The sequence below is a fragment of the Erpetoichthys calabaricus genome, chromosome 12 (assembly GCF_900747795.2).
Source record: "Erpetoichthys calabaricus chromosome 12, fErpCal1.3, whole genome shotgun sequence".
NCBI classification, from domain to species: Eukaryota; Metazoa; Chordata; class Cladistia; order Polypteriformes; family Polypteridae; genus Erpetoichthys; species Erpetoichthys calabaricus.
This window is the reverse complement of record NC_041405.2, coordinates 130,249,180-130,371,075: the sequence shown is the minus strand read 5'-3', so window position 1 is coordinate 130,371,075 and position 121,896 is coordinate 130,249,180. Positions and strand designations below refer to the sequence as shown.

The 121,896-nt window shown below is 39.6% G+C and overlaps 2 protein-coding genes across 4 annotated transcripts; one reads left to right on the top strand and one right to left on the bottom strand.

Moving 5' to 3' along the window:
* The first annotated feature begins 4,247 nt into the window (after nucleotides 1-4,247).
* On the top strand, nucleotides 4,248-31,180 carry acsbg2 (acyl-CoA synthetase bubblegum family member 2). 3 transcript variants are annotated; one of them, XM_028816197.2, is made up of 15 exons: nucleotides 4,248-4,367; nucleotides 7,461-7,542; nucleotides 7,644-7,750; nucleotides 9,580-9,848; nucleotides 9,951-10,039; nucleotides 10,135-10,255; nucleotides 10,357-10,437; nucleotides 10,522-10,671; nucleotides 16,314-16,490; nucleotides 20,870-21,051; nucleotides 24,966-25,199; nucleotides 25,282-25,499; nucleotides 25,758-25,897; nucleotides 30,604-30,850; nucleotides 30,948-31,180. In XM_028816197.2, exons 2-15 carry the CDS (start codon nucleotides 7,526-7,528, stop codon nucleotides 31,064-31,066), a joined length of 2,151 nt encoding a protein of 716 aa, XP_028672030.2. In that variant the 5' UTR covers nucleotides 4,248-4,367; nucleotides 7,461-7,525; the 3' UTR covers nucleotides 31,067-31,180. The 3 variants fall into 3 exon arrangements, with proteins under 3 accessions (XP_028672030.2, XP_028672029.2, XP_028672031.2); XM_028816196.2 differs by lacking the exon at nucleotides 4,248-4,367 and adding an exon at nucleotides 5,536-5,682; XM_028816198.2 differs by lacking the exon at nucleotides 4,248-4,367 and adding an exon at nucleotides 6,382-6,404.
* Nucleotides 31,181-40,809: 9,629 nt separating this feature from the next.
* On the bottom strand, nucleotides 40,810-90,494 carry mllt1a (MLLT1 super elongation complex subunit a). Its single transcript, XM_028816195.2, has 12 exons — nucleotides 90,207-90,494; nucleotides 86,915-87,095; nucleotides 85,726-85,808; nucleotides 85,451-85,594; nucleotides 74,065-74,190; nucleotides 72,155-72,832; nucleotides 71,752-71,839; nucleotides 66,466-66,577; nucleotides 60,228-60,324; nucleotides 60,066-60,134; nucleotides 54,287-54,358; nucleotides 40,810-43,531 (listed from the first exon to the last, which is right to left on the bottom strand). The coding sequence occupies exons 1-12, from the start codon at nucleotides 90,216-90,218 to the stop codon at nucleotides 43,403-43,405; spliced, it is 1,791 nt and encodes a 596-aa protein (XP_028672028.1). The 5' UTR covers nucleotides 90,219-90,494; the 3' UTR covers nucleotides 40,810-43,402.
* Between the last annotated feature and the right edge of the window lie 31,402 nt (nucleotides 90,495-121,896).

The window sequence follows — 121,896 nt, the reverse complement described above, 5'->3', positions numbered from 1 at the left end:
TCAAATTATTTATTTAAACATTTTGAATTTCAAGGATTCTGACATCACTTGCATATATGAGATATGGAAAGTTCTCTCTTTATGACATTGCAAACATAAATCATGCAGTACTCACAGACATATTCTGCTTGATTATTCAATTTAACTCATTGTACAACACTAATGAGTTGCAATGAGTTGTTCCTTAGACATATGCCATTTATATAAACTTTCCAAATCAAAATGAATCACTGGTGAGCCGTGGACACAGTGGTAGACATTTAATATTCACAACTGTTTACTACAGTTCAAGATGGCACTAAGAGTGATCCTAAACAGTTTATGAGGCATCTCTCATATCTGATAACAGCATGATTTTTATTGCTTATGTCTTATGCCTTGATGTGAAATGTAGAAACTCCCAGCATCTTGCATACTTCAAGTTGCGTGTGGGCAACTTTAAAAGTCAATATTATTTCTTGCCACAAAACAGAACATAACATTCTCAAATGTGTATAAATACAATCCAAGCTCTATAGGGACTGGTTCCTAACCCATCAACATTAGGTGCAAGATAGAAGCCAGCCCTGGACAGGATGCCAGTCTATCAGATGTCTTTGGGAATGTGGGAGACAATCCAAATAGACATGGGAAGACTGTGTAAACTCCATGTGGACAATGAATAGACATTACATGTGTGAAGAAGCAGTGCTTATCCCAGTGTCACCCTCAGATAGATAGATAGATAGATAGATAGATAGATAGATAGATAGATAGATAGATAGATAGATAGATAGATAGATAGATAGATAGATAGATAGATAGATAGATAGATAGATAGATAGATACTTTATTAATCCCCAAGGGGAAATTCAAATTCACAGGTCAGAATTGATGATTACTCCTAAATTCTTTACCTCTGCCTTAATTTTTAAACCTAAAGGATCAAGTTTATTTCTAATATCCTTGCTATATCCATGTTTGCCAATCATTAAGATTTCTGTTTCTTCCTTATTTAGTGTGAGAAAGTTACTACTCACCCATTTAGAAATAATGCTAAGACATTGGATCAGAGAGACAAGAGCATTAGGGTCATCAGGCACTATAGATAAATACAGCTGTGTGTTGCCTGCACAGCTGTGGTACTCACTGTGTGCTTTGAGATAATCTGGCCTAATTGAAATATGTAGATTTAAAAGAACAGCGGACTCAGAATAGATCCTTGTGGTACACCATATACAGTATCATGTATCTCCGAGGTACAATCACCACAACTAACAAAAAAATTTCTACCTGTTAAGTAAGACTGAAACCAATTTAAGGTGCTGTCAGAGAGGCCCACCCGTTGTCTAAAGCAATTTATAAGAATACTGTCGTCTATGATGTCAAAAGCTGCACTCAAGTCTAAGAGAACAAGAACAGATATTGTATATGGCCTCTGCCCACATTAATTTACAAATCATTTACTACTTTAGTCAGTGCAATTTCTATACTATGGTTTATTCTAAAACCTGAAATTGTCAATATTAGAATGTTTATTCAAGTAATCATTTAACTACTTAAGAACTGCCTTTTCTGGAATTATACTTAAGAAAGGCAGGTATAAATTGGTCTGCAATTGTCAAACAGTCAAGATTAATTTCTTGTGCAGAGGTTTAACAAATGCAGTCTTTAGACAGTCAGGTAAGACCCCGTATCTAATGATGAGTTTGCTATGTCAAGTACACTATCAATAAGGACATCGGAGACTTCTTTAAAAAACGCCTGTTGGTACTGGGTCAACGATACAGGTGGAAGGTTTCAACTGAGAAATTATTTTACGTAGTTCTTGTTGACCTATTTCATTGGAATAACATAATCTCTGTATTACAAAAGAAAATCTTGAGATGAGACAAGACTATTGCCAAGAGATTTTTTCAAGTCCCGCAAGACAAGACTATTGCCAAGAAATTTTCTCAAGTCCCGCCCTCCTCTTAACCATTTACGATTAACAGCCCACACCCACGGTCCACTCACCTCTCATTTGTGTGAATGCTACTGTCAGACACAGTTCCTGCTGTCTCAGCTCTTATGAATTTTTATGTTTTCCACAGTTTAAGTTCCCAATTAAAGAAAACTTATGTCCAAATCTTATTGAAGAATTTCATCCCGAAGGCTTATCAACAGAAGAAATGAGTACACGGGCAATCCTAGCACTGAGAAATGATGAAGGCAAACAAATTAACACGAAAATTGTCGACTGGTTACACGACAAATTGGTTAAATGCTCATCAAAAGACTATACTGAAACAGTTGGTGGTGATTGTGAGGAAGATGAAAACATCAACTTACAATACCCCATAGAATATCTACAACCATTAACACCAGTCTTCCAATGGCTGAATTACTGTTGAAAGAAGGATGCATCATAATGTTATTGCATTATTTATGTATGAGTAACAGGCTATACAATAGCACAAGATTAGTTGTATTCAAAATTGGTCGAACAATTCTGACATGTAAAATTTTAACAGGCGACAAGAAAGGTAATGTAGTACATCTTCCGCAGATAACATTAGACACCAAAGGAGATCTTCACATGCCATTTGTATTAAAATGTTTACAGTTTCCCATTAGAACAGCTTTTGCTATGACAACAAATCACAGGAAAAAACATTTGAAAAAGTCAGTTTATTTATTATAGAGAAAGAAATGATATTTACTCACGGCCAGTTATATGTTGCGTTTGCACGATGTAACTCCAAACACAGAATCAAAATTGAAAGTGATATTGATGAAAATTTAATTCCAAATATTGTTTTTACTGAAGTTTTACAGTAAAAGTGTAAGTTTAAAAAGTATTTGTGTGTTAATTTCAAAGCCAAACAGAACAAAAACGTATAACGCAACAAATACCTCTAATGCAACATGAAACATAATTTTCTTTCAATTTATTATGTTTTACTGTTTTTTACTATGGTTAATTACTAGCTGTAAAATATGTCTATTATGCATATGTAAGAATTCCCATGAAAATAATCTGCTTAAATTGTACATCCGTTTCCCCATACACGAGCAGCAAAGTGGCTAAAGTGTAGCACTTACAATAGGGCGGGGGGAATGGGCTTGGGGGGGGAGTTGGCGAGCGAAGCAAGCAGGGGGCAGAGCCCCCTAGTCCACTTAAAATAGCATGTTGGGATTCAATTAGATTAACTTTGGGGGGTTGTAGAATGCTATTTCTAGTATAATTTATTATTTATCATTGCATCACTATACAGTCAATGTATAACAATAACAGACACATTCTTATAATACAATTGAAGTGTGAGAATGGAGCTGTATATTTGACATAGCTGAAGCCATAAAATAGGAAGATACAGTATAACTAGTTTTGTTTAGTTTTGGGATTGGCGGTATAGGAATGTGGAGTATCGTTTTATGCTATTTCGAGGTTGATTACAAATATGAAAATATTTTTGATATCTGATTTTCCTAGCCCTTTAAACCTGCTCCTAGAAGGTTAAAAATGACAAATTTCAAACAAAAGCACGTGGGGTATCGTTTCAAGATCAGTGATTATGAATATGTTATTTTTGATTTCTGATCCTTTACTAGATTTCAAGCCCTCTATGGACCTCAATCAGGGGGTGAAAAGTGACTCATTTCTATTACAATCGAGAATATTTAGTCTTTAAACGTTTAAACTGAAGCATTCATTTTAGTATTCCAAATATTTGGTGCAACTATTCCAGTATAAGTATGTACAGTACTTCTACCTCATGAAATAAATCACTACATTTTTATGAGCACCAGGTTTTTAAAATAATAAAATGGTAAGTCAACACTAAGAGATTTGTGAGTAGTTCAGAACGCAAATGGCACCATAAACAGCAATTCAAATAAAAACCATTTCATTTTTAAAGTTATTTAAATATTAATCGTTAGATTGTGTGCAAGAAAGTCATACGGCCAAAGCAGCCCTGTGGACACATGATGTTACACTAGGCAAAATTCGATTACCTGATAATGGTAAATCGGCTACAAAACAGTTTAAATTGGGCGCCACGAATAGAACAGGCCAGTGGATAACTTAAGACAACTGATATGCCACGTTGCAGCGCAATACAATACAGTCACATATAATGTTCTCCTTTTTTTAGAGCCATAACCGTCTGACAGTGACATACTTGACAGATGCACGATGCGCATCACTGACTCCCACACACTCGGCAGAGACGTCGAGAACTTCTGCTGGCTAGAAACCAACCAGCTGCATGCCGAGCCCGTACCCCGCCCCGCGTTGGTCACGCCCCCTTCGTTTTCCTGTTCATTTCTTCCGCTTGTAAGTGGAGGTAGATTGATTGGCGCTCCGCGTGGTGCTTTGATTGCCGGGTGGTGTATTAGTTCAGGTCAGTATTTCTGTTTTTACCTATTGTCTATAAAATTTATAATAATACCAGCATGTTATAAAATTTTTTGTAGCTATGGAGCAGGAGGTCGTGTAGGGTGAGGAAGAGGAAACACACGCTGGATCAGTTAATGCCGGTTACCCCGAAGGAGAAAAAAGCGCGTGTTCTCTACTCGAAACCGGCTGGGCGTGGGCTGTATTAATGGGCCGTTTGTGTTGGGGATCGTGCGTTGCCCCAGGGCTTACAGTGGCTGCCTGTTTGGACTTTTTTTAATCTGGCACTTGGCTACTTGCCCATTGATAAGTGTATGTGTTTGTAAATTGGCCACCCCCACAAGTAAATTCATTTATTACGAAACGAAGGGGAACCTATGGATTTGTATCTGTTGGAAACAGAGACGCCCTCCCAGTGGATAGACAGTTTAAAAAATTATATGGAACTCCTCCTATTTACGACAGGGATAACCTTCGAGTCCTATGCTATATCAAGCCACTTCTCTTCTGTGGAATTGAGCCTGTCTTTTATTTACATATTCATAACAGTAGCCATACAATGGATGTCCATCCATAAAGGATGAGAGTGAACCTCGAGATAAGATTGTGGCATTCCTAATGACATTCCTTCCATAAAGAGGGTGCAAATAATAGGTTAAATATCCCTATGTATTTAATGGTATTGCTATATGAAAATGGAGATTATACACCTGTGATTTACAGGAGATGGGGATGGAGGAGCGAATGCATTCGAGTGATTTCCTTTTTACTTAACGTGAGTAAACGTGGTTAACTTAAAGTACAAATTCTGCAGCATCTCTTGGAACAGGAGACATTTTGTGTTTGTCCGATTCATACGAACAAATGTATGACACGTGTTCTTACTTGCTTTGCCGTCATTTATATTGCAATAATTTTGAACTCCTCCACATGAGTACTGTTGTACACTTGGGTGAGTCGCTATTTGAAATGTGAGGCTATCATTGGGTGTGTTTTAGTTATGGGTGCTAACCTCAGGAAAACTAAGGTCGATATACTTGGGAGTGTGTTTAAGGCAATGTAAACAGTGTTACAATACAACGCCGAAAAGAGTGCCAGTGAACGGCAGTAACCTCTTCAAGTGCACACCCCTGACTCTGTGGAGGTGGCCAGATGGGATCATACATCACATGACTTCGCAGAATCTCTGGCTGCTCTCTGATTGGTTTATATAGTCTTCCTATATTATGCCTAGTGTCTCTTGAGGGACGCATCTGCAAGTTGCTTGTGGATGGGGATAGGTCACAAATGTGCTGCTGATTAGCCAGTGGCAGGTTTGGCAGGTAAGGAGAATAGATGGGTGTGCTATGTATAGTTTCTGTGTTAAATATAGTAGTAACTGGCCTTCATGGAAATTGTTTGCGTGCTAAACCCCAGGTGTTTATATGGAAAGATGTTCAATTGCAAATCCACTAGAAGAAGCTAATACTCTTTTTTTATGATAAGATAAAACATTCTGCAGGATATTCTTTATATTGTTTAAAAACAGACAGAGGTTTGTACCTTGTATAGTGGGATTAACTTGACAGATGAGAAACATGGGGTTTGTCTCCTCAGTAGTCCTCTTTTTTCAATTTAACACATTAGCATGTATAATTCTTGTAAGCAGTAAGTAGTTGTATAACCATACTTTACGTCCTTGTTACCATCACAATTTGCAAGTATTAATATATGGCAAACACTTTGCTTACATTGAGTTTGTGCATAATGGTCAGTATTTCTTCTTCAGGGTAGGTGAGTTACAGACCTTTGTTCAATACCCGAGGCACTGTTTGAAACTTTGCCTTAGGGTGTGGAGTTTTTCTAGCCAGATGGTGACTGGGTGAGCACCTTTCTGCTTCCAGGATACATTAGTGTGTGTGTGTGTGTGTGTGTTCTGTTAATGAGCAAGATGGTCCCAGAGGGAGTGGAGCTCACTTGATGTAGGATGAATTAAAAGAAAAATATGTGGTAGAAATGGACACTTACCTTTGAGCTGACCTGTCATTTTGACAAGAAGCTTCAGGTACAGTAGGTATGTAGGATATCAAGTGAAGGCAACAGAATTAGTTTTTGTCTAGGTGTTGGAAGAACACAAACAAACAAGGTATTTGTCCAGTTAAGATGGTGGATGTTTAATATAGACAGAATGGCTTGCTCGCTAGTTTGAATTTACCTGGGAGCATTTTTTCCCTGTCCCTATATATAAAATAAGTAAACTTGTTTAATTTCTGTATTGTGCAAGTTATGGTACACATCTTGTGGTCAGTAGATATGCAACTAATTTCAGAGGGTAGTAGTACAGTCCACATGAAGAATAGAGGCCAAATCTAGAGAGGAGACCTCTCCATGGCCAGGAAATGTGCATCATGGCTGAGAAACACAGTTAAACATTCTTGATTGTAATGTTTACTTTATCTTGACAGTTGCAGTGTACAAAGTTTCTGTGTACATGTCCGTCTCTGACCTGTATTTTTCCACTGGCTGTACTTGAGTATATAGTGCCCTTCCTTATCTCCAGGAAGGGGTATTTTTTTCATATGTGTTGGTGGTCTTCATATTCTACAACTCCCATTACAGAAACTGTTTAGGCGTCTTTGTCAGACAGTGTGCTTTATAATAAGATATGATGTCAATCCTGCTTTTGAAGGCAGATGTTTCCTGAAAGCTTCAGCAAGTGTGGGAGGCGTGAGTGGTATTTTGTCCCTCCTTTATCTCTCTCTCTCTCTCAAGGGCTTTCCTGAATGATGTAACAGGATAATAACCATTTATGGGATATATTGTGTGGTGTGATTCTGCAGCCAATTGGACTGTTTGCTTATGGGAGGGGTTACTTTCAAATATGAATGATTTTATTTCTCACTGCATTAGTAATGCGTATTCATAATAGCCAGATCCTCTGAGTCGGGTTCTAAATTAGATTACTTAATTTTAACCCCTGCAAGTATTCTGTAAATGATGGACTGCAGAGATGTAATGCTGTACAACTAGAATGTTTATCACTGCAGTTTTTATTTGTTGCTTATATTTACTTGCCTTGGCTCCTCAACTTGAATTTTTTCCTTTTTTATTCAAACCCCAGCATTTCTGTTCCTGCTGTAGTAGTGCCCCCTAAGGACCAGTCCTATTATAGTGAACATCATCTCCATGGAGACTCATCCCTTGTTCGTATAGTATTTACTCTTTTTTTTTTTTTTTTTTTTTTTAGTTCTGAGTGGTAGTAGGATATCATTTTTTAAAAGCATTTTTTTGTTTTCTTCCTTAGAGATTTAACTGCATCCAATGTTCTTGAAAAAGATGCCAATAATGTGAATTTCAACTCCACAGAGATGCCTGGTACAGAACTGAAAGAGACTCCAAAATCAGCCAATGGTATGGTGGTGGGGACGGACTTGCGTGAAAATAAGTGCAAGTGAACATGTATATTCTGGACACTATTTGGAAGCCCTCTTAATTTAGTGGTCCATTTTATGCTACAAGTGAATATAGGGTACCTACTTGCTACTTTAAATTTGATTGGTCCTAATGTAAAAGTACTGCTGTGCCGATGGTGGTTGATATCATCCATCGCTGACTATCTGGAAACATTGTCAATTGGCTCCAAACATTTGCAGAGATTTCTTAAAGTGTGGAGGGTGCTGTAGTTGAAGGAAAGCATCAAATTAGTAAGTTCCCACAAATTGTAAATGAGAAAGAGTGCAGGTACTTCTATAGAGTGAGGTTTGTGTGCCGGACAAGGAAAGTGGTGGCATGGTGATGCTTGTTTGGTTTTGTGGACATTTCTTGAAGTGGGCCAGTACCAGTGAGGCTCAAAGTTTTAAGGGGACCCCATCAATATCATATCCTAACACACGCTCTGACTTCCAAGGGAGAAATTCATACCCCAACATATGAAAATAATAACAAATTGGGAAGAGAAGCAAGATGGTGACCAAAAACAGTACTGCTAATAATTTGGTCTAATCTCCAGCACAGCTTGTGGGTAAGTAGGTACAGTATGTAATTGTACTGTGCACACAAGATACTAAATATGATAAAGACTCCTTACACTAAAAGGACTGCTATATTCACAACATACATTGCAAACTCCTAATACCAATCAACACTGTTCTTTATGTGGCATGTTGTTTGCACGAATCATAAGGAAAGGCAAAATATGCTCTATAGTCAAGTTAAGATCAAGCATGACGAAATAGGATTTTTCTTCTTTTTATGTTGAAAAGAGAGTTGAGGATGCCAGGTTTGAGTAGAGAAAAGTAATTGGTTACTTCAAGTTTAAAAAAAAAAAAAAAAAAATCCTAGTTTCTTGTTGGTAAACATTTATTAAAATCCATTTTATGGTGAGACTGATCTAGTTTTAGAGTTTTGTGCCAATAAGGCATCATGATTTGTAGCAATTTTAAATGTACATGAAACAAATTGCCTTCGAATCGTGGCAAGAATATTCCCTAATACCGCTATGTATGCTGAGTTGCAGCAATCTGTGAGACCACAAAACTGCCACGTCACAAGGTGAAATGCCAGGGTGCCATAATCCCAACATGGGGTGTAAATGCTTTCTACAGTACAAGGGTAGAGCAGCTACCCACAGGCATCTCACCACTCTACCCACCAAGCCCAAAGTGATATTATATGTCATTCATATTTTGAAATGATAATGTGAACTTATAAAACACTAAAGTGCCCATGTGAATTTAATGAAGTGGTTAAGCAAAAGGGACTAGTTGCATGTTTCCACAGGAGCCATGTTGGATAGCTGCCAACTGCCCCCCAGTTTGGATGCAGTGTTTAGATTGTCTGGGATGTGACTCAGTGACCGACGTGTGCTGTTCAAAAGGAAAAGGCCTTTTCAAGTCTTTTCTTGGCAACAAGCCATGTAGTGTTGGTTCTATGAAGTCTGAGTCATGATTTGGAAGAGTGGGGGAGGTGGGGAGTTTGGGAGAGTGTGGCAGGGAACTAGGCTGTTTGGTTGATTTCATCGTAAAGATTACATATTTCATGCCTATCACTCCACTATGTGGATTATACATTAGGGATGTTTTTTTTTCCCCAAATCCATAATAACTACTTTAGTAACAAGTACAATTTAAAATGCCAGGGTTTTCTGCTTGCATGTGAGTGGCAGTAAAAAAGATTAGGGAACACCCTAGAATGATGAGAATGAACGTATGATGGAGTGATAATCCATGCTTTCTTAATAGGAGAGGTATTGCGGCCAGACTCTCTCCACTTGGAAAACTTGGATTTGAAATTGTGGACCAGTCAAGGAGATGGAGATGTAAAGCTCCGTATCAGAGAATCTGGCCATGCAGCCAAATCCCCTATCACTGTCCATCAGTTGCTAACACGTGCTGTGGACAAGTTTGGGGACTATGTGGCACTAGCAGCAAAGGAGGGAGAGCAGTGGAATACGCTGACTTACAAGGAGTATTACCAACAATGCCGTGCAGCAGCCAAGAGCTTTTTAAAGGTGCGCAGTTGATATAAAAAGATCCTTTCTTGTCTATCTTCTCAACCACCTTTATAAGCACAGTCTTTCTTTTGTATAATATTGTTAATCCATCTTTTACAGCTTGGTCTGCAGCGTTTCCATGGTGTTGGGATTCTAGGCTTTAACTCTCCTGAGTGGTTTATAGCCGACATTGGTTCCATTTTGGCTGGGTAAGTAATTGCACATCCTATCTTCTTCTTGCCTCTTGTCATTGTTTGGAAAAGAATTCTTCCAGTATACTGTTTTTATCTTCCTCCTGTTGCAGGGGTTTTGCTGTTGGAATTTATACAACCAATTCTGCAGATGCCTGCCAGTATGTTGCTGAAAACTGTCATGCAAACATTATTGTAGTGGAGAACCATAAGCAACTAACAAAAATCCTTCAAGTAAGCATGGATATGGGAGTGTGTACTTATCTTGGTTTGTTAGTAAATTTTTATTTCCCCTTTCATTGGACACGATTTGTAAAATCTTTTCTTTCTTTAAGATTCAGGACAGACTGCCACATCTGAAGGCTATTATCCAATATAAGGAAACTCTGAAAGAGAAGAAGCCAAATCTTTACACGGTATGGTTAAAGTCTGCACGTAGATATAGTAAGTTAAATGTTGCGTTCAGCTGTATTCTGAAGACTGGTCTCATGCTTCCATAGTGGGCAGAATTCATGGAAGTAGGAAAGGATGTCCTTGACAAGGAACTGGATGCAGTCATCAATTCCCAGAAGCCTAATCAATGCTGCACACTGATATACACATCTGGGACAACAGGAAATCCCAAAGGAGTAATGCTCAGCCATGATAACGTAAGTAGAGCTGTAAGGAATAGTCGGCTGGGTATGGGACAGTTGAGCAAAGGGATAAGGCCAATGGTCAAATGCAAGCTGCACTGAATAAACACAGACATTAGTTGATAGAGTAGTGCTGATCTTGTGGCCAAAAATGTTATACCATGATTAAGCTATTGACATTTTCAGATAGGAAGTGGTAGAAAATGTGAGTGCAGTAAAGTTGACTTAATCGTCAAGGCTGTGGTTTTTAGCTCTTGCAAAAGCTGCTGTATTTTTAAAAAGCAAATTCTCTGAAATGATTAAATAGCTGTAAAGAAAATTATTTTTTTGCTGGACGGTTACTTGGTTGTTACGAATAAGCATTGAGCATACTACCCTTCTTGAAACCTGCACTACTGGTTGGGGTTTCCACAGTAATGACCAACTTTTATGCCTTAAATCAAATGGCTAAATTGTAGTTAAACCTTGTGAAATCTTAATGAGCATACAATATTATAGTCCTATCCTCTTTCATGTCTGGACAGTGATGTCCCAACAAGGTGGTCTTTTGATTAGCATAGTGAAAAGCTTGAGTAAGTGACACTGGTTCCAATTGTGAAAACTTTCTGCTTTAATGAAAGTCAAAGCACATTGGTGGTTATGTGTTATCATAGGTTCTGTCGGCTTTCATGCACTTTGTTGCATTTTGTGCCTTTTCTATCCTTTTTGCTCATCAGTCCTTTCTAACATGCATTATTGAAATTGAGTTAACTTACGTGAGAAGAATTTTCAGGAAGGTTTATTTGATTGAAACCACTAAATTTGTATGATACAAGACCAATAGCTGTGGATGGACAGCCATGCAGACCTATCTAAAAAGATCTTCACAAATTACTCAGATGCTCCTTCTCTAAATAAATGATGTTTGTGTGGAAGATACAAGTTCAGTTTTAATCTCCTTCAAGTCACTAATTGTGTTTAATAAATTTTAACAGGTGGTTAATGAAAGTCTTTGTGATTAAGAAGCCATTTTATGCAATAAATCAGAACTGTTTTTTTTTTTTTTTGCTTATTCTGTGAGAGTTGGGACATTTAAATTCTGGAAACGTGACAAAAAAAGAAACTGAACTTCTGATGTTTTACCTTGTACTTAGCAAGTGAACCAAATGAGCAAACGACATAAGCATGTGCTGCTGTGTACAGACATTATTATAAAGCAGAAGAACTTAGTACAAAGTACAAATTACTAGATGAAAGCAATTTAAGCTATCCTTTTTCAACAAATTCCTGCAAAGAAGTGATTTTGCAGCTGAATGAAGATGTTTAGGCTACCTTTATGATCTGTCTACAGATTGTTTGTTTGTTTTTTTTTTTTTTTTGTTTTTTTTTTTTGTGAAAGAAGTTAGGAAAATTGGTAACATTTTATTTAAGATTGGCACATGTGTATATCTTTACATAATGGTTATTCAGCTTTGGTAAAGGATTCTGGTTGAGGCAGAAACTGGATTTCTGTTAACTTTATGCACACACTAGTTGTGTTAAAATTTTCTCAGTCAAAGGGGTGCAGTTCTTGTGCCACTGGTTTATCGGATGTGTCAGATGTATTTTTCTGTACAGTAATCCCTCCTCCATCGCGGGGGGGTTACGTTCCAGACCCCCCCGCGAAAGGTGAAAATCCGCGAAGTAGAAACCATATGTTTATATGGTTATTTTTATATTGTCATGCTTGGGTCACAGATTTGCGCAGAAACACAGGAGGATGTAGAGAGACAGGAACGTTATTCAAACACTGCAAACAAACATTTTGTCTCTTTTTCAAAAGTTTAAACTGTGCTCCATGACAAGACAGAGATGACAGTTCCATCTCACAATTAAAAGAATGCAAACATATCTTCCTCTTCAAAGGAGTGCGCGTCAGGAGCAGAGACTGTCATAAAGACAGAGGAAAGCAAACAAATCAATAGGGCTGTTTGGCTTTTAAGTATGGGAAGCAGTTACAATGAAGGCAGCAGCTCACACCCCCTCTGTCAGGAGCAGAGAGAAAGAGACAGAGAAAAACAAACAATTAAAAATCAATACGTGCCCTTCGAGCTTTTAAGAGAGCGAAGCACCGTGCAGCATGTCGCTTCACGAAGCAGCTGCACAGAAGGTAGCAACGTGAAGATAATCTTTCAGCATTTTTAGATGAGCGTCCGTATCGTCTAGGTGTGCGAACAGCCACCCTGCTCAATCCCCCTACGTCAGGATCAGAGAAAGTCAGCGCAAGAGTGAGAGAAAAGTAAGTTGGGTAGCTTCTCAGCCATCTGCCAATAGCGTCCTTGTATGAAATCAACTGGGCAAACCAACTGAGGAAGCATGTACCTGAAATTAAAAGACCCATTGTCTGCAGAAATCCGCGAACCAGCAAAAAATCCACGATATATATTTAAATATGCTTACATATAAAATCCGCGATAGAGTGAAGCCGCAAAGAGTGATATAGCGAGGGATTACTGTATAGCTAATATTCACTTAAGTGGTTTTCTGTTAAACATGCTACATACATACAGTCCATGGTGATGTTGGTGTGAAAGAGATTGCAGCTGAACTCCATATTAAAGTAGAATTCAATAATATTACAAAGGTGATTTAAAGTTGATTCATTCTAAGCTTAAAAACTACTAAAAATATTTGTTTATCAACAAAGTTATTAATTACTGTTACTTGCTCAAAAGCAATCGCATTCTGATAAACAGCAATTCCATCTGCTGTAGAAAAATATCTTCCCACATTCTACTCAATCATGGCTTAGCTGCTTCAGTTAATTTGCCTTTTATTTTCTTCCACTTTTTTTTCTTCATTCAAAATGTGTTATTGGTATAGTGAACTTTAATGATGTGCAAGTGCACTACAGTGTTGGCTTTTTCAAAATTGCAAGGCTCTGCAATGATGTAAACTCAAAAAAAAAGTAGCGTAGTCACTTTATTTCAGATAAAGCCTGTCAAAGGTGACAGCAAGCGACAACACTGTGTTATATTTTTACCTGTTTTCTAACTGTGCTCTGTTCCCCCTGCTGTTCTAATCATGAAGATTCATTATGGGGTAGAAATTGCACTCTCTTCAAATGCTGTAATCCATCCATCCATTTTCCAACCCGCTGAATCCGAACACAGGGTCACGGGGGTCTGCTGGAGCCAATCCCAGCCAACACAGGGCACAAGGCAGGAACCAATCACGGGCAGGGTGCCAACCCACCGTAGGACACACACAAACACACCCACACACCAAGCACACACTAGGGCCAATTTAGAATCGCCAATCCACCTAACCTGCATGTCTTTGGACTGTGGGAGGAAACCGGAGCGCCCGGAGGAAATCCACGCAGACACGGGGAGAACATGCAAACTCCACGCAGGGAGGACCTGGGAAGCGAACCCAGGTCTCCCAACTGTGAGGCAGCAGCGCTACCCAGTGTGCCACCATGCCGCCATGCTGTAATCGAGGAACTTAAAAAGGTTAAACTGGGTTCCAAAACCATAAAGGTTGAGAAACACTGCTCTAAGATAAACACTGTAGTCCAACGACATAGTGAAATTGTTATTCCAAATTTGGTGGGGTGGGGGGGGGGGGACATGGTGCTTTTATCGATGTTCTTATTTAAACGTTGTGATGCTGATGAAATCTGGAGCAGCACACTGACTTGTGAGAATTCTAGTTCCCACTTCTGCATTTGCACAAGGGTTGCAGATAGGTGGGTGATATACAGTATATTTAGTAATTTTTTACTGGATCAGTTCTGCTACTCTCACAGTCAGCAGTTGAGAAACATGGTGTCTTTGCGCTTCACCAAACTTTGCTCCATTCACTTCACTTCTGCAGATGGCCTCCATTTGCATAAACTGGCACACCCCCTTTCTCACTGTGATCGCTGTCATCAATTTGACGGGAGACAGTGTGTAAGTATCCCATTTGGTAGAGCATTATTAGAGACGGATATTAACAAAAAAGTGTCAGCATTTCTACAACCTCCCCAAATTTCAATCAAATCAGTCAAGGCATTTTCGGATTTTTTTTTCCTTTCCTGTATTGTGAGGTGTTTTTAACCTATATATATATATATATATATATATATAATTGAATATCGATGACCTTTGTTAGTGGATACCTGTTACCCTAGATGTACCATCCTTCTAAGTTTCATGTTTTAAGCTAAATGGCAAAGAAGTTTTTGTTGAATAGCGAGTCTGTCAACTTTGAATTTCATATGTGTGTATATATATATATATATATATATATATATATATATATATATATATATCTATATCTTTGTTACTTCTTCCCTTATGACTAAATTACTGATTCCAGAACAGCAGTAATAGATTTTTTTGTGCATTATTATAGTAGTTTGTGCTGTTACCAGTTCAGATTCAGAAATTTTAATTTGTAATCTAATCCAATTTACTAATCAAATTTTTGACATGTAACATAGGTCTATTTTCAGTAATATATTCAGCCCAACCTGGTTGGTTAACCTCTGTTCTCATAACTCCACTAAGTATTATCTATTTCACTTCTGGGTAACTGCATCATTTTTAACATTTGTGTGTGGTTTTACCTTTTAGAACATAGAGCATAGATGGGAATTGATCTGATGAACTCATTTTAAAGTAACCGCTGACATCTACCATAGTAATTCAATTACAATTTTATAAATGTGTTACCATTTAATGTTTGATTTTTTTAAAGTGGAAAGAATAATACAATTTAAATTATTTTCCTCTTGGGTCATGGCCCATTGTCAAAGAATCAGTCTGGTAGCTCAACTCTGGATTTTCTGTAGCTCTGTTATGTCTGTTTTTATAATGCCTAACAATTGCATTGTAGTGCTTAAGCATAATGTCCCTTTATTTTCTACTCTACCAGAATGCTTTGTAACCAAATATTCTGTTAACTGCCTTTACCACATATATACAGACCTTTTTTACAAGGTGTACTATCAAGTTTCACTCTTTAAGTGTATAATTGAATATTTTTACGTCTTCTGTGTAAATCCTTATTTTATTTGCATAAATTTCATCTGCTGCATACAAGTCAGTGTATAACGTTGGTGCAAGTTCTCTGGCGATGATTATGACCATTCTACTTTAACCTGCCAGTCCACTTGGTTTTATTGCTGTTAGTTTATTGTTGCTATGAGTCACATTTTGAAAAAATATTTTCCTTAACTGTTTTTAGATAGTTTGCCTTTTATTAATACAAATGTTAGCTAACTATCAGGCATTTTACATACTTGTAAAGCTTTGAATAGTAGAAGGTACATTTACAACAATGTTATAGCATTAGGAAAGAATAAGACCAACTGCTTTCACACAAATGAAAATAAACTGGGCAGTGCTATAGTCTTTTTAAATGGTTGTATTTGCATTGGAAGTATAACAATTTATGCATATGTTTCAGCAAGTAGGTGTTAATAGCCTGATTAACTTTTTAAAAATCATATCTAAAAAAGTGGGCAAGGCTGTAACAAACTTCACATTTGATTCATACAAGATTGGTTACCTGCTCTTTTTTACTTTCAAGCTATGTCTCCCAATTTATAGACCTCTGATTAATTTTAATCTCTACATCTATTGTTTTGAAGTGTTTGTGTACTGTACTGATGTGGGACTCTAACTTTTTGATGTCTCACTATACTGCAGATTACATGGACCGCATATGGTACTGGAAAGATGGTGCAGCTGAGGGATGCCCCTGACATGCAGGAAACTGTGATCAGCTATCTTCCTCTCAGCCACATTGCAGCTCAAATGATAGACCTTTGGTTGCCAATTCAGCATGGTGCCAGCACCTATTTTGCACAGCCAGATGCCTTAAAGGTAAGATACATATTCTTACTACACTAATTTGAGGTATAAAAATCAATTTATTTTTTTTTTTTTTACAACATAATTATAGGAGCTAGTCTCTAATCCATATTACTAACCGAGAATGCTAAACCGGATGATGGACGCAGGCACATCCGGCCATGGGCCGTAGCTGCAAAAAGACGTACTGCGCCGGCGCAACGAAGAGTCCGCGAGAGTCGGCTGAGGAGCCGAGAAAGGCGGATAAAAGAGGGCGAGAGAAGCGGATGAGGGGTCGCGAGAGGCGGACAAGACCACAGAAAAAAGGAGTGAGCACAGGAAAAATGGAGAAATGAGGCGCAAAGAGCACCGAAAAAAGGAAAAGGCACATAAAAAAGTATTCAAACGCAAGCAAAGCACGAAACACATTGCACACGAAACTAGACCCAAAAAAAAAAAAAAAAGAGGCTCGCGCACAACAGCAAGGCACCCCCCCCCCCCCCCCCCCCCCTACAGGCACCGGACGGGACACACACCAAGAGGGGGATTCAACAAGCCCATGGAACACAAAAAAAAGAAAACACAAAACCACCCCAAAGACCCTACAAGCAAGGGACGGGACACACACAAAGAGGGGGGTTCAACAAGACACAGGAACACAAAAAGAAAGAAGACGCTCGCGCGACAACAATCCTCAGACCCACCCACACACACATCCATAAGAAGTGACACCCAAAGCCACATATTCTAAAGTGAACATCAACACCTTCACACTAATCAGCATAGGTGACAGCATTGGTGGATCTCCTTACAATAAAGCACTATTAACCGTTCAACTGCAGAAAAAGAAACATATTAACAGTGACTGCGATCCTTCTTATTACTTATCCATATTTCGGATGCTGAGAAAGAAACAAGTCATGAATACATGGTCACGGGTACAAAACGAAAAGGAAAGGATAACAGGAACAAACACACGAACACGAAAGAAACAACAAAATAGACGGCTATGCAGCATAGGTGGATCTCATTACAATAAGGCACTATTAACCGTTCAACCGCAGAAAAGGCTTCATATTAACAGTGAGTGCAATTCTCCTTATTACTTATCCATATTTCTAAAAGAAAAAATGTCTCGACTCCAAAAACGCAAAGCTCAACTAAAGCTTCTAACTAACGATGTACCTAAAAGTAAAAACTTTATGAACTGCATTAGATCCTACAATGGTTCATTTGCTTTTGCATATACCGGAGTAAATATCAGGCCACCAAAAGGCAATGGCCCATACTACTTTCGCATATGTGCACAAATACTGCATCGCATTGGAACAGTGCACCCTGAAACAAATCAACAACGCAAATATGCACAAATCTACATCCTAGATCCACATGACGCAAACTATCAATCAAAGTGCTGCATCGCAAAAGGCACGGATTCAAAACGAAACACCTCCCGTCTCAGACATACGTTAATGGCAGCGAAGGCTACAACGGGCTTCTCACACAGCACAGGCAAATCGATTACAGCTCCAAAACAACACGTCCCAAATACTACACATGCAACAACGCGCCTCTCAAACGGCACAAGCAAAACATACACCAGAAAAATTCATTCGGATTAATGAATGTCATTTGCAATATTTGTCATTCAGTTCACTTCCCTGAAGAAACAACTGGCAATACAAGTTATACATTTACACGTTGTTGTCAAAAGGGTCAAATTAGACTGCCTTCTTTACATTCATATACTGAATATCTACAGAAGATTCTAACTGACGATGTACCTGAAAGTGAAATCTTTATCAACTACATTAGATCCTACAAATCGGTATCCACTATGAACATTAACGGTGGCACTGCACGTGACATCCGTCTTGAAATAATGTTGTTTATTGATGAACTAGGGGGCTCCGCCCCCTGCTCGCTTCGCTCGCCAACCCCTGGCGTTGGGGCATGACAAAGAGTGAGATGTATGAATTAGATATAGAATAGTGTGCAGGTTTGGATGATGCCTATATAAATACAAAATAGAGTGTTTGGCATATACGATGTCCAGAACCAGATCATAACAATTGCTTATTACAACTGAGAGATGGTACACTCACCAATACAGATGGACTTCAGCCACATATTATTACAATTCCTCAAGCCTTTATCTGCGACAACTTAGTTACAGAGACATTTGGAACAACAATCTCATTAGACCAAATGCCCCTTTTAACACAACGCACTATATTATGTCCAAAAAATATTAATGTGGAAAACATTAATACCCAAGTCATTCCATTACTTCCTGGAGAGACACAACTCTTTCTAAGCTCTGACAAACTTGACTCTGATCACAACAATAACCATCTTAAATGACCTTACATGTTCTGAGCTGGAATTACCTTTTACACTTAAACGGCGTGTACAAAGACATTTTCAAATAAACCTTTACACTGTGCCACACACTTTATTGTTTGCTTTCTATTTGCATCATCTACACCGTCACACTATTCTATATCTCATTCATACATCACGCTCTTTGTCATTCCCAACACCAGGGGTTGGCGAGCGAAGCGAGCAGGGGGCGGAGCCCCCTAGTATCAACAGAACCTGCTTCAGGTTTTTACCTTTCCATCCACTTGTTCTGTTGAGGACAGTGGTGGCAGTACAGAATGTTTGACAGATCAGGCCAATTTATTATCAGTAACTATCTCCTTCTTGACTTGGGGACATTTTTACAGGTGCACTAGATCGGTTGAGAGATTTGTTTTCAGCTTGAGCTATGCTTGATTTACTGCACCATATTTTTTGGATGCATGGGGGCAATCAAATACAGCTACATGTAAAAACCATCTTTCATTAGTTTTTCCATATTCAGAGATGCTATGGTTTTGTTCTCTTTGCGTTATTGAGCTCCATTTAGTAGCAAATGAGTCCAACAAGCTTGTGGAGTAACCTTATTTTGATAAGTGTGTGCAAGATCATTAATATAATTTGTAATTGGAATGTAGACTGAGTGGTAAATCTGATTTATTCTGCAGTGAGCTTGCTTTACCTCCCAGTCTGATTTAACATTTTCAAAACTGCCTCTGCTACTTTGAATCATTGGCCAATCCCTTGACTAATTCTGCCCTCACTTATAACAGAGCTGCTCCACCATAAAACAAAAAAAAAAAAAAAAAGGTTGAACGCCATCAGCCGCCATCCGAAAACGAGTGTCTCACTAGCAGTATTTGCAGCAGTCACTTTTAAAAGTGACTTTGATATGGTACTTTTATTATTTACAAATCAGTAACTAAATAGGTTATATAGTTACTAATTATAAAATGTAATGTATTTCAAATAGTGCAATGCTTTCTTGTTACAAGTTATTTTTTGTATGGAAAAACTGCACATTTGACTGGCCAGTATTTTAATATTAAATCCTAAGACCATATATGAAACTGACCAGAAACGCTGCCAAACATAATTTGTCTGTTTTATTAGTAAGTTTAATCCTTCATGTGCCGTGAAGTAATTAACATTCATTCCTGACCTGAGCCCCTGAAGATGCATATTATTTATTAACACTGGCTACTACATCTCTTGATCACACTTTTTCAACATATGTATAACAAATATTGGATTGCACACAGCACATGTTTTCTGCTTGGCTGTGTGATTGAGCCCTGCAAAGGAGTGGCATTATTGGGATATGTTTTGCCCCTTGCCTTACACCCAGTCCTGCTTGGAGGATGATAATAATAATAATGTGGGCATTTTTACACTATTGGAATCAATAGGTTCCTCCAAACTTTACAAAATAATCGCACTACATAACTCTCTTTACATTTAAGTTGTTGCACCCAACACTATTTCTGAAATTGTACTACTAACCTTGGCACTGTACGTTCACTCATTTTATGTAGATGAGCTGATTTCTGAAATGGAGACATTTCTTCAACCAGGAGAAGAAAATATGCGATTGGCTGAGCATTTGCCTCGGGAAATTTCTTTTTGGACGCTCCCAACGTTTTCTATCATTTGTGACTGAAAGTGTTTGCAAAGCTAACACATGCACAGGCTGAGTGCAGCAGATGTGCGCAGACTATGAAATACTTAACTGTAACCTGGTTAAGGGATTACATGGCCAAATAACCGGGTTAATTGCAGAGAAATCTGTGTGTTAACCCACTTACTCAGTTACCAATATCCTGGTTTATCTAACGTGGAATAAGGGTATGTATGTGTGGCTTTTTTTTTTTTTTTAAACCGCATTTTTATGATTAACTGGCTTATTGTTTGCACATGCAAACACACTCTTAGGACACAAACAAAGCATTTCTCGTTTTGGAGTAAGTTGTTTGTTTTTTTGGTTTTAAATATATCAAGTGCTGTATGTGAGTGAAGCCTATGGCTAAAGATTAATTTTGCTCTGAATACAGGGCTCCCTAGCAAATACTCTAAAGGAAGTCCGGCCCACAGCCTTTATGGGTGTCCCCCGTGTCTGGGAGAAGATGCAGGAAAAGATGAAATCCGTTGGTGCCAAGTCTTCAACAGTGCGAAGGAAAGTGGCTGCTTGGGCCAAAGATGTTGGACTACAAACCAACTTGAGCAGGATGAATGGGTAAGCATTTGGGTAGAGCAGTGGTGGATGAAGTGTGTGAGTTTAAAAATTCATCCATCCATCCGTCCATTATCCACCGCTTGTCCGAGGTCGGGTCGCATCCAAGTTTGTTACATTGAATTTGTTTTAAAAAATTTTATTTTTCTTATTCTTAATGTTGAATGTTATGTAATCAGATATACAAATAGCACACACAAATCCCTTCACTTTCATCCAAGTTACTTGTACTTAGTTATACAGTATGGTTGAGAATTACTCATTGAGAACTGAATACGCAAGTTACAAAAAGGAGCAGCTAAATCAAAGTCTCGGAGCTGGAGCTCAACCCGGTAGCAATTGGAGCAAGAAAGAGTCTAGTCCATTGCAGGGCTCATAAATGCATGTAGACACTAGGACCAAATTAGAGTCACTAGCTAATCTATAATACACATCTTTGGAAGAAAACTTGTGGAGATGGGGAACCCTCCTACAATTTTCAATTCGTGATAACTGGTAGTTAGAGCTTGCCTCTTAACAGCTGTGCCACCATGCTACTTTGGTTACCTCTACGTTGGTATGTTTGTTCTCTGGCTTGAGTTGTGGCTCGGGAATGGGATATCCCACCTTTTCTTTAACCCTTTAACCGCCAACTCCCTAAATATTCCCCATGCCAGGAGAAATCTGAACAATTTTCGTTTTTTTACTTTACATTTATTCAAGCAGTATTTACCTGCTGAAATACCTGCTGAAATGTTTCAAATAAATGGTCAATCAAAGGATGTAGCTTGAACAAGCGGTCACGGTTTGGATCTTTCTTATCCAGCTCAGATAACGGGCAGCAGTCCAGTTGAGATGCTGGGGATACACCCACTCATCGCCATCATCCGATGCGTCGTCATTCACAGTATCATGCAGCGCACGTTGCTGATCATCATTGTCGCTAAAATCTTCTTCAGAACTGCTACAATCATGATCAGAATTATTGTCCAAAATCGCCTGCAAAACCTCACTTGAAGTCAGTTTACGTTTCGCCATATTCACAGCTTTCACTTTCGAATCACATCACGTGAGCGGCCAATACAACCGCAGAGTTGTCGAAATACAATGTAGTAATAATACCCACGCCAAACTGTCAGTTATACTACGCGCCAGGCATTCACATAACCATAGGCAAATGTGCCGGATAATTCCGGCAGTAAGGCGTCAGCAATAACGCTACGATGCCGGATATATCCGGCAGAGGGCGGTTAAGGGGTTAATGCTATGTGGTTTAGCTTAAAGCGAGACACTCCTTCCATATTTTCAATGCACAAAAGGGTTTGTTTCTGCCTTGTGCCTTATGCTAGCAAGGACTGGCTCCAAGCACCTCCATTACAATGATCTGGATTGAGCAGTTTATAAAATGGCAGGACATAATTCATGTGTTCATTTGAGGATGCGGTAATATGGCTAATCAGCTATCAACTGAGTGAGTGACAAGATTATTTGCTTTATAATACAGTGCCATACACAGACCATGTTAAAGGAGACTTCACATTTTACACTTGAATTCTTATGATCATGGCTACGGTTCTTCCAACCATCAATTTTCTAACTAGCGTTTTCAGTACACAGTTACTGAGTGTTGGTGTCTATCCTGGCTACACTGGGCACAAAACAGAACCCAACCTTGTGTGTTGGGATGACATCCATTCCATTTACACATTTGCATATGCATAATTCTAAAATAACATTTAGATAGTGTTTCAAAGCTTAGACATTTGTGTGATTCAGCTTGTAAGTACAAGAGGCAATGTGCTAATGGAAGCACATAATCTCAGAGATGCACATTAAACTGGGCTCCTGAAACGTCGTGCTTAATTGTAGAAAACTAATCGGCAAACACTAAATTTATATTGTCTATTGGATTTTTTTCAATCAGACTAAAGCACACGACACATATGAATGATACGGGAGAGCTAGTGGGATACCTTCTCTAATTAAGAGTGTTTTCTGCACTTGTCGGTCCATTTTAATGACAACTTCTGTCTTAATACACAGGCACTAGCAACAAGAAAGTCTGATCACTTGTGTATTTGAGACATCTTTTAAACAAAAGAACCAAGAGAGTGTTATAGGAATTCTGAAACATTCGTAAATCGACAAGTGTGATTTCACAAAGGTGGTCCAAATTTTGGCACAAATCAAAAAGGGGGGGTTGGGAAGGATTTTAAAAACTGCCTCAGGTTTGTGACATTTGAATTTTTGAATTAATTTGACACTCCATCAAATATTACTCTTCATGAGCACTACGAAATTGCTCATGGCTTTTCCACATACTGATGCAATCAAGAAAATCTAGCAGCAGATATCACATGGCTGACAAAATGATTGTTCTGAGAACAAAAAAGTTGGGTTTAAAAAGCATGGTATTACGAAAAGTTTTTTTTTTAAGAATTTTTGTTTTAAGCTGCATCAATTTTTTCATTTACTGGAAAGAAAATGTCAATAATTTTAGCATATTTGCTTGTTAAGATAATTGGTCTGTATTGATCGTATTCTTCATACAGCTTATGCTGAGATTCCCTCCAAAACAATAAAATTCCTCTATTTGTTGTTACACTGGGGGATATCTCTGACTCTGTCATGCTTGTAATTCAAGGTCTGGTTCTTATTTTCTCACAACCCTGCATATACTATGCAATATATAGCACTGTGAATAATGTATATTTTGTGAAAGCACACTGGCAGTTCTATTGATGAATCAGCATCATATACAGTAATGTGCTGGTGCTATCTGTCAGGCTGTGGAGAGGAGAACTATTAATGCCTAGTGTTGCTAGTCTCCTGAAGTAAAGTTATGCCGTGATGAAAGTTCTCTGTGTGAGTAGGCCATCAACTCCTTCGATTATCTGGCATAAGTGTGACTCCATTTTGTATTAATAGGCTTCTGTTGAAGCAGTTAACTCAAAGTATCTGAAGTTATGGTTGGTGTTCATTCTTCCTCTAAAGTCCGTAGTGAATCTGTGGCATGCCTTGTGATGCTGTTAAGAAGGACCGGTCCTATCAATTAGATAGTCTGTGAAGTTGTTATTGCAATCTATTTTTTTGTAGTCTATCTTAGTTAGTTTAAAGTCTGATTGTTTTGATGGCATCTACAATACAAATGCTTGTACTGCATTTACACTTTCGTATACTTGAGAATATGCTTGCTGCAAAAGTCAGTAGCAGATGTTGCAAGCAGCACTGAGGTTTTACAGTTATTGAGCTGTAAAAAGATGCAGTAAAACCTCACGTTTTCTTCAGGCAGATTAATGACTTCCTAAATGAAAGGCCACAAAGAAGCAGACTCGGATATCTTGTTTCAAGGCAACAAGACCTACGTGTTGCAGTGTGGACCTCTCTTTTTCAGATAATTGTTGTTAGAATATGTTTCCATATTTAAGGCAGCAAACAAAAAAAGTTTGTAAAATGTGTTTTTATTTTTTAAGTGTTTACAATTATACAGATTACAATAAAAATGCACTAATTTGCAAGCTTTATTTCTATGTAGTTGAAATGAACAGTTAACACACTCATTAAGAGAAAAAGAAGAAAAGGCAGTGTATTAGTTCTGAGATTGTTATTATTTAATATTAGGCGTACATTTCAAGTTATATCCACCAAGTATTTAAAATGTCTTTGCATGAAGGCAACTCAGCAACAGAAAAATTATGTACAATAAGTGATCGGCAATAAAATCTGTTTTGTACCATATGTAAAAGCTGAGAAAGTCTTAACCGGCCCCACAAATCATATGAATGTTGGGGAGTGACCTCTTTAATTTTGAAGGAGAATGAGAAGAGGTCATGAAAGGTAGTGAAAATTGTATTTGCTAGTAATTTTTGCTTGAGGTGTGTGTTTTTTGTTTTTTTCCCCCCTCAATTTTATGTTTACATTTTGACTTGTGTTACTAGGAGCTCTTCATTAACACTCAACTATCGCTTGGCAAAGAAGTTGGTGTTCAAGAAGGTTCGTAAGGCCCTTGGTCTTGATCGCTGCACCAAATGCTACACAGGGGCAGCACCTATAACCAGAGACACATTGGAGTTCTTCCTCAGCCTTGATATTCCTGTGTACGAGCTGTATGGCATGAGTGAGAGCACAGGGCCCCATACCATTTCTGTTCCAAGTGCCTTCAGACTCACCAGGTAGGCCTCACTTACATCCTGTACTTGGTGAGTTTAGCACAGCACTTGCTAACCCATGTGGTTATTTGTGTGTGCTTCACAGTTGTGGAAAGGAGATCCCAGGTTGTGATACGAAGATTCTCAACCCTGATAATGAGGGAGTTGGTGAGGTCTGCTTTTGGGGACGTCATGTATTTATGGGCTATCTGAACATGGAGGAGAAGACCATTGAAAGTCTTGATGAGGAAGGCTGGCTTCATTCTGGGGACCTGGGGAAACATGATGAGGATGGCTTTCTCTTCATTACCGGCAGAATAAAAGGTAAATGGGGTATTTTTGATAATGAAGGGAAATTGGTTCAGAAAGTTGATAAGTGCAGTTAAGAAATCCTTTTCTGTGATAAAGAGTTCCTCATAGCTGTTTTCAAGAGTAGATTGAGAGAGGCTCTAGTACCTCTTAAGCCAGCCATTCAATGGTTGAACATTTTTAATGTTTTTCTGTGCCATCTGTACTGTGTCTTGTCAACTTGCTTTTTACTGTATATCCCTACTAGTATTAATTTTCAGTTTAATATTACAGAATTGATTATTACTGCTGGTGGTGAGAATATCCCTCCAGTCCCTATTGAGGATTCTGTTAAGGAGATGTTACCTGTTATCAGCAATGCCATGCTCATTGGGGACCGAAGAAAGTTCCTGTCCATGTTGCTAACACTCAAGGTACAATGGATAGCTTTTTGCTGTTGGGTATAATTTATTGGAATGTTATCTACCATACTCCTTTTCAGGGCTGGTATTAGTAGTTTTCCTGAGTTGACAAAACAGTGTGGAAATGGAGAGTGCATCAGGAAGGGGTACTGCACAGCCTTTTCAGTGAGAATAGTGAATTGCAAATTAACAAGTACTAAGAATACGTTTGACCATTTAATGCACCTATTTTCTAAAAATTATTCCAGTTCAAGTTTGAATCCATTTCAGGGGCACTCATCAACATTTTAACATATGGTCCATTTGAATTTTAACTGTTAACTTGATCCACAGACTTTTGGTTTGTAAGAGAAAAATTAGACCTACCAGGTTACAATGACACCGGCATGGTAAGAGTGCAAACTATACAAAGTTGCTGCCAGATTCAACCCCAGTCAGTGGTTGCTGAAACAGAGCAGTACTACCTACTGCATTACTATGCCACCCGCCTGGTTTGAAATTGTACCCATCCCATTAAAACTGAAACTTTGCTTCAGTAAAAGGGTAAATATCTGACATTTTCTAGCTATGAACATGATCTGAACTAATATTTTCGTACCTAATAACTAGCCAACCATGAGATTTAATGAGCTATTTGTAAGGGATAAGTTTAACATTGGCTTGCGTCCAACAGTTTATCTAAAGCAGTTGCTTTTGGGTTTAGTCTTGGAAGGGCTAGCTGTGTTTTTTTTGTTTCAGCCATATTTACAATCCTGAGGGAGGGGTGTCTCTTTCCCTGTCCCTTGATTTGATTTCATTGTTTGATTATATCACTGTTTCTGGATAAGAAATTTAGAAATATTTGAATTTTTGCCATTGCTTTAAATGCTTTAGCCTTATTTTTTTGATTGATTTTCTCTGAAGTCTGTTCCCTCAGTTGAGTCCCAATAATAATGAATGATAAGTAGAGCCAACACTGGGCAAATGCCACTGAATAGCACAAGATATTATCTGGATGATGATCATTTTTAAATCCAGGATAAAAAACACTATCTCCATGTAACAAACATTATTGCTTTCTAAATTCCATTAAAAAAGTTGGTAAACCCACATTGCCATTTTTGGATTTGCACTAAAACATAAAACTGGTAAATAACGAGAGTAACAGTGAGAAAGCAGGACTGAAACTGAGAAACATCTGATGTAAACTGTGTTATTGATCAGGACGAGATGCCCTTTAGCATTTTACAGCAAAAAAGTTTGTACAGGCAGTCCCCGGGTTACGTATGAGATAGGGACTGTAGGTTTGTACTTAAGTTGAATTTGTATGCAAGTCAGAACAGGTACATTATTTTAATAAATGCTATTGTTGACCGACTGTAACCAAGTGCTCTGCCAATGAATGATGGAGTTTCACCTCTCTTTGACCTTTTTATTATTTCTGCTTTATTTTCAATGGTGATGGTTTACTCTTCTTTACTGTGTCACCAGCGCTTGCATCATTTGTGTTTCAGAGACATTCTTGAAGGGTGAAGACAAAAGGTTAAGATGAGCTCTTCTGCACAGCACTGTACACGTTATCACAGCAGGAAGGCACCCGTCAACACGTCTGATGTACTGACAAGAGACAACTTCCTGCTATGTGCATAACAGTACAAGCAGGCTTGCTATTGAGAATTAATGGGGGCGGCGAGGGCGGTCATCACCAGCCCACCTCACAGTCGCCTCCACTACAGTATTCTGCTTGCAGTGTCCGCTCACCGAGAACGAACACGGTGCAGTCAAAGGCGTGTAGTGAATCGCCCAACCCCAATTCAACAGGCAGCCATCCGAAGCACACTACCCCCGTTCAGCCACAACCGGGTTACCGCTTGCAGCACTACCAGCCGTGTGTGCTGGGCAGGCAGTGAAAAGCCCCCCTCTGCTCCTTCCAGCCTGCATCCAGTTGGGAGCAGTGGGTGGGCAGCGAACCATCGTCCTGCACACGAGTGATAGCTGTGGCCCCGGTGACTATGGACCACGGGTCACCGCTTGCCGCCGGGAGCCACCCGAGGAACACTACACTGCGCGAGCAGCGAAATCGCCCCCCTCCAGCCACCGCTTGCAGCATCCCCAGGCTGAAGATGATGGAGCAGCAGTTACTGAGGCGCATGCGTCGCAGCTGTGTCCTCGTTCGTAAGTCGCAGGTCGGATATCCGTAACCTGGGGACTACCTGTACCTGCTGGTGAATGAGTGGTGCCTTCTTTTAAATTGAACTGCACACTGGTGCCTTTTGAAAAGACATTTACAAAAAAAAAAAAAAAAAAAGGTATTTAACATTCCTTTTTTCTTTGTTTCCTAGCTTCGTAGTGCTAGACTTGACTAACAGAGGTCGCCCCATTTCCCCAACCCCTCCCCCTCAAAATAACCACTACATATACCTCCAATGAGATCAATAATTCACTTTAGAGTTCAGTGGGAAATGCATTTTATTGTTCAGTAGTACATAGCTTGCTGCATGATCAGAATATACAGGGCAGTCTAAGTATCTGGCACAAGTTTGTTAGTGTGGCTCTGTACTAAAGTATACTGGTATTGAAAATGAGACAAAGGATATGAGCTTTTGGTGTAGACTTACAGCATTATTTACATTAGAACATTAAAGTTTTGACCAGAACAGGTCATTCAGCCCAACAAAGCTCACCAATCCTGTCCACCTTATTTCTGCAAAGTAAAAATCAAGTCAGGCTTTGAATGTCTCAAAGTCCTTCCATCTACCACACAACCTGATAATTTATTCCATGTATACTGTATATGGTTTTCTCTGTGAAAAAAAACTTTTTGTAATGTTTGAAACTTGTTAAAGGTAAACTTCACACTATGTCCATGGGATCTTGTCGAACACGTGTTAAAGTAACAGACTCAATCTACTGTACTTGTTCTGTCAGTTTTAAAAACTTCAGTCATATCACCTCCTAATTCCTTTCATCTTTCCCCCTAATTCATACCCTGAAATCTTGGAATCTGCCTAGTTGCTCTTCTCTGGACTTTCCCTTAGCACTACTGAGTCTTTTTGGTAGTCTGGAGGCCAAAACTGCATGTGATACTCCAGGTGAGGCATCACCAGTGTGTTATAGAGCTTAAGCATAACCTCTATTGACTTGAACTCTAAACATTGTGCTCTATAGCCTAACATTCTGTTTGCTTTCTTAATGGTTTCTCTGTACACTATCTGGACATTGATAAAGAGAAGTCCACTGTGACTCCCAGGTCTTTCTCATAAGTGGTACTTGAAGTTTCAGACCTGCTATTTTGTAATCCTATCTAACATTTTCAGCCTCCTAGGTGTATTACCTTATATTTACTTGCATGAAATTTCATCTGCCATGGCCTGTATTCTGTCCAAATCCCTCTGTAATGATTTGTCTAATTCCAGCTTAGTTCCCATTCCATCTAGTTTCTGTCTTCAAATTAAACTAGCTTATTGTTTTAATTTCTATATTTTAAAAATACCTGTGGCCCTAGCACTGACCCTGAAGGACATTACTTTTAACATCATTCATACCTAATTCTGATAAGGTTCCTTGTACTATAACCCTTTGCTCCCTGTGTTTTTAGCAAATTTTGCACCCATGCGCACACTACACCCTGAACTCTCACATCTTTTAGTTAAATGACCAACCTTTCATTTGAGACATTATTAAATTCTTTCAGAAAATCAAATTAAATATCATATGCACTCCTCTTATCATGTGCTTTTGTTGCTTCCTCATAAATTCCAGCATGTTAGTGAAACACAACCTCGCCTATCTTGACTTTTCACTAAAACTCCTGTTCTTGATGTGCTGTTCAGTCCTTTGATTTACCATTGATTTACCTGTGATGTTATGTTTAAGTTTAATTATCAAGAGTTACTTGGATCTGCTCAGTCGCCCTTTTAATAATATTTGCCGTTTTTCCAGTCTATAAGAATTTTCTCTGTAAACTGTGACTTATGTGTAGGTTTTGAGCATTTGTCCTTTCACTGTCTGTCCACTCCATTAGTGCTCCTGATATGTTCCTCCTCGTAGACTTTATTTTTTGCTACTGAAAGAATCTTCTTTGGATCATCTTTCACTTTTTATGCAGTTTCTCTCTGACTGCCTTTTAACTTCCCTAACATCCGTTTTAATTGTTGTTCTCATGATTTCATGTGCTGTTTGGTTGACACTGGGGTCATGTCTTGTACGCTTCCATATAGCTGTTTTTTTAGCTTCTTTTCTTATCTCCTTATTTACCTACTGCAAAGTTTTCTTTAATGTAATACAGCTTTCAGATTTTGGGATGTACAGTACTTGTCCTGCTTTATGTAAAACATTTCTAAATCTGTTCCACTGTTTCATGATTGTCAGCTTATCCCAGTTTATACCTTTTAGACTTTGCTGTATCTGCTAAAAATTTGCCATACTAAATTTAAACTTAAGTTTTAACTTTTGCATCTCTGCTGTGCCAAAACACTGAACGATATTATATTATGGTCTCTTGATCCTAATAGTTCAGTCACCTCTACACCCTCAATTCAAACCTGGTTGTTAACTGCTGGCTAATGTGCAAGCGCTTCTGGCCTGTGCCATAGCTGTCGCAATACATGGCATAACAGCGCCCTCTAGTGGGAAGACTCAAGTTTAGCTTCTTTACTTAACCTGTTAATTTTCTGTTATAAGTGTCTCTTCTGCCTTGGTGTTCACTGCTTCATTTTCCCACCCCCCCTTTGCTGCAGAGTAACATCAATCCCGACACAGGTGACCCAGAGGATGATCTTGCCACTGAGGCCATAGAGTTTTGTCGGAACTTGGGTAGCAGTGCAACAAAGGTGTCTGATATTGTGGGTGGAAAGGATAAAGCTGTGTATGCTGCCATTCATGAAGGCATTACCCAGCTCAATGAGAAGGCCACTTCCAATGCCCAGAAAATCCAAAAATGGTTGCTACTGGAAAAAGACTTTTCGATGCCTGGAGGAGAACTTGGTAAGTTTGGGTACATGTGGGAAGTGTTTGTTCTTGTCAAGAAATGCTTCATGCTTTTCTCTTCAACTATAAATTTCAACCTCTACTCCTTTTTAAGGGCCAACAATGAAACTTAAAAGACCTGTTGTAATGAAGATTTACAAGGACCAAATTGAAAACTTCTACAAGGATGTGGTGACCCCAGTAACTCCAGAGAATCCTCTACCAGTCAAATAGCCAGGTTTCCAGATGTCTGCTTTTTGTGTACAGATGTGCTGCTTCTGTTTGGTATATGTGAATTAATTTATTGAAATTTTTTTTCAACCGGGAAAAAATAAACCCTGAATCATTTGAGTGACTTTGGTGGAATTGTTCTTTAAAGGTGGCTTCATGCTGTTTGGTACAGAAGGTGTAATTTTAAACATTTTTGTACTCTTAACACTCACCTTTTAAAATGAATGATAGTTTGTAAATAGATCTTCAGAGCACCTGGATTGTGTGAACGTCATATTGGATGTGTTAGACAGTCATGTGTGATTTTTTTGTATGCTCAGAGTTCATAATGAAGTGTCCCATTAACTTCTGTTTCTCTGCAGCGTTTAAAATAATGACTCGGACAAACTGGTGGGTTTGCAACTTCTAGCTTTGCAAATTGCTGGGTACTTAAAGCAGCAGCTTCTCATATATTCTACATAAAGAAATTGCAAAGTTACAGAAACAGTGTGGCCATTTGAAGATTTTCTGTCCAAAAAAAAAAAAAAAAATAGATATGACTAGGGGGCTTTGCCCCCGCTCACTTCGCTCCCCAACCCCACCCCCAGTCTTTGCCGCTCATGTATGTGAATTTCACTTTCGCCAAACAACAAATTTTTTAATTACTACAGATATGCCTCTTCATTGGGAAAAAACACTACTTTTCCCTGATGGCAACACAAATTAGAGGATCTACACGTCTCCGACTTCCCGAACAATATATTCAATCTCTTTCCTCTGTTCCGTTATTTCACCGAGTAATAATTTACATTTGTTTGCGTTACTGCGATCTTTACTGGAATTTTTTTGAGACGTTCGAATTTTCCTACTTCCATTATCTCTCTAACCTGTGTACCGCATGTGTATCACTCCAACGTTTTTGAATGCTTTACGATGTTCTACTTTGTTATCTACTGTCTTTTATTTCCAGCCCTGGGCGTAGTTACATTTCTTGGCACAAAGTCTCGTCTCACGGAACGTGAAAGTATCTCTCTGAAAAAGTCATGTCTCATCCCAGGATCTTTTTTTATTATAATAGGGAGACATGACTATAATTGATTTTAATAATGAATGCTTGTCAAGTCAGTGGGCTAATGATAAAGCCCAGTTCTGTATGTGAATTGGGAAAAGGTGGGGGGTTTAAAAATAGAAACTGTAAAATAAAAGTGAAGTTTTTGCTATATTAAGAAAAACTGTTAGTTAACTGGAGCTATTGGGATTTAGTAAAGCTTGAGTGACCCCGTGTGGAACAGCAAGACTGTCTATAAACTCCACCTGAGCTCGGTTATTCTTTTTCCACTCAGTACTTTGAAGAATTTGGGGAGCTGTTAGAACTATTAGACTGTGACGAGAACAGACCATTCAACCCAACAGGCTCGTCCATTCGAAACTACAGAAATTGTGACAGACTTCTAAAAACTAAAACAGTAGAACCCTAGTGGTTGTCTGTCTAGATGTGGTAGGGCATGTTTGTGTTGTACGTGGCATTACCCACCATTGGTGCCTCTGTCGTGTCTCAGATTTGGTTTGGAGGACAATATTCTTCATTATTCTTTTTTTATTTTTAAACCATTAGCTAAGTTCTCCACATCTGGTGGGCCTTTTTGGCCCAGCCAACTTCAAATTTTTAACCAGTTGAAGACTTCCTGAAAATCGTTGCATCTTTTAACTAATTCATTTTCACAAAATGAGTAGAATGTGCAGTGGAGTTGTAGAAGATGGTCACAGTTTTACTACTGAATTTGGCATCTGCAAAAATAGTTTGTTCACTTATTTAAAGCTTTAATTTGTAACTGCACAGTAAACACCCCAGACTTCCGGATATTCAACCTGAGCGTTTAATTTCATTTTGCATATTTTTTTTGTACAAGGGCCTGTCTTCTTTCATGAAAGTCCAAGTGAAGTGACTCTCTCAAGCTGCAGCTTTGTGTTCAATTTCCCCCAATTTAAGTCTGTGGAAGAATCGGGCCCTAAATCTTATGGCCAGCAATTTCCAGACTTTTAAACTGGTGTTCTGGTGAGCAAATAAGCAACTGCAGTCTGCAAGTCTAACATACCCCAGAATTAGAATTTGTGTAACGTGACATCGGCTTAACCTCCGTGGTGTTAACCCCCACTTGGAATGACATATATGATCCACTTTGGTGTTAAGCTCAAATAACTCCTGGGACAATTTTCTGCTGCCATCTAGTGGAATCGAATAGACTACAAAAAAAAAAAAAAGTTTGCCTTCTGCCACTGGAAACCCTGTGCTAACTCACCAATACTCATGAGTGGGACAGGGCATTGGCAATGGTAAATGAAAAGCTGTTGGGCTCATTGCTGAAATCGAGTGATGATGATGTGAATTGGTCACCAGGGGTTAATAAGAACAGTGACAATGACAACCATTCAGTAGTTACCGACTTGTTTAGCTTCGGTTGGTGATTGTGTTTGGGGCTGACAATGCTGCATCTCCTTGTTTCTTATTTACGAGTAACCCCGGTCTAAACAAGGTGTTTGAGTGAAACACAGTGCTGATCCGTGTTAGAAAAGATCACTTGCTTGTCAAGCAGTAAGGAGACTGTGGAAGATTGTGAGTTCGCTTCCCGGTTCCTCCCTGTGTGGATAGCGCTTTGAGTACTGAGAAAAGCGCTATATAAATGTAATGAATTATTATTATTATTATGCCTGGTCACTCTGGTAGCATGTCGAGTGGCAGCAGGGTGTGGTAGCTGTGCACAAAAAGCAAAGTCGATGGCAATCAACAAGACAGCCCTGTGCCTCTCAAGCACTGTTCATAATGCAGCGACTGCCAATGACCGTGGGAGGTGAAATGTAAAGGTCGCTGCTATACCCTGTGTCGTGGTGGCCTATACAGTGGGCAGGCTGATCTTGCTGGTCGGGCAGTGACATTCTACCTTGTCATGCAGGAAAATATATAGAAAAAAATGTAGACATCAATGTGAAGAGTGCCTGTATGCATTGGTGACCGTTTTGAAACGCATCACATGAAGCATGTATACTAAATCTGCATCAGAACAGCAGTGGGCACTAGACTTCACGCTCCTGCTGGGATTAGGCTGACGTTTTAGTGTTTGCATTTTTCCGTTACACTTTTTTGTAAAAGATTTGATGCTTTTGGCTCGTTTTTCCGGGCATAAACAACACTAATAAGGTTACCCTGCATATCTTTAGATGGTAGATTACTGTAAGGTGGTTTCAGTGTTTATTCATTTTCTTATTTTCGCACGTTGCTGGCCAAGTAGAATGCTAGTGGCTAATAGTTCATTACATTTATATAGCGCTTTTCTCAGTACTCAAAGCGCTATCCACACAGGGAGGAACCGAACCCACAACCTTCCACAGTCTCCTTACTGCAAAGCAGCAGCACTACCACTGCATCACTAATGTTAGATTGGTACTAAAATTTTGACTTTTGTTTTCAGTACCAGCTGAAACAACAGGTAGCTCTGAAGCCATCGCACTGCACTCCACTTCCCTATCATTGCTGCAGAGTCCCAGTTGTGTTGAAGTAAATAAGGGTTTGGGGGTGTCCCCTGTTAAGTCCCGATCACTTTGAAGCAATGGTTGGTGCCCGTGAAGTTCAGATCGCGTCAAAGCTGTACTTCTCCATGAAGTCTCGATTTGCATTGAAGGGCATGCAGTAGTCTCCCCCCCTACACCCCGTATCTGCAGTTGACGACAGGGTTTGAAATGAAGAAAAAAAAAATTCAATACTGTAAACGGTTCAGAAGTTACAAACTGCCTGCCAAGAGGGTAGGGTAGTACAGACTGTAACATGGAGAAGCCCACCAGCCGAGTCGCAGCTATAGAGGACTCCTCTGCCTTCACTTACCTGAGGAACTCCCTGCCAGTCTTGTGCTACAAACAGAGTGTAACTGCAGCCCACCATGCCTGTGAGGTCAGTCACTTGCCACCCCAACATTACGGAATAGCCACGTCATCAGTCAATACAGCCATTGGATACACTAAGGTTGCTGGAGGGTTATCTGACTCGGGCTGTCGTCATGGCTGTTCTGTGACCTGTTGTAGGTGTTGCAGGCTGCTGTTTGAACCGTCTCGCTGATCGCATTCACTGTCATGATATTTCAGTGCCAGTTTTGCAAAAAGCCTTATTTATTGTAATAATGGCTGCAAACTGCAAGAGTAGTGATGATGGTAGTGCTTCTAAGCCTAAAGTGCTTCCCCTTAGTCAAAAAGTGAAAATTCTTAACATGATTTAAGAGTGAGAGAGGTTGGGAGCATACACTGATCACGCATTGTCACACCCACCATGCGCCAGACCACCTTGATTGGGACCCGAGTGCAGTGGGGGACACCTCAGCACCACACTGAAACAGTGCGAGGGTTTTTACGCTGGCTAGAGTGCCAATCCTGCCACAAACCTCTCAAGATTTCCCTGTAAATTGGAGGCTTGCAGATTAACGTCACACCCTGGACGGAGCGATTGCAGGTTAAGGGCCTCACTCAAGGGTCACTTCTGGTGTTTACAGGATTTGAATCGGCAACCTTCCGATTACCAGCGCAGATCCCTACCTTAGAGCCACCTCTCCGCCTGTTACGATTTAAGAGAGAAAAAGAAAACTCACATGTGGAGATTGTCAAGCTGTATGGCAAGAACAAATCTTCACTTCGTGAAATCATGAAGAACAAAGCTAAAGTTTGTGTTAATTTTTCTGTTGCACCACAAATTGCAGTACATATTGCTGTAGTGTGTGATACGGTGCTAACAAAGGTTGATAAAGCTTTACAATGTGTTGGTGGAAGATACGACTAGAGAAATCTCGCACATTGATGGCAACGGATTACGGGGGGAAAAAAACCCGATACAGAAGAGCAAACCAAGACATTTACAGCAAGAAAGGGACAAATGCACAGACCTATAGAAAAATAACTGGAGAAGATGAGTCAGCTGATGTGGAAGCTGCTGCCATATTTCTAGCAGAGTTGAAAAATAATTATTGAGGATGGAGGCTACCATCCTAAACAAGTTTTTAATTATGATGAAACAGGACTGTTTTAGAGAAAGATGCTCAACGGAATGTGTATCCACAAAAGTGCAAAACCGGTGCCAGCTTTAAAGCGCAGCAGGAGAAGCGAGTGCTGGTATGATGCGGCAATGCGGGCAGGCAGGCGGGCGGATGATAAAGCCTGGCATTTATTTACCCAGCAAAGAATCCTCACGCTCTCCAACACAACAGCAAGAACTATGCGCCTCTTCTAGCAACCCAATGTCAAGGCATGGCTCACAGCAGCATAAGTGACTGAATGGTTCCACCAATGCATCATGCCCAAAGTAAAGAAATATTTGATGAAGAAAGGGTTGCCTTTCAAGATTTTATTTGTAACAGGCAATGCACATCAAAAGTGAAAATGTTAAGATGTAATTTTACCACCAAATACGACCTCACTGCTTCGGTCACTTACTCGGGGTATCAGCAGGTGGGTGTTTGATGTGATCCAAGCAGCGACTGAGGCCAACCCCGATATTGAGATAACGGACTCATTCACCATTGCCGATACAATAACCTTCATCAGAGGAACAATGGATGAATTAAAACCAGAAATGGTGAATGCAAAGATTTGTGGAGTGAAGTCACCCAAAGGCTTCCAAGAGATCGATGGAGAGATAAAGGAGATAATTCAAACAGCAAAAGACACGTTGGTGAAGAGGCACCCATCGATATGATAGATGAAGTAGTGGAAGGTCATATCGAAGGAAATCGTGACGTTTTGACGAACAAGGAGTTGGAAGAACTTGTCATCTAAAGCGGAAAAAAATGAAGCTGAATTGGCAAAGTGGATCCTTAAAATATGTAATGAAGCACTTCGGATGGTACGGATTCTAACGGAGAAGATAATGGATGATAATCCTATGATGGAACATGGTATTGAAGTGACCTGTTTGATAACTGAAGCAATTTCACTTCTCAAGCACATCTCTGCTGAACTGTAAAGGTTAAAGCAACAGCAAAGAACCCACCCCACCATCACCAGAAGGTCAAAAGACAAAAAGTGTCCGTGATCAACAATCAACATCGTCTGCTCCTGATGTCGTCCCCCCCCTGTCACCTTCATCTGGTCCACCTTCTCCAGCTGCCGAAGATGATGATGAGTACTCTGGCATTTTGTCAGAAGATCAACAGCCTAATGCAGGGGTGGCAAACTCCAGGCCTCGAGTGCCGCAGTGACTGCAGGTTTTCATTCTTACCATCTTCTTAATTAGTGATCAGTTTTTGCTTCTGGTTACTTCTTTTAATTAACTTGACTCAGGCCCCATAGTTGTTTCTTTTTCTTTAATTAGCAGCCAAACAATCGTGAGACACAAAACAAGCCACCACATGACCAGCTCCCCTGTGCCCATCACACAATATCTGAAATTAAAGAGAGGTGATGGTCTTGGTAAGGTTGATCTCTCAGGTCACCAAAACATTTTGAAGGTGCTCTTAGAAAGAACAGAAAAACAACAGTTTTCAAAATGTGTGCTGTGGCAGAATGAGAGCAGCAACAAGCCATGGAATTAAATAACGGGTTTAATTAACAGCAAGAATTGGCTTCTCATTAAAGTGATTGGAGTGAAATCGGTTGGAGTTTGAAGCCCCAGTTTAGCTGGTCATCTGTCAGCTTGTTTCACATCTCATTTCTGCTTGGCTGTCATTTAATGAAGAAAGAAATCAATTCAGAGGGCTGAACTCTTCTAACAGGGCAATTAAAGTGATGGGGAAAAAGTTAATTATCAGTGAAAACTGCAGGTCACTGATTAGGAAAAGGGTTAGAATGAAAACCTGTAGCCACTGCGGCCCTCCAGGATTGGAGCTGGACACCCCTGGCCTAACGTAACGTCACAGTGCAGACTGCACACCCCACTTCATCTCATCATAGGCATTGTACAGTACAATCATATCATCAAGGATCATTTCATCAACAGTGATGCCAGTGAGTACCCTCAATAGGCTAAGATATCATTTAGCAAATTAAATCTCCTCCTTACAAGTACAGATACATAATACAATATTTTTTCACTGTAAAATGTCATCTCTTTCCATTGTTCCTTCATCCTTTGAGGGCTTTATGTTTGATTACTAATTTAACATTGGTAATATCTTAGCTGTGCATAATTTATGAATTAATATTTATATGAGGGTACACGAAAATCAAATTAGATGTGGGGTTTGCTAATATCTGCTGTTGGCCTTAGGACTTGAGCCCCGCGGATGCATAAGTTTCATGAAGTCTACCAAACGATTATTTTTCAGCATCTACAATGGCAACTGACAGGTTGGGACTGGGAGGACAGCCAAAGTTTACTTCCAGTCCAGAGGGGCCGGCGCCATACTGTTTTAAAATTTGAGTTTTTTTGGTACTTTTCCAGTACGGTGCAACCCTACTAGTGGCACACCAATCCTGCCAGCCCCCAATGTTGTATTTCTAATAAGACCTGAACTAGATGACCTTACTTCCTATGAATGTGCTGTTCTCCTGAAGCTGTGGTCCTTAAACTCAGTCCTGGAGACCCCTGTGACTGCAGAGTGTTGTTCCAGCTCGATTCACAATAATAACTGATCTCAATTACCGTATATACTCACATATAAGCTGGGTCTTGGAACCCCAGAAATCGATCATAAAATCAGACCCCGACTTATATGCCTGTTCAAATATACACTTAAATTTTTTTTTTTACATCTCCTTGCCTCCTCCAATCTCACACCAGTTTCTCAAGATTTTGTTGCAGTAGCACATTTACCAATTTCTTTCACTACTGTACTTCCAACGACATTTAATTTCAAACCAGCTTCATATTTTCTTGATTGAACGCTCCATCATAGATAAGGGATGCTCTTACGATAAAAGTGTATGAGGGTGTGAGATACAAAAAACACAAATCAGTGCAAACGTTACTTCGGAATAGTTCTGGTATTACAGTGTGGTCACGTAGGCACAATTACATAGAAATAAAAGGCCATGTGCTCCATGGTTACTCTCTCACGTGGGCGTTAGCATATCATAATCTCTTGTGCCACTAGCGTGAGTCTTCCACATTCAACTTATACGACCAACATTATAAAATTCCAGAAATTATACGGTCAAATCAAGTCCCAACTCATCTGCGAGTATATACGGTAGTTAGCTCATCTTTGTTTTCTCTTCTCTTATTCTGCATTCAGAAAGGCACAGTGGTAGGATTTTTACATTATAACACTTCATTTTTTCCTATAACTTTAAATGCTTAACATTTGTGTTGTTTTACTATTATTTTTCCCTTATTCTGTGTAGTTTTCTCCCTTCATTGTATCCAAATAGTGACAATTAAAAACAAACAGAGCAGACACCCAGGCGAACAACACTGAGTGACGAAAGGCTGCAACTGCTTCACACCCACTTAGTAGTCAATAATGGAAATCAGGATGAACATAAATAAATAAAAAGTTAAAATATATAGATAGAGATATATATCTCTAACATACAAGGTGAGTCAAAGTGATGTTAACACTAATGGTACTGTCATGTATATACTTGTATACAATTTTGGTGGACAGTTTATGTGCCACATATGGTAGATGTGTTGAACAGGTTGTGTAAATCATCTTGCATGTACTTCTAAAATTTATATTTTTTATTTCTTACTATATTGAGAAATTGTTCTGTTCTGTGTACTGTACTGTATTGTATTGTGTTTAGCTCATCTTTTTGACACCCACTGCACGCCCAACCTACCTGGAAAGGGGTCTCTCTTTGAACAGCCTTTCCCAAGGTTTCTTCCATTTTTCCCTACTAGGTTTTTTTGGGAGTTTTTCCTTGTCTTCTTAGAGAGTCAAGGCTGGGGGGCTGTCAAGAGGCAGGGCCTGTTAAAGCCCATTGCGGCACTTCCTGTGTGATTTTGGGCTATACAAAAATAAACTGTATTGTATTGTATTGCATATATGAAATATATTTTGTGAAGAAATGGTTTCCGCCGTTCAAATTTTAACATAATTTTGACTCACCTTATATATACACACACACACACACAAGGGATGTTCAAAAAGTTTCTGCACTTTCGTATTTTCTTTGGAAACGATGAAGGCAGCAGGTGTAGTAATTGGGGAATAAAAACTCGGCACAATGCTGGGAAAATTGCATTGCAAACAAAGGTGACTATGTAGAAAGCTAATGTGATTTGTTTTTGAAATTCTTAATAAACAGTTAAAAAAAGGGCAGAAACTTTTTGAATGTCCCTCGTGTATATATATTATCCACATAGAACGGTTTAGTTTTCATTAAAATGTATTAACACACTTAGTTTTGTAATTTCTTCCTTGATTCCAAAACACAAAAACTGGGAATATCAGCTCACTCAATTAGGCTACGAGTCCAATTAAAAACTGGTTGGCGCAAAAACCTGCAGCCCCAGGATTGAATTTGCGACCCAGTTGTGGAGAAGGAGCTCAGCTGGCTCTTGTGTGCCCTTCCACCGTCCATCTATCCCAACAGCTTACTACAAGGCCCTCCATCAGCAGGTAGCCATTCTGTGCTGCGGAGTTAAATGCGTGGCAGTAGCTCATATTACTAAGATCTGCAGAGGTTTGTCTTTTGTCCTGTTCCCCAATCCACATTGTGCTACCGAAGGAAAAAAAAACAAAGTACGGATCATTTGAGACTGAAATATGAATTACAGACAAAGCTGCCCACGAGCAGACGGTAATAGATGGCAGATTGCTGGCCAAACCCCAACTGAGACAGACAGACACATTGAAAAAGTCTTTATGCAGCAACATTGCTCTTAAATACACACAGTAGATGATCTACTTGTTTTATTATACATTTATATATTTCAGTGAAATGCAAAGACCCCCTTTTGTAAAAATGAATATCCAAAAAAGCCCTGCTCCACTGAAATGGACACATACAGATGATGCATTACTTTGCACTCTCCGGTCGTTCTCTTCTTTGGGCAGGAAATCAACACTTACGACAGTTCACATGATTGTGGGAGTCTCAGACAGTCGATTCCTCGACAACTTCTGCTAAACGTGAAAGGATATTTGAGTAAATACTGTCTTCAAGACATCAGGCTTGCCCACATGGTTTCAATCTCCAAAACGTAATTTAGGCTTCCACTAAGACCAGTCATCGAAATTTCTCTCTCGGTTTCTCATGATGGCATTAATAGTGAAGGACTTTGTGCCATGATTTAAAATGAAATCGCTCTCTCCTGCTGCCACCATTAAGGGCTCACAAACCCTTCAAGCCACCGATTAAATGTCTACCTACCAGAGGACCCCTTGCCCCATCGTTCATTGCAGACACTTGGGTCACTAAGCCCCTGGTATTTTTTTCTCATTATTTTTTTTTTTTTTTTTAGTAACGAATGCTTTAGCATTCAACAATTTATTCCTCTATTAAAAAAAAATGGTCTCATTTTCATAACCGGCCCCATTTTTTCCCAGACTACTGGTCCCCAGCAGCCATGTTGCAGCATATGCTGTAACAACACAGAGAAGCCAAATACTCGTGTTGCATATTTAATTTGTTCATTGCTCTTCACCACAAAGAGAAGTAAAGGACTGTTGGGCAGCCACCTTGGATTTTGAGACCTTTTTTTGTTTTTTTAAGCAGCCAGGAAAGCCGTTAATAGAAATCAGAGGAGCTAGGAAGAAATAAGCCTTCATATTTAACCTCACAGATGTGTGTGGCAGCAAGGATCAACATATGGAAAACAACTGTATGGAGATGCCACGTGAACTCCTAAATAACACAAATTTTAATTTGTGTTCAATACTACAAGCGCCAAATCCCCAATCCCCAGCCTGATCCTAATCTACATGGCAGCCAAGATTCAGAAAGGGGACCCCCAAGCCTGTTAAACAGCCTGAAGGAGAGATTTTGTCTTTTTTTTTTTTTCTTTTACAGTTTCATGATTAAAATCTTACCTATCCATGAAGGTAAATTGTGCAAAAATAAAATACATGTATATATAAAATACAACCCCTACTCTTTGTAAAGGTGGACCACAGCAGAATACTCCAGAGCCACAGCGAGGGACCAGCTAAGAACATCCACCCAATGGACATCAGCTGGTGTCACAGTGGGTGGTTGGGGAAAGCCAGAAAGAGCGACTGCGAGTGGACTACGGTCACACATCCCAGGAGACACGGCTTCATTTAGTCTTCTTGGTGCAGACTGGACAGCCCTCAGAAGCACAGCCGTGGTCTTCTTCTGCTTCCCCCATTCTAAACAAGGGCACCAAGAGTGCTACATTTGGGGCAGATAGTGCTATCAGCGTATTCCTTCCTTCCTCCTAATCTTTCTCTGAAATCATTCAAAGGACTGGAGGGAGAAGGACTACACATTGGAAGGGTTTGCACATGCTGCATATTTGTAGAGGTTTAAAGAGCTGTGGCCCATTACAAATGTCCTCCCGAGTGTCTACCCCAGTATGGGACAGAGAACAGAAGGAATCTTACTGATCAAGCAACATGGGACATGACGAATAATTAAAAAAAAAAAAAAATAATAATAATAAAAAGGCAGCATTCCCAACTTGGAATGACGCCCGATACATACACGTATACTGACAGTATATAATAAAAGGGGTGGGGGGGGGGGGCTTCATTTGAGTGATGGCGCTCAAAAAGATGAGCAAAGTAAAGGCAAAGCCTGAACCTGTCCATGTCTGCTTCAGCAATACAAATCTGGAATCCCTCAGATTAGTTGTGGCGTTGCCAGGTCTTAAAAGCAAACCAGGTCTCTTCCACCATCCTAGACTTGGGTGACCGCTCCACTTGCTGGCTATTTTCAGCCATCTAGCCAAAGTGTGGAATGGAAATCCAACCCAACCCAACCCATCCCATCCCATCCCAAAGGTTCACATCTAACCCACACACTTAGCCATGCCAACCGTTAATAAAATGATCAAGTTAAAAAATAAATACAATAAAAAGCTCTCACTGATTGCTCCTCATTGCTTGAGCTCATGGAGGAGTGGCCAGCTCCTTGCTGCTGAAGACCTCCAACCATCGCCCCAAGCCCCCAATCCCATAAGGCAGCATGCAGGAGAGCTAAGGCAAACGCCCATCTCTGTTTGTTGCTGTGAATGCCTCGGGGATGCCGGCTATATAAATATACACGTAGAATATGTCCATATAAAAGACAGCCCCAGCGCTACTGGGGACTGTGTGTCTAATGTGGAAGGAAACAGGAAGGGAGTGGGGCGTGCGGTTGTGGACGACACTTCTCATTTTCTCCCACTTCTGCCGCCAACATCCAGTCCGTTCAACCTAACTGTATTCTTCAAAAAGATCGGTCCCCACCCACTCTCTCAGTCCGGCACGCTTGTTGTCACGTTGCAGTGGGCTCCAGGTAGCTCTGTAATTTACGCACAGTGGACTCATCCAGTGAGAACAAGTCAAAGTCAAAGGTGGTGTTGGTGACATTGAAATGGCCCGTTTCCTCAATCAGGTTGACAATCTGAATGAAGACATGGAGAAGGAAAAAAAAAATTAACAGTTAATAAAAGCAACAGACTGCCATAAACGCTTTTGAAACATCACTAAAATTGGCCTTCATTCACTTAAACAAAAAAATTCTTCCCGCCACCTAAAACTTGATGTATGACATTAAATGAATGAATCTCCAGTATTCAATACTGTAATACATGAAAGCCTTTCCTGTAAAACAGTGGCATGTTAATTACTGTAAACACACAATTTTATTAGTATTACTGTCAATCAAGGGAACTGTATGACATTCAGAGGAAACACAAACAAACACCAACTTCCACGCTTAACAGCAGACTTTCAAAAAGACTTCCATACGGTCCCACACCGGAGAGGAGCTCTGAAACTAGAAGATGGAGGCATCAGAAGGAACCTGTAATAGGAGACAAAGGCTACAGATATGAGGAGAATGCTCCATCAGTGAAGTCCCTCAGGGGTCCGTTACTTTTTCTGATTTATATTAATGACTAGGGGGGTTTTGCTTTGCTCCCCCCCCCCCCCCCCACCAGTGTGTGAGCAAGGAGGCCTACAAACCTGTCCCAGTTACACCAGTTCCATCTGGAGGAATGCACCAAAATTCCTGCAGTTTATTGTGAGAAGCTTGTGGACGGCGAACCAAAATGTTAATTCAAGTTAAACAATTTAAAAGCAATGCTACCAAAGCGTATGAACGTTTGTGATCCACTGGAATTGTGATACAGTCATTAAAAAGTGAAATACTCTGTAGAAGATTGGCTTTTGCTCTGCACAAAGCAGTAGCCTTTAACGATATGCCAAATGTATAGTTTGTTAGTATAAAATCCGTGGAGGGGTCATAAAGTGAGTTTTAAAGACTTCACCCCAAGTGTATTTAAACTTCTGAATTCAACTGTATGTCCAAATAAAATAAATGGCCCATGCCTGACTCAGTTCTTCCACCATATCCAAAAAATACGCTGTTAAGCAGTTGGTCACTTTGAATTTAGCCTACAAAGAAGCGTGTGTGTGTGTGTGTGTGTGTGTTCTGCGGTGGACTGGTGGTCCATGGCGTGTTGGTTCACGTTCTGCTCCTTGTTCCCCACATCCCTAGGGTTGAATTGATATTTGATATTATCCAACAATTAGATTTTGTTTTTCATATTGACAGACGTGTTCTGTATTGAGATAATCAAAATTTAGGCTTTGTATTTTTGTAACCTAATTACTGCTATGTTTACGTCCATAAAAATAAGCCAAAATGTAGAATTTTTTGAATAAGAACAAATTTGATCATGTGCAACATTAACACCGTAGGAAAGGTATGCCTGGCTTTCAGTGCTGTACCGATGCAGATTTAGAACACATCCTTCATATGATGTGTTTTGAGGCCGTCACCAATGCACAGCCCAGCGTAATAGGGACAGTAGACCCATACTTCTTGGCACATCCTTCTTATAATATTTTTTATGTTGCTTGTGCATGACAAGGTAGAATATCAGAGTCTGAGCCACACGATCAACGTGCCCATTGTGTTATTGTAGGCTATCACAGCACCAGGCTTAGTGACTTCCACATTTCCCCTCTCACAAACACTTACAGTTTTGATCATGCAGTGCCACCTGCATCAGTTTCACTATTTGTGCCAACGTCTGATGACCAATTCACATTGTAATCACTACAGCTCGGGTTGAGCGATGGTTCAGTTTCAGTTTTGTTATAAAACTGCTTTTACCGCTTTTAGGTTGTCATTGAGTTTTTTGAATACAGTGCCCCACTCATCAAAACTGATGAGCTACAGTAGAATTACCATTATAGAAAATATTCATGATTGTTTTGCAGCATGATGTTATTTCATCCATTCGCGAGCAGCGGAATACAGTTCCGCAAGTTATTCAGACTTAATGTAAAATGTCACTCAGAATCTGACTCTGGTTTAACCGTATTTGCATTGAATTCTGTTACGCACAAGGTTAATGCCAAGTAAATTACACAACTGGAGAGTGGCCTACAAAATGACTTGAGGAGGATTAGAATAAAATTGGATTCTGTAAGGATTGCTAACACAGAAGTACACTGCCACATGCAGTGAAAAGCAGGAAAGTGGAATGCACACGGGGGCAACAGCACACTATTCCGAGTAACGCCTTTTGTCGACGAGACAAAAAGCACAGAGGAAAAGCAATAAAGCAATTTTTTCACATATCTGATGACTGCATATCCTGCACTTTATGTCTAACCAAATACCAGTGTGAACACTGTGGAGGGATGTCTTCTGACTCGCAGGGTCTGCCAGACGTGTGGTTTTCATTTGCAAAAAGAAACGAGTTTGTCAGATGGAAGCCTTACACCGATGTTTTATCAAGGTATGTTCTTGTTCGACACTGTAGGACAAGCCTCATTCAAAGATGTAATCCATGTATTAAACACCCAGTACAAAGATGTTCATCTTATTCATGAAGTTGGGGGTTTTCCTTGTTAACACTGAGTGAGTTTACAAGCACACATAAATCAGATTAAAGTGAATAAACCAGTTAAGGCAGATTGGTTTCTTAAAAATGCGGGTTTACACGGCATGTAATCTTCTGGAATTTTCCTCTGTCTGCCGTATTTGCAAAAGAAAAACAAAGGAGAGTTAAACGCCAACGACGACTACCATGGATCAGACAATAAGCATGACATTGGATCATTTTCTTGTGTTTTATAAAAATATTTAGTCGAATTGATACTATTTATAGATTTCTGTTGCTGGAATGCACACGGCACACTCTTGTGCTTCTTGCCTTACACCCACTGCTGGTGGAATAATAACAACACAGGGAATTTAACTTCAGAAAGATAATTATTGCATTAGGTTACTCATTGCTTTAGAAAGTAAATTGGACTCAAAACAGTTGTTCATTTAAACGTGTTATCCTACTGCTCTCAGGATTGAGCTGCTGAGTTTAACGCTGTATGGTCAGGTCATTAACATTAATTTAGGTATTTCTGAAATATTGAGACAGATTACTTCATGCAGGAGAAGGAATTATGCGATCATCTGAAAATTTAATTTGTGGATGCTTCTACCCTGTCACACATGCATGTCAGTGGGACACCCTTCTGGGCTAATCCAGCATATTCAATATTAGCTGGGGTGAGGGAGGGCGCTGCTGCTTAAAGTGTCGTCTTTATTTCTCCTCCACAAAAGTGAGGGGATGCCCTTTGAGGGCAACTAACACCACCCCTTCCACCCTGAGAGCTATAAGAATCCACTGAAATAAAAGGAGCGACCCGGCTGGGCCCCAACACTTCATATGGGCATCCTGTGTTCCTTCCACCCATCGCAGCTGAAAGTGACTGTGAAGCAAATACACGCCACATAATTGGGTTATTCACTGAGAAACTGACCTCTGTTAAATCAGGCTTCTCAGAGGCTTCTACAACCAGAATAAGAGTTTACATGACATTTTAGAAATCAGGTTTCTGTGAATAAAGAAGTTATTGAAGCGCATGTAATGGCACCGATTGTAGATTTCAGTCGAATTGTTTTGTGAAATTTTTTGAGTCACCCTTGAAGTTTTGTACCACTCAAGGTCATTTGCATTTAAAGAGAAATTTAAAATACATACAGCAATGAAGATGTCACCGTGGTCTGTGTAATCAATAGGATTTGCATCCATACACACACACACACACACATATACAGTGGGTATAGAAAAGAATCTCCCCCTTTGAAATATTCCCATTTTTGTTTTTACTTTACAGCCTTAAATGAAAACACACACAAAAATATTTCTTGATTGAGCAATATTTACCCACTCTTCTTTACAAAAATATTCAAGTTCGGTCAAATTGGATGGTCACCGTTGGTGGACTGCTATCTTCACATCTTTCAACAGATTTTCAATGGGATTTAGGTCTGGGCTCTGACTGGGCCACACAAGGACATTCACTTTTTTCTCCTTCAGCCACTGTGTGGTCAATTCTGCTGTGTGCTTCGGGTCGTTGTTGTGTTGAAAGGTGAACATTCTGGCCATCTTCAACTTTCTGGCAGAGGGTAGCAGGTTTTCCTCAAGAACGTGACAGTATTTGTCCCATCCATTTTTCCTTCTACCCTAACGAGAGCCCCAGGCCCTACGGCAGAGAAACACCCCCACAACAGGACGCTGCCACCTCCATGCTTTACTGTAGGTATGGTGTGTTGTGCATGGTGAGCTGCATTGGATTTCTACCAGGTGTACTGTTTGAATTTTGGTCTCATCTGACCATGAGACCTTTTTCCACTTGGCATCAGAATCTTCAAGGTGTATTCTGGCAAAGTTCAAATGAGCCTTAATGTGGCTTCTTGAGAAGTGGCTTTTTCCTTGCGACCCCCCTGAAGAAGCCACAATTGTGGAGCGCTTGTGAAATTGTTGTCACATGCACACAATGACCACTCTTTGCCATAAAATCCTGTAACTCCTTCAAAGTGGTCATTGGCCTCTTGGTAGCCTCTCTTACCAGTTTCCTCCTTGCTCTTCCATCCAGTTTGGAGGGATGGCCAGATCCAGGGAGGGTCCTAGTAGTACCAAGCACTTGCCACTTCTTTATTATGGACTTTACTGTGCTCCTTGGGATTGATAAAGCCTTTGAGATTTTTTTGTATCAGTCTCCTGCCTTATGTCTGTCCACAACTCTATCCCTGAGATCGTTTGAAAGTGACTTGCCACCCATAGTCAGTTGTTTGCTGTCAGTTGCACTACCAAGCAAGGGAATGAATGCTCCAGGAACAGCTTCACTAATCACGCAGATTACAGTTGATCACAGGTGGAAGCCAGTAACCATGGTCTGCAATGGAAACGGTGGGCACTTACACCTGATTGAGTTTAGGAGGGGGGTGATGCTTTATTAATCTCAGTATTACTTGTTTTTTTATTTTTTTAAAAATTCTTAAGTGTAGCTGTGATGATATCTTTCACTTGGATGTTATAGGTTTCATTGAGTAAGTAAAGCTGGGAAGAAATATTTTGTGTGTGTTTTCATTTAAGGCTGTAAAAAAAAAAAAATATTTCAAAGGGGGTGATTCTTTTCTATACCAACCTGTGTGTATGTGTAATATATATATATATATATATATATATATATATATTATATATATATATTATATTATATTATATTATATTATATTATATTATATTATATTATATTATATTATATAAATATATATATATATATATATATATATATATATATATATACACACACACATACACACACATACATATACATATATACATATGCATATATACATATACATACAGTGGTGTGAAAAACTATTTGCCCCCTTCCTGATTTCTTATTCTTTTGCATGTTTGTCACACAAAATGTTTCTGATCATCAAAACACATTTAACCATTAGTCAAATATAACACAAGTAAACACAAAATGCAGTTTGTAAATGGTGGTTTTTATTATTTAGGGAGAAAAAAAAAATCCAAACCTACGTGGCCCTGTGTGAAAAAGTAATTGCCCCCCTGAACCTAATAACTGGTTGGGCCAACCTTAGCAGCAATAACTGCAATCAAGCGTTTGCGATAACTTGCAATGAGTCTTTTACAGCGTTCTGGAGGAATTTTGGCCCACTCATCTTTGCAAAATTGTTGTAATTCAGCTTTATTTGAGGGTTTTCTAGCATGAACCGCCTTTTTTAAGGTCATGCCATAGTATCTCAATTGGATTCAGGTCAGGACTTTGACTAGGCCACTCCAAAGTCTTCATTTTGTTTTTCTTCAGCCATTCAGAGGTGGATTTGCTGGTGTGTTTTGGGTCATTGTCCTGTTGCAGCACCCAAGATCGCTTCAGCTTGAGTTGACGAACAGATGGCCGGACATTCTCCTTCAGGATTTTTTGGTAGACAGTAGAATTTCATGGTTCCATCTATCACAGCAAGCCTTCCAGGTCCTGAAGCAGCAAAACAACCCCAGACCATCACACTACCACCACCACATTTTACTGTTGGTATGATGTTCTTTTTCTGAAATGCTGTGTTCCTTTTACACCAGATGTAACGGGACATTTGCCTTCCAAAAAGTTCAACTTTTGTCTCATCAGTCCACAAGGTATTTTCCCCAAAAAGTCTTGGCAATCATTGAGATGTTTCTTAGCAAAATTGAGACGAGCCCTAATATTCTTTTTGCTTAACAGTGGTTTGCGTCTTGGACATCTGCCATGCAGGCCGTTTTTGCCCAGTCTCTTTCTTATGGTGGAGTCGTGAACACTGACCTTAATTGAGGCAAGTGAGGCCTGCAGTTCTTTAGACGTTGTCCTGGGGTCTTTGTGACCTCTCGGATGAGTCGCTCTGCGCTCTTGGGGTAATTTTGGTCGGCCGGCCACTCCTGGGAAGGTTCACCACTGTTCCATGTTTTTTGCCATTTGTGGATAATGGCTCTCACTGTGGTTCGCTGGAGTCCCAAAGCTTTAGAAATGGCTTTATAACCTTTACCAGACTGATAGATCTCAATTACTTCTGTTCTCATTTGTTCCTGAATTTCTTTGGATCTTGGCATGATGTCTAGCTTTTGAGGTGCTTTTGGTCTACTTCGCTGTGTCAGGCAGCTCCTATTTAAGTGATTTCTTGATTGAAACAGGTGTGGCAGTAATCAGGCCTGGGGGTGGCTACGGAAATTGATCTCAGGTGTGATACACCACAGTTAGGTTATTTTTTAACAAGGGGGCAATTACTTTTTCACACTTGGCCATGTAGGTTTGGATTTTTTTTCTCCCTAAATAATAAAAACCATCATTTAAAACCTGCATTTTGTGTTTACCTTGTGTTATATTTGACTAATGGTTAAATGTGTTTGATGATCAGAAACATTTTGTGTGACAAACATGCAAAAGAATAAGAAATCAGGAAGGGGGCAAATAGTTTTTCACACCACTGTATGTGTATATATATTATATATCCTGCTTATCAAATATTATTCCAACATATAAATATTGTTGCCGTCACTGTAATGCGGTTTCATTCTGTAAGAAAAGTATTTCTTTAGCTCTGTTTCTTTGTATTGTTTTTTTTTTTTTTTTAAGCAAAACAGATGAAGCTTCTAGATTAAAACTGATTGGTTTATTTATTGTACAAAACTAATGTTATCTTACATTTATAAAAAGTATTACCACATATTCTGGCACTTGAAGGAAAATATTCGGAGGTGAGCATCAGAGGGCTTTGTGCCCTAGGAACCAAGCTACCCAAACTATTCTATAACAGTTCAATAATTATTTACCCCTTTGATGCTGATCTTTCTCATCATAAAATAGGTCATTATGATAGCAATTGACAAGAAGAATTCATAGTTAATTGCAGAATTGCAGTATTTGCCATCATTCTTGACATATTATCAAAAATTAATTTCAGGGTTCCTCTAGAGAGCCTCTATCTCTTGCACGATTTTGCCTAAAAATTACATCAGCACATTGTCATCTCAAAACTGGCTTAAGTTTCAAGTTTGGTATTTTTCTCTCCAGCTGTTTAAGCTCTATAGTCTGTCCTGAAGAAACTGTGACAGACAGACAGACACACACACCCACCAACCCACCCATCATCGAGGTATCGATGTTTTTGATCATCAGGGGATCCTAAAACATGGAGATCAAAATTTTTGATGAATATAAAGCTTTCACTCCTACCCCATAGACGACAGGTTATGGTGGTGGAGGGCACAAAGCAACAAACTCAGAACTGCCAGACCTTGGATATGCTGGAACACCACAACCAATGACCTGCTCAACTCTGGGACTTTTAAACTGCTGCCTATCACTCCTTGCTGTACACAACAAAGATGTACTCTCTCCACTGAAAGAATGTACACAAACTGTGGGAAAGTGATAACTGCAAAAATGACAAGCTATTACCAGGAGGTTTTAACTCTGTAGCAGGATCAATCAAAACCAGTGTTTCTCACAAAAAGAAAATTTAGTGGCAGGCAGGTGTTGCAAAATGTTTTGCCACTGCTACTGTGACAAAATTATATAAAAAATGAAAAATCAGTAAACAACATGATTTCTGATCAATTCTATTTGTTTTATCCTAATATTGCTCTTGCAAAGCATATTAAATCATCAGATGAATTTACTGAATGTGATGTGTGTTCATAACAACAAAGTAAAAAAAGATAGTGTGATTTATTGTGATGTTCGGGTATTTTTTGAATGGGTTGGGTGGGAGCTGGTTGACATCTCTGTATTATAAAAGAAAATCTTGAGACGAGACGAGACAATTTCCAAGAGCTTTTTTCAAGTCCCGCCCTCCCCTCAACCATTTACAATTAACGGCCCACCACGGTCCTCTCACCTCTCATTTCATGTGAATGCTTTTGTCAGACACAGTTTCTGTGCTCTCAACTCTTATACATTTTTTTGTTTTCCTCACTTTAAGTTCCCAATAAAAGAAGACTTATTATGTCCAAATCTTAATGAAGAATTTCATCCCGAAGGGACATCAACAGAAGAAATGAGTACACGGCAATCCTAGCACATGAAAATTGTCGATCGGTTACACGGCAAATTGGTTAAATGAGTACCAATAGACTATGCTGAAACCGATGGTGGTGATTGTGCGGAAGATGAAAACATCAACTTACAATACCCCGAGAATAGAACATCTACAACCGTTAACACCGTCTGGTCTTCCACCGGCCTAATTACTGTTGAAAGAAGGATGTCTCGTAATGTTATTGTGTAATTGATGTCTGAGTGATGGGCTATGCAATAGGACAAGATTGGTTGTATTCAAAATTGGTCGAGCAATTCTGACATGTAAAATTTTTACGGGCGACAAGAAAGGTAATGTAGTACATCTTCAGCGGAAAACAGACACCAAAGGAAATCTTGATATGCCATTCGTATTAAAACGTTTACAGTTTCCCTTTAGAATAGCATTTGCTATGACAATTAACAAATCACAGGGACAAACATTCGAAAAAGTTGGTTTATTTATTAGAGAGAAAGAAATGATATTCACTCACGGGCAGTTATACATTGCGTTGTCACGATGTAACTCCAAACACAGAATCAAAATGATATTGACGAAAAGTGAATTCCAAATAAGTTTTACAGTAAAGTGTAAGTATAAAATGTATTTGTGTGTTAATTACTCGCTGTAATGTAAAATAGTTAGTTATATTATGCATATGTAATAATTCCCATGAAAATAACAATCTGTTTAAATTGTACATTTTGTCCCCATACACGAACGGCAGAGTAGCAACGTGGCTAGTGCGTAGCGCCCACACGGGGGTTGGCGAGCAAAGCGAGTAGGGGGCAGAGCTCCCTAGTATCACTATAAAATAATAAAGGAAAAGCAGTCAGCAGAAAGACAACAGAGTGCTCTGTCACAGAGACACACATCCCCATCAAGGACTGTGTGGAGGACAATTTTCATGCCCTTTTGGAAAAGTGGCAAACAATTTCCTTCCTCTGTACAAGCCAGCGAAAGGCAGTTCTTCGTTTCCACACAACAAGTGCCGGTAGCAAGAATAACTTCAGCACTCGTGTTTAATGTTTTCATTAAAATCACAGTTTAAAGAGTAAAACTTGGGTTTGCAAACCTGTGCCCTGCAAAGAATGAATGTCTTTTAAACATACGGCTGCATTTAGTTCTGTTACTCACTTTTCGTTGAGGCTACAATTTTAAAGTACTTTGTGCCAAAATTGAAGAGAGGAATGGAATACACCTGAGCAATTTCAAATTTGATTTCTAAACTGGGTAAACATTAGCAACAAAATACTTTTTCTATGTGATAATTTAAAGTTGCCAAGTTAGCATTTTCCCAAAAATAGAAAAGTGTGTCAGTGTGCTATAATATACAACAGAATGGTTGTTGGTGTACCTCAAAAGTACGACTGAGTTAAGATACTGTATACGCTGATCACTGAATGAAAAGATAAAACGTCATCATGTGTGGTACTTTTAGCAGATCCATTCAAAGTGCTTGTTTAGAAAAAAAACAGTAGCAGTAATCTTATATTGTTTGGGTCTAAATCATGACAATTCTTCATAATCATTATGATGCGATGCAATGCAATTTTAAATTATCACAGGTATTTATTTTTGTTTACCTTCAATAAACTCTCTAACAGGAATAGACTACGGATGATAGACTTCAGAGAGCTATTAATGATTAGAGTTATTTAAAAAATTGGTTCAATTTTTGCTTTGTTACCCAGATTACCACTAAATTGTAATAATCATAATCATTAAGCAGTTTAATCATATCTACAATATATATAAATTATCTCACAAAAATGTTATAGTAAACACCAAAATAATATGAAAATGATAATATGACCAGAACAGTGTCATTTTCCAAGGGAGCCCCTCAACGCCCCAGCTGCTAGATTTTATTTTTTAGGGAAACACGTCTTGCCTCAAGAAGGGGTCTACGCTGCCTTGACAGCTTGTATATTGTAACCTACTTGGTTAGCCAATCAAATGTGTCATTTTGTTTCACTTTTTATTGCATTAGGGAAATCATGGAAACAGACAAATGTAAAAGTTGTTAATTTGTTTGTAATTCCAGATTACTTCCCTGTATTCCTTAATTTTAAAAGATGAAATCAGATTTGTCTTGCCAATAGGACAGAATGCATTTTTCTATATAAATGGCCACATTCCGATTTTTACATGCATGTGTGTCATATACAGGCATAGAAACACCTTTAGACAACTGGTACACTACAACGCACTCTCCTCATTTACGCTTGTTGCAATATTCACCCCAGGGGATAACTACAAAAAATCTCAACATACCTGCTGCAGGACATTCCGCTCTCGCAGTGCCATAAGCCGTCGATGGAGATCCACAAGTTCATCTGTGTAAGCCTAAAGGACAAGGAGACATAGGGGGTCAGACGGCTATCATCTGGGATCTCAATGGGAAAAGATGGGAACAAAGGGGAAAACAGGAAGCCAAACCTTGCTCTGTCTTCAACCCGAAGCTTTCTAGACAAGTAGGCAGAACAGAGTTTCCAAACTCAAGTCCTGGACAGCTGTAGCGGCTACACACGTTCCTAAGAGAATATGCTTGCTACTTGCATATAACACTGTGTTTTATTTTGAAATTTAGCAACAAAATGAATAGCGTAGTACAGTATATAGAATTGAATGAGTGGCCCTTGGTGTGCTTGCTAAGAGTTACTAATCATGTGGCCTACTCTGATCAATAGAAGCAGAATGCAATTCTCCCTTCACTGCTGGGGCTAATCATGAAAAAGTTAATCTGAATTCATTTTAGCCATATGGAGCACACTTCCTAAAGACAGCTTCAAAATGTTTACAAACATAAAAGCACACTACTAGCACCATTTATATCTAAAACAAAATTCCAGTATTTCAATGCATAATCTACCAGTAAATTTGAGGGGGTTGATAATACAGGGTGAGGCAGAAAGGACGGACGTCTTTGAAATGGCTAGAACTCACCACTAGGTGGAGTGACAGATGTGCAGTAGGTGGCGTTAGGTTCGCGAAGTCTTAGCATTTTTTTAAATTTTCTTTTTAGATGAAGCCATGGAGCCGTGGATGATAGAACACCACGTTTTTGCATACGACTGTTTTGTCAAGAACAACCAATTTATTACCACAGTTCAGTGTGAGTTTCGTTGCCATTTCAATATCCACAGAAATAAAGCTGTTCCCGCTCGTAACACTATCCTATATTGGGTTAAAGCACACGAGGTACACTAATGAACAAAAGACCGCCGGGGGCTACATGAACAGCACGTACCCCTGAAAATGTGGAAAGCGTACGACTAGCCCTGCTGCGCAGTCCAAGTCGATCTGCTCGGAAGCTTTCTTCTGAACTTGGCCTCAGTCATCGTTTGGAGTGCTATATCGAAATGATAAATAACTTCTTTTTACCTGAATTACGACGAAAATGTATTCTCATCCGGCGTGTGTGGTTTCAACAGGATTGGGCGACAGCCCACATAGCTAGAGCATCAATGGATGTTATTCGCCCTCTATTCCCTGGTCACCTCATTTCCAGGTTTGGTGACATTCATTGGCCTCCTCGGTCCCGACTTATCCATGTGTGATTATTTCTTGTGGGGTCACCTCAAGGCACATGTATACGAGCATAAGCCCATACATTGGGGGAACTGAAGGAAGCCATTCGTATGGAAGTCGCCCAAATAGACAGAGCGATGTTGAAAAGAGTGGATGCCAACTTCCATGAACGCCTTCGGAAATGCATCAGTGGTAATGGACACCACATGGGAGATGTTGTTTTCCACACTTGATTTTGTCAAATGCTATTTCAATATGAAATCAAATCTTTCAACAAATTTCTTTGTAAGAAAAAATTAACAATTTTGTGATTTTGTAAAAAACGTCCGTCCTTTCTGCCTCATCCTGTATCATGGGGGGCATAAGTACAATGTTTATCTGACCTTTCTCAGGTTATGCTTGCTAGTGAGCCTTATTAAGCGTCTCTATTATAAAATGGCTTTGCTCTGAATGAATATTTTCCATTTGGTTGTCTAGAAGAGTTCACCGATCGCCTGGTCAACCTGACAATCCAATCTATCACTGTTTTTTTTTGAAAATCTGTGCAAAAAAACACTTTTAGGTATGATTAAAAAAAGTTGCCAGATTTGAGTAACTATACATGACATATTTCAAATACAATCAGAGACGTGCCTTCTTCATTCATTCTCAGAGGACTCCACAGTGGTAGATGGGAAGAGCACGACAGGACTAGTGAATGACTTTGTTGATATACAGTGCATCCGGAAATTATTCACAGCGCATCACTTTTTCCAAAATGGATTAAATTCATTTTTTTCCTCAGAATTCTACACACAACACCCCATAATGACAACGTGAAAAACGTCTTGAGATTTTTGCAAATTTATTAAAAATAAAAAAATTGAGAAAGCACATGTACATAAGTATTCACAGCCTTTGCCGTGAAGCTCGAAATTGAGCTCAGGTGCATCCTGTTTCCCCTGATCATCCTTGAGATGTTTCTGCAGCTTAATTGGAGTCCACCTGTGGTAAATTCAGTTGACTGGACATGATTTGGAAAGGCACACACCTGTCTATATAAGGTCCCACAGTTGACAGTTCATGTCAGAGCACAAACCAAGCATGAAGTCAAAGGAATTGTCTGTAGACCGCCGAGACAGGATTGTTTCGAGGCACAAATCTGGGGAAAGTTACAGAAAAATTTCTGCTGTTTTGAAGGTCCCAGTGAGCACAGTGGCCTCCATCATCCATAAATGGAAGAAGTTCAAAACCACCAAGACTCTTCCTAGAGCTGGCCGGCCATCTAAACTGAGTGATCGGAGGAGAAGGGCCTTAGTCAGGGAGGTGACCAAGAACCAAATGGTCACTCTGTCAGAGCTCCAGAGGTCCTCTGTGGAGAGAGGAGAACCTTCCAGAAGGACAACCATCTCTGCAGCAATCCACCAATCAGGCCTGTATGGTAGAGTGGCCAGACGGAAGCCACTCCTTTGTAAAAGGCACATGGCAGCCCGCGTGGAGTTTGCCAAAAGGCACCTGAAGGACTCTCAGACCATGAGAAAGAAAATTCTCTGGTCTGATGAGACAAAGATTGAACTCTTTGGTGTGAATGCCAGGCGTCACGTTTGGAGGAAACCTGGCACCATCCCTACAGTGAAGCATGGTGGTGGCAGCATCATGCTATGGGGATGTTTTTCAGCGGCAGGAACTGGGAGACTAGTCAGGATAAAGGGAAAGATGACTGCAGCAATGTACAGAGACATCCTGGATGAAAACCTGCTCCAGAGCGCTGTTGACCTCAGACTGGGGCGACAGCTCATCTTTCAGCAGGACAATGACCCTAAGCACACAGCCAAGATATCAAAGGAGTGGCTTCAGGACAACTCTGTGAATGTCCTTGAGTGGCCCAGCCAGAGCCCAGACTGAATCCGATTGAACATCTCTGGAGAGATCTTAAAATGGCTGTGCACCGACGCTTTCCATCCAACCTGATGGAGCTTGAGAGGTGCTGCAAAGAGGAATGGGCGAAACTGGCCAAGGATAGATGTGCCAAGCTTGTGGCATCATATTCAAAAAGACTTGAGGCTGTAATTGCTGCCAAAGGTGCATCGACAAAGTATTGAGCAAAGGCTGTGAATACTTATGTACATGTGATTTCTCAGTTTTTTTATTTTTAATAAATTTGCAAAAATCTCAAGTAAACTTTTTTCACGTTGTCATTATGGGGTGTTGTGTGCAGAATTCTGAGGAAAAAAATGAATTTAATCCATTTTGGAATAAGGCTGTAACATAACAAAAGGTGGAAAAAGTGATGCGCTGTGAATACTTTCCGGATGCACTGTATGCAGCTGAACATTAGCAAAACCAAGACGTGTTAGTGGTGGACTTCAGAAATAGCAAAGCATGTCAGACTTCCCTTTTATCTATGGACTACAGGCTGAGATGGTACATGTATACATGTCCCAAGTGTGCACCTGAACTGAAATCTAGACTGGCTGCTGACACTGAAGCCAAATACAAAAAAAGAGACAGAATCATGTGGATTTTCTGAAGCTCTCTGGTTCTTTAGCATGGGTAGACCCTTTCCTGCATATCTATCAGTCTGTCCTTACTAGGGGACTCTTTTCAAATAGTGGTACACTGGAGGTCTCGCATGAAGCTCTGCTATGGACACTAGCCTGGACAATTAGGCGACAGCAGCAGGGAAAGTATACTGGCTAAGCTGCTGCCCACCATAGGTATTCTCTCTCACTTTCTCCAAAAAGCTCTGATCATACTACAGTACAACTTTAACACAAAGGCTATTCTACGTTGGTACTCCAGAGAGCATTATGTTGGTTCCAAATAGCTGCAAAAAAATATCACTCAGTAAAGACTGGTCCTCTTGGGTTTTACGTGCTAACTGCAATATGATTATGGATATGTTGTTAACTGTATTACAATGAAGATGAAACAGTATTCTGTACAGAATGTGTATGTTGGCTGCTACAACACAGGAATTTCCCTTAAGATAAATAAAGCATCTATAACTAATATTAATTATACTGGGTGCCTATAATTAAGAAAATATAGCAAAATAGTTAAGGGGACAAGTACATTGTTATGAGAGGCAGAATCCAAGCTACAATAGTTCTAAATGTGTGATGAGCACAATTCAAAGCCAACAGAACAAAACGCACAAATAAATAATGGCCAAGTAAAGGCTACTGGTGTGTTCCACCACATTCCTTCTCATTCAAAAGATGTAAATTGAATCATATTGTTAGTAAAGTTAAAGCGTGTTTCTCATCTGGCTCCTAGCAAAGTGTCCTCAGAATCTGAATGCAATTTTCTCTACCACCAGCCTTGCTTGTAAAACTTCCATTGTCCCCACCATGCCCATCTTGAAATGAAAATCATGATGGGAGTCCTCGATACATAAATAGAGTCCAGAGCAAGAAATGTGCAGAACTTACATCTGCTTAAATATAGTACCATATATACTCGCAGATAAGTTCTCCCACGGATAAATCGGGACTTGATTTTATCGTATAATTTCTGATATTTTATAACGTCAGTAGGATAAGTCGAATGCAGAAAACTCATGCTATTGGTCCAAGAGATTATGATATGCTAACGCCCACCTGAGAGAGTAACCAACCACCGAGCACACATCCTTTTTTTCCCTATGTGGGTGCGGCAATGTGCTGTATCAGCACGTCCTTCTAACCTCTCTCTCTCTCTCTATATATTGTGCCTACGTGACCACACGGTAATACCCAAACTATTCCGAAGCAACATTTGCACGGATTTGTGTTTTTTGTATGTCACACCTTCATACACCTTTATCGTAAGAGCATCCCTCACCTACGAAGGAGCGTTCGATCAGAAGAAAATATGGAGCTGGTTTTAAATTAAAAGTCGTTGAAGAGGCAAAAGAAATTGGTAACTGCGCTGCTGCAACAAACTTCAAAGCGCCTGAGAAACTGGTGCGAGATTGGAGGAGGCAAGATGTAAAAAATTTTTTAAGTGTCACATTTTTGAATGGGCGTATAAGTCAGGGTTTGATTTTATGATCGATTTTTCGTGTTTCAAGAACCAATTTATATGTGAGTACATACAGTATATTCAAGCTGTTCCATAAGTAAGATCTATACATTTTGCTCTGTTTTTGTGGATGATGTTTCTATGTAACCAGTACATAATTGGGAATGAAGGGAATCCTTAGCCTAAAAGTGAGCATTCTTTACTTCCACAGTCTTGAATGGTCACCTGCAGTTTAATGTGTTTTTCAATACAGTGAACCTTTTCTAATCATAGTTTATGAACTATTTTCTAGGTATGTAGGTGTTGTGGCTTAAATGTAAAGCAAACACACACTTTGTCGAGTACTAGATGACAGTTTAACTTCAACTGACCGACGCAGTGGTGGAACTTGCATTTAAAAAAAACAAAAAAAAAAAACCATCAAAGCAGCCCTCCAGGACTAAAATTTGGAACCCATATGGTATATGACCACTATGACCAACACCCACCTTCACTGCACTTTTCTCAGTGTTCAATGGCAACCCTTGACTCGACGTACCTTGTCATAGCCTTTTTTTAGGATCTTCTCTGGCCGGCTACAGGGCTCTGGACTCTTCCTCCCAGACACCTGCATCCAAAACAAAAAATAACACTTTATATACCTTTCTTGTCACTCTGTCCTAGATGAGCCCTTGGATGTTCATGCACCCCATTCACTCACCTTGCTATTAGCAGAGCTGTGCTTTTGCGTCGGTGCTGGATCCCGACTAGGAAGAGGCGATTCCTCACTACTGTTGCTCTCACTGTCTACGTTCAACCTGCCAGAGAAGAGGATCAAGGGATAATGAAAGGAATCCAACATAAAAACATGCCAAATCCTTCACCAATTGTATCTCATTGTTTCAGTCAAACAAATGCAAGCCTGCATCTTGTTCCTTTCATACAATTAATCACAACCAATGTATACTATAAACAAATTTTGTAAAACTCTGAAATTCAATTTTGTTAAATTAGTCATGCATTGTAACAAAAGTATAATGTATTGACTTTTATTGATGCTTTTCATTGCCATTTCTTTGCTTATTAACTTGTATACCGCTTTTCATGTCACTCATGTGAAAAGCACCAAAAACCTTTCACTATGCCTTAAATTACAGCACTGATAAATGGAAGTGACGCTTTTGAGATGAAGATTAGCTAGCGTAGAACCTGCTTTCTTTCATTATTTCTGCTCTGTTCTCACAGAATGACTGTAAGATGTAAAGAAACACATTTAGGTGTACCATTAAACAACTATAGCTTGTTTATATTGTGAGATGAAAATAAGCAAAATGATGATGTCTTTAAGAACAGTCAGAGGTGTGAAAAATAGTTCAAGGTTGACTTCATTCAGGCATTCCTTAATTAAGAGATGCAGGAAGCACCTAATTTGAATTACACTACAGCCCTTGGTAGTATTTCAGTACACTAACTATTAACTGCCTAAGAGAGAACTCCTCATTGTTTCTAAAGCTGGGCTGATGTATCTGCTACTGCTGTGCCCTTTAAAATTTGCACCTTAACTGTGTTACCATATTTACCTGTGAGCACAATTAGTTTTGATAACTACTGAAAAGCACCTATTAGCACAATTATATTGCTCAACAGATAAAATTTAAGGCTAACAAAGTGGTAAGTGGTGCAACTGCACAGCTCCACAATCATGCATTCAAATCCTTGTGCTGGCACAAAATGTATGAAGTCAACATATTGTTTTATTTAGGTGCACTGATGCTCACACATTTAGAGTAGAGTAAGCAAGTGTGGATAAGTGAGCAATTCCTGCAGGTACTGCCCTGTACAATACAGGTCTCGTGTCTGAAACTTCCAGGGCAGGCATTGGCACCCTGTGACCCAATACAGGAAGAACTGGCGGGTCTGGCAGCGAGTGATCTGATTTTTTTTTTTTTTTGAAGTTCCTTCTTGAAGTATGTGTCCTTATCTTGTTTAATGTTCATTAGTTTATGTAATGTTTTGGAAGAAACGCTTAACCCCAAAACTGCACTTGTCACTTTTTATTTGAAATACAAACTTCGGAGGGAGAACCCTAATAGAGTACTTCATTAACTAATTAGCATCCCAGCACATCTTAAACTCTGTTCCCTTTGAACATCTCTTACAAGAAAATAAGCAGACATGATGATAGTCCATCTAATGATTGTAGTGAATCTTTCACGTTTTAATACTTGTGTAACTGACATTCCTGTTTCCATCCATCATATCTCCTGAATACATATCATTAGAATAGTATCATGCGATTACTTGACTTTTTCGACGCGACTGACAGTTATTTACTTCATTTGCTAGCTTGGTAAGAGATAGTAAACTGCTGATGACAAGCTGCAGTGCCTACATTAACACGGATACTGATAATAAAAAGCTTTCAATAGAATACTCCAGTTACCTTGCTACAGATTATAAATCCAACAGTAGGTGGACTCCTTACTAACTAGCACATACAGTGCATCCGGAAAGTATTCACAGCGCATCACTTTTTCCACCTTTTGTTATGTTACAGCCTTATTCCAAAATGGATTAAATTCATTTTTTTCCTCAGAATTCTACACACAACACCCCTTAATGACAATGTGAAAAAAGTTTACTTGAGGTTTTCAAAAATTAAAAATAAAAAAAACTGAGAAATCCCATGTACACAAGTATTCACAGCCTTTGCTCAATACTTTGTCGATGCACCTTTGGCAGCAATTACAACCTCAAGTCTTTTTGAATATGATGCCACAAGCTTGGCACACCTATCCTTGGCCAGTTTTGCCCATTCCTCTTTGCAGCACCTCTCAGGCTCCATCAGGTGGGATGGGAAGCGTCGGTGCACAGCCATTTTAAGATCTCTCCAGAGATGTTCAATCAGATTCAAGTCTGGGCTCTGGCTGGGCCACTCAAGGACATTCACAGAGTTGTCCTGAAGCCACTCCTTTGATATCTTGGCTGTGTGCTTAGGGTCGTTGTCCTGCTGAAAGATGAACCGTCGCCCCAGTCTGAGGTCAAGAGCGCTCTGGAGCAGGTTTTCATCCAGGATGTCCCTGTACATTGCTGCAGTCATCTTTCCCTTTATCCTGACTAGTCTCTCAGTTCCTGCCGCTGAAAAACATCCCCACAGCATGATGCTGCCACCATGCTTCACTGTAGGGATGGTATTGGCCTGGTGATGAGCGGTGCCTGGTTTACCCCAAACGTGACGCCTGACATTCACACCAAAGAGTTCAATCTTTGTCTCATCAGACCAGAGAATTTTCTTTCACATGGTCTGAGAGTCCTTCAGGTGCCTTTTGGCAAACTCCAGGCAGGCTGCCATGTGCCTTTTAGTAAGGCGTGGCTTCCGTCTGGCCACTCTACCATACAGGCCTGATTAGTGGATTGCTGCAGAGATGGCTGTCCTTCTGGAAGGTTCTCCTCTCTCCACAGAGGACCTCTGGAGCTCTGACAGAGTGACCATCGGGTTCTTGATTTTTCTGTAACCTTCCCCAGATTTGTGCCTTGAGACAATCCTGTCTCGGAGGTCTACAGACAATTCCTTTGACTTCATGCTTGGTTTGTGCTCTGACATGAACTGTCAACTGTGGGACCTTATATAGACAGGTGTGTGCCTTTCCAAATCATGTCCAGTCAACTGAATTTACCACAGGTGGACTCCAATTAAGATGCAGAAACATCTCAAGGATGATCAGGTGAAACAGGATGCACAGGAGCTCAATTTTGAGCTTCATGGCAACGGCTGTGAATACTTACGTACATGTACTTTCTCAATTTTTTTATTTTTAATAAATTAGCAAAAACCTCAAGTAAACTTTTTTCACGTTGTTATTATGGGGTGTTGTGTGTAGAATTCTGAGGAAAAAAAAATGAATTTAATCCATTTTGGAATAAGGCAGTAACATAACAAAATGTGGAAAAAGTGATGCGCTGTGAATACTTTCCGGATGCACTGTATATGGTTTAATATTACACAGAAAATATAATTGCTTATTAACATAACTCGGAATGAGAGCTCATTCACCGAGAGCAAACATCCATATTACTAACCGAGAATGCTAAACCGGATGATGGACGCAGGCACATCCGGCAATGGGCCGTAGCTGCAAAAAGACGTACTACGCAGGCGCAAAAAGAGTCCGCGAGAGTCGGCTGAGGGGCCGCGAGAGGCGGACAAGACCACAGAAAAAAGGAGTGAGCACAGGAAAAATGGAGAAATGAGGCGCAACGAGCACCGAAAAAAGGAAAAGGCACATAAAAAAGTAGTCAAACGCAGGCAAAGCACGAAACACATTGCACACGAAACTAGACCCAAAAAAAAAAAAAAAAAAGAGGCTCGCGCACAACAGCAAGGCACCCCCCCCCCACAGGCACCGGACGGGACACACACCAAGAGGGGGATTCAACAAGCCCATGGAACACAAAAAAAAGAACACAAAACTACCCCACAGACCCTACAAGCAAGGGACGGGACACACACAAAGAGGGGGATTCAACAAGACACAGGAACACAAAAAGAAAGAAGACGCTCGCACGACAACAATCCTCAACCCCCCCCCCCCCCCCCCCCCCCCCCCCCCCACACACACACATCCATAAGAAGTGACACCCAAAGCCACATATTCTAAAGTGAACATCAACACCTTCACACTAGACAGCATAGGTGTCAGCATTGGTGGATCTCCTTACAATAAAGCACTATTAACCGTTCAACTGCAGAAAAGGAAACATATTAACAGTGACTGCGATCCTCCTTATTACTTATCCATATTTCGCATGCTGAGAAAGAAACAAGTCATGAATACACGGTCACGGGTACAAAACGAAAAGGAAAGGATAACAGGAACAAACACACGAACATGAAAGAAACAACAAAATAGACGGCTATGCAGCATAGGTGGATCTCATTACAATAAGGCACTATTAACCGTTCAACCGCAGAAAAGGCTCCATATTAACAGTGAGTGCAATACTCCTTATTACTTATCCATATTTCTAAAAGAAAAAATGTCTCGACTCCAAAAACGCAAAGCTCAACTAAAGCTTCTAACTAACGATGTACCTAAAAGTTAAAACTTTATGAACTGCATTAGATCCTACAATAGTTCATTTGCTTTTGCATGTACCGGAGTAAATATCAGGCCACCAAAAGGCAATGGCCCATACTGCTTTCGCATATGTGCACAAATACTGCATCGCATTAGAACAGTGCACCCTGAAACAAATCAACAACGCAAATATGCACAAATCTACATCCTAGATCCACATGACGCAAACTATCAATCAAAGTGCTGCATCGCAACAGGCACGGATTCAAAACGAAACACCTCCCGTCTCAGACATACGTTAATGGCAGCGAAGGCTACAACGGGCTTCTCACACAGCACAGGCAAATCGATTACAGCTCCAAAACAACATGTCCCAAATACTACACATGCAACAACGCGCCTCTCAAACGGCACAAGCAAAAGATACACCAGGAAAATTCATTCGGATTAATGAATGTCATTTGCAATCATTGTCATTCAGTTCACTTCCCTGGAGAAACAACTGGCAATACAAGTTATACATTTACACGTTGTTGTCAAAAGGGTCAAATTAGACTGCCTTCTTTACATTCATATACTGAATATCTACAGAAGCTTATAACTGACGATGTACCTGAAAGTGAAATCTTTATCAACTACATTAGATCCTACAAATCGGTATCCACTATGAACATTAACGGTGGCACTGCACGTGACATCCGTCTTGAAAAAATGTTAATTATTGATGAATGTACAATGGCATGAAGTCACTTACTCAACACCATTCATAAACTTCTACAAATGTTTATGAATAATAATATTCGATTTGGATGAAAGGTACTTTTATGAGGAGGAGATTTTAGACAGTGATTAGCTATTCTTCCAGATGCCATGCACTCAGCTATTGTTCAGTGCACCTTAAAATACGCAGACAATTGGCATTGCCTTCAAAAGATACAGTTAGTAAAAAAGATACGATGTCCAGAACCAGATCGTAACAATTGCTTATTACAACTGAGAGATGGTACACTCACCAATACAGATGGACTTCAGCCACATATTATTACAATTCCTCAAGCCTTTATCTGCGACGACTTAGTTACAGAGAGATTTGGAACAGCAATCTCATTAGACCAAATGCCCCTTTTAACACAACGCACTATATTATGTCCAAAAAATATTAATGTGGAAAACATAAATACCCAAGTCATTTCATTACTTCCTGGAGAGACACAACTCTTTCTAAGCTCTGACAAACTTGACTCTGATCACAACAATAACCATCTTAAATGACCTTACAAGTTCTGAGCTGGAATTACCTTTTACACTTAAACGGTGTGTACAAAGAAATTTTCAAATAAACCTTTACACTGTGCCACACACTTTATTGTTTGCTTTCTATTTGCATCATCTACACCGTCACACTATTCTATATCTCATTCATACATCACGCTCTTTGTCATTCCCAACACCAGGGGTTGGCGAGCGAAGCGAGCAGGGGGCGGAGCCCCCTAGTTACTACATATTACAAAAGATCAAATACACAGTTGTCTGCTAGGGTTTTAAGTAGGCTTTAAGTTAAAGTGTGTTTTAAAAGTGAATGATTTTGAGAAGGTTGTTTTGGAAAGGAAACTAAAATTGTATGAATTTAGCACTTCGATTACACCAGATTTGAGTAACTGATGAAGATATTGACAACTAAAGGACAACAAAACTCTTCCATACAATCCAATGAAAAACAATGTATAACATACTTAACTTAAACACCTGATGACTATATACTGTATGTGTATAGTAGAGTACATTACAAAGCTTTTAAGAGTATAATCTTGAATACATTACAAAGCTTTTAGAGTATAATCTTAAAAGACTTATAGGCCAAAGAAAGTCAATACCACTGACCTGGAATCCCTATTGGGTGAGCTGGCTTTCACAGGAGTCTCCTCTTCAGAGCTGCTGTCATCATCATCCGTTTCTTCAGAACCGAGACTGTCTACCATAGAGCGCAGAGGACCTGAAAAATAAGCAGCTTTTATGCCCTGAAGCAATACTGTACTGTAATTATTTTAGAAAAAAACTTGTTTTGAATAAAATCCTCAAGCTGCCTGGGTGAAGACGAGGAATTCTGAACTGAATACAGTAGTAATCCCTCCTCCATCGCGGGGGTTGCGTTCCAGAGCCACCCGCGAAATAAGAAAATCTGCGAAGTAGAAACCATATGTTTATATGGTTATTTTTATATTGTCATGCTTGGGTCACAGATTTGCGCAGAAACACAGGAGGTTGTAGAGAGACAGGAACGTTATTCAAACACTGCAAACAAACATTTGTCTCTTTTTCAAAAGTTTAAACTGTGCTCCATGACAAGACAGAGATGACAGTTCTGTCTCACAATTAAAAGAATGCAAACATATCTTCCTCTTCAAAGGAGCAAACAAATCAATAGGACTGTTTGGCTTTTAAGTATGCGAAGCACCACGGCACAAAGCTGTTGAAGGCGGCAGCTCACTACCCCTCCGTCAGGAGCAGAGAGAGAGAGAGAGATATAAAAAAATCATTACGTGCCCTTCGTGCTTTTAAGTATGTGAAGCACCGTTCAGCATGTCGTTTCAGGAAACAGCTGCACAAAAGATAGCAACGTGAAGATAATCTTTCAGCATTTTTAGACGAGCGTCCGTATCGTCTAGGTGTGTGAACAGCCCCCCTGCTCAATCCCCCTATGTCAGGATCAGAGAAAGTCAGCGCAAGAGGCAGAGAAAAGTAAGCTGGGTAGCTTCTCAGCCATCTGCCAATAGCGTCCCTTGTATGAAATCAACTGGGCAAACCAACTGAGGAAGCATGTACCAGAAATTAAAAGACCCATTGTCCTCAGAAACCTGCGAAGCAGCGAAAAATCCGCGATATATATTTAAATATGCTTACATATAAAATCCGCGATGGAGTGAAGCCGCGAAAGGCGATATAGCGAGGGATTACTGTATTGGGCAAACTAGAATAGAATAGTAACTCGCCGAGAAATTATTACAGATCCTTTCTATAGTGCCAAACACAACAATTTAATTGACTACAATCAGGGATGTCTTTAAAGAACAGGCTGAACTGGCAAAGGAAACACCATTACCTGTTGTACAGTACACTGCACCCTTGTTTCTGTTCCTCTCTACAGGTGAACAGTATTGTTTGAAATAGGATGTCTTAATTTAAATGGAAAATGTTTAGATATCTAGCTGGCTATGACTGGTGTTGGAAAAATTTGTATCACTTAGATGCAGGAGTGAAGGATGTTTGGTGGTTACTTCAGTTCAATCAGAAATGAAAACGAAGCTTACCAAAAAGACCAAAAAAGACAGGATTTTTTTTGTGAAGAAAAACATTGCTGTTTAATCATTAAAAGGTGAAAAATGTAAATAAATAGTCCATCATTCACCCATTCTAAAACACATACAGATAGGAAGAGTACTGACCGATAAAGAAGAAAACTCTGCCAATAATGAAAAACACTGGTAGGATATCCTTTTCCCCTGGTAAACAGGTCATAAATGACTAGACGAGCGAGTCTTAATGGAAAAAAATTAAACCAAAAGAAAAAAAAAAGCGGTGTGGTGTAAAACAAGCTTATTTTTACTTTGCAAGCAGTGTGTGTGCATAGTTTAACACTAGAATTACCAGAGCCTACGAAAAAACTCGTAGATCCGGCCCACCTTAAATCGCTTCTTAAAACCATTCTCACCTCTCCGCCTGCGTCTTTTGTCATCTAAATGTACTGATAAAGACAAGCTGCCAGCAGCCGGCTATTCCATCCCCCCAACGACTTAGAACGTAAACGAGCTTTTCCCAGCTCATGCCTTGATTGATTATCTGAGAGTGAAGTGGAGTTTTAGAGTAGAAATAATAGATTGTTATTTGGAACACACGCATTTCATATGTGTTGCATTTCTACAGCAATCTGTGTAAACGCATTGTTAAAACAGAAATGTTTTATATATTCTAGTAGCAAATGACAAAATGTAGGCATAAACTATATAATGTATGAAGCCTGAGTCCAAATATCAAAGAAACACTTTCACAAAAGGTACAAAAAAAAAAAGCCACCGCCAAAAAAAGCCGCCTTAGTGTGTGACATTGACACGAATTAGCTATCACTGCTTCCGTGGCGCAACAGTATCAGTCGCTGATTGGGAATCAGAAGGTCATGAGTTCGATCCTGCACAACTCACTTTTGAGAAGTGTTCTTATTTTCACTATTTTAGAATAAAAAGATACATTTGATTTCAGTCTGTAACAGCCGGTGTAATTTATGATATTTGTAAAGGTTAGCTTTATTTTTTTTTTTAAATTCACTTTTCATTGTCTCAGTCGCGTTCAGGATCCTTTCCTACCCCATCTGACACTGCTGTTTTCACATAAAGACTTGCTATAGTTCTGCAGTGTATCACGATACATACGACCTCGTGTTTTTTCCCCCAATATTGCCAGTCCCCACGTGTTGCTGTATGCTGTTTCTTTTGTACTCCAGGACATGCAGAGGAAAGCATAGTAAAGAGCAGTAACCTCAGCGCTATATGCAATCATCAGACACTCCCCATCTGATACTGCCGTTTTCACAAAAAGACACGCTAAAGCTCTGCAGTGTACTTGTGGCTGCATTGTTGTACCAATGCTTGCGAACTGAAGTGTCTGCATGCACTTTTCATGGCATTACACGTGTATTTTTTGAGCATGCCCATGTAGCTCAAACACAGGAACATATGTTGATGTAAAAGTATAACAAAACAAGTGCACATTTATTCAAGACTATAACCGAAGAAAACAGAAAGCAAGTTACAGTAGGCGGTTGATATGACAGCTTGCATGGTGGAATGCCAAGAACTGCTGATTTCCATTCCGTGCTATATAACTGTTAACATTTGAATCTGATGATTGCATATAGCGCTGTCTTATTCAGTGTGCGCAAGAACATGCAGGTGGCCAGTTGCTGAGTGCTACAACGCACATTTTAAAAAAAGAAAGAGACAGATATATGTGACGTTTTGAAGAAATCATTTTATGACGCGAATAGTACCAATCAGAAAACATCGTCGAAGTAATGCAATATTATTTGAAAACGAACAGCGTCAGATCGGATGTGAAGTTATACTGGCGGTGTTTAAGTCAGATCAGAAGCTGAATAAGCTGAAAAAGCTCCTGTTCTGACTCTAAGTAAAAAAGCATGAATTAATCAACAGAAATAACCGCGATTGACATTTTAAAGTTAACGATTTACAGTGCATACCGATTTATAAATTTAATGTCCGTTTGAGGAAAAAAAAAAAAAACACTTTCTTCAAAGCTGGGAATCAAACTCAGGTCTCTGTAGAACGGTAGGGCAGCTGAGCTCCAAGTCAGCTAACTGTAGCGTTAAGCCACGGAAGCTGTTGTATTCTCCTTGAACCTTTTGTGAAAGTGTTTATTTGATGTTTGGACTTCAGGCTTCACATATTCTATAGTTTATGCCTACATTTTGTAACATTTATTACTAAAATATGAAAATGTTTCTGTTTTAGCAATGTGTTTACACAGATTACTGTAGAAATGGAACACACATGAAATGTGTATTACAAATAACGATCTATTATTTCCATTCTAAAACTCTAGCAGTTTACTCACTCCCAGATAATTATAATCAAACAAGGCACGAGCTGGGAAAACTTAGTGAACGTTCTGCGACGGTGGGGGATGGAATGGCCGGCTGCTCCCTGCTCCTCTTAATCGGCACATTTAGAAGACAAAAGAGAGGTGAGAACGGTTTTAAGGTGGGCCGGATCTACGAGTTTTTTCGTAGACTCTGGTAATTCTAGTGTTAATAGTTTACCTGTCATTTTCTAAGCCAAGGAATAAGGCAGAACAAACCCTAAACAGAGCCACCAGTCCATCGCAGGCTGGATACACACAAGGACGGACCAATTTAGTGTCACCAATTCACTTATCCTGTATGTCTTTAGGCAGTGGGAGGAAACCCATGCAGACAATAAGAGAACATGCAAACTCCACGCAGGGAGGACCCAAGATATTTTCATTTGATGATCGCTAATTGTCCCACACTACAAGCAAAGAGTCATCTTTTTGTCCTTTTTTCAGGTCCCTTCATCTTTATTCACACTACTTTCTTGCACTCACCGTGCATGCCATTTTCTTACCAGACAGCTTATGGCATTATCACGGTTGACAATAATCCAATCCATAGGTAGAGATCAGAAGAGAACACAAACAGGTTTGCAGTGCTAGTTCCTGAATCTGAGAGGGTCCCACTGCAACCATGTTTAAATACCACAGTAACTAACCTGTCAAAAATACTATATGGATGCATAAAACACATAAATTAACTATGACTATTTTCTCCACCTTTTATTGACTCCTCTAAATCAGGGGTCGCCAAGTCCGGTCCTGGAGGACCACTGTGGCTACAGGTTTTCATTCTAACCCTTTTTCTTAAGGAGTGCTGTGTTTGTGCTGCTAATTAACCTCTTGTGAATTTGTTTGAATTGCTTTTTTAAGATTTTTTTCCCCTGAATTGCTTAATTTCTTTCCTTGAATGGCACCCAATCAGAAGTGAAATGTGAAGTGAGTGAGCCAACACAAGACCAACGATGTCAGGGCCTCAAACTCCAACCAATTTCACTCCAACGAGCTGCTTAATGAGATGCCGATTCTTGTTAATTAAACCCGTTCTTTAATTTCATGGCTTGTTGCTGCTCTTGTGGTGCATTAGTGGATATTTCTGAAATTGTTGATTTTCTCTTGTCTAAGAGTGGTGTTAAAATGTTTTGGAGACCTGAGCAGATCAACATTCCTGGGACCTTCATCTTTATTTTCAGATATTGTATGATGCACACCAGTTGGTTTGGCTCAGTTTGTATCTCACTGTTGTGTGGCTGCTAATTAAGGAAAAAGAAACAATTAAGGGGTCTGAGTCTACAAGAGCAAGTCAATAAAATTAGTTCAAAAGAAGTTGATTAGCAGCATAAACAGGCCACTCATTAAGAAAAGGGTTAGAATGAAAACCTGCAGCTATGGTGGTCCTCCAGGACCGCAGTTGGCGACCCCTGCTCTAAATTACAAGTGATGCCATACCCCTAGGAATGATTGGTACACATTTCATTTGACACACGCTAGCTGATAAGGTCAAATAAACTTGGACAGACTGCATACCTTGACTGTGGTTCTGCGAGGGCTGAAAATCTGAATCTGAACTGGAGTCACAGCTTGAACTGGAATTTGATGGGCTGGATGGCACCGACTGCAAAAGGAAAGAGCTATGGGTCAGTGCTGTGTGAAGAGAACCTCACTGGAAGGCTCATATGGGTGTAACTCCAATGTTAATAGCAACACTCCCCCTATCTATCTCAGTCTGCTGCCCTTTCTCCCAGTTCCCCTCACTATATTCTTCCTCTTCCTAGTCTAGTATGCCTCCTTATTACCTCCCCACCCATTTTCTTTCACACACTGTCTCCTTGTGTCATGTCATATTCTCATTTCCCCTTTCCTCCTCTATTAAATTAATGGACCTTGCTGACATAAACTAATAGGTAGGATTAGGTGAACCTCAACCTACCTCAGACTTAGATGTGGCCTCATCCTCAGAGTTAGACTCTTCACTCTCCAATAGCTTTTTGACATCCTTGTGTTCAGTTGTCTCAGGCTTCACTTTTGCCCAGCGGGCACTACCACCTTTATCCTTGGGTGGCTTCTTTTCAGGGAAGCCAGAGGGAGGAGGAGCTGCAGAAGAGGCCCCGGAGGTGGAGGATGAAACCCTGGGCGATGTCCCTGTGAGCCCAGGTGCCTTCCCTCCCTCCGAGCCTCCCTTTTTCTGTTTCTTAGTGCTGGGCTTGGGAGACTCTACACTGGAAGGACGCTTACTAGAACCCTTAGATTCTACTGAACCTCCACCTCCTCCCCCTGTCCCTCCTCCACCTCCCCCCCCACCCTTAGGGGACATGCCCTCTAATTTGGAGTCTTTCACAGTCAGCTTGGGCTCCTTAAAGGCCGCTTTGGGTGGAGCTTTGCTCTCCTCTTTGGTGCTCTTGCTGTCCGCTGGCTTTCGTGCCACTGGGGAATCTTTGGGCACCTTGCTGGTCTCCTTCTCCCCCATTTCATTCTTTGCTGAAGCTTTGCTCTCCGAGTCTTTACGAGGACGCTCCCGGTGTTCCTTGGTCACTTTATGTGGTTTGGAGGCCTTACCACCACCACCAGTAACTCCACCACCTCCGCCGCTGCCATCTTTAGACGCATCCTAAAGATGCAAAGAGTAGAATCAGCTTGAGTTTTTCTCGAGCTTAAATCTTACACAGCTAAGGATGGAAACATCACAGATAAGATTTTAGTCAGATTAGTGGAATAATAAGGACTAACTTTAGCACTTTAATAAACTCACTGTCATTCTCAAGACCTGCAGAATCTGTACCTCGAATGAAATGGTTAAGAAGACAGTCTCGCTCCAGTCATGAAGTTGTGTGTAACTAAGTTTCTTCCCACTATTAATTTGACTTCAGTTTTCATCAGATGTGGCTACTCAGCTCAGAAACAATCAACCTTTATTTCATAAAGCACTCTTTTTTAAGTATTGCCCATCCATCCCAAGGCAATTTAAAAATTACAGATACAAAGTAATCTGTAAAGATTAGTTTATACAGCTAAAGAAGCACAAGAGCTGTCTACAGGTTACACAGTGGGCTGGAGGAGAAAATGGAAAGAGCAACCTTATAATTTAAAGTTAATCTTCTTCTCCACTACATCACACTGTTTGTCAAAAGTCTAATTAATTAGTTACTCACTTTTTGATTCATTTCCTTCATAAGATACTTGGCACTCACTGACTGTACAGAGACAAATATTTCTAGAGCCTTCAACAGCCAGTAAAAGATCACCTGATTGGTTGATTTTCTTCCTCACTGATGAAGCAGCTAGTTAAAGTAATCAAACAGGCCAACAAAAACTTTGCACTTAGTATGTGGGCCAACAACAACAGAGCACATTCACAGGAGGCAATGCACAACTGTGTGGCAATTGTTCTTAATAAACATAAATACAAATAATATATATGAAAAACTAGATTATTTAAAATACATAAACTGTAAATTAAGATACTCAAAGTCTGAAGAAGCATTTTCAACTTTACACTGCAATGAATACATGTGAACTGGGATTTAAAGTCAACAAAACTTTGGCAACAACCTGAAGCACCCAGACACTCTGGAAACCAGTGCAGAACAGCATGTCTGTCCTACTGGAGGTTCACAATCATAAAACCTTTATGCTAAAATACAGAATACTATCCTTTTAAAATAGACACCAATATAATAGAGAGAAGCTAAATGTCTATGGCTCAATACTTAAACTGCCACTTGTAACAAGGATTACCCAGATGACTAAGTGCAAATCAATTTCTGGAACTGTCAGATACACTACACTGACACATCTGTTCAAATGATTTCTGGAGGGTTATTTGACCAGAGATGTACCTACCTTTGATCCATGTGAAGGCTTTGTCTTTTTAGGATCTGAAAATGCAGACAGTGGAATTGTAGGTAAAATAGGGTAGTCTGGGCTTGGCCTTGAAACCGACTCAGCTCCTTCAGGCATTACCATAACCTAAACAACAGAGTACAATTATATAAAAAACACATAACTTACATCAAGGAGAGTGTATTAGGGGGCAAAAAAAAAGTCTAGCAGCCTGGGCTTCTTTCATTCACGCTGTGTCTTCAGATCCTCCTAGGTAATAAAAAACATCCTACAAGATGGACTAGTGTTGCTTTTAGCATGGGCTGCCATGTGACAAAGCTCACTAGATACCTATAGGTCATCGGAGAGTTTTAAAGTTAATTTGATCTTGTTAACCCCGATTGTGACTCAGAATTCTATGGAAATATGGTTATTATTTACAGTGTAATGCCCCAGTAACTTTTTGGACAGCCATCTAGTGAATGAAAAAACATCATGCTGCAAAAGAATCATGTATTTCTATGTGTTTTGCCACTCTAAAGTAACTCATCTACAGTATATTCATAAGTAAGGGTGGAGCCTTCAACTAAAACATAATGGCGGGGAAATGAGAAGCTGTAAGGCCAGTTTTAGAACAAACCATCAGTAGAATCAAGCAATAATGATGAAGAAAAAATGAACTAGTCATCAAACATCAACACTCACAGTGAAACTGGTGCATATAGCACTGCAAGACCACACCGCCATGATAAGCATGGTGAATTTGACCACCTGAAAGGTTCACCCTGGTGCATGGCAAAAAGGCACAATGACTGCACTCAAGCCAAAGGACAAGAAAGACATGCTTTACAGGGTTGTCAGGGTTGTGGAAGTGACTAAGCCTTGTGCTGTTGTAGGCCCATCGATTGTGCGGATCAGGGACTGACATTTTATACTCTTAAGCACAAGCAATAGATAAAATGTTATAAGAAAAGTGTGCTAAGAAACACACTTGTACTGTCCCAACAGCAACACTGGGGTGTGTGTTGGCGACGGTCTAAAAACATATATCATGAAGGATGTGCTCTTAATCTGCATCAGTACAGCAGTGGACACTAGACATACCTTTCCTACTGTACTTATGTGGACGCTTTGGTATTTTCATGTTTCTATTACAACATTTTGATCTTGTTGAAAAAAATTCAACATTTTTGATTGGGGGGGGGTCAACAATGCTAAGGAGGTGAAGAAATGCATGTTTCTCTGCTTGTGATCTTAAAGAGCTCAGTAATACTAAAATTGCCAATCAAAATATAGTTCTGAAAAATTACTGACAAATGATACAAGCATATAGGAGAAATTTCTGTACAATGTGGACCATTTACACAGAGTCAAATTAATACATATGATTACTTAAAATGCACTCTAACAAATACTGCTAAGATATTCATTTCGCACAAAAACGTAAGTAAAATAATTTGGCAAGTAAGATTTGTAATCATCAGGGGCCTCATGTATAACGCCGTGCGTAGAACTCACACTATAACATGGCGTAAGCACAAAAGCGGGATTGTGCGTACGCACAGAAAAATCCAGATGCAGGAATCTGTGCGCACGCATACTTTCACGTTCTTCCACTACATAAATCCCGATTTGCGTGAAAAGTAACGCACGTGCACGCGCCTTCTGTCCCGCCCCAACTCCTCCCAGAATTACGCCTCTTTGAATATGCAAATCAATATAAATAGCCTTCTGTGAAAAGACAATGGGAAAAGCACGGGAGAAAATATAAGAATTTCAGCGAATACCAAGTGGAGGCAAAGGAAAAACGTACTATTTGTTGGTTTAAACAGTGGTATAATCAACAAAAGGAAGCTGATCGAGTGACAGAGTGTCGGAGAAACTCGAAGGCTCAACTTCACAAAGTCGCACAGTGCCCGAAATAAAAAAAGAAATCACATATCAAAGTCGCCGTGAAAAAGCGAGTCGTAGCCCACCGTCTGAGTGTCATATGAAAGCTTATTAGGGTACAGACAAAAAAAAGGCACACAGTGGGGAAAAAAAGCACGAAATTTCCACTTTAATCACGTAGTTTATTTTACCATTAAAGTAGAACATCATGAACTTCATCTTAAAATCGTTTAATTTACTAGTTTCTCAAATCCCATTGTAACTAAAGTGGCATGTTAAATGCTTTGTTCTGTATTTGATCTTCTATGTGCTCTATGTGTATGAATCACTACCTGCTTTTTAAACGGGCTTTCTCTTTCTCCGACAGGACACATAATCCATTACATTCTTGATATTACAGCTCTCTGAATAATTAAAATACGAGATGTATACGTGATATCTTTTTCATGATGATAGGAATGAAAGCATGTTATTAAACATGGGAACACGGTGGCGCAGTGCTTGTTCATGTCTCACGCAAGAGGCTTGCTGCGCCATGCGCAACCTTCAATGAAATAATTTATCACAGCAGTACTGTCTCTTTCAAACGTACTAACCTCCAATTCCTATCCTTACTTTTCTTTCTCCAAAAACTCAATCGCCACACAATAAGCTATGTAATAGACGTGAAGCCATCTGTAAGCTTAGAACTTCGATTCTTCAAAACTTTTAAGGAACATTGAAATATCTTAGTAGTACGTGTTTAATTATTATATCCGTCTATCTTTCCAGTGTCGCGTCAGCACCAGCAATAATACAGCGCAAGGCAGGAACAATTACTGAACTAGCTAGCGCTGCGGCACCGTGTCCTCACATGTTTAATTATTAACAATACAGATTATTTAAATGAAATTAAAGTTTTATCTGTATAATATAATCAACATGTTTTGCTGCATTTCGTCTTAGAAATGAATACCGTCATCACATGTAAATACGCGCTTTATAAAGTGGCGCAGGTTGTGCAATATTATAACTGTAGTGCAAGTTTACAGTGGGGTAATTGTACTTATAAGTCCAAACATTTCTACAGGGACCACTTGATGGACTGATTTAGTGCGTTTAGAGTTCTTGGGATTAAACTGTTTCTAAACCGCGAAGTCCGTATAGGGACTAAAGCGTTTGCTGTGGCTCAGGCAGCATCTGCTTCATGCTGTGTACCGATAATTCTCTTTCCAATCAGCTGCTGCTGTGATTTCCCACTCAGATACAGTGATATAAATACTCCGAGTGGTGCAGTGAGAGTAATGTGGAAAAAGATGATCTGCTGTGGCAACCCTTAACGGGATCAGCTGAAAGAAGATGCAGTGAGAGTTACAACGCTAAAGCAGTTATGGTATTTGGAATACTATGGCTATTCCCTGGACCATTATATTGCTACAGGTTAATTACAATCAGATGCATTACACTAATAAACAATATGCAGTTAATTTCAGTGTATTTATAAAGCCGCGCCAGGAATGTGGGTCTAAGAAAGAAAGGGTGATCACACAGGAACAGTAGCACTGCTTTGATGCTGGGTGCCGCCAGTCTGCAAAACCGGGCGGATAAATTGCGTACGCCAAGGAATGAGTTACCGTGGAAATGTGCGTGGCTTTACGCCAAGTTTAGGTTTTATACATCGCGATTTGAGCGTGGAAAGGTTCGTACGCAACATTTCTGTGCGTACGCACCGTTTATACATGAGGCCCCAGGACTGAAGGTAAGGATGAAATGAATCAGGCTGAGAGCTCACCATGGCTGGATGAGATTTGACCTCTAAAAGTTGGTCGTTCAAGCGAGTGGAAGTATATTTACTGTAAGAATTTGAATTTTGCAGTTCACTAGACATTACTAGAGCAGGTTAATGAAATATATACTGTTCCACGATCATGCTAGCCAAACACACTATGCTAATAAAAAAAAATAGTAAAATCACATCCTTACACCTGAAAATCCAGTTTTGGGGTGCAGAGTTTGTGTTACAAATATTGTAGGCAAGGTAGGGACTAATACTAGACAGCATGACCAGAGGCCTCAGTATAACGCCAAGTGTAGAACTCACACTATAACATGGCGTAAGCACAAAAGTGGAAATGTTCGTACGCACAAAAAAAATCCAGATGCATAAATCTGTGCAAATGCTAACTTCCACATTCTTCCACTACATAAATCCCGGTCAGCGTGAAAAGTAACGCACGTGCATGCGCCTTCTGTCCCGCCCCAACTACTCCCAGAATTACGCCTCTTTGAATATGCAAATCAATATAAATAGCCCTTAAGCTCAGCGTACGGTGAAAAGACAATGGCAAAAGCACAAGGGAAAAATAGAAGTATTTCAGCGAATACCAAGTGGAGGCAAAGAAAAACATACTATTTGTTGGTTTAAACAGTGGTATAAACAACAAAAGGAAGTTGATCGAGTGACATAGAGAAACTCAAAAGCTCAAGTTCACAAAGTCGCACAGTGCCCGAAATAAAAAAGAAGCTGTCACATATCAAAGTTGCCGTAAAAGGTGAGTTGTAGCCCACTGTCTGAGTGTCATATGAAAGCTTATTTGGGTACAGAGGGAAAAAAAAAAAGGAACACAGTGGGGGGAAAAAGATGGAAATGTCAACTTTAATCTCGATATTTCCACTTTAATCACATAGTTTATTTTGTCACTAAAGTAGAACATCATAAACTTAATCTTAAAATCGTTTAATTTGCTAGTTTCTCAAATCCCATCGTAACTAAAGTAGCACGTTAAATGCTTTGTTTTGTATTTGATCTTCCATGTGCTCTGTGTGTGTGAATCACTATGTAGTTTCGGGCTCTCTCTTCCTCCGACAGGACACAGAATCCTTTACATTCGTAACATTACAGCTCTCTGAATAATTAAAATACTGAGATGTATACAGGATAGCATTTTCATGTTGATAGGAGTTAAAGCATGTTATTAAACATGGGAACACGGTGGCGCAGTGCTTGTTCATGCCTCATGCAGGATGCTTGCTGCGCCTTGCGCGACCTTCGATGAAATAATTTATTGCAGCAGTACTGTCTCTTTCAAACGTACTAACCCCCAAATTTTCTTTCTCCAAATACCCAATCGCCACACAATCAGCTCTGTAATAGACGTTAAGCCATCTGTAAGCTTAGAACGCTGATTCTTCAAAACTTTTAAGGAACATTGAAATACCTTCATAGTACATGTTTAATTATTCTATCCATCTATCCTTCCAGTGTCACATCAGCACCAGCAAGAATACCGCGCAAGGCAGGAACAATCCATGAATGGGGCGCCAGATCCTAGCTAGCGCTGTGACAGCATGTCCTCACATGTTTAATTATTAACAATATAGATATAGATTACTTGAATGAAGTTAAAGTTTTATCTGTATAATATAATAAACATTTTGCTGCATTTCATCTTAAAAATGGTATTATCATATGCAAATACGCCCTTTATAAGGTTGTGCAATATTATAACTGTAGTGCAAGTTTACAGTGAGGTAATTGAACTTATAAGTACAAACAATTCTATAAGGAGCACTTGATGGACTGATTGAGTGCATTTATAGTTCTTGGGATGAAACCGTTTCTGAACCGGTCCATACAGGAAAGGCTTTGAAGCGTTTGCTGTATGAGAGCAGTTAAATAGACAGCATGGCTGAGGCAGTGTGTGCAGGATGCTGTATATCGATAATTCTCTTTCCGATCAGCTGCTGTAGATCTGTGATTCCCCACTCAGATACAGTGATATAAATACTCCGAGTGGTGCGGTGAGAGTAATATGGAAAAAGATGATCTGGTGTGGGAACCCCTAACGGAAGCAGCTGAAAGAAGAAAGTGCAGTATGAGTAACAACGCTAAAGCAGCTATGGTATTTGGAATACTTTGGCTATTCCCGGGACCATTATATTGTTATAGGTTAATTACAATCAGATGCCTTAAACTAATAAACAATATGAAGTTAGTTTCAGTGTATTTATAAAGCTGCGTCAGGGATGTGGATCTAAAAAAGAAAGGGTAACCACACAGGAACAGTAGCACTGCTTTGACGCTGGGTGCCACCAGTTTGCAAAACCGAGCGGAGAACTTGCATACGCTAGGGTTGGAGCTACCGTGAAAATGTGCGTGGCTTTACGCCAAGTTTAGGTTTTATACATTGCAATTTGAGCGTAGAAACGGTCATACACAACATTTTTGTGCGTATGCACCACTTATACATGAGGCTCCAGGGCTGTGGAGTCGGTAGATAAATCCTTTGATTTCGACTCCTTATTTTCTGGTACTTCTGACTCAGACTCCCCGACTCCCCTGTATTTAATATGCTAATGTATTTTCCATGTTGATTTAACCACAGAACTACTGGCTAGGAAGCCAACTCTCTACCGTATTGGCCAGTTTAAACAAAAGACAGGAGTCCCTGAACACACATCAGGCCATAGCACACACCCACACCTACGCCTAAATCATTACACTTGTTTACACTCAAATGAACTTGCTAAACATATTGTATCTGAAATAAAATGAAAACACTTTTTGTAATGTACCATAATCCAGATTACAATATATGAATGTCAGGTTGTATAATAGCTCAGCTGAACTTCACACTAGTAGTAACACAACTATGCACTGGGCTTTTTACTCTTACATCAGAGAAGTACTTAATTATGACTATTGTTTGTGAAATGGGACATTTGAAGTTGCTGTACTTTTTTTTCATTACAATTTAAATTTATTAGGAGTTGGTACATTTTTGCCGAGTCCGACCCCGACTCCAGGTATCCAAAATTGTCTCTGACTCCTTGACTTCGACTCCACAGCCCTGAGCATGACAACCCCATACACTTGGTCCACTAATGCACACACCCACATGGACACAATTTAACCTTATGGAATATGGAAGGAAAACTGCAGTAACAGGTGGAAATAGAGGGAAGCTATCAAACTACACACAAACAACTACGAAACCTGGACACCAGATTCATGAGGCAGCAGTGCTGACCACCACACCTCTTTATCAAAGCTCAAGATAAGAGGAATTAAATTCATAAGTTTGCACAAAGTATGGTTATGTGTAACTAGGGCTGGGAAGTATGGCCTAGAAATAATTCTGCGATATAAAATATCAATATCTCTCAATATTTTGAAATCTCCTCTAAAGCATGTCATAAATGTTTGATTTAACACTTTGATTTGTACAATCACACCAACACGATGATTCTAGCAGTCCCAGCAGGCTGTAACATGTGTCTATATTAAATCATTCTTGTTTATATTCATTAGCTATTTCTATTAGAACAATTTTAAAATTGCATGCAAAACAGAGGTGGAGCACAACCAAGTTAAATTTAACAAAACAGTGTTTATTCAAACATGGTAAATGCACACAACAAACAAGTGGAGTGGTGGCTCTGAGGCTAGGGATCTGCACTGGCAATCGGAAGGTTACCGGTTCGAATCCCGTAAATGCCAATAGGGATTCTGCTCTGCTGGGCCCTTGAGCAAGGCCTTTAACCTGCAATTGCTGAGCGCTTTGAGTAGTGACAAAAGTGCCATACAAATGCAAAGAATTATTATTATTACAGTGATCCCTCCCTATATCGCGCTTCGCCTTTCGTGGCTTCACTCCATCGCAGATTTTATATGTAAGCATATTTAAATATATATCGCGGATTTCTGCGGACAATGGGTCTTTTAATTTCTGGTACATGCTTCCTCAGTTGGTTTGCCCAGTTGATTTCATACAAGGGATGCTATTGGCAGATGGCTGAGAAGCTACCCAACTTACTTTTCTCTGTCTCTCTTGCGCTGACTTTCTCTGATCCTGACGTAGTGGGATTGAGCAGGGGGGCTGTTTGCAAACCTAGACGATACAGACGCTCATCTAAAAATGCTGAAAGATTATCTTCACGTTGCTATCTTTTGTGCAGCTGCTTCCTGAAACGACATGCTGCACGGTGCTTCGCATACTTAAAAGCTCGAAGGGCACGTATTGATTTTTGACTGAAAAACAAACTCTGTCTCTCTCTCCCTGCTCCTGACGGAGGGGGTGTGAGCTGCCGCCTTCAACAGCTTTGTGCCGCGGTGCTTCGCATACTTAAAAGCCAAACAGCCCTATTGATTTGTTTGCTAGAGATTGTTTTCTCTATCTATGTGACATTCTGTGCTCCTGACACGCACTCCTTTGAAGAGGAAGATATGTTTGCATTCTTTTAATTGTGAGATGGAACTGTCATCTCTGTCTTGTCATGGAGCACAGTTTAAACTTTTGAAAAAGAGACAAATGTTTGTTTGCAGTGTTTGAATAACGTTCCTGTCTCTCTACAACCTCCTGTGTTTCTGCGCAAATCTGTGACCCAAGCATGACAATATAAAAATAACCATATAAACATATGGTTTCTACTTTGCGGATTTTCTTATTTCGCGGGTGGCTCTGGAACGCAACCCCCGCGATGGAGGAGGGATTACTGTATTATTATTATTATTAATTAAAAAGAAAAAACAAAGTGCACTTCTTGTGCATAATGTTTGTGATAACATATCACTTCCCTGTGACAAACCACTTACATTAAATGGGCCATATTATGCATCTTTTCAGCAATTATTTTGTGCTATTTTTTTCGGAACCAAACTCAACATAAAAACTCAATTCCATGCTTCACTTCTTTCACGCTGTCCAGACTCTTTCACACCCCAGATTAAAAAACACACGTCTAACCGCACAAGAGAGTGGTCCGGATAGGCGGGTGAGTGTCTGTGACGCTTATGTGTGAGTCTATTTTCCATTTTGTGTCTGTGAGAGGGAGAGAAGTGAAACGCCAAAGTGTGTTTTATTCTGGCATCTCAACCTTTTGAACCCTGCCCTCCCCAGCATTTCGGCACTATAATCCTAGCCTTGCCAGCAATCTTCAACGATTTTGAAAACCAGATATTCGGATTTATTAAAGTGAAATTTTATTACAAAATGGTAAAATGATGATAAGCCACAATGTTATAACAATAGATTGATACTATAGGAAAAGCTGTATCACTTTCAGCCTCACGGTTTTCATCATTTTCTACTGTCGATTATAATAAGGACCCAATGCCAAAACTGTGCTTTTGAGTGATGTGCTTCAAAAGCAAAGCACAAGAACACTTCACATGATTTTCACTGCCTTCCGATCAATCTCCCTGCATCAGCCCTTCCCTACGGGGGACACTGACAGATTGGGAGTTTGACGCAGATGTCCTAAGGTGAGCTCAGGGAAGAAAGAAACCTCCTGCGGAGCAGAAGGGCAAAAGCTCTCTTTGCCTGCTTGTACTTCTCCGAGCACACTAAGCATCTGTTATTTTGAGTTGTTCGCATAGCAAACTACAACTGAAATTCTTTGCAAAAAATCTGCAACTAGTAAATAAATAAATAGCGTAACATCGCAACTAGACAGTGGTATGTTGATCTGTGTAGTCTAATATAGCAAAGGCCGGTATTCAGGCCAGCTGGGTTATGATGGCAGAGAACTGTAGCAGCCTGCTGAGAATATTTTTCTATGACAGCGGACTGCAAGATTTACAGATCAGAGTAGTGTGACAGTAGTGTAGTCATAACAGATATGCGCAGGCTGTTATTTATGCCAACAGGGTTATGACGATAGATAGGCAGGCCATTATACCAAAAAACAGCCTACCGGAAACAAAAGGGGTTTAAAAAAATAAATAAATAAATGTGTACTCTTAATGTACACAATATAATCATGTACTATATCCCACATAGAATAAGTCGCAATGCATCCCCCAGCTGTATATGTAACCATAAAATGTTTCACATTACTTGTCAAAGACAACAAATGACTCCAAAACAAATTAAAGTAATATGCCACCCAAAAATGTTTTTTATGTGCTACTTACCCCGAGCAGTTTGTAATGAAAAAATTTAATCTCATGTTTGCATGCAGAGCAGACATACCAAAATGTCTGATATAACAGGGGTCTATGGTGACCAATGCTAGACAACAGTAAGCAATATCAAAAAGTCCATTACCACAACATCCCAAACACATGCATTTTAACCAAAATATTGTTAGATAAATTACTTTTGGAAAACACTCTTGTGAATAAAAATAGGGCACGCTCAGATGCAACCAAGCATTTGAAATGAAGACGGTCTCATTCATTGGTCAGGAGTGCAGCCCAGTAACAGCTCATTCACTGGGAAAGAATGCGCTTCACGTGATAACATCAAAAAAACATGTACTGAGAGACAAAACTAAAGATTCAAAGTTAAAGAAAAGTAAGTGAAAACACTATCAGGAAGCGAATACATCTTGTAGTTGTGCATATCTGAGATGCTTCAAAAAGCATTTCGCAAACTGCCACTAAACAATCCCGAGATATTCATAGTGGTGAGCCATAACTGGAGTATTAATATAACAACATAAGGAAGGTCTACAATTTAAATGCATGGTCAGGTTTGACCACGTTCCATTTTCATTCACTTGAACATTTCCTGGGGGAGGCTTACTTAACTAAATTTTACCAAAAACTCATGTGTTTTGGATGTCGGGAGAATATAACTCAATAACTTGTTATATCAACTTTGCAACATGAGTAACATATAATTTCTTCTTGGACGTTTCTGTATTGTTTTGCTGCATTTCAGCATTGGTAACCATAGATGCCTATTCAATTAGAAAACTACTTATCTCAATTCTGCACGAGAACATGAAATTAAATGTTTTTCTCAGCCATCACTACAAACTGCAGGAGGTAAATAACATTTTAAAGATATGTAATTTTTGTTTGAAGTATTCCTTTAACTCTCTTTCAGCCCAGGTGTTTATAAACAAAATAGAGCTGCCACCTGAATAGAGGTATGTTACAACCTATTTGAATGTTAATGTAATGGTGTCCCGACAAGCAATTCAGAATCAACCCTTAAGGTCTGAAGATGTTGACACTTATTCTGTGCTCTATTACACTTGGCTGCAAATTGCTTCTGCACTCAAGGGAGGTCATACAGGGATTCAGCAAAAAGAACAACAGCTGCAACTAACAGAGATGTCACCCAATAGACCTTAAACAGGATATTCCTTAAACCGGTGGTAAACCATGATATCATGGTCATCATTATCAAATACAGGAATAGAGACAAAGAAAGCTATAGCAAAATACAACACTCATAATGTAACTAAATGAGTAGCAAGAACTTGAACAGAGTTATCACTCTGCCAATACTGGACAGAAAGACATACACACAAGTGAGTCAAACACTTCATACTTAAGCAAAAACCCAGTTTTACAAACCTGCAGTGCTTAATGTAAATGCAAGATCAAAAACAAATTAATAAATATAAAATTTTAGAAAACCGCAAAAATAAAAAAATAAAATAAAATAAAAATTACACCCCATAAACATTGGTCTTTGACCTAAAAATCTTCAACAAAAGTTTAAAGTAAGGCCAGTATAAACAGTACAATGAATTATCATACAAGTTCCCAGAACCCAGCTCACCCTCGCACTTCTCTACTCACCCCACCAGCTTTCACCAACTTCCGTCGAAACTCCTTAGTGGGATTATTGAAAGTCAGTTTCTCACAGCGCAAATGATTCACTGGTGGATTTCCTTCCAGGTTCAGGAACAAGTCATAGGTGAAACAAACCTTCTTGGGTTCCTCCTACAAGAAAAATATCCAACAGTATTGAGTTCATGTGTATAGACAATGGAATAAATAAGCATTCTGCTATGAATCGCTAGGAACCACTTCTTGAATATTTTTACTTAAATCCTAATACCAAGGGAGCTCACCTTGTTTTTGAAATATACTTCAATTGGCATTATAAAGCCTGCGTATCCAGATTCCTCTACCTTGTAGGGTGGCTCTTTACAAACTACAAGGGAACAAGAATATAAAAGTGTTAACAGTGACTTAAAAACTTACGAAGGTCTTATTTTCTCAGACCATATTATTCTGCAGAATATCCTCCATTAACCTTGAAAAGCTGCACACCACTCCATCACTCTGACGTCCAATTGCTAGACCTGCAAAGTGCTATACTATTAACTTAGTTAAAAAGGATTCAGACAGATTCCACCATGGTGCAGTTTCACATCCATTATTTCACATATATTCAATCACTTATTTGAAAATCGTATGCTGGTCTGCTAGTGATCAATTCAGATTGTCAAATATCCAGTAGAATACAGGGAAAAAAACTGGCCTAATCCAATGTCACATCACTTAACTTCTAGTCATGGGGGAAGTCAAATTTGCTGACCAAGGCACAGACCTCTTTGTCTTTTGCTGGGTTGCCTTTCTCCAGGGAGAACACGCTAAAGTACTTCCTAAATTACATCTAATGCTGAGAGCACATTACACAACTTCTAGTCTAGTCACTGGGTGTATTAGACTTGCCACCCATGGTTGCTGACCCTGTCGCTGCACCGTGTTAATTTAAACGACTGGGTATGTCTACTTTATTGATCGAGTGATAACATTTCAGCACAGTTTTGCTTGCTCCCTTATGTGACAGCCAATAACGTACTAGTTGATGGAGCCAGTGCCACACAAAGGGTTAACAAGTATGTGATGCAATCTCTGCCATGTTACTTCTTTTTTTCCATTCTATCGTAGTACGTAAAACATGAGACATCAGACAAGACGAGCTTCTCTTCTGTTAGTAAAGTCCAAAAAACGCACATTCCTTATTCCTCATCACTCTACGCTATTTTCCTTCGGATGAACACTCATTGGTTGTCAGCTCTCATGCACAAAGAGGCCGCCACCACGACCAAAGACAAAATCAAACCTATCTGTAGTGTGTTACTGGGCATGTCGCATTACATGATTGCCTTCACAGGAACGCACTGCCAGCTAATTCCGACTCGCTAAAATTTTGTAAATTATGTACACAACAAAATTGCTGGAAAAGTCACATACAGTGAAATGGCCTTCAGTATTTGAAAATTTTACAAAATGGTCCGTTTAGTTGCTCACCTCGTTTAGGTTTGGGAAAACTTTCATGCAGCCGAAAGACCACTTTTTCAACAAAGTGCTGGATGTCACACTGCTCTGGACCTCGAACAAACACCATCCAATCATGGGTGAACCCTTCGGAGGTGGGCTTCTTACGAAGCTGTGCCCGATGTCCCAACTCCAACTTGACTTGCACCGTACACTATAACAAAGGATGAGGGTAAAAAAAAAAACATAGAAAGAGAGAGAAAAATGAAGCATTTTGTTATACAATACAATCAAACTCTTCTCACAGCAAAATACATCAGAAAATAAGTCATTTGACTGTCTATGCCACAATACCCATAAATGAAAGAATGGAGAAGAAACAACCTTGAATCTGTTTAATTAATCAACCTAGCAAATACCTTCCCATCACTCCCATAGTGCTACTCTGTCCTATAAGCCTGGTGAAACACACAGCTATCAAAGAGCAATACTTTCTTCTGACATATAACGAAATTACAAAACAAGTTATGAGATCTGATGGCAGGAAGGAGAATATAGAAAGCAACATTTAATAATAATAATAATAATACTGTTTTATTTATGAAGCACCTTTCATACACTCAAGGACACTTTACAACTTAATAACCACATTAACACGACAGTAGAAATTACATACAAGAAAAAGAATAATCCATCCATCCATCCATTTTCCAACCCGCTGAATCCAAACAGGGTCACGGGGGTCTGCTGGAGCCAATCCCAGCCAACACAGGGCACAAGGCAGGGAACCAATCCCAGGCAGGGTGCCAACCCACCGCAGAAAAAGAATAATACTCATTGAAAAGATGTGTTTTTAACAGAATTTTGAAATTAATAATAGATTTTTCCTCGCAAAGGCTGAGAGGAAGAGAATTCCAAATTTTAGGGGTTAGTTGATGTTTGTTCGAATAGGAGATATTAAGGATTCAGACGAGCACTGGTGTTCTGGGCCATGTTTTTCAAGAGTCTCAGAGTAGGAAAATAGTCCAAACGGACTCAAAATTCTCAAAGTGATGCAAATTTGGTCCTACTCTTAGGTGAAATAGCATTTTATCAAATTTCCTAATGGAGGAAACTACTTCTAAATTCAGGAGGATTTAGGAGAGCTTGTGAGCTATCCTAACTCGGTAGAAGCTTCAAGATGATGATGTTCAGGCAGAGACAGGCACACATATCCGAGGAAAGGCTGACTCTTTTGGCAACAGTGTACAACAATGAACTCATAAAAAGATATTAATTTGACAGAGATGGAATAATACTCATAACAAATTTTGTATGTTACATGATCTACTTGGAGAAGCCTTTGCAATGATTTGAATATGTCACAACCAACCATTTCTCGAACAATGCACCAAACTTTGAATGCCCTTATCCATGAGGTAAAACACAGATTTCTACATTTCCCCACAATTCCATGTGGGGTACTGTAAAGGCAAGCTGCACCTGTGCAAATCAACACACACATAAAGAACACGATCAAAGGTGTGTATGAGCATGCACATGTGAATCACAAGCTGTAGTACAGTATCAACACAGAGGTGCTCATAGATACAAACTGTTTTGTAGTAACTACCACAATAATCTGAGCAGGAGTAAAGCTGGATTGGTACTGGACAGTGAAATGTCATGCAGGTTTGCTTAGCTCAGCATTCCATGAACTCTTGAGACATTTGCATTACACTTTACAAGCCCGGAAAGTTCAAGAAGGTAGGTGGAGACACTCTAACAGAGTACAAGTGTGGATCACACAGAGAGAGACTCGGGATACAACTCTGGAAGATGACCGAGAACACTGGACGAGTGAATGCAACTTCAGAAACAGCACTGTGGCTGTCGAACTGTTATTTTATGAGTCATTTCCTCTGGCCGTAACAGTGGGAATGCAATTCTTCTGAATCCTACTTTATTATGCTTTCCTTCTTCTTCTCCTACTACTTTTAATATTATTATTATTACTATTATTTTTGTGGTGAAGTCTTACCAAACGTATCAGAAAAGTACAAAATGCCAATAGGAGTGCCATTTTGCAGCTCAATGTGCTATAAAATCGCGATGTCATTCATTCTCAAATCACTTATTCCTAGTCGAGAGTAAATGTAGAATGCTTTATAAGTACCTCTCATGTCCTACTCTGGCGAAAGACAATTTCTTATTCAACTCAGACATTTAATGCAATTCCTAGGACTAATTCTGAGACAATTGACAAATACAGGTTCTGAAAAAGAAAACAAATGCTTTCGAGCAATGGTTCTACAGAAAAATTCTACAAATAAACTGGAAAAACAAAGTATTAACGAGGTAGTACCCAGAGTGAAAACAAATAAACATCTATGAACAGACTTAACACAAAGAATTATGAAGTATGCTGGACATGTGAAGAGGGGGTCTGTTGGAAGTTTGGCCTTGAACATCCAAGAGGCAAACATAAACAGGAAGACAAGTGTGAACCTGGCTAGATCAGGAGTAAAAAAAACTATGGAGAAATAAAAGAGGCTATCTGAAAACTGAGCAAGATGGAGTACCATGATGGTCAACCCTCTGACAGAGGATGACACCTAATGGTAATGATGAGTGGCTATAATGGTCTAGTGTCATAATGTGGCTGACAAGGCTATTATGGGGTGGAGCTGGTGCAGGTCAAATGTCACTACTCTGATGAAACAGAGAATCAAGCCCACGTAATAAGAACTCCATCTCCAGATTACTCAAACCACTATGAAGGGGTCGTGAGATGGTATGTGTATTCTGACAAACACCTTCAAGCAACATGGCACCCTCTAATGTTTTATATCTTTTGGCCTTTCTTATAACTTTATTCTCACTCTCACATTCAAATCCCCTGTTAGATACCTTACTTTGTTCTTTCCAATTTTTTTTTTTTTTTTGGTTTTAGACACCATCATCTCACCCTTCTGGGTATTTTATCTTCAGTCGCCCTGCACCCTGCTGAGTTTAACAACTACTACCCTCTTCAAAGTACTCAATCTCAGATGTATCAGGACTTCATTTTTGAGTGTTTTGTTCACTTTCTTCTCAGTCACTCTTTGCCGCCGCCGCCTCCTCCTCCTCCTTCTTCTCTTCTTCTTCTTCTTCTCCTCTCTCTCTCTCTCTCTCTCTCTCTCTCTCTCTCTCTCTCTCTCTAGCTCTCCGTAGCTCTCGCACTCTCTCTCTTACCTGGCTCTCCGTGGCCTGCGGTTTTTCTCCTCGTCTTCTTTTACCACTATGCCTTAAAAATAATCAATTTTCATGCATATTTGGCCCCGATCAATCTTATCAGCTCTCTTACCTGATTGTCCATGTCCTCTAATCGTTTTTCCTTATTTTTTCAATTCAAAATACTTTTTTACGCAGGTTTAATCTGGTCGGTCGCGGCTCCTCATTGTGTGTCAATTTTACCCATAAACCGGAAGTAGGGGTCCTTTACCCCTCCTCTTCCGCCTTCCTTGCGGAGAGAGAAAGAATGACACCGATTTGGTCCAATTTCGTACAATGAGAGGCGGGCTCTCTGTCGAGGGGGAACCTAAAGAAGACGGAACTGTGGTAAACAGGATTGGATAATCCGATTTTGACTGACGGCGACTTTACCATTGAAAATTCAAAATCTTAATACGGATTGGACAATGATGTAGAAAGAGGCTGGCCAAAGTGTTGCTATGACACCGATAAAGCGTCAGGGAGACTTTTCTGCTGGATCAGGTGAAAGAGAAAGATTTAATTTAAGAATAATGCAATTTGTTTTTGATTATATTATGACACATTTTTAAAAACTGAGATAGTGTCTCTCTGGTGTAATTTGTGTTTTTAACATGTTAAGAATTTGAAAAACTGAACTCGAAAACTGATAACCACGGTGACGTAAAGTGTCTTGCATTCAAAATACATTACTGATTTCCTGTCTCTGTAATGATACTTCGCAATTTACACCTGAAAGCGAAATGTTTGCTTCTTGCAGTTTGTTTAATGGACCCTAAACCCAAGGTTTAATACCATGAGGCGGATGCTACCTACTTTTTCACAGCTCCTTGTTCGGCTGGCTACTTATTCGCAACTCCATACTCGCTTCAGTCAGCAAGACAAATACCTTAGATAAATTACATTGAGTATAACCCAGGCCACCGCGATTCCATGGGCTAAGTAATCTGGCAAAATTGGCAGACTTCCATATCTAATGAATGGGACTATGACGGTTAACTGGCACTATACAGGTTTGAATGACATCGGGCCACTCTAATTTTGACAGTTTTAAGAAAAGACAGGTGCCTTTGTCAAGTTGCAGTTGAGTTTAACGCGAGTAGCTTGGTCATATTAACCGGCAAGTTTGCCACATTCCGATATCTAATGTCCTAGTCATATAGTATCAAATCAGATACGTGGCTTCTTGTCTCTATCATTGATTTGATAGTGTTTAGACCTTGACGATTGAAACATTCACATAAGGATGAAATAGAGGAGATACCTTGTATTGGTAATTATAGTGTCGCTGAAACAACCAGCTATATCGACTTAAGCACTTCCAAGTGGGGGCTTGCGCACTTAACGCTGCACCAAAGCTGGCTTAATCAGGAAATTCATATTCCTTTTTGAAAGACTTGCGCGTCCCGTTCGATGGCATAACTAGCATCCACCAAAAAAGACAGAAACACCCCTTGATGTTGTGACCCCCATATTCAGTCGGTGTCTGTCCCGAAGGCATCGTGAAAAGGCGAGAAGGAGCGCTGGACGGAGGACCAGCCCATAACAGGGCGCACACACGGGCGAGTTATTTATTTAAATATATTAAACATTTGAAATTAATAGCCTACGATAACTTTAGTACCCTCGCCACCTTTTAAACGCCAATAAAGTGCAACTGATTTTCGGATCCGACTTATTCATTTGGATGACGCTGTACGAGTTAGTTATTTTGGCAGCGTTTGGGCATGGATGCCACCGGTGTCGCAAATAGCAGAATCGGACGTGATTTTGGTTTAATGCAGAAATTAATGCAGAAACGCCTCTGCCTGCTGCCCCTACAAAAACAACCGATTGCTTCGCGGTAATATGCTGTACAGTATATGAAGCATCACTTGGTGGTGTCTGAGAGCCCTTCTGCTATGACTAATACAAGTTCGTAAAGGATGTAAAGGATGAGAAGCCGTGGGCTCCTTTTTAGCCTTTACCCTTCTTTGCTTTTCTTGTGCACTGAGTGTACCAAACCACAAGTTTCTTTTTTTCCTTCTCTCAGACTCAACTAATTTTTACCCAAGAAAAAATGAATCAATTAACAGATCACAAACAATTGAACTGAATTATATACAATAACAAGATTATTTGCAGCTACAGTATACCTTAAATGTATTAAATCAAACTATAGAAATATATCTCTTACACTAATAATAGGGACCAACGGGGTCCTCCACTCCACAAAAAATAAAATCTAATAAATGTCTCGCTATACTACTTTTATTTCCCTGAAAAGTTAAAGAACGTATGTTTGGCTAAAACAAATGAACTTCGTTACGCACGTTCAATGCAGTGTTGAGATTTTTCTGGTTCTGTAAATTACATTGTTGCTTTATTTTAACTGAATTGAGATATCGACTGCCATACCGGGGGTCCGCAGAGGGGGCCAAGTTTTCTCTGAATCATAACATTAAGGAACGTTCATAGAAACCAATAATATAAGAAAGATAGTTAAGGTTAAACACGATATTTAGTTGAAATTGACAGACTTTTCTCCAAGTTCTAATCTGTCCTACGGCCCAGCCGGTAGACGGGTCCCCGAAATTAATGAAGATGAATGAAAAATAATTTGATGTCTGTTGATGTCTGCGTGCTGTCTGATAGACTTCTCTTTATTAAGTTGGGTTGCCATATATCTGAGTAGCCAAAGTGGGACACAAAAGGCAGGAAATTAGGACAAAGGGGACACATTTAAATATTCACGAAGAGTATCATAAATGATATACAGCCATGATTTGGGGAGGGAGTGAAGTTGGTAGTCCTTCTAGGAGATCGAATCGCGGTCATATATGTGAATATGCTGAATAATATCGAACAGCCTTGGGGATTCTTTCTTCGAAGATAAAATGGGCTTAAGCAACTTAAACAGAGTAGGACCGGTAAGACATGCAAAAAACGAACATTTTCCTGGGGTGTAGCTTTGCCTGCCGGACTGAGGATTTGAAGCCAAAAAAAGAGGACATGTCTGGCAAACCTATCTTTAGCCCCCTTGCCGTTATCAGTGAGGTAAGTCAGTCGCACGCCACGCCGTCATCTCCGAGTTTACACCACTCCAGAGGACAGAGGCGAGTGACGGAGAGCGGCTTTGGACTGCATTTGTGGAATACGGACTGTCTGAATGGAAAGACACAGGATGAGGCGCCGTTTAGGAAATAAGTCGTGTTTTGTATTGCGGCTATGAGCGAGTATTTCAATACAGTCGCACTAAAATATACGACTTTTTTTTTCAAACGGTGCCTTTAATGAAGAGGAAAGCGACTGGTCGTGTTATAAGTTACAATTTTTCAGCAATAACCACTGACAGCACTCTAGTTCTAGTGAAACATACGTAGGTGATGATTTTGCATGAAGATAAACTCCAACGCCACTTTGAAATGTGCGTGGCGTAACAACAGTGCTGCGGTGGGTTGGCACCCTGCCCGGGATTGTTTCCTGCCTTGTGCCCTGTGTTGGCTGGGATTGGCTCCAGCAGACCCCCGTGACCCTGTGTTCGGATTCAGCGGGTTGGAAAATGGATGGATGGATGGTAACAACAGTGCTGGGCGACTTTCAAAGCTTTCACCTATCTCCAGAGAGAGTGTCAGAATAACTAGAGATGATCGCTTACAGAGTTTCAGTCTGTTAATAAATTGGTAATACGGTAAATTAGCTGTAATTACTTAAACAGAGACGGTTAATCCATTAGGCGACACAGGCGGCCGTTATATGAAAGATAAGAAACTCGCGCTCCGAACACCGAGGGGCGTGGTTTATATAACTCAAGTGACGTGCGCACCCCTTTCTAGTTCATAACTTCCGCACTATGGACTTTGCGGAGCGAACTTTTGGAAACTCGCGGAACTCGTGCTCTGGACACACACCGAGTGGAATTGCATCCCCTCGGTCCTCGATGTCTAATACCGTAATACTGAATGCGCTCTGTGGACGCTGAGGGGCGCCGTTTGTGTAACTCAAACGTCGCGTGCTCCGGACACCGAGGGTGGTTATTAGGAAAATGCTTATGCTGGGCTGAAGTCAGTTCTGATGAGCTGCTGGCTTTCTTTGCATTCATTCTATATTATACTTTAAAAGTCTGACGTTGAAATGTACTAATCAACAAAACGTCTACATAAAATGCTTTATGGACCATCGTTGAAGTACATCACGAGTGAAAAACGTTTTAGCTTAGTTGTTAAGGTGTTTGCATTTTGCTGACAACTTACCTGCCACTTATAAGAAATCATAAAATAAGCCATTGTATAAACTTTACATAGCTGGTTTGCAAAGATCGTTTGAAAATGAGGCGACACAAACTGTTCATCGTTCAATGAGTGAGATGATCGCATCCCTACTAAACAATAGGTAGTTTATTGGTAGCTGGACAAAAGTGTCCAAAGTGTGAAAACCGGTACAAAAACTAAACATGTTGATGTGTTTTTTTTATTTTGGTTATATTTAATATAATGTTTTCTTGGTTGTTGCTTTAACTTTTCTCAGTGCAGCATTGTGGTAGTGCTGCTGCTTCCCTGTAAGGATACCAGGATTCGGATCTCGGGTCCTCTCTGTGTAGTATTTGAATGTTCTCCCCATGTCTGCGTGGGTTTGCTCCAGTTTCCTCCCAAAGATGTGCAGGTCAGGTGAATTGGCAGCACTAAATTGGCACTAGCGAGTGTGTTCACCTGTGATGGACTAGAGCCTTGTCCAGGGGATTGTGCCTGCCTTGTGCCCTGTACTGTTGGGAGAAGCTCCAGTAACCCTGCTTAGGATAAGTGGGCTTTGACAATGGAACAATATTTGCAAAAACAACTAGTTGCCAGCGTAATGGTTTTAAATATATTTTACTCCCTCTCTCCTTCTCTTGTTCTTTAAAAATTGCAAGCAGTAGGGTGAGACTCTCTTTGTTTTTAATATCTGACATGGCATATGTGCTCTGATGGCTGTGTAATACTAAGCTTTGCCATTGGATAATCCGACCTTTCTCTTTATATATTACTTATAACCACTGATGCTGTTTCTGTGGTTTTTGCTGCTATCCATACTCTTCTTGCATACTTTCACCCTTCTTGCTGTTATCATGCAGTGCCTAATTAAGTTTCGAGATCTCCTAAGTTTTGACATTACATACTAGTTTTTTGATTTTTTTCGTGGTTCCCCAGAACGCTCTCAAATATCAGGGTCCTTTAATGACAGTTTACTGGGCTGTGTGGTTCCTCATAGAACGTTTGCTTGATAAAGAATTATTGAAACCATTGTTTATGAAATAAGCTCTTTGGACTTTGAAAAGGTTCCTAATAATGTGAACAAAACAGAACTCTTTAATGTATAGTAGGCTACCTAGCAGGCAGATCAAGAAAACCTGAATTTAACCTGTATGATGTTATGCCACAAGAGTCATTTTAAACCCAGTGGTGTTTCACAAATCTGTTATCATCTGTTCCTGGTTATTTATAGAGCCTGTCGCTGATCTAAATAAGGAGAGGATGTTCCTGGAACCTTCCTGGTTCTTTTGGGAATCAAAAACAGTTCTCCTATGGCTGTGCTCTGAAGGAACAAATCTGGCACCTTTATTTGTAAGACTCTAGGAGGTTCAAGCCCAGAGGCCCCCCTTCCTCTGCTTGTTGATATTAAACCACAATATTTGAAAATAACCTTCATGTAACATCTAATTTATTAATTCTAAAATGCATTTTTAATAAAATAAACATGTCATTTAGTGAAATTATATATCAATAAACTGATACAGTCCAAAATATTTAGAGAAGACTATAATGAAAGTCAAATCACTGTTGTAGCTGGCATTGACTTTGTCAGTCAGTTATTTCTGAAACTCAGTCTTAGTTTGATGAACACTCATCAGTCACAGTCCAGATACATCTCTAGTATACATCAAACAAACATGTCCTCAGCCATTTGTCATTATGCCAAGTGACATTTCCACTTACCAGACTGTCACATGTAATGTTATAGGAAAACAAATGACTTGTTGAATACCAGGGAAAGATCAGTGAACTTCAGAAAGTTCAGTCTGTCATTTAGGTGTCAAAACATGATTGAAAATGGCTGAAGACAGTAGCTGTTCTATGTCATTTTGCCAGGATTAACTTGGGGGAAGTTCAGCGCCCTCAAAAGTCAAAGGAGCTGCAGTGCTTTGATATTTAAGCCCTCTGCTCATACAAATATCAAAACCCTGCCATGTTTACTTTTTCATGCCGTGCTGATTGATGCATTATTCCACCCTTGCATTGGATTAATTTTCCTAATATTTCAGTGAAAACAAATCAGAAACCATTTAGGGAAAAAGAAATAAAAAGCTTACAAAAGCCTCGTTAGTAAGAAGACTAATACTTTGGTGAAGCACCTGTTAATTTTATTACAGCACTCAATTTATTGCAGTAAGGATCAGCTTGGCACATCTAGATTTAACAATGGTTTTCCACTGCTCTTTGCACAAATGTTCTAGATCCATCAAGCTACGAGAGCATCTCTTGTGCACAGAGTTCTTCAGGTCACCCCCAGATGTTCAGTTGGATTCAGGTCTGAGCTCTGGCAGGGCTGTTCTAGAATGTTGATGTTTTGGTGTAGCCATTCCTTTGTTGATTTGGATGTATGCTTTGGGTTGTTTTCATGCTGAAAGGTGAACTTCCTCTTCATTATTAGTTTCCCAGAAGATGCCAGATAGTTTTGTGTCAAAATTGAATTGTGTTTGGAGATATTCATGATTCTCTCCACCTTGACTAAAGTGCCATTCTTGTTGAAGAAAAGCACCCCCTCCAAGCATGATGCTTCCATAACCATGCTTCACTCTGTGTATGGTGTTCTTTTGGTGACATGCTGTGTTGTTTTTGCACATATGGGTGCTGAAAATGTGTCTGAAGGCAAATTCCAGAATAGTGGTAGCCTATTTTATTTTAAAAAAATAATAATGTGATCCCGGCACAGCTGGAGTCCCTCAACCAGTTTTCCCAAATTCACTAAGACATTGCTTAACACCTAGGAAACCATCCACCAAGGATTTCTGCTTAATATAAATCATTTAAAACATTAATTACCTACTTGTTCAACACTTAACAGACTCAATAGTGTCTGTATTTGTGTGTGGTGTATGAATAAACATAATGATACTCTTCAGTTTTGGACTGTGCTGTAATTTGGATAAACAATGGAAATACTTAATGAATATCTGCACTCTTAAAAATAAAGACGCCATTGTGGTTCTTCAGAACAATGCTATAGAGGAGGCAATCCACATGAAGGTTCTACAAAGATCCTTTATTTATTTAGATCCATAACGGGCTCCATATAGTAAATAACCATGAATAGATGGTAACAGATTTGTGAAATATCAGTGGTTCCTGATTTTAAAAGCACTGTTGCTTCATGCAATACCACAGGTGAAGTTCAAGTTTTCTTAATCTGTCACTGTCCTACTAGGCAGTGCACCACTCATTAAAGATTTCATTTTTTTCTACATATTAGGAAGTTTTTCAAAGCCTAAAGAACCAAATTCAAATGCAAAGAACCCTTCCCAGAATGAAATGGTGCTTTGTCAAGTAATAGTTCTATGATGAACCACACAACCCAGTGAAGAACCGTAAAGAGTTATTAGAGACCAAGAATATTTGAAAGTGTATAACATGAAGCAAAATTAAAAATAAGTCAATTTTTAAAAGAATGGAAGGATTGAACTGCATTTGGGTGGCGAGAGGAGCATCATGGAGGAGAAGTAATTACACTCTACTTGTCCACCTTCTGTGTAGTGATTTTCATTTAATAATAGCACAAAATAATAGCGTAAAAAAAAAAATTAAAAGCACCACACTTTTAAACAGTGAGAGTACAAAACACAATCCAATGAACATTTAGATTGAGACCCCACTGTTGCAAACTTAGCTGGTAGGCATTCATCTGTGCTTTGATTTTTTTTTTTAGAGAGCAGATTCAGATTTTTGGGGTTTTGATGTAGATAGTGAGCTTTAGATAGACATTTTCAGGAGTTATAATAATGAGCATTCAGACAGAGAGATTACAAATGGTGGGGGATTTTTGTACAGTTAAGTAGGAAAAGGCAGCAATACAGCTGACGTAAGAGTATGCAGACCTTGAAATGTTTGCACGATAGCAGGACAGTTATAAATATGATAGTGTATAATTAATAGCTTCACCGTGGTAATTCCAGTCCAAATCCATTAGTGCAGAAACAACAATATTGAAAATATATCTCTATTATAAAAAAAATCTTTGGGAGGGAGACTAGGGAGACGAGACGTGATCTTCTCGGAAGACAATTTGAAGTCCCGCGAGAGACATTTTAACTTGCTCCCAGCTCTTAAAACAACAACAAGCGACAAGCAAAACACGCAGCTTGCCAGCAGCAGAAACCCAGCAGATGATCCGACCGCTTCTCCTTAGCGTGCATTCAGCCACACCCCCTTCACAATGCGAGCAGCGTTATACGTCCTGCGAGAAAGGGATGTAACCACGCCCGGAGCTGTAAATAAAGGACAAGTATTGTTTTTACAAAAGTTTTAAAGTAAAAGTGAAAATAATGCATATGTAACAATTCCCATGAAACTAACAATCTCTTTAAATTGTATATCCAGTAAACCAAACCCGGGTGTGGGTGAGCAAAGTGAGCAGAGGGCGGAGCCCCCTAGTCTTATATATAAACTTCTATGCGTGGAAGTGTGTGTGTCTGTCTGTCCGGCCCGGCAGTGCGAGGCTACAGCATGAAGCTCACAGAGCCAGTAAGGTGACCCCAAGTTAACGAGTCTCAAGAGGAAAGAAGTTCGAGGTTACAGCATGAAGCTGAAGGAAAGCGACTCCGTTGCCAAAGTGAAGCCGCCAAGGAAAGACAAATGAGAGAGAAACTCGCTTAGCCGCTGATAGACAAGGGGGTTGAGCACGTCCACAAAATGAAACCACCGACTCTGCTTTCCAATTTTTTTTCCAACAATTTCAATAGTTTCAGGGCTATGGATACCTAGGAGCCCAAACTTTTTACGACATTATCTTACACAGCTAGTTATATTATAAATATTACATTAACATCCAGTATATATAGTTTGGTTTTCCTTGCAGACAGACGAACAGCTATGCACTGTATATGACACATAACCTGACGTCATCTGGGATCTCTTGTGCCATGTTTAGTAATAGGGTGCAATGGGGACTTTTCTTAGTATACCGAGATATTTATCTGAGTTTATTTCCCTGATAGTGAAGATCACATGCGTGCATAAAATTAATGAACGGGTTATCAAAAGGAACTGATTATAACTTAAAAGACCAAAACAGAAACAATATTAGATCCAAAACTCTTGATCAAATATTCTTTATTACAATAATACCCAAAACGTATACATACGATGTAATTAAGTATACAAAAACGTAATTACTATTGAAACTGTAGCTTTATTTTTTATTACACAGACCCAAACTCTCAAACTTGTTCATCCATTTCAGGGTGAATGGTTTTGCAATTTATTCTGGGTTCAAGACAAGAGCGCTGGGCTCCAGACAGGAGACAATTCTGAACAGAACACCAGTTCATCTCAGGGGACAATCATGTATCCAACCAAACCTATTTATACAGGGCCAACAGTGACACGTGAATTAGCATGTACATCTTAAAGAGATGGATGGAACGTTTGTGAAGTCAGAGGGAGAACTCACAATATGTTATTGGTTTAATGACAGGGAGAGAGCTATATCATGTCTTCACAGTCTTGGTAATTGCATGGTCTTTCTTTTTAGTAGCTCTCATAAGCATTAAAGTGTGAAGTAGTGAAGAAATACAGGCTAATTAATGTCCTTAGACGGTGGTACCCCGCAACTCCAGAAGGGTATTAGGGAGGACACACAGTCTGGTTCTCCCTAGTACAATTCCATGGTACAGGGAACATGGAGAAACTCCTACAATAGAGGACATATTGCCCATACAGTACCAGGAGTTTGGATGGTCACTGTCTAATCTTGAAGTGTTTGCCATGGCGCACTCAGACTTGGTTATGGACCCAGTCTACACGTCCCTTCTGGCCACATGGCCTGTGAACTGGGAGTTAGAAAATAATGGACAGGAATTCACCTGGTGGAAGGCAGAAATGATGCAAGCAAGGAAATCTAAAGAATTGGAGGAGGACAGGGATTTATTGTTAAAAAGAGGAAAGGAGAGTCAGTGAGTGGACCAGCCACCTTACAGTGTAGATAGGGTCCCTTTCAGTTGTTTAGTTAGGCATAGAAGTCACTAGATTTGTTGTTTTCCCTTATTGTAGTCTTTCCATGCTCTTCATTTTGTTGATACAGCAAAGTCCCCCTGTTAGGGTAATACATTGGTGTCACTGGTTATCATTTGGGTATGGGGTCAGCTGTTGAGCACCCCTAGAAGTTCACACTGTGCTTTAGTGCCTATAGTGTATGAGAGCTAATTTTTGTATGTGTTCTTGTGAGTTTTACTCTGAATACCACCCTCAGGATGGTCTACATGCAAAAATTAAATATACTGGTTTACTGTACACTTGATGTTCAACTTCTTTGCTAAATGTTATGTCTTTATTTGACTGTGAAAAAAAATTAAGTTATGTACATTCAATGAACAATTCTAATTCTTCTTGTATTGTAAGTTACAAACTTGCTTTTTAATTATAATGTGTTCCTGATTACGATGCACTAATATACTATATATAAAATATATCTCAATATATATCACTCAATCATCTCAATATCGCAATATATATTGTGTCTGGGATCCCTTCTGTGATTTTTAATAATACATGCAAAATATATTGCAAAGTGCACAGCAAGGGTCTTAGTCACGAATCCATTGCCTGTCAGTATATTACTTCTAGTGCAAAACATAGAAATGCAGTTTGTGGCTAAATATCAACTTGTCTCTTGTCATCTTAAATCATTCAGTCATCAAATAAGGTGTCACCTCTCCTTCAGTCATATGAAGAAGTTGCTAATGTTATCTAAAAAGATAGGTAGATAGATAGATAGATAGATAGATAGATAGATAGATAGATAGATAGATAGATAGATAGATAGATAGATAGATAGATAGATAGATAGATTTTGTCCAGTGGTATATAATTATTATAACAAACAACAATCCCCTGAAACATATACAAAAATTATAAAAAAAGAAAAAAAAAAAATCTTGGCTAAACGCAAGAGAGCAGTCTCAGTCCTAGTGAGGCTCTTTACAAATGTATTGCCGTAGGTATGAAAGGACCTCAGTAGCATCTGCCATTCTTCTGCTGAATAAAACAGGTAAGCAAATAAAAAGAAAGCCATTCTGTCCCATTCGCTTGTTCCATAAAGTAGGAGCCTGGGTATGTGAAACAAGTGGATGATTCTCTTGTGCTTCACACACTGTCTTTGCCCTCCTGGCTTCTTACAACATGATTCCAACAAGGAAAATGCAGGAAACAGTTAATACTGTAGAAAAAAAGAACACAGAACAATAACACAACAAAAGAAAATCATACAGCTCAGAAAGATGTTGCTTTCTGGTGAATGGACATATTGTAAGGTGCTGGTGGTAAAAGACTCACACTGTAGAGATAACACAATTTTAGCTCAGTCTGAGTCACATCATCCTACCTCTGGATGACTTCATGGGCAGAAGAAAAGCAATAAGATGATTTTTGAGTTCGAGTTTCCACTTGAAGTTTCTTTATTTACAGTTTGGAAAGCTCTCAAAAACAGCAAGCAGTTTTCAACAATTTTAACATAATTTCACTTACAATGCAAAAACAAGGGTTTTGCCAGGTTTACAGTATGATTCTTTTATTATTTAAAATTAATGAAAAACATGTTTTCAGGTCTTCCACAAAAAATCTAATATTAAAAAGACAGTACTTCAGTAAGCAAATAAGACTTTTTTACCTACTGTATGTCATTTGAACAAAATAATCCAACACCAACCAGTGCTATAGTGGTGATCTGTTCCACCACCACCTGATCAAGGCACCATGCAGCCCCCTAAGATAATGGAATTAAGGCAGGTGACTCAGCTGTCCACGAGACCAACTCCATCAAATCCCATCATGTGAATCACGAAATCTGTGAGGTTTGATTTAGGAATAATTATTTTAGGTAGAATGCCCAGTTCCTACCACAGCATCTCTATTCGAATGAAGTCTGCACTTTGACTAGAACAGTCAAAAATGTCTGATTTTTATTTGTCAGTTCTGATGTGGAATTGCTATTGTGTTTTGGATCATAGTCTTGTAGTAAGAACAGCTACACTTTAGCTTCAGCTCATAGCCAGACAATCTCCTTAAAACGTTTCTGATACGAAGTAGAATTTAAGGTTCCTTCAATTATGGCAAATCATTCCAGTCCTGAAGTAAGAAGCCATGGCCACACTATCACTCCCATATTTGGCTGCTGGTATGATGAGGATGATGTTGAAGTTCCTACTGTGGAATCTTGTGTTTGCTTTATGCCAGTAATAACGAGACCCATGTTGTCCAAAAGTGTTTTTATTTCACCCAGGGTTCCTCCCCTGGCTGAAGTTCAAATCCTTGTTTTATGTAATGTTAATTCGTTATTGAATCATTTATTTATTTTAATGGCTCTTTTGTTTATAATATGCATTGTGTACTTGGTTATGTCCCATGTGTTTTGTGGATGATTTCCCACCTGCCAATCACCACCAAGAACTGCCCTCGGCCGTGTAAATCAGGAGGGTCTTTTGTAGTTCCTGAAGGTTAATTTTGAATGCAAGTGGCTGAGTTCTTGTGTTTCTCTGTACTTTGTACCTTTTGGATTTTGGATTTTTTGATCCACTGCTCCATTTTTTTGGGGTGGTGTTTGATTTGGATTACCTCATTGTTTAGGCAATTCCTCTTTGCCTTTGTGCTTTACAAAGCTTTATTCTTGTTACAGAAAGATTTTGGACAATAAATATTTTGATAAAGATCCTATATTTGTTTTATTACTAGCTGGGTTTTATGGTTTTACCCCTCTAATGGGCATTATTGGAAGTACTTTTTGGGACTTACATGCCTTGGACCTCCAAGTTCACTAAACAGAATGTTTCATGTTTGTTTCATCTGTCCATAGATTGTTTCTTCTAGAGCAGGGGTTCTCAAACTCAGTCCTGGGGACCCACTGTGTCTGCAGGGTTTTGTTCCAACCAGTTTCTGTTTTTAATTGGACTAATAGGCTAATTAAGTGAACTGTTATTTCCCAAATTCTGCGTTTTAGGTACAATATAGAAATTAGAAAACTAAATTTGGTAAGAAAATTTTTATTAAAATGTACTAAGCAGTTATATTAATGTAGTTTTTTCTTTTTAACAGTGTTTTCATCTTGATTTTCATTCTAATTTTCCATGTGTTCTAATTGTTTATAATGAATCTATTATTTACTAATTATTGGGTCATTAAAGGGCAAAATATAATGAAATCAACAAAAGAGAGTTAAGCATTTAAATGTATAGAAAAAATAAAAATATTTCTTGTAAAATATCCAGCTACTTTGCTTTTCTAAATGTAGAATAAAAAGGGAAAAAAAGCCGGCTAATTAAACAAGATCAGTGTTATCAGTTGTTGTCACTGATTATTACTCCAGTTGCAACAAAAACCTGAAGCCACAGTGGGCCCCCAGAGCCGACTTTGAGAACCCCTGGTCTAGAGGATTTCTGGCAAATGAGGGGCATTTATGTTCTTCTTGGTTTGAACATAAGACATTTGTCAAACGAGGAGGAGACCATTCAGTCCATCGAGCTTGTTTGTTTGACAGACGGCATATTGTCCCAATATCTCATCCAGATGCTTCTTAAAGGTTGTCAAAGGTTCAGCTTCAACTAGATAGATAGATAGATACTTTATTAATCCCAAGGGGAAATTCACAATTACATGTCTCTGTAGTTTGTTCAAAACTTCCACAGTTCTTTGCATGAAGAAGTGCTTCCTGGCTTCAGTTCTAAATACACTTTCCATCTAAATATACCTAAATGCTCCTTAATATACAAACCACTGCAGTGGTCTCAGTCTGAAGATCCAACCATTTTCTTGACCCACTTATGCAGGGCTGGGTTGTGGAGCAGCTGGAATCTATCATGGTCACAAGGAAGGGACAACACCTGGACAGGGCACCAGTCCATAGCAGGTGGAAAATACACACACACACACCATGCACACACAGTAGGGTCAATTTAGCAATGCAAATTCACCTAACCTGCATATTTTTGGACTGTGGGAGGAAAACGGAGCACCTGAAGGAAACCCATGTTGACAAAGGAACAAAATGCAAACTCCATGCAGCAAGCACTTGGGGTGTGAATGCTGCTCTCCAATGGGGCCCATTTTGCTTTTTTAATTGCTGCTGGAGGTGAGGAAGAAGATGCTTGCAGTTCTTTAGATGTTTGCCTAGGATCCTTTGTGACTTCTCTGAGGATTTCAATCTGCAAACCTGTAGTAATCTTGGCACGGTAGCAGTTCCTGGGAGGATTCACTACTGTTTCAAGTGCTTTCAATTTGAAGGCTCACTGTGATTTCGTGGCATCCTTAGAAACTGCTTTATAGCTCTTTACTGACTGATAGATGGAAAACATATTTACTGATCTCTTCAGAAAATTAATTCGATATGTAGTCGAATCTAACTCCTGGCAAAATGACTCTGATGGTAAAGGTGAAAATAACTGAGGTTTCTTCACTTGTACAATCAAGCCTAGTTATGATCAATCAGCTGATTCTCATTATTTCCTTAACTAGAACAATTTAACAAGGGGTCATTTACTTTTTCACACAGTGCTAGAAAACTATGTTCGGTTACACTTTAGTTTAGGTACAGCAAGAATGCATTGATTACTCATTTACTGTGATGCAACAAGACCTTAACCAAGGATTCTTTTGGTCTTAGTAGTACTTATAAAGTATCAGTGACATTGTTGTTCATGTCTGTGCAGTGTGACATATTAACACACTTTTAATATGCTGGTAGAATTACTTGTGAACATGAAGGATTTACTAAAGTATGCAATATCAAGAAAAATATGTCTCTCTTAAGCCACCTAAAAATGATTTTAGAGGCCACATTGCACTGATGAATAATGTAATTTCTACATATTAGGAAGTTTTTCAAAGCCTAAAGAACCAAATTCAAATGCAAAGAACCCTTCCCAGAATGAAATGGTGCTTTGTCAAGTAATAGTTCTTTGTTAAGCACTTCTTACATAACAGCAAATGAGTAACAGATGCAATTTTGCAGCACCTAAATCCATACTTCACAAACTTTTTTATAACCCGCACCCCTAGAAAATGTTTAATTTATGTTTGCACCCCCTGCAAGAATAATATAAGATTCGAAGATGTGACTTACAGTGTTGCAGGTGAACAAATTGTACAAAAAAATGAATAAACTTTTAACTCTGTGCATAAAGTTTAAATATAAATTGAGCATTTTACTTTTATAAATCACTGTAATCTTGTAAATGTGTTCCCCGTAAAGCATAGCCACTCAATTGATGATCTGAGGGTTGGGGTATCAAACATCAAATACTTGAGGAAATGACACATGATCAATGATCGAAGGGTTTGGGAGACTGGAGACCCCCACGAAGCAACAGGTGCCAATGTGCCATTAAGCAATGAAACACAGTCGATGAGGTTTGTCCTCCAATAACACCTACACTGCAGCTCAAAAACAGACATGCTGGACAGTTAAAATTGCTGTGCTATTGCCAGGACTGCCAGCAGTTCCCTTTATCCCCTTGTCCAATTCAGCTCCCCTTGTCCCACTCTGGCTAGAATGTCAATCAAGGTAAGGTACCACTTCTGGTTAACGGAAATAGCCCAAAAGTTGATAGAAATCTACGTTTTGTACCTAATACTTGTATGCAAAATTTGGTTGACCTAAGTGAAAGTGTACTCAAGCTATCGTGTTTACATACACACACACAAACACACACATTCAGCCACAGACATAATTCCAAAAATGGTATTTTTGGACTCAGAGAGGTCTAAAACATCAAGATTCATCAAAATCTTGAAATCTTTAGAGGATTCCAATACTTTTCCTATACTCCATATACGAGAAAGTCAGGGAGATCTACTATATAATGCTGAGATTCATCAAAAATTCTTTCCCTATACTTTTATATACGAGAAAGTAATAATATACTCCCGTTAAACTTTTGTTTTGCAATTGCTAGGAAAAGCAGGAATGTATCTAATGCAAGAATTTTTACTAATGGGGAATTATATGCAGTGGCGTAGCTCGAGTTCGCGCCACTCAGGGCGGGGCGGGGCTTCAATTTGCCGCCCTCCAACGTATCTGAATATGCTAACCTATTTAAATAGAAAATTAAAATGACGTATAGAGAAAAATTAAAATACATTTTGCATAGATTTATTTATATATAGAGAAACAGCAATATTTTTTTCATCCATCCATCCATCCATCCTCTTCTGCTTATCCAAGGTCAAGTCGCGGGGGCAGCAGCTTGAGCAGAGATGCCCAGACTTCCCTCTCCCCGGCCACTTCTTCTAGCTCTTCCGGGAGAATCCCAAGGTGTTCCCAGGCCAGCCGTGAGACATAGTCCTTCCAGCGTGTCCTGGGTCTTCCCCGGGGCCTCCTCCCGGTTGGATGTGCCCGGAACACCTCACCAGGGAGGCGTCCAGGAGGCATCCTGATCAGATGCCCGAGCCACCTCATCTGACTCCTCTCGATGAGGAGGAGCAGCGGCTCTACTCTGAGCCCCTCCCGGATGACTGAGCTTCTCACCCTATCTTTAAGGGAGAGCCCAGACACCCTGCGGAGGAAACTCATTTCAGCCGCTTGTATTCGCGATCTCGTTCTTTCGGTCACTACCCGTAGGAACATAGATCAACTGGTAAATTGAGAGCTTTGTTTTACGGCTCAGCTCCTTTTTCACCACGACAGACCGATGCAGAGCCCGCATCACTGCGGACGCCACACTGATCCGCCTGTCGATCTCCCGCTCCATTCTTCCCTCACTCGTGGACAAGATCCCGAGATACTTGAACTCCTCCACTTGAGGCAGGATCTCGCTACCAACCCTGAGAGGGCACTCCACCCTTTTCCGGCTGAGGACCATATTATTACTATACTATTGTTACTGTACTATACTATACTATACTATACTATACTATACTATACTATACTATACTATATATATATATATATATATATATATATATATATATATATATATATATATATATATACAGTATATATATATATACAGTATATATATATATATATTATTACTATAATATATATTATATATTATATACTATATTATTATAATATATATATATTATTACTATACTATACTATTACTATTTTTTTCACATATAATTATTTATAAGCATCAACTAGACAAGAATATAGTACAGACGCACTGATAAGCCGTGTTCTGATTATTAGTTTAATATAATTACGCTGCGAAAACCAGAACCAGTGTAGTGTACAAGTGATAGGTGGGGATGAGCAAGAACGCATTCGGATTGTTAACAAAACAAAATTATACATTGTGAATTAGTTGTTTATCCATCCATCCATCCATTATCCAACCTGCTATATCCTAACTACAGGGTCACGGGGGTCTGCTGGAGCCAATCCCAGCCAACACAGGGCGCAAGGCAGGAAACAAACCCCGGGCAGGGCGGCATCCCACCGCAGGGCACACACACACACACACACACCAAGCACATCTATCTATCTATCTATCTATCTATCTATCTATCTATCTATCTATCTATCTATCTATCTATCTATCTATCTATCTATCTATCTATCTATCTATCTATCTATCTATCTATCTATCTATCTAATGTTTCTGTTTGTTTTTCTGTTTATTTTTGTTATTGCCTTATAAATTTCAACTGCCGTGTCTGATGCCATCACAGAAGGACCGTCTGAAAATAATTTTTGAAGCATTTGTGGATGAAAATCAGAGAATTCATTCATGAGTGATATTTTTCCGAACCCTGCTGCTTACACATGAAGTGTTCTGAGCCTTTTGGCCAATAATGCCGCCCCCAAAAATGTGCCGCCTGGGGCGGATCGCCCCCTCTGCCCGCCCCTAGCTATGCCACTGATTATATGTAGTATGTTCAAGAGTAAGCTGCTCTAGTGACTTAATGAGATTATTTGACTGATTCATTTATCCATGCCGACTTACAATATTTGAAATGCAACTGATTACAATTCTTTTGGTTTTCTAGTAGGAGAACATGGAGGTGAAGTGTCTGGCTCATGATCACAGTGTAAATACCAAGATTTAAACTCACAGGGTTTGAAGTCCTAGGCCCAAAACCTTAAATGCTACACCACTTTGTATGCGAGAAAGTAAAAATTGTAGTCAAATGGGGAGAGCAAGACTTGGAAAATCAATAAACACGCATGCAAGTAACCGGAGCCAAAATGGTAATCTTAAATCTTAAAACAGTCTAAAAGCAGAGCTGGAATTTGTTAGCCAGAAATATTTCCAAATAATAAAGGAATTAATGTTTGAAGATTTGGGTTGAATTCAATCATGGATGACCAAGAAGCGCGCAACACAACCATTATACTCTTGACCCAGAGCATAATCCACAAATACTCTTGTAAATGGTGGCACCCATAAGGAAACTAATGGTGGGGAGAACACTAATAACACTAATTATTTTCAGCAATGTTAAAAACCTGCCAAGCACCAAAATAGATGTGACGACAAGATCTCTTAAACTCTGAACCCCTAAAATACTGAAAGGTTTACATCATTTTGAAGATCAAGAAGAATTTATAAATATTTATAAACAAGGACCTAATCATAACCTCACCAGACTATGATCTCAAACGTGCACAGGAACAGTTTGTAGACGAATGAGATGTGATTGGGACACTTAGGCAAGGAGAGGAAGCCAGGAGATGAAATGGTAAACAAAAGAGTAGCGGGGGTCAATTGCAGAAAATCTAATGAATTGTGCAAGCAATCCCAATACGTAATCAAAAATCAGTTTTGGAAACCTACCAAGAAAGGCAGAATACCAAATAAAACAATTAGTAAAGCACACTTGACAAGTTCTGTTTTGAAGTACACAATGTTGGACAACGCCTGAAGTCCAGCGCCACGCAGATGTTAAGTGTCACGTTTTCTGAGAGGTATGACCTGAGTAACTGCATCTTAAAACTATGTCACATCATGCAACTTTTCCAGTGGTTTTCAGTCGTAGCCTTCATTTACATAATCTTAGCAAGTCAGAGACAATTGGAGGTCCATTCCCGAAAATCCACATGCCAAACAACTCAGTCCAACTAGTCCACGACTTGCTCCAATTAAATCAAACAGGTTTGATTTTATCTTAAGTCCTAGAAGTGGGCTCTGTGTGCATAAGGCCTGGCAACCAATGAGCACTCAACTGAAAGCACAGTACATTGCATATGTTAGGCACGCATGACTAGGAGGCATCCTCAAGGCTCTGCTCAGGTAAGCAGTGCCACCCGGGTCAAAAAGGGGCACACTTGTTAATGCATAATCTCTTTCTATCTGCAGTTCAGGGGAACGTTGTGTAGGAAGTCCAGTGATGGAACTTCTAGGACCATGTCAGTAAGACCCACCCCTACTGGGAACCAGTGACAAAGAACCACCCTGGACCTGAAGGAGACAATTGGTCTGTTGACTCCCAGCCTTCTACCAGACATATCTTTGTTTTGCCATTAGCTATGTGAGTTCCCTCACATGTAGTTTTGTTTGGCCACTTTTCCACCAACCAACCTGCAATTAAATGGACGCTTGCTGGTTCCCCAACACTTTCTGTGACTCTACGTTTGCTGTTTTCACATGGGTGCTGCACCTTGCAAACAGAAGAGAGGCTCATCTGTCTGATGTCTTGTTTTATGTACCATGACAGAATGGAAAAAAGAAAAAAAGGGCTGAACTGACCGTACCTGTTAACCCTTCATACAGTGGTGACTCCATCAAGCCTCACGTTATTGGCTGTCACAAAAAGCAGTGAACACGACTGTGCTGGAAGATTGGCACTCAATCGCTACATGTGACATGCCCAACGATTTTCAGTCATTTAAACTGACATGGCCTGTCGTTGAGATCATAAATTTAAGTCAGCAAGTCTGACATGCCCAACAACTAGTAGTCATGTGATGTGACATTGGCTTTAGTGTAAGCAACAAAAAATGGCAGCACCCAGTAAAAACCAAAATGGTGTTGCAATACAAATAAAAATGTTACAATTAAATACAACTATAAGTAATAAAACAAAGCAAAACCACAAAATAAATGTAACAGGAATCTGCATGATTCAAGTTAACACAAGGAGTTAAATGAACATTTAAGATGACAGAATTCATAACACGAGTAAGGGTAGAGTTTGTATTTCATTGTCGTGGTAAAGTAGGAGCTAAGGCTTCAGACAAAGTTTTTAATTAGCCATCTGTACTCTTGGTATTTAAAAGTGTTATGTCTGCAATGTTCTCAGTGTAAATTATACAGCAAGCAACATTTTTTGAGCAGAATTTCTTCAAATTCATTGTGAAACAGTGTTGAATTGGTCCTAAAATTTTGACTTCGGAGCTTTTGGAACCCAGTACTGCTAACCAAAATGATACCCAACCCACCCTGGTCTCACATCAGCCTCTGTGCTCAAATCATGTGCCTCCTAGCCATGCCTTACTCCGCAAATCAGTCAATGGACCTTGGGGTCTCTATTAGAGTCTCCAGCGTGTAATTGTTAATGTATACATTCGGAGAGTGGTGACATTCTGCAGTTGCGTTTGTGCTAATAAATGACTGAATTCGAGGTGCTTAAAGACTAGCATTTACTTCTGGTTCAGAAAGTAATGAAATGCTGGTACCGTACCATTTCAAAATTGGGTTTATCAGTTCTTATTCAGTATCAGTATAGCATGCATCCGTGTTGTTCACCACATATCACCATGGTATCACTCACATACCATTATAAAAGCAAAAATTGATTATTACATTTATAAATGCAACATTCTGGAAATAATCACTCTCCAAATAAATCTACAAACTGTATATATTAATATCATATTTAACATACAACCAGTCAGCTCAATCGACTGAATCTGTCCTGGGTGGTCTGACTGCTCAAACAGTGGAGATAATATTTTGGGTAAACTGTGTCCCTTATGTACTCTCATCCCAACACTCTGCCACTAATAAAACATGTCACCAAAAAGCCACTTTATTTGATAAATCTGTCCTTCTCATATAAGCTCAATTAGTGATGTCACCAATTGTGTAGACAATGCTATTCAAAGCAGGCAGTTGGTTGTACAGTATGTGTATGTGTGTGTGCCATTCAGAGGGAAAAAGAGCAAGACAGAAATCTGAAGTTGCTTTGAAGATGGTGTGGTAGTTGATGCCATGGAGGAACACCAGTATGAACATGTCACCAACAGATTCCATGCTGATGCTGCAAGCGTATGGAGAATGGGACGCCACTCAAAATACATCCAGGCAGCTTTGGTTCTGTTATCAGAAACAAACCAGTGATGAAAGGGCCTGATGGGGATTGGTTTAACTACGCTGTAGTGTATACTAACAGAAAAGTGGAGTGGTGGCTCTGAGGCTAAGGATCTGTGCTGGTATCCCGATGGTTGCCGGTTCGAATCCCCGTCACTACCAAAAAGAGATCCTACTCTGCTGGGCCCTTGAGCAAGGTCCTTAACCTTCAATTGCTCCAGGGGTGCTGTATAATGGCTGACCCTGCGCTCTGACCCCAAGGGGTATGCGAAAACTAACAAATTCCTAATACAAGAAATTGTATAAGGCGAAATAAAGAACAAACAAAAAAAAAAAAAAAGCATAGTCTGAGTTTGCACAGCCGAGTAGTACAATGGGGCCAAAAGAGCAATATCAGAAGGAACAACTTCTCATATCTTGTTTGGCCATCAGGGGGTGCACCAGCTCCCCAAACCTGACACACACAGACACAAGTCCAGCAACACACGTTTTTTTTTTTATGTAACTATGGGAAATGCTTTCACTCGTTTATATCCACTCATCCATCAATTTTCTAAATCACCTTTCTATCAAAACATTTCAAATTTCAGAATTAGTGAAATGGAATTGCTGACTGTGCCCACCTATTCCAGGCATTGTATGTGTTACCCCAAGCACAATAAATAAATAAATACAGCACTTGTCTTTGTCTTCCTTCACTCTTTCTCTTCCCCTCTCCTTTCACTTCCACTCCTCCTCCAGCAAGCTTCTTCCCTCTTCCTCCTGACTCTGGTTCCTGGAGTAGCATCTACTGTTTTTTTGTTTTTTTATGGGATCCCTAGAAGTACTTCCTGTGTCTCGAAGGAACACTTCCAGGTAAGGCTGAAGCCCCATAAAGTTGGGTTCCTCTGTCCCTGCAGCTCCCCCTGGTGGTACCCATGGCACCCAACAGGGCTGAGTTACAGAACTCCAAATGTCCATGCTGCCCTGTGGGAAACCTAGTGCCGCTGCAACCCAGGGGGGGACTGTTGTCTACAACTCCGGGGCAGGTAGTGCCCTGTGTATGTCCACTCCCCTGCTCCTTCCGTTATGGCGGCATCCCAGCCGTCCGACACACTGGTTATAAATGAAGTAAGGCTGCCAATGGCCCGACTGAGTGCCTCTTCTGGACAATATGAAATTAGAAGGTGCAAAGGTCACAAGAACCAAACTAAAGAATCCCAGGTATTGCTAATGAGACAACCACAATATTTTAAAAACTCCTTGAGATGAATCTATGGATCCATCCTGCTATGTGTTTAAAATGTAGGCTGTAATGGTGTTCGGTGGATTCCTGTGGCACACTGGTTCAGTTTAAGCAAAAGAAGATTAAGAGGTGACATGACTAAAGTGTTTAAAATTATGAAGGGAATTAGTCCAGTGGATTGAGACGGTGACTTTAAAATGAGTTCATCGACAACACGGGCAAAATTGGAAACTGGTTAAGGGTAAATTTCACACAAACATTTGAAAGTTTTCTTTACATAGAGAACCATACACAATTGGAACAAGATACCAAATAGTGTGGCAGACAGTAAGACTTTAGGGACTTTCAAAACTAGATTTGATGTTTTTTTAGAACAATTAAGTGGATAGGACTGGCAAGCTTTCTTAGGCTGAATGGCCTGTTCTCATCTAGATTGTTTTAATATTCTAAAAACACACTGTTCCCTGGATATATATGACAGGATGGATGTCACATGAGACTGTATGTGAATATTGTGGTCAATCAGACGTGTTACTTCATGGCAGAAGCTTACGTTCCACACAACAAAATGAAGAAAGTTCTGGAACATGATAAATGAAGTGAGTTTGACATGTTGATTTCCGGAAACACCATATGTCAATTTGATTAGGCCAAGGTTGGATTAAGACCCCCACAAGCCCCTGGGTGACTTAGCTCCTTAACAAAAGAGTTGATCATACTTTTAACAGTGCAACACATGGACACCAGGTTGTTTAATGCAGCATGGCATTTCTCACTTTTGATTTTAGACTTGACTACTTCAGGGCAAGCAACCAGAACACTCTGATGGTAAATCCACCCCTGGATTAGACACTTGTGGGCTGAGATGTAATTCTCAATAAATTAATGAATTCAGTCTCATCCCACAACTGCTTATCAGATTGAGATGTGGTGTTTCTTGGAATCAATTAATTTACAAAAACTATAGTATATTACATGCTTAAGTAGACATAGCCCAGAATCCATGGGTAGCAGTTCTCACACCTTGTTGACTGCAAATCCAGATGAGGTCAAGATACTCTAAGGGCAAATGGGGAGCAAAGCTGATATGAAGAAGGTGTACCTAATAAAGAGCATAATCAGTATACAGTATACTGTATCTGGAAGGCTCTTTGCTGTAAAAGACTAAAGAAATGACCAGAAATCTCTTCCACTGACCTTTTTTTAATGGAGTAAGTCTTGTCCCATCATTCAGGAGTTTATTGATTTCCTCCTTCAGTGCTTTATTTTCCTTTTCAAGTTGTGTCTAAAATAAAGGTGGATAAAAATAAAAAGGCATGGTTATATTGAGCGAAAATAATACACAAAATCATATCCTTCATTGGAAGAGACGGCCATCTCATGTCCATTAACTGCTGGTTGGGAGACCAAATTGATTGAATTATAAAACTTAGATGTATCTTAATAAACATTGCAATTATCTTTATTCGAAGTGTGTATGCAGAAGGAGAATCCACATGTTATGGAGTTACATTGTGTGAACATATACAATGAGCTTATATTTACTCATCCATCAATTTTCTAAATCACTTTTCTATCAAAACAATTCCAATTTCAGGAGTAGTGTAACGGGATTCCAGACTGTGCCCACTGTAATGGACAGCCGGGTCCCATGCCCGGCAGGGACGCCCCTGCTGCATCTGTTCCGGGGGAGCAGCCATGGTCACCTCAATACCTCCCCTGGGATGCTTGGTGGCAGCCTCCCTGGCAGCCAATGATTCCCCAACCCGGCGCATGGCTCCATGGGAGATGGAGTCCTCCACAGCCTGGTTGGGGGCTCGGATGGCCGCCAGGGGGAGCTGCATGGAGTCAGCAGCCTGGCTGGTCATATCTTCAGCGCCACCCGGAAGGGCAATTAGGACCAGGTGGCCAAGCACCTGGAACGCTTCCGGGTGGGGTATAAAAAGGGCCAGCCACCATCACTCGAGAGAGCCAGAGTCGGGAGGAGGAGGACTAAGCCTGAGGAGGAGTGGTGGTAAAGAAAGAAAGAAAGAAAGAAAGAAAGAAAGAAAGAAAGAAAGAAAGAAAGAAAGAAAGAAAGAAAGAAAGAAAGAAAGAAAGAAAGAAAGAGAAGAGAAGAGTGTTGTGGTTAGTGGGTGTTTTGGGACTGTGTTGGGCCTGTGGGACACGGGGAAGGCGTGCCCCATGGCTGAAGAAGAATAAAAGTGTGCTTTGTTTAAGTACGTGCCTCTGTCTGAGTCTGTGCCGGGTCGGGCGCTATATAGCGCCATTCACACCACCTATTCCAAACATGGCATGCCTTTTATGTACTCTATGTCAATGTTAATGTCAATTTATTTATATAGCACATTTAAAACAACATAGTAATGCTGTGGCCAAAGTGCTTTACAATAATAGAATAAAAGAAAAACAAAATAACTAACATAAAACATAAGTAGAAATAAAATATATGAACATAAAATAAAATACATAGTAAATAGAAGTAATGTTATATACTGTACATAAAAAATAGAAGTAATGTTATATAATCACAGAGAGGAACCATCAGTATTACTGAAGGTCATGGAATGCAAGTGAATAGAAATGAGTCTTTAATCTTGTTTTGAACTGTTCATGTAATTAAATTCGATCAATTATTTTTAAGTACAGGGTGTCCCAAAAACTATTGAATTATAAAAGTTAGTTGTATCTTAATAAAAATTACAATTACCTTAATTCAAAGTGTGTATACATGTAGAGAACCCACATGTTACAGAGGTACATTTTACTATTTTACAATTTACTAGAGGTTGCAGTGTGATGTGAATTGTCATCATGGAGTTTTCAGACAATTCTTTTTGACAACACTGTAACTGGTGTCGTTTATTTGAACTTGCTGCTGGATTCCATCATGCCAGTTTGGGGATGAGGAGGAGTTTTATTTCCAACAAGTTGGAGCAACTCCCCATGACCATTGTGATGTGAGAGCCTACCTTGATGAAAATCTGCTGAACAGATGGATTGGGCGAAGAGGCAGCATTAAGTTTCCCCCACGTTCACCAGACCTCATGCCAATTGACTTTTTTTTTTTTCCGGGGTCCTCCAACTTCAGAGAAAACTCGGGGGTGGGTGGCAGAATTGGCGCTCTTGGCATTGTAAAAAAAACCTCACACTGTTTCATTCTGTTTGAACTCGTGTGGTGCTGAGTTGTTATCCGGGTCCTAATTTGGGATCCGGGGGTGGCTCGTTGTGTGGTGGGCACGCCAACGCGCTGTATTAGTGGCTGCTCCTAACCTCTCTCTCTTTTACAGGGACCACATCAAAAATAAGGTTTAACTGGCAATAATCAATGTGTTGAAAGCAACCATCGAAAGAGAATGTGCCCAAATAACAAATGAAATGATTTGTGATGATTGCAAATCCATTGGTCCACGTTTTTCGCAGTGCCGGTTGAACACTGTAGTAACTGAAAATGATTCGTCTTCGTTAAATTGAATTATAATACATAGATGTTTTGTGTTTGAATATGCATTGTATTTATAAGCATTCAAAGTGTGTATAGATTTTTGGGACACCCTGCATACCTCATTGTCACAAAAAATATATTAAACAAAAACATGATATCCATCACGTCTCTTTGATAAAATGAATAAAAATGAGAAATGCTCCAACATCTTATAAAATAGACTACAATACGTACAATACGTGAATCTAATGCCATGTGTCCATTTTCTATCTTTTTAAGATTAAAAATGTGATAGATGGCTAAGACTTGAAGTTGAAGTCACTGTGAAGCATCTATTAGTTAGCTACACCACACAACAAGACCTTAACCAGTGCTTTTTTTGATCTTATTGAAACTTAAAGCCCGACGGACGTACAACAATAGAGGACATCTGTATATTAATTATGTAACAAGTGTTTAAGTAAAGCTTTATTCCAAAGTGTCTACACCATTAGATACCACTAACCTCCCTGTTCAAAAGTATTACTGACACATAAAGGAGGGCAAAGGGTCCCCAATGTTCATAAACTAATAGCTACATTATATTACATATATAGCTTCATAGACTTGGCAGCAAATAAACAGGAGAAGACCGCACTTACATTATATGAACAATATTAAGAAGAGCAAAGTAATATCTCACCAGGGGACAACCAAATCGATACAAACGATCTGATAAACGTGTGAGAATATATGAAGTGCTTAAATAATGTGGTGGGGGGGGGGGGGGGGGGGGGTGCTGGAGGATGAGGAGGAGGAGAAGAGCATGAAGGTAAATTATTATTTGTTTTAAATAATGGGAAAGGCTTAATGTTTCTTTTTTTAGTCATGTTTACACAAGAAAACATGAAATTTGCCAGCTCAGTTGCATCTAATAACAGACAGAATGAAATAAAACAGACAAATACAAACAAGAAAGGTTAAGGTAAGGCAGTTAGATAATACATATTTACACCAAAAAAAAAAGATTACAGGATATACATCAAAACCTTAATCATTATCTCCGATATTTCTTATTGAAAAGTCGTATGGCACTAGGAAGAAAGGAGTTTCTGGAGCGATTTGTGTGGGATTTACTGAACTTTAGTTCTACATGTAATGGATGTCTGTCATCAGTTGAGATGATTTCCAGTTTTTTTAACATTGCCCTCTGACACACACTAGTCAAATCATCTACATCAGCCCCAGTAACTTTAGCTGCATACTCGTAATCTGCTGGAGCTTTTTTGAGTTTTGGTTTGTCAGACTATTAAACCAGGCAATGAAACTGAAAGTGATCACAGACTGGATCATACTGCGATAGAAGGACAACATGAGGTCCTTGTCTACTTTAAATAGTTTGAGTTTATGGGGGAGAAATAAGCGCTGGTTGCATTTAGAGAATAATTTTTTTGCATTTGTATTCCAGTTAAGATTGTTATAGATCCTAAGTGTTTATATTCAGTCACTATTTCTACCTCCTCTCCCAGAATTACAATAGGTGAACATACAGATTTCTGTCTCTTAAAATCAAATATCATTTCTTTGGTCTTTTTACATTCTGAGTGAAAGAGTTTTCAAGTGGACTGGATGGTAAACTGGCCTTTTAGGTGTTTTTAGCGAAAGGAAACAAACAGAACTGCAAAGCAATTAGTGACGTCCCCCAATAGCAAATGAAAACCCCGCCTGTCTGCTCAGCTCCTCTAACATGAGTGATGGGTTTGCTGCCAGCAAAGCTGATGAGTGCGCTGGAAAATCTCCAACCACTACGCCCCCGAACATCGGCCAGGTCACTGGTTAGTCTGATATTTGGGACCCCACCTCAATCAGTATATAGTTTCCAGGTTCTGTTAGAGCCAGTAAGGCTTTGCCAATCATGCGGTGCATATTCTGGTTAGGATTTACGTAATAGAGGACAAGTTCACTCAGGGCCTGGAAACGCACGAATCAGGCAAGTTTAGAATCTGAGCCGCTTGTAAAAATCACAGGGCAGCGCTTTGGAAACGCACAACAAGGAAGGGCAAAACGATCATCCGTCTGTTTCCTGTTATACCTGAGATGTTACTGCAGGTCAAAATTATAACGGATGGTATTTGGGCGTTTGTGCCTTTACGATCTGCTGGTATTTCGTACTATCATCCCAAGGCCAGCCGTCAGTTTGTGTTCACCATTTGTAAGTTGATTTATTTACAAAAACTAGACGTGCAAAAATGAATACGCAAAATAAACGCTGAATGTCCCCATTTACGTTGGTATGACTGGATTTCTAAAATTGTTTTTAAATAAATTAACAATAATCAAAATAACATTTAGCACCGTCGTGACAAACTGATGCCCAACCTTTTATGAAACCTTGGCTCCGCTATTGGATATAAAACTATGCGTCAACTTTGTAAAAACTGACAGGAAAAGTTCTTAATGAAATGAAACAAATTAGTAACTGGATAAAAAAAAAACAAAAAGAAAAGAAAAGAAAAGGCAGGGTCGAGAAACAAACGAATGTGTCTTTAGTTCCTTTCTGTTCTCTTCGTAGTGCTGTGCTTTCTTTATTTTTCAATGACGGTTCTGTTACCGTTTGGATACACATGTCTAGAAATCATTTATTAAATCTTCAGTACGCTTTAGAAAGACACTCTTAAAAACCCTGGTTCTTTAATGGTAGCTACTGAGTTGTTTGGTTCCAGTGCCATTGCTTGACAAATAACAATTTCATTTTGAGGAGAGTTCTTTGCATATATAAAGTTGGTTCTTTGTGTTTTGAAAAACGTCCTGTATAGAAAACCTGAAATCTTTATTGTTGTCTACCTAGCAGGACACTGACAGTTTAAGAAAACCTGAACTTAACCGTCCTTCTAAAATCAGGAGCCATTCACAAATCTATTGCTATCTATTCATGATTATTTATAAAGCCTGTTACGGATCTAAATTAATTAAAGTTTTTTTTCTGGAACCTTCACGTCGATGGTTATCTACAGAACCAAAAATGGTTCGTCTATGGTTTCACTCTGAAGAACCACTCCAGCACCTTTATTTTTAAGATGATTCCTTGCAAACCCAGCTCTAAACATGTGTGTCTTTTCGATGGTTCTGGTCTTGGTGCACACAAATGTGACAAAAAAGGTCCATTTTAATATGAAATCTCATATAAGTAAAGCATATATTACAGAATGCAGTTTTGAAGTTTAAAAAATGGCCACTGAACATTCGGGTTCGTAAAATGAAGTAGAAAGTTTCGTGTTGCGCGCACTTTAAAGCACGTATTTTTTATTCTTTATTATATGCATACTCTCTGGGTTGTTCTTCTGTATTACAACACACACATACGCAAGCTCAGTTTTGCTCATTGCGGGCAGCACGGTGACGCAGTAATTACAGAGCTACTGCGCCCCGACTTCTGCGCGCTGAGCCCGAATCCTGCTTCCTTGCATTGTGTTTGGAGTTTGCACGCACAGCTGGATTAACCAATAAGCAAAATAAACCCGTGTTTAGGGCATCAAGGGAAGGGGGCACCACAGAAATTTTCCATTGCCGGATTTACCTTGGACCATATGGTGCATAACTGTAAATGGCGCAGCTGAACCAGGTTCCAAAAAAATGGGCTCCCACGTTAAATTAGAAAAGTACATACATACATTTAATTAAATAGTAATAATTGAGGAAGGCTGGGTGTTTTAATCTCTACTAAGTATAGAAGCAGAAGTGTTGCGTAAGATTAGTTCTGAGGAACTGATCAGAGACTTTGCAATTAAAAAAGTAAGAGAATACTTTTCAAATATAAATAAAGTTGAAGTATACAAAAATAAACAATATTTTCCTTTCAATTGTAAGTTTTGTTTCATTTCGAAAAATAACATTCTATTTTACGGTTATTATTGTTTATTTTTTGAATCAGTTATATGGGGGCTCCGAAATCTTAAGTGTTTAGGGCCGCTGAAGCAGAGGCGTAGCTATAGGGTTTTCAGCGCCCGGGGACAACTGAAGATTTCGCAGCCCCTCCTGTTTGCCAAAATGCAATGGGGAAGGGAAAGAAAATTTTAAAAAATGTATTTAAAATAATAGTATTTTAAGAAAAAAAAAATCATATATTTTATTTTAAATAGTTTTAAATTTTTAAATATTTTAATTTTTTAAAGCACTTTCATGCGTATATTTTCAAGGTTTCGCTAATCATGTCAGTCGCGCGACCTGTTTAATAACGTCAAAAACGGTTTCTGGGTGGGAGTCAAGCATGTTAGAGTAGTGGAGGGGATAAATTATTGTCTGTTGGGTATGTTTTTTATTTACTTTTTAGTGCATTTAAGAATGGAAAACATTTCATTCTAAAATTTCATAACAGCAATTTGGCGCCCCCTGGATGCTGCGCCCGGGGAGAGATGTCCCCCTTTGCCCCAACCAGCCCAAAAGCTAAACCACTGAGAAGAAGGTCTTATTTCCCATCGGGATTAATAAAGTATCTATCTATCTATCTATCTATCTAATCCGGCTCTGTCTGCACACCTTCTCAACGTCTCTCCGACTTTCCTTTACATTTCAACGTGGGTGTTTTAAGATAAACGACGCTTTGCTTTGAACCCCGTGAAAGCGATCGTGGGTTTCAGTGTGAGCGTGTCCAATGTTAAAGTGGGGTAAAGTCCAAGGCTACCATAGTTATCTTGGCTTGTGTACAAGTTCTCCGCGGTACTATATGAATACATCCATAAATAAAAAAACATTTACATCTTTTAAAAATTCTAACTGTGTTGTTGAAGACTGTCATCGAAATAACTAGTCTTGAAAATAAAATGGAACCAACGCGTAACTCGGGAAAAGTCATCGACCCTGCTGGTTAATGATCTCGACTTGGCTCTCACCTTCTCCGCCTGACATTCTTTGAGCTGCTCTAGGACTTTGTTCAGATTCTGCATCGCTTTGTCCAGCGCCTCTCTGCACTGGCTGATCTGCTGTAGGAGATGTTGCCTTTCTTTCGACCAGTCGTCGAGGCTCTGTTGCAGCTCATTTTGACATTCCCTCAGTCTCGCGGCCACATCCGACGTTACACTTATCCCCAAAAAAGTAGTGCTCAGCACTGCCCAGAGCAGTAGAATTATCAGGACGATGATTGTGATAATTTTCAGTTTGCCTGACGAACAAACGTTCTCACGTTGCAGCTCGCGCTCCAAAAGACGATCCGACTCCATATCGGCAGTGTCTGTGCTATGAGCACTAAGAGGAGAAACGAAAATGAAACCTAAAATGTGTCTGCTCTTGAAAAATTGGTAGATCAGGATTTAACTCTCAACTGCGCGGCAAAGAATCTCTATTATGCGTCTGATCGGTTTATAGAGCTCTGGCCGACAAAGCACTGTGAAGGCTCTCCCCGTTTCACCCCAAATTGAGAAGACTTTCGCGTTACACCGAATTGCTACTTTACATCGAACCTGTATGAGTGTTCGAGATTGCGTGTAAATGTGCTCAGCTGGGTTCATGTCGACATCATAGAGCAGGGCTATTCAATTACAAGTTCAGTTCGACCAGATTTTCAAACCCAAATATTTAGCTGGGACAGACGTATTCAGCTGCTGCACATTTTAAACCAACAGGAATATTTTGAAAAACAAGTAATGTTTAGTCATCGTTTCCCTTTA

Excerpts from the sequence above, each read along its gene's own strand:
- mllt1a (XM_028816195.2), bottom strand. Across the intron at positions 71,840-72,154 it reads AGGCCACATCTAAGTCTGAG|TCGGTGCCATCCAGCCCATC; the intron begins GTAGGTTGAGGT and ends TTCCTTTTGCAG. Across the intron at positions 60,135-60,227 it reads ACAGCTCTGCTAATAGCAAG|GTGTCTGGGAGGAAGAGTCC; the intron begins GTGAGTGAATGG and ends TTTTGGATGCAG.
- acsbg2 (XM_028816197.2), top strand. Across the intron at positions 7,751-9,579 it reads GACTCCAAAATCAGCCAATG|GAGAGGTATTGCGGCCAGAC; the intron begins GTATGGTGGTGG and ends CTTTCTTAATAG. Across the intron at positions 10,672-16,313 it reads TAATGCTCAGCCATGATAAC|ATTACATGGACCGCATATGG; the intron begins GTAAGTAGAGCT and ends ACTATACTGCAG.